Consider the following 109,096-nt stretch of genomic DNA (forward strand, 5'->3'; position numbering starts at 1 on the left):
GTGTAAGTGAACCATATACTTATATGAATATGTGAAATGACATAAGTGATAAAACCCATGTTATGTGAAATGAGGGCTAGGGGTATAGTTGGCATGCCAAGAGTCGAGGGTTCTACGTGGTCCTTCGGGACATATATTCATCCTTTGGAACATATATGCGGTACTTCGGTACACATATTTGGTCCATTAAAATATGTATGTGGTCCTTCGGGGCATCTATGTGGTCTTTCGGGACAAATCCATATGTCACTAAGTGGGAATTATACGAGCTGTGGTGACAGTATATATGCACAACCTCAATGTACTCATATACCTCAGGTTCTCAGTAATGTACATGGGAAAATAAAGAAACATAAAAATCAATAAATCATATGTTATGTATATGTTTTTGTGATATGAAATGTGTTACAATAATTAGATGATGTTGTATGTATTGCTTGATTAAGAATACTAGGTACAAGAGCATATGACTAAGAGATATGAATGATAATATTATATGATAATGCTAAGAATGTAAATGATGGTATATGTATATGTATATGTATGTATTTGTTATGTGAAAAGGTATATGAGTTTGTATGATATGATAGTATAAAATATGCATGCATTATTAAGAGTTATGAATTACATTATATGTTTTATATGCCTCACTAAGTCAATGACTTACCGTGTGAGTGTTTCACACGTAGGTTCCGAGAAAATTAAGGAGCAGAGAGGAGCAAGACAGGTCAGATTCTCCTTTCCGAATATCATATCAGTAAAAACATTTTATTAATATGCATTATGTTATAATGAATGTAGTTGACATATAAATAAGAATTTGAACAAGATGTGCTCTAATTGGCTTTGAAAAAAAATCGTATTATTGTAATTGATGTAAATTATTCAGTTTTGTTTTCAATGTGAATTAGAATCGTAATCATTTTGTAAAAGTAAATGTTTTGAAAAGTCAATGTGACACCTCAAACTCATATAAGGGTCGAATACGGGTTGGGGTGTTACAGAATTGACTCGAGTTCGAGTTCTTAACGAGCCTGTTGAAAACATTTTTGATATTTCAATATAACAAAATTAAGTTAAATGAATTTTAAGATTTCACAAATGATTTTACAAATTTATATTCAATTAACCGAATATCAAATTATTACTCCAAGTTTTTCAAGATCAATTTTAATCCTTACTAAATGTGTAAAATTGTGATTTGTACTTAAACTATTTTTGAAATAATTTTCACAAAGTATTTTGAAACAAAAACAAGCCTTAAATCAATTATTCAAATGCATGCACCGATGCATCAGTACATGTATCGATGCATCGATGAATTAATTGAACATCGAATGCATTCCATGCACCGATGCACTATCCATGCATCGATGCTGTAACATCCGCAATACCGGGTTAGTGACCAAATTGTAAAGTTTCAGAATTTGGTGACTAAAGTAGAAGAATGAAAGAATTCAATGATTATTTGAATATATATTGAAGGTTATTTGGTAATTATTAAAGGAAATTAAGGGTATTATGGTCATTTGACCAGAAAGATTTTTTATAATTTTTTTTAAGGGTAATAAGCACGTATGAAGAAGAGTCCAGAGCATTCTTCAGTCTTCTTCTTCCTCCTCTCCACCGTGAAGCTTGGTATAAGGTAAGTGAGTCTTTAGTTGGTTAATTCTTTCGTTTTAAAGCTTGTTTTGATTCTTGGGATATTAAGAAAGATTAAGGAAAGCTTTAGGGGGCTTAAACCTCAAAGATTAACAAGTTATGAGAAATTAAGAAAAATGAGTTTTTAAGTGAATTTTTGATATGGAAGGAGTTAATAGATTGTGAAGTTGAATTTGACTTGTCAAGGATTAAATTAAGAGGTAGGAAGTGTTAGAATTGGAATTAGAACACATTGGAAATTTGGTATGATTTTTGAATCTTATATGGAAGATAAAATTTTGAGGTTTAAGATGAAATAAATGAATATAGATTGGTTTAAGTATGTGTACTAGAGTTAAGGATGAAAAGGGGATGATATATGAAGTGTTTGAGAGGAAATGAAGTAATTTTCGGGTTGAAAATATGATTTCTGGGCAAGGGGAATCGGTACCCATTCAAGGGGAACCGATACCCCTTCAAACGAACAAGAATTTCCAGTATGTCATAGGGGAACCGATACCCCCATGGGGGGGGAACCGATTCCCCCTAAAGGAAAATTGGGGATATGGATTTAATAAGTTCGTTTAAATTGATAGTATCCAATTACAAGGTGTAAGTATCTAATGATGGTCTCGAAATGTACATTTATGTAGATTCTACGCATAAAGCAATTCCGGAACGTTTAGCAAGTAAGATCGATCAAGGGAAAGATAAGAGATTGGAATTGGCTAGTGAGGCCAGGTGAGTGCATATTAGTTAGTTTATGGTGCTAAATGGAAACAAGACTTGCGACAAGTCTATTTCCTATGTTGGAATGCATGAATATATGATTATACGTATATGAATGACATGAATTGTATGTATGCATGAATATATGTGTTGACATGCTTTTGAATGTAATGTTATGAGAAGTATGTGCTATATAAGGTATATATATATACATATGTGAAACTGAACTATATGACTGCATGAGAAAGATATGAGCCATATGACATGATATAGGTGAACATGAGAAAGCAAAGTATGAGATATAAACTATGTGATCATAGTAAAATATAATTATATTTTTATATGATAAGTGAAATAAACTGGATAATATTGATCTATAGGATGAAGTGAAAATAGTACACCAACTAGGGGATTTGAACATAAATGATAAGATGAACGTATAAGATAAGCTAGATGGGAAAGATTCATAGGTTTAAATAAAACTATAACACATGGGTTGAATGATAGAAATTTGTGAAGTTATATGAGAAGATTATAAGAGCTATAAGAAATTGAATTAAGTAACAGATTAGATTATATATAGAAATAATAGAAGTGAGATATGTTTATAAGTCTGCCCTAGATGAATACGAAATATAAGAGTGCTATATGATTTATATTAGGATAATCTTGAGGATATATATATATATATATAGATAGATATGAAATGAAATGAAATGAGTTATATGAATACCCAATTATGTGATGAAATGGTGAATTACCTGAACATGTGAATATATATGTTTAAGAGAAGGCATACGATTAAGATATAAGCAATGTGACTATAAGTATATGTGCTTTAAGTGATATGACTTATAAGTATTTCTATTATAATGTTACATGATATGTTATGTATGTTAAAGGAATTATGTGATGGCATAAGAATTGATAGGAAATATATATGTGAAAACAAGTATATGATACGAGACAAAACTTATGACTATAAGCTACGTGAAAGTGTTCTAGGTGTTTTGATATATTATATGAAGTATATGATTTTAGGTGAACAAGATATGATAAGTATGTTTATATGAATAAAGGTGATTGGGTGAGAAATGATAGAAATTATAGGAAAACATGACATATGTGACATGTGAATTATATGGAAATGATCTACGGGTAAGTGAACTACGTGACTATGTGATCATATGAAAAGAAGCTATGTGATACGTGATATGTGAAAGTGAATTACAAGTTTATGTGTATATTTGAAATGAAATAAATGATAACGCCCATGTTATGTGTCATGAGAGCTAGGGGTATAGTTGGCATGCCAAGAGTCGAGGGTTTATTCGGTTCTTTAGGACATATGTATATCCTTTGGAACCTGTGTGAAGTCTTGAAAGACACATACTTGATCCATAGTATATGTATATGATTCTTAAGGAATTCTACGTGGTCCTTATGGACATCATTCTACGGGCACTACGGTGCAATTCTACGGGCACTTCGGTGCAATTCTACGGGGCACTTCGGTGCATTTATACGAGCTGTGGTGACAGCATAGTGCACAACCTCTATAGACTCACATATCGATAGTTCTCACATATGTACATGGGCTAATCCAGAGATATGAACAAATATAAGTTAGTGGTATGATAAATGCTATAGAAATGATATGATATTGTGTGTGTATAGTGTTTGATTGAAATAGTATGTGATTATATGATAAACTGTTAATGATGAATTATGTGTATGCATGTATTTACTGCAATTATTCTGATATGATTTTATACGATATGAAAAATGCATGAACTTGCTGTAACATGATAGAACAAACCATGCATGTATCAATATAGGTTTTAAAGTGCATTATAAGTGGTTATGCCTCACTAAGTCTTCGACTTAGCGTGTGATTGTTTCACACGTAGGTTTCGAGAAGAGTAAGGAGTGATGCGGAGCAAGACATGTCAGTTTTCCTTACCAAAAGATCAGATCAGAAATATTTGATAAAGTATGTTTTTGGTTATGTATAAAGTGTTGGCATGTAATAAGTCATTAAGTACGAGCACTCTGATAAAGTCTGTATTTTGTTTTAAATAAAGTTTTAAATTTCCCGGGATTTTTCTGAAGAGTCAAGGTTTGAAAAGTCAATGTGACACTTCGGACTCGTATTCGGGTCGGATACGGGTTGGGGGTGTTACATTTAATGGTATCAGAGCTATGGTTTAGCCGATTCTCGGCATAAACCGAAGTCCAAAAGGTCATAAAAGGTGTACATGCCAACATAGATTGAAAAATTTCTGATCTGATAGTGTAAGGAATACGTTGTCTTGCTAATAAAATAAGAATAGTTTAACACAGTAGAAATCCGATCGTGATAATTTCGAAGTAAGTGAAAGGTGATATTCCTGATTGTGATAGCTATTCACTTGCCCTGGCCAGGCAGGATGAAGAGCGGACACCTCAGGAAATGCCTAGTAAGATCAAAAGTTGATTTCAGAAAGCTGAAATCATATATGAATAATGATAGAAAATTTTCATCGTTTGGAATCGGAAAAACGATGTAGAGTAGTTTTGCTATTATGTGAATAAGATAGAATATGGTGAACGGGTGTCACCATAAGAATGTTAAAAAGATCTAATGACGTGATGATTACGTATAGAAGAACTCAAGGATAAGTGCATCAGTGACAAGTGTATAAGATGTATATGTCAGAGCTTATGAGTTCGAAATGAAGGAATAACATTGTGTATAAGCCAGAGCGTTTATATGATAAGGATTTGCAGTTAAGACGGAAAAGTTAGCGTTGGCTAACTAGAGTATGCGATAAAAATGTACTGGAATTATAAGATTATAAGATATTGTCTGGATATGATAACCAGATCTGCAATGGATCTGGATACAGTTGCATATTTGGATCATAATAATGAGGTATAGTAAAGGAAAAGGAAGTAAGAATTTGTATATTTAAGTAAAGCTGAGGATTGATAAGAAGAGTTTGAGAATGTGTATATCGATGATCAAATTATAAGACACAGGAAGTCAGAATGTTGAGTTTGAGCAAAAGAAATTTCAGGATGTAAGAGAATAGAGGTGAAATTGATAAGTTGAGTAAGTGAATTTTTAAGATAATTTCGATTTGATAGGATGTATGTGTTTGGTTGATTAGGGTTTGTACCCTAGATTGAACATATATTATTGACTAGCTGTCAGAGTAAAAGGGATAGAATAATAGGATTGAAGGAAAAGATAAAGTTGAGTTAATTGATTATGATGTGAATTTGAATATGGTTGTATATTCTGAGCAGATAGCTATGATGTAGAAACTGAGATAAGTGTTTGCATGGAATCTTCAGGAAGAAAAATACAAGTATAAGAATGATAAAGAATGAAGTTATGTATAAGAAATGGGTTATTAAAGTAATGAGGATGCAATGAAGATTGGTACATAAAGATGAGTATAAGTAATAAGACAAGAGTATGTGAACATGAAAGGAAATATATGATTAATGTATAAGGAATAAGGAATAAAGAAATGGAAGGGATTGATTTAAAGGATCAGATACGATTACTATGGAAGTACATAGGACAATTTTTGATATAGACACATTGAAAAAGATTTAAAGTTGTATTTTGGTCAAATGATGACGAAATACAAGTTTGGTATGGTTATAAGGTAATTAAAGATTGATAAAGAATTTGATTGATTAAGGATTTTGAGTGATAAGAACTGATGCTATTGGTTATAGGATAAGTAACATGATAAAGATGTATAAAGGAAAAAGGTAGTTGAAGAACTAAGAGAAAGAAGGATTAAGTAAAAGAAGTAACATAAGAACATTAGAAGATATGTTCTTACTAAGTTGTTTAGTGAAAAATTCGAGGACGAATTTTTTTAAAAGGAGGGGAGATTTGTAACATCCGCAATACCGGGTTAGTGACCAAATTGTAAAGTTTCAGAATTTGGTGACTAAAGTAGAAGAATGAAAGAATTCAATGATTATTTGAATATATATTGAAGGTTATTTGGTAATTATTAAAGGAAATTAAGGGTATTATGGTCATTTGACCAGAAAGATTTTTTATAATTTTTTTTAAGGGTAATAAGCACGTATGAAGAAGAGTCCAGAGCATTCTTCAGTCTTCTTCTTCCTCCTCTCCACCGTGAAGCTTGGTATAAGGTAAGTGAGTCTTTAGTTGGTTAATTCTTTCGTTTTAAAGCTTGTTTTGATTCTTGGGATATTAAGAAAGATTAAGGAAAGCTTTAGGGGGCTTAAACCTCAAAGATTAACAAGTTATGAGAAATTAAGAAAAATGAGTTTTTAAGTGAATTTTTGATATGGAAGGAGTTAATAGATTGTGAAGTTGAATTTGACTTGTCAAGGATTAAATTAAGAGGTAGGAAGTGTTAGAATTGGAATTAGAACACATTGGAAATTTGGTATGATTTTTGAATCTTATATGGAAGATAGAATTTTGAGGTTTAAGATGAAATAAATGAATATAGATTGGTTTAAGTATGTGTACTAGAGTTAAGGATGAAAAGGGGATGATATATGAAGTGTTTGAGAGGAAATGAAGTAATTTTCGGGTTGAAAATATGATTTTTGGGCAAGGGGAATCGGTACCCATTCAAGGGGAACCGATACCCCTTCAAACGAACAAGAATTTCCAGTATGTCATAGGGGAACCGATACCCCCATGGGGGGGAACCGATTCCCCCTAAAGGAAAATTGGGGATATGGATTTAATAAGTTCGTTTAAATTGATAGTATCCAATTACAAGGTGTAAGTATCTAATGATGGTCTCGAAATGTACATTTATGTAGATTCTACGCATAAAGCAATTCCGGAACGTTTAGCAAGTAAGATCGATCAAGGGAAAGATAAGAGATTGGAATTGGCTAGTGAGGCCAGGTGAGTGCATATTAGTTAGTTTATGGTGCTAAATGGAAACAAGACTTGCGACAAGTCTATTTCCTATGTTGGAATGCATGAATATATGATTATACGTATATGAATGACATGAATTGTATGTATGCATGAATATATGTGTTGACATGCTTTTGAATGTAATGTTATGAGAAGTATGTGCTATATAAGGTATATATATACATATGTGAAACTGAACTATATGACTGCATGAGAAAGATATGAGCCATATGACATGATATAGGTGAACATGAGAAAGCAAAGTATGAGATATAAACTATGTGATCATAGTAAAATATAATTATATTTTTATATGATAAGTGAAATAAACTGGATAATATTGATCTATAGGATGAAGTGAAAATAGTACACCAACTAGGGGATTTGAACATAAATGATAAGATGAACGTATAAGATAAGCTAGATGGGAAAGATTCATAGGTTTAAATAAAACTATAACACATGGGTTGAATGATAGAAATTTGTGAAGTTATATGAGAAGATTATAAGAGCTATAAGAAATTGAATTAAGTAACAGATTAGATTATATATAGAAATAATAGAAGTGAGATATGTTTATAAGTCTGCCCTAGATGAATACGAAATATAAGAGTGCTATATGATTTATATTAGGATAATCTTGAGGATATATATATATAGATAGATATGAAATGAAATGAAATGAGTTATATGAATACCCAATTATGTGATGAAATGGTGAATTACCTGAACATGTGAATATATATGTTTAAGAGAAGGCATACGATTAAGATATAAGCAATGTGACTATAAGTATATGTGCTTTAAGTGATATGACTTATAAGTATTTCTATTATAATGTTACATGATATGTTATGTATGTTAAAGGAATTATGTGATGGCATAAGAATTGATAGGAAATATATATGTGAAAACAAGTATATGATACGAGACAAAACTTATGACTATAAGCTACGTGAAAGTGTTCTAGGTGTTTTGATATATTATATGAAGTATATGATTTTAGGTGAACAAGATATGATAAGTATGTTTATATGAATAAAGGTGATTGGGTGAGAAATGATAGAAATTATAGGAAAACATGACATATGTGACATGTGAATTATATGGAAATGATCTACGGGTAAGTGAACTACGTGACTATGTGATCATATGAAAAGAAGCTATGTGATACGTGATATGTGAAAGTGAATTACAAGTTTATGTGTATATTTGAAATGAAATAAATGATAACGCCCATGTTATGTGTCATGAGAGCTAGGGGTATAGTTGGCATGCCAAGAGTCGAGGGTTTATTCGGTTCTTTAGGACATATGTATATCCTTTGGAACCTGTGTGAAGTCTTGAAAGACACATACTTGATCCATAGTATATGTATATGATTCTTAAGGAATTCTACGTGGTCCTTATGGACATCATTCTACGGGCACTACGGTGCAATTCTACGGGCACTTCGGTGCAATTCTACGGGGCACTTCGGTGCATTTATACGAGCTGTGGTGACAGCATAGTGCACAACCTCTATAGACTCACATATCGATAGTTCTCACATATGTACATGGGCTAATCCAGAGATATGAACAAATATAAGTTAGTGGTATGATAAATGCTATAGAAATGATATGATATTGTGTGTGTATAGTGTTTGATTGAAATAGTATGTGATTATATGATAAACTGTTAATGATGAATTATGTGTATGCATGTATTTACTGCAATTATTCTGATATGATTTTATACGATATGAAAAATGCATGAACTTGCTGTAACATGATAGAACAAACCATGCATGTATCAATATAGGTTTTAAAGTGCATTATAAGTGGTTATGCCTCACTAAGTCTTCGACTTAGCGTGTGATTGTTTCACACGTAGGTTTCGAGAAGAGTAAGGAGTGATGCGGAGCAAGACAGGTCAGTTTTCCTTACCAAAAGATCAGATCAGAAATATTTGATAAAGTATGTTTTTGGTTATGTATAAAGTGTTGGCATGTAATAAGTCATTAAGTACGAGCACTCTGATAAAGTCTGTATTTTGTTTTAAATAAAGTTTTAAATTTCCCGGGATTTTTCTGAAGAGTCAAGGTTTGAAAAGTCAATGTGACACTTCGGACTCGTATTCGGGTCGGATACGGGTTGGGGGTGTTACAGATGCACTCTGAATATTTTCAAAACATCGAATGCATTTGATGCATCGATGCACAAGCCATGCATCGATGCACCAGGCTATTTTTCAAACATCGAATGCATTTAATGCATCGATGCGCACTTGGTGCACCGATGCATCAAGTGTTCCAACGGTCAAAAATATTTGAATTTTACACAAATGCACCGATGCATCCTTGATCATGCATCGATGCATGAGACGCTCCACCTAGAAAAATTAATTGTTTTCACACTTAAACGACTCTATTATCCCCATTAATTATCACCAACGTTCAGAATTGATTCAAGGGGTATTTAAACAAGTTCTGGGGCCATTGATCAAGAACAAGAAACATCAAGTAACTAGAATCAAGAGAGAATCAAAGAGAAAGCATCAAACCTCAAGTTTGAGCATTTCAAGCCTATTTTTTATCCAATATTCATTTGCTTTCAAGAACACTTTTGTACTCAATTGTATTTATCTTTGAGTGTTCTTTTCTTTGTTCTAGAATTGTGCAAACATCTTACCTTGTGAGGTTTTCTTGTAAGTTTGCAAATTTGTAATCTTCTCTTTGGGAAAAAGAGTGTTCTCAAGAGTTGGGGTATACTCTTGAGGGATTTTGTAAGGTTATCTCTTTGGCCTCAAAAGAAAGAACAAATTAGTGAATTTGTTGGAAAATCCTTAGTGTGGATAGCTAAGGTAGTGGACGTAGACTTTGTTTGAGAAAGTCGAACCATTATAAATCGCTGTGCAATTACTTTCAATTTTCTGCAAAAGCTTCCATGAAATTTTTAATTTCCAATTCACCCCCCTCTTGGCCGATTCCGTCGATCGATTAACTCAACAATTGGTATCAGAGCTTGACTCATTTGAAGGTTTAACCACCTCTTGAGTAGATCCGGGAAGAGTTATATCGATAATCAAAGTCATCAATGGCCTCTGCTTCAAACTTCGACTCCGGTCTCGATTCGATGCCCGTCAACAAGCCTTCTTTCTTCAATGGGGCTAATTATGCCTATTGAAAGAATAGAATGATGTACTTCATTCAAGCAAGTGACATGGGAGCATGGAATGCTGTAGAAGAAGGATACATCAAGCCTCTCACTCATCCAAGGTTGTGGAGTGAAGGAGATACAAGAATATTCCAGCTCAATTCCAAAGCCATCCATATTATTTTTTGTGCTCTTGGACCAGATGAATACGAAAGAGTTTCATCATGTACAACCGCCAAAGAAATATGGAACAAGCTTCAAGTCACACATGAAGGTACCGATGAGGTAAAGAAATCAAAAATTAGTATTCTAACGCATAACTATGAAAATTTCAGGATGAAACCAAATGAAGACATCAAAGCTATGACGGATAGATTTTCAACGATTGTCAATGGTCTCAAATCATATGGAGAGATCATCTCAAATGAAAAGCTTGTGAGGAAGTTAGTCTATTCCCTCCCAAAATCATGGCAATCAAAGAAGACGGCAATCATTGAGTCTAAGGACCTATCATCCTTAACTCTTGAAGAACTTATCGGTTCACTCCTAACTCATGAGATGATGCTTGAAGATGAGGTGGACCTTGATAAAGTTGAAGAGACACCAAAGGAGAATGAGAAAAAGAAAAACATTGGAGTTGCTCTCAAATCCACAAAAGATGAGAGTGATTCTAATAATGATGATGATGATGAGGAAATGGCATTGTTTGCCAAACGGTTCAGAAAAATGATGAGACCTTACCGAGGAAGAAAATTCAAACGAAACGAAGGCCTCAAAAATGAACCAAAAGAGAAGGACCCAATCATTTGCTATGAATGCAAAAAGCCGGGGCATGTCAAATATGATTGCCCACAATTAAAGAAAAATGGTCAATCAAAGAATAAGCACAAGGCTCATGTGGCTATATGGAGCGATGAAGAAAGTTCCGATGAAGAGGAACAAGAAGTAGCAAACTTGTGCTTGATGGCATTCGGGGAAGATTCTAAGGTAACATCTAACTCATCCGATTTTGATGATTTATCTTATGATGAGTTATTATAAGAATATAATGGGTTGGCTTCGGATTATGAGAAATTATTTTTAAAATATAAAAATGATGTTTCAAAATTGAAAAATGAAAACAAACTCATATCCAAAACCAACAACGATCTTGAAAGTAAAATCAAAGACTTGCAAATCAAACTAGAAGAGTTTGAAAAGAAAAATTTAGATTTGCAAAATTTACTTTCAAAGATCAATGATGATCATCAAAAGAAAATTGATGATCTTAAAACTTCTTTTGATAAAGTTGGAACAAAACATTTTGAAAAATGTGGAGATTCAAAATCCAACTTTGTTAGAAAAAGTTTTAGAAACTACAATCATAGAGGTCCCCAAAGAACCTCTAATGGAAAAATCGTTAGAAGTATGTGGGTTCCTAAAGAACTCATTACTACTAAAGATAAAAATATCCTACACAAATGGATACCTGAGGGGACTAGGATTTTGGAAACTAATGAATATAGACCCAAAAGAATTTGGGTACCAAAAATCAAAAGTTAATCTATGTTTGTAGGGAAAGGAGCATTGCTACAAGGCACGAGAAACAAATTCAAATTCATGGTACCTTGATAGTGGATGCTCAAGACATATGACCGGAGACAAAAGCCGGTTCATTGAACTTAACGCCAAAAATGGAGGAGAAGTGACTTTTGGAGACAATTCAAAAGGTCACATTGAAGGTATTGGTACAATAGGTAATACCTCTTCCATACAAATTAAGAATGTTTTATATGTGAATGGATTAAAGCATAATCTATTGAGTATTAGTCAATTATGCGATAAAGGATTCAATGTCTTATTTGAAATTAATGGTTGTAAAGTCATTGACATTGCATCTAATCGGATTATGCTTGTTGGTCATAGAATAGGAAACATTTACATGGTGCATTTAGATTCTATTGATATGACTAATTTATGCCTAGTTGCTAAGGATGAGCATGATAGTTAGTTATGGCATAGGAGACTAGGTCATGCTAGTATGAGTGTTTTGCAACGGTTAATTCAAGGAGACTTAGTAAGAGGGTTGCCTAAGCTTAAATTTGATAATGATAAAATCTGTGATGCTTGTGCTAAAGGAAAACAAAAATGAGTTTCTTTTAAATCTATTAATGATGTATCAACTAGTAGAGTATTACAATTGATCCATTTAGATCTTTTTGGGCCAACTAGAACTACTAGCTTGGGAGGAAAACAATATGCATTTGTCTTGGTAGATGACTATTCTAGATACACTTGGGTTCTATTTTTAAGTACTAAAGATGAAGCATTAGAAAATTTCATCACATTTTCAAAAATAATCCAAAATGAAAAAGGTTACTCTATCACTAGTGTTAGAAGTGATCATGGAACTGAATTTGAAAATCTTGGATTTATTGAGTTTTGTAATTCTAATGGTATTAGCCATAATTTTTCAGCACCTAGAACTCCTCAACAAAATGGAGTTGTTGAGAGGAAAAATCGAACTTTAGAAGAAATGGCTAGAACCATGCTTTGTGAAAATAATTTGCCAAAATATTTTTGGGCGGAAGCCACAAATACCGCTTGTTATGTTGTAAATCGAGTAATGATTAGGCCAATTTTAAAGAAAACTCCATATGAAATTCTCAAAAATAAAAAGCCTAACATTAGCTATTTTCATCCTTTTGGATGTAAATGTTTTGTTTTAAACAACGATAAAGAAAATCTTGGCAAATTTGATGCTAAAAGTGATGAAGGAATTTTTCTGGGTTATTCCTTAAATTCTAAAGCTTATCGTGTATTTAATAAAAAAACTTTAGTTGTAGAAGAGTCTATACATGTTGTTTTCGATGATAATCCCCTTACGAGGAAGGATTCTTCTGTTAATGATGATGTAGGTATTGTACAAGCAAATGACGTTAGACATGACGTTGGAAAATCATCATCAAAGGAAGAAACGAAAAATGAGGAAACTCATGATCCTCTTGAGAATCCAACCATTGAAGAAAGGGAAGTATCTTATCCAAGAGAGTACAACTATGTCAAGGGTGGTGAGATTATAGGTGATCCATCCAAAGGGGTAACAACTCGATCTTCTCTTAGAAATATTTGTAATTATGTTGCATTTATTTTATGCATAGAGCCTAAGAATATTAAAGAAGCATTAAATGATGAACATTGGATTATGGCTATGCAAGAAGAATTAAATCAATTTGAGAGAAGTAAAGTATGGACATTAGTTTAAAGGCCTAGTAATAAAACTACTGTAGGTACTAGATGGGTTTTTAGAAATAAGCTTGATGAAAGTGGTAATATAGTGATAAACAAGGCTAGACTTGTTGCTCAAGGGTATACTCAAGAAGAGGGCATAGACTATGATGAAACATACGCTCCCGTAGCTAGGATGGAAGCAATTAGAATGTTTTTAGCATTTGCATGTTTTCATGAATTTAAATTATATCAAATGGATGTTAAAAGTGCATTTTTAAATGGTTTTATAAAAGAAGAAGTGTATGTGGAACAACCTCCAGGTTTTGAAGATTCAAAATTTCCAGATCACGTTCTTAAATTGACAAAAGCTCTTTATGGTTTAAAACAAGCTCCTAGAGCTTGGTATGAAAGATTGTCAAATTTTTTAATTGAAAAAGGTTTTTCAAAAGGAAAGGTTGACACTACATTGTTTTTAAAGCATAAAGGTAAAGATTTATTAGTAGTTCAAATTTATGTTGATGATATAATATTTGGCTCTACTAATGATGTTCTTTGCCAAGAATTTTCTAAGCTAATGCAAAGTGAGTTTGAGATGAGCATAATGGGGGAGCTCTCATTTTTCTTGGGACTCCAAATCAAGCAAAGAAAAGATGGCATCTTCATTAATCAAGCTAAGTACGTCAAAGATATGCTCAAGAAGTTTGGACTGGAAAATGGGAAACCTCATAACACTCCAATGAGCTCTTCAACAAAGCTTGACTTAGATGAAGGAGGTAAATGTGTAGATGTTAAATTATATAGGTCAATGATTGGCTCTTTGCTTTATCTAACTGCAAGTAGACCAGACATTATGTTTAGTGTTTGCTTATGTGCTAGATTTCAATCATGTCCTAAGGAATCACATTTACTAGCTGTTAAGAGAATCTTTAGATACCTTAAGGACACTCCTAGTTTAGGACTTTGGTATCCTAGAGACTCTAGCTTTAGCTTGCATGCCTTTTCTGATGCGGATTATGGAGGATGCAAATTAGATAGGAAAAGCACCTCTGGTACTTGCCAATTCCTTGGAAATATGTTGATTTCTTGGTTTTCAAAGAAACAAAATTGTGTTGCATTATCTACCACTGAAGCGGAATACATTTCAGCTGGTAGTTGTTGTGCACAAGTTTTATGGATGAAACAACAACTTTTTGATTATGGAATTGAAGTAGGTACCATTCCTATCAAGTGTGACAATACTAGTGCTATTTGTCTCACTAAAAATCCCATCCAACACTCTAGAACTAAGCATATTGAAATAAGACATCACTTCATTAGGGACCATGTCACTAAGGAAGATGTAGTTCTAGAATTTGTTGATACTTTGCACCAATTAGCGGATATTTTTACAAAACCCTTAGATAAAGAAAGATTTTGGACACTTAGAAGAGAATTAGGTTTAACTGACCTATCTTCACTTAGTGTTTAAAATAATTTAGCACTTTTAATAAATACTGAAAAATGTTTATAATAATAATTTTTGATTGTATTCTTGCTATTAGTTAGGGGGAGTTTATGATTCTTAATAAAAATTAATTTTATGTTCAAATAAAGTTTGAAGATTAATTTGATTGATTGAACATAATTAATTTTTGATATATGAGTTGCCATTACCATTAGAGCCAAATTATTTAGCATTTTAAGTGTTTAAAACAGATTTTTGATATTTTTGTGCTTCATGCACCGATGCATTTAACAATGCATCGATGCATCCTTGAATATGCATCGATGCATAAGACCATGCATCGATGCATCCGTCGGGTTTTAGGTTTTAAAGGCTTCATCTTCTTTATTTTTCAAAACCTAAACTCTAAACTTTTCACGGCCGTTCGTCCCCTTCTCACCCTAAATCTCCATTTTGCTCAAAACCTTCGGGAAATCATCGGATTCTTCAAGATTTTTATCCTACAAACCTGCTACAATCATTAAATCGCTCAAAACATCTCTACATTCCCCTCAATCCAAATTTTTCAAGGTAATTTTTCAAAAACTCTATTTTATTAATTTTTGAACTTAGGACTCGTTTAGATTAGTTCTAGTTTGAAATAATTATCGGGCATTGGTTATATGATGATTCTAAACTAGTTTCTACAATGAATTTCATCAAAAACGCATAATTTTTCAAAATTGTTTTTGAAATTTCGAATTAAAAAAAAATCGAAAATTACTGATAGTTTTGATTTAATTGTGTTGTTTTCATGAAAACTATACATATTATGATATTATTTTTAAATAATTTTCAAAACTTTGCCCATTAGGATTATGTTAGAGAACCTTGAATTATTGAGGACTCATTTGAGTTTTGGGATTGAATTTTGTGCATACATGTGTTTTTAAATTGCTGGTGATATTTCTTTTCCGATTTCCCTAACCATGTCTAATCCCAAACGCCCTAGGTCATCCTCGAGTCGGTCTCACCAAAACCGTCCTCCCGCTCCTAGACCTCAAAATCCATCCAATATTCCTTCATCCCTCATTAGTACTTGTTTTAACATGCCTGAAAACCGTAGGGATGAATTGTACTCTAGGTACATGAACTCCTTCCAATCCTATCGTATTAGGGAAGAGCGTATTCCTTCTCTACAAGCTATGATAAAACTTGAATTTGAATACCTCTCAATTCTTCGCCGATGGAAGCTTGATAAACTCTTTTCTCTTCAACCCATCGTCTTTCACCAACTTGTCCGCATCTTTTATTCCAATGCGGTTTGTATTCAGAACACAACTCAGTGCGGTACTATAGCGATTAGATCCTATCTTTTAGGACAATATATCACTATTACTTCTGAATCTATCGCATCTCATTTTGGTTTAGATGACGAGGGTTTATTTAATGAGAAGGAAGATGTGGAATATCCATATCTCCCTAATGCTAGTGTCAGTACCTTTAGGTCTCACCACGATCGATTTCTTCACTTAATGATCTCTTGGTGGTTTAGAACATCCGCAGGTTAGTACTCCACACTACGTGCTACAGACTTATGGTGGATGCACTGTATAAAGAACAAAAAGAAAATCAATTTTCCACATATTGTCTTTAGCGCGCTTGTCGATATCATAAACATCATTCCCTCAAAGCATGTAGAAACCCTACCTTATGGTTGTCTACTAAGTAATTTGTTTATCAAACTCGGCCTAGATGTCTCCCTTGACAATCCTATTCTGCTCCAAAACCCAATCAATATCACATCCTTAAAGAAATCGGATTGGAAATTGGATGAGAACACCGGACTATGGTCTTTTCGACCCAGTAAGCAAACCCCGGGAGCTAGTTCTTCACGAGCTACTCCTAGTTCTTCTCGTGCTCCTCCTCCTACTCCAGCTCCTGACGCTGATAATGATCCAGAGCTTCAAAGGCTTATGAGAGATATTGACGAGGAAGTACCAGCTCGGCAAGATGATCAAACGCCACCTTATTTCCGATCTTTTTCTAGAGTCGTTTGATCTGCGTTTTGCTTCCATGGAGTCTACGATTACTGATTTTCAGAGGGAGATGCGTGATCGTATGGATGCTCTAACTCTTGAAGTTCGAGCTCATTATCCTCCTCCTCATGATCCTCCGACGGAGTAGACTTGCTTGTCATGCTTTCTTGTTTTTAAAACATGGATTGTTAAACTTTTTGATTTGGATGTTTATGTTTGTTTGGATGTTTATGATATTTGGATGCTTGACTATTTGAAGTTAAATATATATATATTTGGTTTGACATTATATATTTTTGCATCATTAGAAATTTATGACCAATTATGCCATTTCACATTTTATTATGAATATTGTTTATGAAAGCTAATGGCTAATCTCTCTTTTGATTGTGATCTTAGCAGCTTATTATTAATAAATCAATTGGCTAATTTTTTTTAATATTCTTGTTTAAAACGTTTTTATAGAGTCTTTTTGATTTAACAAAAAGGGGGAGAAAATTTAAGATGTGCTATAGTAAGGGGGAGTAAGTTTTTCAAAATCGATTTTCAAAAATAATTTCTTAAACAAATCTTAAAATTATTCAAATGTTTTGTTATATCAAAAAGGGGGAGATTGTTGAAAACATTTTTGATATTTCGATATAACAAAATTAAGTTAAATGAATTTTAAGATTTCACAAATGATTTTACAAATTTATATTCAATTAACCGAATATCAAATTATTACTCCAAGTTTTTCAAGATCAATTTTAATCCTTACTAAATGTGTAAAATTGTGATTTGTACTTAAACTATTTTTGAAACAATTTTCACAAAGTATTTTGAAACAAAAACAAGACTTAAATCAATTATTCAAATGCATGCACCGATGCATCAGTCCATGCATCGATGCATCGATGAATTAATTGAACATCGAATGCATTCCATGCACCGATGCACTATCCATGCATCGATGCACTCTGAATATTTTCAAAACATCGAATGCATTTGATGCACAAGCCATGCATCGATGCACCAGGCTATTTTTCAAACATCGAATGCATTTAATGCATCGATGCACACTTGGTGCACCGATGCATCAAGTGTTCCAACGGTCAAAATATTTGAATTTTACACGAATGCACCGATGCATCCTTGATCATGCATCGATGCATGAGACGCTCCACCTAGAAAAATTAATTGTTTTCACACTTAAACGGCTCTATTATCCCCACTAATTATCACCAACATTCAGAATTGATTCAAGGGTATTTAAACAAGTTCTGGAGCCATTGATCAAGAACAAGAAACATCAAGCAACTAGAATCAAGAGAGAATCAAAGAGAAAGCATCAAACCTCAAGTTTGAGCATTTCAAGCCTATTTTTTATCCAATATTCATTTGCTTTCAAGAACACTTTTGTACTCAATTGTATTTATCTTTGAGTGTTCTTTTCTTTGTTCTAGAATTGTGCAAACATCTTACCTTGTGAGGTTTTCTTGTAAGTTTGCAAATTTGTAATATTCTCTTTGGGAAAAAGAGTGTTCTCAAGAGTTGGGGTATACTCTTGAGGGATTTTGTAAGGTTATCTCTTTGGCCTCAAAAGAAAGAACAAATTAGTGAATTTGTTGGAAAATCCTTAGTGTGGATAGCTAAGGTAGTGGACGTAGACTTTGTTTGAGAAAGTCGAACCACTGTAAATCGCTGTGCAATTACTTTCAATTTTCTGCAAAAGCTTCCACGAAATTTTTAATTGCCAATTCACCCCCCTCTCTTGGCCGATTCCGTCGATCGATTAACTCAACAGAGCCGAAACGAGCTACTTGATATTCGACTCAAAAAGCTCATGAGCAGCTCAAAAATATAATATATTAAGATTTTATTTTTTAAAAAATAAATTATTAATAATATTAATATTTATGTATTGATTTTTTTTAAATACAGTAAGATTTTCATGTATTTAAAGTTTAGGTTCGAGTTTGAGGCTTTAATCGAGTTAAGTTTAAGAATTTTTTTTCATTTCGAGCCTTTTCGAGATGCTCACGAGCTTCAGTTTAGGATTTCGAGTTCGAGTTGAGCTTGAAAATTTTAAGCTCGCGAGTTTTCGAGTCGAGCTCAGCAATACTCGAGCTCGACTCGGTTCGTTTACACCCCTACAAGTAAGTATTAAATTTGATATAATAAAAATAGATTCGCATTATAATTGAATGAATAAACTTTTGATCATTAATTTAAAGTGTTACATTAAAATCATTGATTTTGTGGTGAAATTATTATATAAGTTAAATACAAAATATGATAAAAATTTTATAAATGGTTAGCTTAATTCAATGGTTGAGTGGCTTGCATTTCATGTAAGAGGCCTAGGTTTAATTCATGTTAAAAGCAAGAATAATTTATCTTTTATTTTATTATCCTCATAATTGGTGACACGTGTCACTATTTAATTGGTTGAATAAAATCCATTAAAATATATTGGCAGAGAAATAAAAATATGATGTAAAAATTAAAAAAAAATTGATATGTCATGCCACGTTACATTATCGTTAATGTTTATGAAAAAAATAAACTTTAGATACTAAAACGAAATAAAAATGATAATATAAGTCCTTAACGTATTAATCCTTTTAATATTTACTTTAATAAAAATTCATAAATATATTAAAATAATAATTACTGTTTGGTTTTTGGACGTAGTAAAATAATAATTATTAATTAATAATTTATTATTTTTAATTATTTATTAGAAAATTAATAGTTAGTGATTTATTATTATTTTTATTATCTATTAGTAAATTAGTAATTTTTTGAAAGAAATAATTTTATAACTATTGAAAAGTTATAAAAAAAATTTAACGAGTTGTTTGTAAATTTATAGAGTTGAGTTGGACTTTACTCGACATAGCTCGTTAAAGTATCGAGTCAACTTGAATCGAGCTTTTGATCGATCGTTAAAGAGGAAGGTAATCTGGTTCATAAGCCGGCCCCAAGATCTTATTCGACCATGACACAAGTCCGTAGTTAAGAGCCGATGTTGCAACTCCCTGCCAAAGCCAAAAATCCACACATATCAGATAACATTTCAAGTATCGAGTCCAAAGATTTAAGGACATGCACGCGTATCAGATTTTTACGATTCGAGATCCTATGGAAATCATAAGAAACTTACAGCATACACGACGGCAAAAAGCTCCGACCGTTTCAGATGCCAATCTGTTGACTCATTGGTGACAAGAAATGATGCCAAATCATATTCAAGACCACACAGGCCGTTTCCTCTTTAGTTTTACTCAAAGAGATTTCTTTTCGATTCGCTTCGCAAATAAGACACGACATCTAACCTACCACAAGCAAAGAACAGAACCATCAAGCATATAGCATACCTGAATGGCCAGGAAAGCAGCCATGCAAATACAGTTCACTATCAAGCATAGAACTCTGATATGCCAATGATCAAGTCCAGACTCGAGAAAACTAGACATAAGCCATCATTCGGCTTATGTCACCTTGGGCAGCAAAGTCTCAATTCGGCTGTCCAAGCAAAGCCGGACCACGAAACAGAACCATTAACAATGCGCCAGAAACACAGATTATGGTACCTCCAACCTTTGTTTGACCTTCAGTTTTGAGCAAATTCACTCTTTCTGTACTGCAGGTACAATTTCATACAAATTACGGAAAAAAGTAACAGACAGATATAGGAATTGAAGGTTGTGCAATTACCCCATCATTACAGCAAAGAGAAAGGTAAAGACTGGAATTGAAGGTGGCGTAAGTTGGATTCGTGTAGCTCAGACCAACGAGGAATAAAAGCTGGTTCCCGAATATACTATTCCAGTTGACCAATCAGGCACAATCCGAGTATAACATATTCCCAGATCAACCAGGATTTGTTCAGATAAAGTGATACTCACCCAGTTAACCCAAGAAAGAAGAATGATAGGAGGACACGTTTAGTCATAGGAGGTCGAATCCTTCTGCAGGAAAGTCAACAGACAAGAATAGAGCACAAGCAACCAAAATATTATGAAGCAGAGATGTTAAAATTGACTAAAAATGGTATGAATCTTTAACAAGAACAGAATGCAATCAAAAAACAAAAGCAATAAATTTAGCTGCAGATACCATGTCGATCATCTTAATGAGAACAGATCGATCAATCACTAAATATAAAGTCAAACACATTAAAGTATCGAGCTTTGATTCAATCAATGCATAACCAATTGTTAGAACCAAGAGAAAATAAAGGACCCAATTTTTTTTTAACAAATTAATGATAAGGTCAGACCTTTCAGTAACATAGGCGATGGGCGCAAGAATTGAGAGAGCAAGGAGATCACGGGAAACGCAGAAAACAAGCTGGTTGATACCAGTATTGAGGGCTACTTTGGTAATTACATGATAGCCTCCATTGACGAATTGAACCAAAGCCATGGAAGGATTAGCTTTCCATGCTTCTCTCTCGAATCCGCCATTAGTTCGTGCCATGTCCCTTCCTTCCCACTCCAATCGGTGAGCAAGGAATTACAAGAAAGGGAGAATTAAAAATGAGATATTTTTGATGATTTGGACAAGGAGAGTTGGAAAACTGAATTATAACCTCAATGAATTACTGACAAAATAAAAGGTGTCTGTCTTAAAGGAGACAAATTGTGGCTGTTGGATAACTAGGCACGGAGCAAAACACACGTTTTATATTTTATTTTTTTCTTAAAATTTATATATAGTACGAATATTAATGACAAATATTGATTTTTTAATTCAAATCAACCATTTCTTAAAAGAGAAAAATGGAAGAAAAAAAGTCATCCTTCGAATGGCAATATCACGTCCAGAATTGGGGAAGGATAAAATCATTTTTCCCATAACTGGGGATGGCGGAAACTTTTTAACAACAGTAATATTTAAGGAGAATTCACATCCGCAATGGCCATGAAACCAAATTTGCATTGTGCCAAAGCTTGCTGTTCATTTGATTTGGGGATGAAGTGAGGGTAATTATTACGATGTATAACTGTACTGCATAAGCACTCCATGCTACTGGGGTTAATAGGAAACCATATATTTACCAAGGGATTACGCTTATTTCCCAATCCAGTAAGTCAATCTGTTGTTTAATGTCATCAAAAAGTAAAAAAAAAAAAAAAAAAAAAAAGAAGAGAAAGAACTGTGTTTCTTACAACAAATTCAGACAGCAGAAAAGGAGCAAACCATCCTCGGAGCGTTCTCTGTTACATTTTGAACATGCAGTGAATGAATCCCTCTTTTGCTGCCCATCAAAGTGACGCCATTTGATCTTAGTAATGTACTGAAAAGAGGTCATGGATCCGATTATACACTTAACCACTGGATTTCATGACAAAACAGAGGTTCCGAGAAAATGCGTGTTCACTGGCATGCATTCTTGTTACTTGATGCATATTTGGGAATGAGTGGTTGGGAGGACTGAAAAATTGAGGCATCACCGACGTGGCTGTGTGTCTTTCTCAGCAGGATGCCCAAGTGACCATATATAGACCGGCGATTATTAGAAATCCACCGATAACACTGTTACCACATATGAAACAAAACCAAATGAAGTGAATATATCACCATTTCTGTACAAGATGAGAGATTTAGATTCTAATTTGTAGTGGAATGGTCGGAAATAAAACCTTCCCAAATAAATCGGACTTCCCAGGAAAATTCTCGACATAAAGGCTGATACTGCAGGCAGAAGCGGACTATAGAGAGCCACTAAAGCCGGCCCCAAGATCTTGTTCGACCATGTCACGAGTCCGTTGGTAAGAGCTGATGCTGCAACTCCCTGCCAAAGCCAAACATCCACACATATCAGATAACTTTTCATATACTTCCACCGTTCCACGGCCTTGGATATTATGATAACACTAGCAGATCGAGTATCGAGGCCAAAGATTTAAAGAAACATGCCGCAAATATTTTAAGATTCGAGATTCTATAAAATCCAGAAGAAACTTACAGCATACACAACGGCAAAATGCTCTGGCCGTGTCAGATGCCTATCTGTTAACTCATTGGTGACAAAATATGATGTCACAACCATCGATATAGCATCGAAAAAAATAGGAAAGTGCAGTCACGGAAATGTTGGCGGGATACTCGGCTAAAACTGAAGCCTGGAATTGTTAGAAACAGTGAAAATTCAGATAAACAAGTATTTAATAACAACAAAATACACATTCAACGTTTTACAACAAGTTACAAGGCAGCATTGTTTGTCATGAAGTTTATATAGATTGTTAACGATGAAATTTACACGAACCACTCCCATACTACTTGTGAAAGGCACTAAAATTCGAACCAGTCACATATCAAACAGGTCAGGGAACAAGGGTGGTATATAGACATGGCAAACTTGATCCAAACCGATTTATCCAACCCAATATCTAATATTAACCTGCACATGATAATCAAATTTGATCCGATACTCAAACCATACCCGATCCAAAATTTAGCGAAACCAAAAGCAACCTGAACCGAAAGTAACTCGAGCCGAATGCAACCCAAACCTAAATTAACCCAAATCGATAGAAATTCGAACCGAATTTAACCCGACTTGAAAGCAATCTTAACGAAAATTAATCCGAACCAAAAGTAAGAATATTATTGTAAGATTGAAAACAATAACAAATAAAATTTACTTATCTTACTTGTAATAAAAATATTATATTTATAATAAAAATAATAGAAAGTTTACTTATGTTATAAAAGAGGGATATACAAATAAGAATCTTATTGTAAGATTGAAAATATTAACAAATAAAATTTACTTATCTTACTTGTAATAAAAATGTTAGATTTATAATAAAAATAGTAGAAAACAACTAAAATAAAAGAAATAATGTTAGATTTATAATCAAAATACTATAAAGTTTACCTATCTTACTACTATAACTTAACCAATAAAGTTATGTATTATTTTTTAAAATTTAACAAATATATTAAATTTATAATTAGAAATAATTTTTTAATAAAAAAATATTTCTTTATCATATAGATAAACTTTCCATACAAGATCAATATAAAATTTTGATAACAAGCTCTAACACACATTATACGATCCTATTTGTGTTAAATTATCCATTTATCATCTATAAATGATGGTTTAATTCAAAATATTGAAAGACTGAGAATTGAAATTATGCCTAAATGATAAGATTAACAAATAAGAAGACATATTTTTTTATAAGAATATATTAATAATTCTATTTATAATTGATTAGACTCATAATCATTTCAATCCGATTTGACCAAAAAAAAAAAAAAGAATGATAGGAGGAGGCGTTTAGTCATGGGAGGTCGAATCCTTTCGCAGGAAAGTGAACAAACAAGACCTAGAAGTTTGATTCTCGATCCAAGCAACCAAAAACTTATGAAACAGAATGGGAACAGACTGATCAACCACTAATTATAAGGTCAAACCCAAATTCAAAAAAGGAAAAAAAAAGGTTATACTTTTCACTAACGTAGGCGACGGGGGCAGGAATTAAGAGAGCAAGAAGGTCGCGGAAGACGCATAAGACAAGCTTGTTGATGCCATTGAGGGCTACCTTGGTAATTACTTTATAGCCGCCATTGATGAGTTAAACTAATAGTTTAAGTATTAAATATGTAGTTTATTTTTAAAAATAATTTTAAAATAATATATTAATGACGTGTCATCACATGTAGACCTGTCACATCAATAGAAATAGTTAACTGTTAGTCAACTAACAATTTTCATGAACCGGAGGAAATTTTGCTCCAAAAACAAAAATATTGTAGCTAAAATATTTTTACAAAAAAATAAGAGACAAAGTGATTATTTATGCGAAGGTTGGGAGATAATTTTTTTTTTATTACGTCTTTTAAATTTTAAAATTGTAGTTTTGATTCAAATAGTAATAATGGGAAGAAGGACTACAAAAGCTTAAGAAAAAGAAGAAGAAGAAGAAGAAACACAATAGATGCATTCGATTGTGTTCTCTCTCTTTTATTATTTGTATTTGGTCTCTTTGAGTATTGTTGAATTTGTTTGTAGTAATTACTTAAGTTTGATAAGGATTTTGATATTGCAAGTGATTTCACGTATAGTCATAGAGGCTTGAGTGGTGATGAACACAAGAAGTTGTTTCTGGAGAAGGATAGTTAAAAGGCCAATTGATAAGTATTTGTAGAATATTATCTTAAAATACAATATTTATTCATTTTAATTGAATACCTATTATTTGTATCTTTAATGATTTCAAACCTATAAATTCATAGAGCCTATCATTTTAATTGATATTGCAACATTTTATTTGTCCCCAACGGTTAGTTTAAATAGTTATTTTAACTTGTATTCTTTATTTTAATATTTTAGCCTTCAGCATCACGCGTTTAAAATATTCTCTTACTACGTTTATAATAGATTATTGTTATTTTCATCCGGCATGAATCACATGACTAAATCACATTAACTCTAACATTTTTAACCACTCATTCAATAAGAATCACATCCTCTCAAACAATGAGACCATCAAAGTGGGTATGATGTGGAGAAAATTGACATCCCTACTCAAATGCCTAAAGAAGAAGGAACAAAGGGCTATAATTATATAAATTTCTAAGATTGGTAGCCAGAGACAGCACAACCCACATTCAACTAGCGTGTGCACTCATGCTTCATCAACTGTCTTCATCTATTATTCTTTATTTTCCATCTTTTTCCTCCGTCTGGTATGGGTAATATTTATAAGGAAGGGCATGGTGGTGGATCGTTATTATTGTGGAAATGATAAATGAAGACAGACATATATTATATGGTACATATATATAAGTCGTACCATATACTGATATTTGATGTTGATGGGAGCTCTTAGGTTGTTGGAAGGTGAAAGTGGAAGAATCATGATGATGAAATCGTTGTGTGGCATGGAAATCTTTGCTATAATATCACATGTATTTGTAGTCCTTTTTCTTTTATTATTAAGCTTGCAAACCACGCGTGTAACCCATTTTAGGCTTCATGTCTATAACTTTCGTACATTTAAGATTTAATCATGGAATCCATCGGTCTCGGTAATTAAAAGAAGTGTTATTCTCCTTAGAGGTCTTGGATTTGAGCAGTTGCATCTTTAGAATAAGTGTCCTAGATTTTAATTAGTATGTGGGTGATTACAAGTTAGTATCTATTCATAATCTTTCTTAATCATTAACAACGTACACATACTTTACAAACACATATGTTCGAATTCGAGATCTCTAGAAAGAACAACACTCCTTTTTATCATTGAAGTCGCTTGTTTTATTTATTTTTTTTGAAAGAAAATTAGGTCTTGTAATACCCCTTCTTATCTAAATCTAAGACTATACTCAAACTCAAATTTTCGAAGGAGCAAAAGAGTGCTCATAAAATTTTATTACATGGTTAATATTCAATGCATCTTGAACGTATTATATCCCAATTAACACACAGAAAGACAACAAAACTAAAATCTCCCAACGCAAGCCATCCCTCGTACAGCCAAAAATGGAGCCCCCGTTACACCCGTTCCACCTTTTACGAGAGCAAATCTAATGCAGCAAAACATGGAAGTTCCATTACCAAGAAGCTTCATTATCATAGAACATCAGCTTGACACTTGTATCAAATTGGTTCACAGTGTAGGCCGTAAGGTTCTGTCCCTTGAGTCACACCTGCAATCAAATATATAATATAGAAAAAGCAACGCCATTGATCATATTTATATATGCCAGATATTAACTACTTTTTCACTTTTATCCCTAAGGTTTTGTCCCTTGATGGATTCTTAAATTATCATTTTAGAAAATTCAAGTATTGTTAAAAAATCTATAAAGCTGATAAACCCTGAACATATATATATATATAACCGATAAAAGATTGATGCCTAACTTTATATAATGGATGGTCTGAATCTGAACATATATATGTATAACTGATGGCTGGTGATGAAGATGAAGGGTATCTCTATGGCTATGGGGCCATTTTTTTATGTTGGAAAAGCCATCCAGTACTAAATATCATAGAATAATATATAAAATGGATGCCATTTTCGAATATGTTATACAAGCTAAAATAAACAACGAGCATCTAAGTTCCAGTATCGACCCCCCCCCCTTATAATATAAAAGAAACATGCAATGGTCATATCGAATTTCGGTGATACGAATGTTGAAAATTACAGTAATGTAGGGGCATCGATTGCCTTTACAAAGAAAGGAACCCTTCTTTGCTTTTCACTTTGATTTCCCCCCTCCCCCTTATCTTATAAACATTCATCTCCCCCCACCATAGCTTTTTGTTTGCAAAACCGACCATATCTTTTATTTATACTTTGTCATAACCATTTTTTAATAAATAAATTATTTTAAAAACAATTATGATATTATTTTGAAAAACGTGAGATTTTTTAAATTTGAAAATGATTTTGGAATCGTCATCGACCTCAAGGCTAGGTAGGTCGAATATCTAAAAATATATTTTAAAACAATTTTAAGAAAAATAATTTAAAAGGACAAAATTGGTATGTTTATTACCATAAATTCATTTTTAATGATTCGAGATTCGGTTACGTGTGGGAAAAAGTGAGCACCCCACAACGCCCAAAATTAGTACCCTTAATTATATGTTGTCTAAATAGTGGATTTTTAAAATTTTAAATTCAAAATTTAAATTACGATCCTTTTATTTCGATGAATTTTAAAAATGAGTAAATTTATTTTTAAAATACTCGACTCGATAAAAGATGACTTAATTCACTCAGCTTTAAAACGGATGTCCTCTTACTAAGTGGATTAACATAAATTGAAATTCAGTTATATTAGACGTAATTTCATTAACCCATGATGCAAGTCAACATTGTCTTTGATTTTTTTTAAAACGAAAAAATAAAAACACGATTTATGAATGCAACAGTAATAAATGACATATATAAAATGGACAAAATATTCGCATATAATGACGGATAAATAAATACAATAAAATAATGAAATACTAAAATAAATAAAAACACAATGAATATTTATTTATGAAAATAATTTCGTTATATAAATATTAAATATGCATAAATATATTTATTTAAAATAGAACACATTTTATATACATACTTTTTTTAAAAATTTAATTTAATATATATTAAAAATATAATTAAATATTGTATAACTATAAAATATCAACTTTATTCGAATGCTCATTAGAAGGGCACTCTAGATTTTTAAAGGTCTTCCCTAAGTTAATCGAACAATTAAAAATTTTATAGATATTAAAATATTAAACAGACATTATATTTGAAATAAAATGCATGGGTAACAAATAATAAAAAAAAAATCTCAGTGGCAAAAAATGCCTTATAATATATGATTTTAACCAAATTTTTTTAGATTTACCAAAATGACCAACTAAATCGCAATGCGATCGATAATTCGCAACGCGATCGATAATTCGCAACGCGATCTCCGGTATCGCAAATCAGTTTCCAGATTCGCAACGCGAACTTCGACTATCGCATTGCGATAGTCAAAGTTCGCATTGCGATAGTCAAAGTTCGCGTTGCGAATTTGGAAACTGATTTGCGATAGTCGAAGTTCGCGTTGCGATTTATTACAAATTCGTTGCTATAGTCAAAGTTCGCATTGCGATTTATTCCAAATTCGTTACGATAGTCGAAGTTCGCGTTGCGATTTATTCCAAGTTCGTTGCGATAGTCGAAGTTCGCATTGCGATTTATTCCAAATTCGTTGCGATAGTCCAAAATCGCAACGACTGGTGGTATTGCATTTGTTTCTTAAGAATTTTCTCTAAAAAGATAGTATTCGCACGGACGTGTCGAAGACACATATGACCACGACCCGGACCCGAGACGAGACGGACGGCGGCGGCGGCGCGCGAGAGTCCCCCTTGTTCTCTATTACTCAACAAGGAAGTGAGAAAACCAAGCCTTAAATACCATTCTCAATAGTGTTTCCAATACTATGTAGGATTGAGCATTACCAACACTTGTTTCCAATACTATGTGATTATTCAGGAAACAATTAACAATCATGCACCTTAAAACAACTGAATCAGCAACCAATTGCATTAGTATTATACGATTAAATATGCCATAATTAAAAGTCAATCTACAATCAATCGCGATTATTGCAATTTTAAGCAAAACATTCAAAAAAAATTGCATCACTCGCGAGAATAAAAAAAATTGTTATCGTGCAATTACAATCAATTGAAAATAAATTAGAATTGCATGAAAACTAAACGAACCACAAATACTTTTCATACAAATACTAAAGTCATTAACTATAATTCACAAATAATATCACTATTTAAGGCTCAATCTCACATAGTATTGGGAACAAGTGTTGATAATGCTCAATCCCACATAGTATTGGAAACACTATTAAGAATGGTATTTAAGGCTTGACTTTCCCACTTCCTTGTTGAGTGATAGAGAATAAGGGAAACTCTCGTACACCGCCGCCGTCCGTCTCGTCTCGTCCCGTCTCGGGTCGTGGTCGTGGTTGTGGTAATACGTGTCTTTGACACGTCCGCGCGAATACTATCTTTTTAGAGAAAATTCTTAAGAAACAAATGCAATACCACCAGTCGTTGCGATTTTGGACTATCGCAACGAACTTGGAATAAATCGCAACGCGAACTTCGACTATCGCAACGAACTTGGAATAAATCGCAATGCGAACTTCGACTATCGCAACGAACTTGGAATAAATCGCAACGCGAACTTCGACTATCGCAAAGAACTTGGACTATCGCAATGCGAATTTGGAATAAATCGCAACGCGAACTTAGACTATCGTAACGAATTTGAAAAATCGCATTGCGATAGTCGATGTTCGCGTTGCGAATCTGGAAACTGATTTGCGATACCGGAGATCGCGTTGCGAATTATCGATCGCATTGCGATTTAGTTGGTCATTTTGGCAAATCTAAAAAAAGTTGGTTAAAATCGTATATATACTACCTTAAATAATATATACATTTATACGCAAGCATATAACAAATATAATAAATAGGTACATTACTCTACTAAATACATGTATTTATCAAACATATCTCAATGACATAGCAAATACATACTAGATCAACATAATTATAACTTAATCAAAAATAAATATTTAAGATTAATATGAAAGGGGGCGAATCAAAATAGTGGAAAACAATATAAGGGCTAAAAATGTGATAAATCAATATTTATTTCATAATATAATTAAAATAGAAAGTGGTTAAAATAAATATAAACAAAAATCAAAGGGACTAAACACATAAATATCAAAGTTGTAAGCAACAATATAAACTAGAACTAAAACATAAACACAAAAAAGTTTTAAGGTTCGATCGTGGGAATAACCGCTTTCATTTCATAACCAAAATAGGGAATTACAAAACACAAAGGACTTCCCGTGCATTAAACCCACGCAGGTCTAAAGAGGCCAAAACGATGTCATTTTGTGACACATATATAATGAAAATTATAAGGATTTAGAAACCCTAAGCCTTTCATTTGTTTCTTCAGCTGAAAAAACTAAAGTGAGTGAGAGAGAGATAATTCTCTCAAATCTATTTCACCATTCTCTTAATTTTCCAAAAACTAGCAAGTTTCCGTCGTGACGGCTGCCACCCTTTGATGGCGACAGAGAGAGATAGTTACCCTAAACGACGCGTCTTGACTCCCTCGACACTAATATGAAGTCTGGTTACCTTAAAAGGGGCTAGATCATTGCAAATCTAGAGATGAAGTTTTGGTTATTTTCAACTCTGAAGACCGTCCTCTTTTCTCTGGTGTGTCTCTCCTTTTTTGCTTTCTCTTTTGTCCTGGTTTGAACTTCTCTTTTTTTCTTTTTGAAGGATTTCATCCTACTCTTCTCTGTCTCCTCTTTTTTCGAAAATGATTGTCTCTCATTTTTTATGAGCGTTGTTTTCATGTTTGGTGAGATTCTTGGATTTTTTTAATATAGTTCTCAAATTTTTTGGGATGTTTTGGTTAGATTGGTTTTTTTACTGATATTATTACTATTTTGGTGAGATGGAGTGGTTGGGGATGTCTTCAGCAACAGTGGCACTGACAATGGAGGCTTTGACGGTGACGATGGGAGTTGGTGAAAACTCTAAGGTTTCAAATCCTAAAATAATTTGGGTCACTTGGGTCGATTGGACTAGATGGGTTTGGGATTAAGCTATTTTTTCTTTGTAATGGGCCTGCAAAATAATAATAATAATAATAATAATAATAATAATAATAATAATAATAATCCGGACAAAAATGTGTGTCTAAAGTTGCCCCTCTTTGCCCTTTTTGTGTTGATAAGAGTAGGTCAAAGACAAAAAGAAGAGTTTTTTTTCGGTTCCTTATTTTGTTTTGAAATAAAAATTGTTGTCTTAAGTGAGACTGAAAACGATCTTTATTTCAAGAGAGATTTTTCAATGTTTTGTTTAAAGGGAAACAATTTCAAAAGGATTGAAATTTGTAATATCAGAAGTTGTACTCTCGAGAGAAAGAAATTTTAAGCAAGACATAATTTGTTTCAAGAGAAACGATGTCGATGCTTTGGGTTTCAAAAGGAAACTATCTCGAGCGAGACAAAATTAGTTTCAAAAGAAATTATCTTATATGAGATAACTACCTCTTTTGAGAGAAAACTACCTCAAGTAAGGAAAAATTTGTTGTGTTTCAAAGGAAACTTGTGATAAACAATATGAAATTTTGCTTCAAGAGAAGCAATCCCAAAGGATACAAGCGATTTGTTTCTTCGTATTGAGAAAGTATAATCGTTATTTGATGATTTGACAATTCGTTTTAAGAATGTCGAGTTTGTTGACAATGTTGTTCATTCGTGATGAGGACGACTAGTCGCATATGAATGATTATGTATATGAAGACAATATTTTTCCTTTACGTTGAGGAAGTCTGATTGTCTGAAGATAATTTGATTTTGGAAACGATAAGGCTCCTACGTGATGAGGAGATCTGGTCACTTTGGGTGATTTGTTCGATGTCAAATCTGATGATGACATTTCTCTTTCACGTTAAGGAGGCCTAGTCTGTGAACGACATTATTCCTTTGTGTTGATGACATCTAGTCGTACTTGGATAATTGTCCCTATAGAGACAACATTGTTCCTTCGTGATGAGGAAGTTTGATTGTCTAGGGATAATTTGATTTTGTAAACAACACTGCTCATCGCGATGAGCAGATATGGTTATTCTTTTGGTGATTTGCTCGATGTTAAATTTGATGATGACATTGTTTTTTCGCGTTGATGAGGTATAGTCTGTGTATATGAGGATAACATTGTTCCTTCGTCTTGTGGAAGTCTGATTGTCTAGAGATAATTTGATTCTAGAAACAACACTACTCATTCACATTGAAGAGATTTGGTCGCTTCTGATGAGATTGCTCCTTCGTGTTGAGGAGATCTAGTCGTGCTTGGGTAATTTGCTTCTTTGCATATGGAATTAAAATTTGAAGACAATGTTGCTCATTCACATTGAAGAGATCTTATTGCCTTTAGATAACGTGCTTATCGAAGACGATATTACTCCTTCATGTTGAGGAGGTCTAATTGCCACCAATCATTCCTTTCCTAAAAGTTTTGTAAAAGTGTGCATGTACAAGTGCAACTATCTTGAATATTTTTATAGTTGTTCGGATGAATTTTATATGATGTTTTGAGCTTTTTTTGAAAACGAGCTTTCAAAAATTTCCTCATGAGATGAGTTAATTGTCTTACATAAGAAAAAAATTCAAGATAAATTTTAAAGGCATCCACGTGAGAGGGAAATCAAAATTATGTTGTACGTGATGATGAATATTTAATTCAAAGATGCAACTTCATGTGACATGTATGTCTATGTGAATGAATGTTTTCTTGATTAGTAGTTAGGAATAGTTGCACGATCAGTCTTTATTCTCTTCCTGATTTGGTTGTCTTCATTCTTTTGTACACTAGAGTGTACCCTTAACTTGGGTCAAGTTGTTCTTCTTGCCACACTTATGATTCTAAGCTTTCGTGTCTGAGCAACACTTGCTCATCCCCAAGATCTATTCAAGAGAGTTTTCTTGCTTGAAAATGTTTTTTTTCTTCCTATTTCTGTTTCAAAGAAGTTTGATGAAGAAATTTTAAAAAATTATACCTCTTACTTTGGGTTCATAATTGAAACAAATTGTAAAACAAAAGTTCATTAGATATCAAATGAATCAACTTCTCTTTGAGTCATTCACAAATTATAGCTCTTTGATAAGTGTTAAGATTAATGTTAATTTTGAGGTAGGTTTAAGTCTAGAAAGATAAGATGTCTTGGGTTGGTTCTTTGGTCCAGGTCTGGCATTTTTTGCTTCTCTCACGTTCATTAATTTGACGTAGTATTCATTATGCATATCTTTTGGAAATGTTCACTGATTCTCAAGTCTCGTGCGCACATTCTAGTTGTGTGGTGCCTTATTAAGAGATTTATAAGATCGCCTCCTATGCAACAGTTGCACAATATGTATATTTGAGTTTCCTTTTCATGTTTTCAACTCGAATCTTTATTTGGTTTCAAGACGTCATTTGAAGCTTTACGTCATGAACCCTATTTTTCCTATCATTCATTAAAGATTTTAGAAAACATTTTTGCAAATAAAAAATTAATACTGAGAGGATGAATAAAATCTAGAGATAATCTCTTCTATATAGAAACTCATGTATGATTAGACGGGACTTTTTAAGAATGTAATATAGGTTAGGGCTCATGGTTATGAAACAAAGGGATAAATAGGCCCAAACAAGTGTTTAAGGGTGATGGAACCAATGATTAACTTGTTATGATGCCTTCATTTTCGCCTGGCTCGATTTGAATATGCTTGCAATATGTATTTTATTTTATTATTTTTCTTTTATAGATCCCTTTAAGCTACCCATTTTTGGGTTTTCACCATAGAGTTCATCTCCATTTTCCATACCTTTGGTATTTCATGATATTTTTGTGAATCTGGATCCTTGAAACAATTGTACTTGATCAACCTTGTGGTTTGAGGCTCAATGAGTTATTTGACTTAAGGGACTCTTTGCATGTGCTTTTTTGCTTCTTTATTTGATGAGTTTAGGACTTTAATGGATTTGAGCACATTATTGTCCTCTTTATTTGAAGAATTTTACACTTCTATTTGAGTACAAATTATTTCTTATATTCAAATATCTTTTGTTATTCTCGGCTTGATTTGATCTTCGAGCTCTTTATATTTGGTCCACCTTGTGGTACCTTATTATTTCTCACTTTATTCCATAAAGGCTTGATTTTGTAACAAAACTTGGACTGATGGTCTTCATTCTTACAAGTAGATGTCCTTCACTTTGCCCTCTATTGTAGAGGGTGATCCTTGGTTTGGGTTGAATCAGTCGAAAAAAATTCATGCTCAAATGGAGACAACAATATATATATATATTCTTTTTTATGACGGGATATTGAAAGAAAGTCGTTCATAATTTCATACACGAAAGTTCTTGTAGAAGATGTATCTCTAGAGGGATAAATATTCAAAATTAACATTTATTCGTATAAAAACAATATAATTAATACATGATAGAATTATTTTGAATAAATTTCCTTTACATATTCTTCTTCTTCTTCTTACTTCTATCATGCCCCAATTGTTCAAGCTTATATTTAGAAAGTTAATTCAAGATGCTCCAACTTGTTTTCCATGTCGAACAATTCTCGTGCAAGTGAGTATCTCGTACTCGATGCCTTTAGGTTTTATTGTTGTGTAAAAAATGAGGGTTTTGTGTCTGAGAAGATAAGAGTGCTACTTTATTGCCTTAAACAGAGGTAAATGTATGAATTTTGGTGCCTCAAAGAGAGGTAGTGTCAAAAATTAGTTTTTGGTAGTGATTATGAATTATTTAGGGTAAAGAATCGAGTGATTGTGTTTTGGGCTTAAGATGTGATAAGAAAGGTCTAATCTTGTCAATTGCCAAAGATATATAATTCTTGAAAAATTAGAAGAATCTTTAATATAAATGATATTCAAAGAACTACAAAATTTGAACTTGTTTCCTTACTCATAACCTTAGAAGGTGACATAAGTTCAATCATCAAACATTTTTACAAATATTGGGGTAGATATTAAATAAAGAAAAACAAGTTCAAACAAAACAATGCTCTTAATGTAAGTGTAATAAAGCTTTATGGCGGATGTAATGACCTCTTCTTGATTCGCATCAGAATGCCATATTATTCTTTAAATGTCTATGCCCCTGAATCGATATAATTCTGAGTAGTATATGAGCAAGGATTACGTGATTAGGATCAACACCACAAAGTTCTCCACGAATTACTTCACGTTTTCGTATGTAAAAATGCTTAACTAAATGCAATACAGATGTGAAATGCAAAGATGTAAATACGAAATGCAAAGATACAAATGCAAAATGTGTTGATCCATACGATGAATATCATATAATAAGTTTCATCAGAGATAAAAGTCCTCGTTATTCCAGATAGTCCATTTTCACATACATGTTTTTGCTTGTACGCATGGTCTAAAGTAAGTCAATGTTTTCCTCGAAGCTTCGTCCTCGAAAACTATGCCCCTCAAGTGTTCTATGACATCCTAGACTTATGAAGAAGCTTTATTCAAAATATAGCCCACCTCGGATGATGCCCTTGTGGCATTAGAGTTGTGCATTAGGTCTTGATGATTAAAGGTGTAACAGTTGTAGGCAATATTTTGTAGCTGCATCATTGTTCGGATCAAGTGATCACCTCTCAAATCTTAGATGTTATTTTATCGATCAACTTTGATGTTTGATCTTCAAGCGAACTTCCTCCTTATTTTCTCTAAGCTTCAATTAGCCATCATCATATGTCTGTGTAGCAACTACTTGATTGATAAACTTTTTCTCTATTTATGAAAATTTTTTCCAATCGGAGAGTCATCTACAGATCAACACCTTCATGTTATGCTATGATGATTATGCAATACAAAAAGGTTAAAAAATAAGAAAATTGAATTAGTATAGGTAAAATAATCGATAAAGATAAAATTTTTATTCAAAGATGAATATAACACCTACCCTATCATGATATCTACCCAAATATGCTCTTATTAAAATAATCATCCTGCCCAGGCATGCTTTCTACCTGATATGCTTTATTCCGCAAAATATTCCTAACCATATGGTATCTAGTTCACATGCTCTCGTTCGGAAAGAAACTTATTTTGTGTAGCAAAAAGTGAATGTGCAAAGTTCTTCCTCCTTTGTGTACACCTATTAGGGTGACTATTGTCGGACAACATTTCGTCACAGCCTATGATGGGCAAGAGTTCATATATGCATGGTTTCATTCATAGGAAAAAGGGTACTCAAATTATCCTTGATGTTGGTGCCCCATTGGGATGTCAAACCCTCAATTTTCATCTATTATAGACTTAAGCGGATCAAGTTTAATTCGAGAGAGTACATTCCTTATGTCTAACACTGAGGGCTGCTCACAAAGTTCATAAGGGTATGTACTCCGGGAGTGATTCACTAGCCTATACGGAGGGTTACGCACGAGGCACTAGTGACTCAATCCCACTTAGTGGAACATAGCTCGGGCATAGAGCTTATGACATGCAAATGCATGTGATGTGTGTGAGGAGGAACTCACAAACCTTTTGACAAAAAAAAACCAAGACTCATTTTGATAACTTTAACAAGTCTGAAATCAATGAAATCAAACTTCAATACAAGTATTTACAAGAGTAAATATGTTGCATGATTATGAAAATTGAAATTAAAATGATTGTATTAATTTTAAAAATAATTATGATTTTATTTTAATAAATTTAGCTTTTAATTTAATTTGAAATTTGAAAATGATTTGGAGTGGGGTTAGGTAGGTAGAATACCTAAAAATGTCTTTTAAAATAATTTTTAGAAAAATCATTTAAAAAGACAAAATTGGTCTACTTATTACCAAAAATTCATTTTAAGGCAATATTGCCTTTGATTTTTTTTTTTTGAAAACAAGAAAACAAATGCATGGTTCATGAATGTAACAGTAATAAATGGCATATATAAAATGGATGAAATATTCACATATCATGACAGATAAATAGGTACAATAAGATAACGAAATACTAAAATAAAATAAAAACACATTGAACATTTATTTATTAAAATATTTTTGTTATATAAATAATAAATACGCATAGATACCTTTATTTAAAATAGAAAATATTTTATGTACATCCTTTTTTAAAAAAATTAAATTAAAAAATATATTATAAAATATTATTAAATATTATATAACTATAAAATATCAACTTTATTCGAATAGCCATTGGAATAAAACTCTAGGTTTTTTAAGGTATTTCCTAAGTTAATCGAACAACTAAAGATTTTATAGATATTAAAATATTAAACAGACACTTATATTCAAAATAAAATGCATGAGTAACTTAATTCATACTAAATTCATACTAGATCAACATAATTATAACTTAATCAAAATAAAATGCATGAGTAACTTATATTCAAACATAACTAAATGGCATAGCAAATTCATACTAGATCAACATAATTATAACTTAATCAAAATAAATATTTAAGATTAATTTGAAAGGGGGCGAATCAAAACAGTGGAGAAAATATAAGGGCTAAACACGTGATAAATCCACATTTATTTCATAATATAATTAAAATAGACAGTAGTTAAAATAAATATAAACAAAAATCAAAGGGACTAAACATATAAATATCAAAGTTGTAAGCAACAATATAAACTAGGACTAAAACATAAAACACGAAAAAGTTTGAAGGTTTAAACATAGGAATAACCTCTTTCATTTCATGACCAAAATATGGAATTACAAGACACGAAAGACTTCAAATACAACAACAACAAAACCCAATTCCCATATGCAATGGGGTAAGGGGGAGGTAGGGTAGTAGGCTGCCCCCAACGCTAGGTTGAGAGTAGCTTCCGTGGAAGACCTCCGGCAGTCAGAAAATTAAAAATATAGATAAAATACAATGCATGTATAAATAAATACATAAATACATAGTTGAACAGTATTCATATGCAGTCATTAATATCATATGCGCGTTTGTAATAGGCAGTAATCCCTGCAAATAAATCCCTGGGAAAAAATCTCTGCATATAGACAGAAACGTAAGACCCGACTAAATTTAAAAGTGAAGAGAATGTTACACAGAAATCAACGATAGCAAGCCCAGTTCTAAGCCTTCATAAATACCAATAACAGAAACGTATAAAAAGTAGAAGTCATGGAAATTACTACAAATGCATTAAAAGAAGACAGAGATGATACACCCTAGAGATATGACCCACACTACTCGACTACCCTAGTCTTAAGTCTCCATACTTTCCTATCAGAGGTCATATCCTCGGTAAGGGCTAAATCCATCAAATCAGATCTCAAGCAGTCTTCCCACTTCCGCCTTGGTCGTCCTCTCCTTCTGGCACTGTCGACTGTAATCGACTCTACCCTCCTGACCGCATCCGACGATAGACGCCTAAGGACATGCCTAAACCACCGTAGTCTTCCCTCCCTCAATTTTTCGGAAACAGGCACCACCCCCAAGGAAATCCTAATAGCAGAGTTTGTTATCATATCCCACAGAGTCTAAAGAGGCCAAAACGCTCCGTTTTGTGACACATATATAAGAAAAGTTATAAGGCTTTAGACACCCTAAGCATTTTTTTTGTTTCTTCAGCCCAAAAAACCAAAGTGAGAGAGATAATTCTCTCAAATCTATTTCACCCTCCCTTCAACTTTCCAAAAATCGACGAGTCTTCGCCATGATCGTCATCACTAATCGACGATGACCACTGCCCGTCGGAGGCGATGCAGAGAGATAATTACCCCCAAACAACGCGTCCCGACTCTCTTGACACGAATATGAAGTCTAATTACCTTAAAAAGGGTTAGATTGGTGTAAATCTAGAGATGAAGTTTCAGTTATTTCTAACTCCGATGACCCTCCTCTTTTCTCCGGTAAGTCTATCCCTTTCTGTTTTATATTTTTTCCTTTTTTACTGGTTCGAACTTCTATCTTTTTTTTAGTTTTCTTTGTTTTGTTTTTCTTTTCGAAGAATTTCCTCATATTCTCCTCTGTCTCCTCTTTTTTCGAAAATGGTTGCCTCTCATTTTTATGAGTGTTGCTTTCATGTTTGGTGAGATTCCCATATTTTTTGGATATAGTTCCTGAATATTCCGGGATGTGTTTGGTTAGATTGATTTTTTTTACTGGTATTGCTATTGTTTTTTATGAGATGGAGCGATTGAGAATGACTTCAGCAACAGTGACAATGAAAGTGGAGACTCTGACGACAACGACAGGAGCTGGTGGACACCGTAGGGTTTCAAACCTTAAAATAGTTTGGGTCTTAGGTCGGTTGGATTGGATGAGTTTGGGATTGAACTATTTTTTTCTTTATAATGGATCTGTATATAATAATAATAATAATAATAATAATAATAATAATAATAATAATAATAATATCTCGGACAAAAACGAGTATCTATATACTTAATATCATAATTTGATATTCGATTAAATCCAACTTATCATAAACACGAAGTAAATCTAAGTTACAATTAATTTGATCAAAATTTAATCTAAATTAAGGGTATGATTGTTTCACGTAAGACATTTTTCGGAAAACGTTTTTCTCACTTTTCAGTATTTAGTTGGAGGAAAATAGATTGGTCAATGTAAAACATTTTCCTGGTAAACATAATTTCCTTTGCATTTTCTGGAAAATGACTTACGGTTTAATTTTCCGTAAGTTATTTTTTAAACTTTTCACTTCAAAGCATAAATAGTCAAAATAATATTATTTTATAAATTTAATATTAATATGATATTTTAGTATAATTTTAATAAAAATATTAATTATTAACATATTTAAAATATATTTATTAATTTTTAATATATAATATAATAATATTATTATTACACTAATATACTCAATTATATTATAATAATATATGATACTATTATCTTCTATTTTAATAATATATAATATTAATAAAAATATTATTTATTTCTTAAAAATAATATTATTGAATTATTAATAGTGAATACTTTTATTTATGTATTTAACATTAATATAATAGTCTAATAATATAAAAAATTCCTTAAAATATTTTTATTAATAATTTTAAAATATAAAATAATATTTTTATTTTTATAGATATTCAATATAATTTATCATATTTTATTTTAATAGAATACTAGAGTTAATATTTTTATTTATAAAATTATAGAAATAATATTTAATAATAATATGACATAAATAGTATTAAATAATTATTCTAATATTTTTAAAATAATAATATTAAGTTTTTATAATAAGTAATATTATTTATTATATTTTATATTTGTAATAAATAATTTCTAAAAAAATTATCAACTAGTGGAAAATGGTTTATACAACATCTTCCAAACACTATAAAATATTTTTCAGAAAATATTTTCAGAAAAATGTAATTTATTTTAAAAATATTTTTTGAAAAAAGTTTTCAGTGAAATAAATTGACCCTAAATACAGTTTAGATATAAAATTATCCTACTTAAATTGTATCCGAACAGCAGAATTTCACCTCATGTGTGGATATCCCGTGCCCCGTGAATGTAACGCAGCATACGTGTTAACAGCTTTATGTTTTGACCGAGCAGTACGTGCTTGCCGACAGATAAAAGAAGGAAACACGATCGATCGGAATTAAAACGATATGGGGAATTCTATACTTCTTTTAGGGCTTCAGAACCTGAGAGATGCCGTTAATTGCTTTTGTTGTGGCCTAATTCTTCAGCAGCTGGTACGCTTATAATTAGAAGAGATCATCGTATGATATACAGAAAACCAGAAAGGGATTGTTGTAAGACTGTTACTGCTGTACTTTTAATAATCTTTCGACACCACTCTCGTGACATTTGCATTTTGCAAGAATCAAGGTGACACTCATGGCTTTGAAACCAAAATCCAATGAAGATTCGAGTCTAGTATAATGCATATTTAAAGTGCCAATTAACAAAGACAAAGTGAAACGCATAATTTAATATTATTACATGGATATTTACGACAAGACTTGATGATAAAACTTGAAACAGCTCAACGTTTGACAGTGAGAAATGCTTGCCCACATCATGTCTCCTATGCAGTTTTCTTGCACACTTCTCTCTTAATAACAACACGATGGGAACACGACTCATGCTCTAACCCTTAGACCTACTTAAAAAATAGATATGATAATGCTGATATATAGGAACATGAACTTACGTAGCATTTTATATCAGAGAGTAAAATTATAAGAATTTATATTAAAAATTTAAAGAATAAAATTAATAAAATTTCAATGAGTTAAAAATAGGTGATTAATATAAAATAAAAATAAAAAACTTATAACACGAGATGCTCTATCGTATCTTTCTCTTTCCAACCATATATAATGTGAGTGTATTTATATGCTCTTCAGTTCAGTTTGGGAAGCGAAGTTAAAATCAAACTTGTTAACTTCTCTCCCTTGTCATCATTCCCCCAGGTCCCAGTCCAGCTACGTTAGCACCTCCACCTTCAATCAATATATCACTTGATTTGCTTTAGCCATGCCTCTCAACTTCACAGCACCGAAACCAGAACATGGCAGCAGTAGTGGCCCTTTGTCAACACTGTATCCCATAACTCTGAAGGTAAATCAAGGACCAACAACAACATCACGTATTTTCCACTATTCTTACTGCATAAACATTAGTTTATCTCTTTTGTGTGTCTCTTTTCTCAGTTCGAAGAGATCGTATACAAGGTCAAGTTGGAGCAGAAAGGATCGTGCTGGGGTGGGTGGATTAACCGAGAAAAGACCATACTCAATTGTATCTCGGGCGTTGTTTGTCCAGGAGAAATACTAGCAATGTTAGGCCCATCGGGAAGTGGTAAAACCACCCTCCTTACGGCTCTTGGAGGCCGCCTCACCGGCGAGCTATCCGGAAAGATAACATACAATGGCCAGCCTTTTTGTGGTGCCATAAAGCGAAGAGTAGGATTCGTGGCTCAGGATGATGTTTTATACCCTCATCTGACAGTGACCGAGACCCTTCTATTCACTGCACTGCTGAGGCTACCTGACAGCGTGAACCGAGACGAGAAAGTCCGATATGTTGACGGAGTTATCGCCGAGCTGGGACTCACGAGGTGCCAGAATAGCATGATCGGGGGGCCACTTTTTAGAGGAATATCTGGAGGGGAAAAGAAGAGAGTTAGCATAGGCCAGGAAATGTTAATCAACCCGAGCTTACTTTTGCTAGATGAGCCCACCTCTGGTTTGGACTCGACCACGGCACAACGGATCATGATCACAATCAAACGCCTGGCTAGTGGGGGCAGAACTGTTGTCACTACCATTCATCAGCCCTCTAGTCAACTGTATCACATGTTCGACAAGGTTGTTTTGCTCTCCGAGGGCTGCCCCATCTACTACGGTTTGGCATCGGCTGCCCTGGAATATTTTTGCTCCATTGGTTTTTCAACATCCATGACTGTAAATCCAGCTGATCTCTTACTTGACCTTGCTAATGGTAATTCTTCAGCTCTGCTTCATTGTATATTGGAGATTAGGCAATGAATTCTTACTTCCTGAACATGTTCAATGCAGGAATTGGACCAGATTTCGCACATTCAGTGGAGCAAGTTGACAGTACAGAACAAGAACAGAAATCTGTGAAGGATGCTCTTGTTTATGCCTACGAGAAAAATATTTCTGCAAGACTGAAAGTCGAGTTTTGCAATTCAGATGTCAATAGCTGCATGAGTACAAAAGAAGCTTCTGCAAGTAATTTTCTCTGAAATCCATCAAATTTCCTTGATTACTCTTTAGTTTAGAGCTGAAATGAAGTAGTAATTTTTCATGCATTAAATAATGCAGGGAATGACAAATCAGAACAGTGGTGCACAAGTTGGTGGCATCAGTTCAAGGTGCTGCTCCAAAGAGGGGTTAGAGAAAGACGGTACGAAGCCTTCAACAGGCTTCGAATTTTCCAAGTCATCAGTGTTGCCGTACTCGGTGGACTCCTATGGTGGCACACCCGGCTTCTCACATCGCAGACCGCGTAAGACCTCGTCTTTGATAACCAATGCAGTAATTAAGTAGCAATGTGACAATGATGCTAAATAAATGTTTTTTTACATCTTCTAAAACAGATTGCACTTCTGTTTTTCTTCTCCGTATTCTGGGGATTCTATCCACTCTACAATGCTGTATTCACATTTCCTCAAGAAAGAAGAATGCTAATCAAGGAACACTCTTCTGGGATGTACCGCCTTTCGTCTTACTTCCTCGCTAGAACATTCGGCGATCTACCGCTGGAGCTCGCACTCCCAATAGCCTTCGTGTTCATAGTCTATTGGATGGGAGGTCTTAAACCTGACCCTGTTACCTTCATCCTATCTTTGCTGGTGGTGCTTTACAATGTGCTTGTCTCTCAAAGCCTGGGACTAGCCATCGGGGCTATTCTCATGGATGTTAAACAAGCCACTACATTAGCTTCAGTAACAACGCTTGTGTTCCTTATAGCCGGAGGATACTATGTTCAACAAATCCCGGCCTTCATAGTGTGGCTAAAGTACCTGAGCTATAGCTACTATTGCTACAAGCTTCTGCTTGGAGTTCAGTACAAGGAGGATGAGTATTACGAGTGCTCAAAGGGCGTATCGTGTAGGGTTGGGGATCTTCCGGCCATCAAATCTGTGGGTCTGAATAATTTGTGGATAGATGTGTGCATTATGGCACTCATGCTGGTCGGATATCGACTCATCGCTTATATGGCTCTTCATCGAGTGCGGTTGAGGTAGATTGAGATTTCGGACATGACTGTTGCAAGGAGTTTCCCAAAAGTTGGTATACTAATGACTCAGAAGTTGTAATTTGAGGTTGATATCGAACGTATTTTAAACAGATGGAATGTTGTGAAAACACATGCAGACCACAATTGCAGTAAAGAAAACAGACCCTATTACTTTAATTTTACTAGGTTGCTATTAATGAATCATATTTGATACATAATATATTTGTATCTGAAAGACATTATTGGTTCGGTAATATATATATATAGCCCCCTAAAGTTTGTTGAGTTCACTTTCCTTGACAAAAAGTCCATGGAAGCCATAGGGAACGCGCTGTGGCAGCTTCACGGTAGCCACAATGTCAAGATCCGGCTACTTTGCATCCATCACCAAAAACCTCAATTCTCCGGTGTTCTCATTATGAACATACGTCAACAGATACCGGTCATCCTCTAAATTCTCGGCTTCCTTAGCAACAAAGAAGGGCACCCCACCGTAACATCCAGGCCCGTACATCCTGCTTGCCTCCGTACATTCATGGGACTCTCCTTTTGAACAAATCTAGCCTCACTACTCCCGACATTTTTGGCAGTGGCTCACTAACACCAGAGTATACATACATGTTCTTTTTTGCCAAGTAAGAATGGTTTATCACTGCCAATTCCAGTTTCCTCGAAGATATCGGTTGCCTTGTTACCAGCCCTGTGTGTAGGTCGATTCTAACTTTCTCCACCCTGCTGCACACAAGGTCGAATCTCTCGAATGCCTGCTGTATTGATGTTACACTCGGTGCTAACATAACTATTGCATTCCCATCGTCCTCCTCCCAAGTATTCACGAAATGCACAAGCATTCACGAAATGCACAGGGTTGAACCCTGGCACGTCGAACCATCTCATTTCCGACTCGTTTTTGGCTTATCTAGGGATGACTCCGACTCTTGCCACTTTGGTCGGATTTGAAAAAATAGGATTCCCTCCTTGGAAAATCATTTCTTTAGGCTTTTTCATTCTCATTTCTATGTCAGAAAACAAGGCGTAATTCTTCGTTATTGCAAAATCATGGAAGAAAGACGGATGGGGCATAGACATAATGTGCACATCCGGATGTTTATTTCCTTTTGCATCGAAGTAAAAGTACGTTAGAAATGGATGAATTGGACTGAACAGGAAAGCGAAAGCCTCGCTGCTATCGGGGTCTACCTTGGGGGTGAGCGGTCATGTTAGTTAACAGTGTTCCACCAAAATCATGGCGTCCCAATGTCTCTATATCACCATCGGAGGTCAAGCGTAATGCGTATGGTAAATCACACTCGTGGTGCGCGTATAGACGGTCTCCAAACAAGGCCAAGCTAGTGTTAGCAACACCAATGCCATTTGCAGGATCGTAGTGACCGAATATAATTCTAGCTGCCAAAAGAAAAGCACGAGCAATGCAAGAGGGCAGGCTGGTGAAGCTGGAAAAACAAATTGGTAACAACAGGAGACCCCAAATTTTGCTCAGTGGTATATTTGTGTGTCTTGACATAACGGCTGCAAAGAGTGGCTCTGCCTTGGGAAATTCTAAGGGAGTGAAGCATGCCATCACCATCAACCAGGTGGTAGGAGCCCCGAGGGAAGTACTGCGGGTTGGGGCCATTGCGTATGTACGCACCGTCTAGGCATGAAGGGAGGGCTCCTTGTATCACCTAACACTCTGTTGGAGGGAGCTCATTAACAGGTGCAAAGTTTCCCAACAGCATTAGCCTCGGATCAACCGCAGGGCGGGGAGGGAGGTCTATAAAGTTGTGGATAATATCGTCGAGTGTATCGAATATACTTGCGCGTAGACTTTGGGTATTAAAAGCTTGAGACTTTGTTTCATTAGGCTTGGTGCTAAGGGAAGGTCGTAATGATTGCATTGAAATCGGCCTAGAGACAAATTTTGGTTGAAAGCAGGAGAGAGCGTTCATCACACCCAAAGCCCAAAGTTTTTGTTGATTTTGACAAGGAGAGCGGGAAATCTCTCTCTCTATCTCTCCCTCTCCCCCTCCCCCTCCCCCTCCCTTATAATGGTTAACCAATAAATTAACAGAAGTTTATCATTTTAATTCAAACTTCATGAGTTTAAAATTATCAAGCTCAGTTTAAACTCGAAATAAATAATTAAAATTATACTTAAATAGCCTTAAGTTTAAAATTTTTAAATTTTACTTGAAATAAAAAATTAAGACTTAACTTGAACTCGAATCCAAACCTAAATCTAAAGTACATAAGTTTTTATACTATATTTTTAAAAAAATAACATATAAATATTAATATTATTCTTAATTTAATTTTAAAAATTTAAATTTTAATATATTATTTTTTTAAATTACTCATGAGTTTTTGAATCAAATATCAAATTACTTATTTTAACTCGTTAAAAATTTAAATAAAATTTAAATTCGAGTTCAATTAACTTAAATATTCATTGAGTCATCTCGAACAACTCGTATTTTATCTCGCCTCGAACTATACTGTATTTTCTCCATGCCCTCAAGCTAACGTCTCCACTAAACCCCCACAGAAAAGATATTTTTACGCTTATGTGTCGGATTCGGAAAGGAACGTAAGAATAGAATCGGATATATTCGACCCGGAACCGGTCCATCGTGTACATGCTTGGTCGCACGTGCAAGCTGTCAGCCTACCTTCGTATCTAACCAATCCATCCATCTGCCAGACATTGTTCGACCTTTTCAAACAATATATTAAAAAAATCGATTCCATTGTCGGCGGCGAATTAATCGTCCGATCACCTTCCGATCTGATCGATGACCTCTTCAGACGAAGAAGATGAGTTATTGGCGATCTTTCTCGAATCTGAACTCTCCGATGAGGTTCTCTTCCCTACCCTCTTTCTTTTCTTTACCGATAATAATTTTATGCTTCTCTCATGAAATTGAATTGGTTCCAATTTTAGGAGGAGCCAGAACCCAAGCGGTTGCGCGTTGTTAAGGGAGATGAGGAAGAGGAAAAAGAGCGTGAAGGAGACGGGGATTCTTCTTCGAATATGAATCCGAACCCTGGCCAAGTGAAGAACACCAATAATAGGGAGTGTTCCTAGGGGGATTGAGAGTGGTACTTTCAGCAAAATTCCACCCGAGTTGTTTACTCATATCCTCAAATTTCTCTCATCCGAGGTCCTTTTTCTGTCCTGTTTGACTCTCTTTTCCCCCTATAAAAAAGTATCACTTTTTCATATTGTGTTTGTTATGTATGAATTTACAGGATCTTGTATCTTGCTCGCTGGTGTGCAGTTTTCTGAATTTTGCGGCATCTGATGAATCCTTATGGCGTCGCCTGTGAGTGTTTTATTGCATTTGATTTCTGATATTCAAACTTCCAAGTCTCTTCCTTTCTGCCTTTTAGATTTTAAATTTTGTTGATTGTTGCTACTCCTTGGCCAACTTATCTATTAATGCATAATTAAAGTCTTCCTCTGTAAGATAAATGGAATTTTAGTGATTGAAGGTTCGTTTCCTCTTCCTTTTAGTGTTCAAGTGATGTCTAGGTTACGAATTCATTGGATTGTTTTAGTTAATTTTGCAGATATATATTAATTATTGTTTTTGTGAAGGTTTAAAGGTGTGCTTTTATCACACTTCAACTTATCTATATGTATTTGTATTCAATCCCGACCCTTTCAGTTGGTAAATCCTTGCTTTGCTACTTGAAACAAAAAAATTTTAACTTGTCCAGGTATTGTATGCGATGGGGTTTGTTGCCTCCAACAAAAATGCGGGAATGTCCTTGGAAGAAGCTTTATATATTCAGGTACTTTTGGTTTATGCTTCTCAATTGAGGATTCTTTTATATTTTAAATTTTCATTTTTTTTTAACACCTTGCATATCTATCTTGTGTAAAGGATCTTTATGATCAGTTAGCTGGCATTCAGCCTCCCTTGCATACTTATTTTACCTTTGCTCATGACTAGTAAATAGTATGCCACTGTTTGAATTTATTTCGTGAGAGGGCATAATATGCATCTGTGGCAGCTATATGTATCGTATTAGAATATGAATAGAAAAACTGGTGTCTTCTTTCTAGTGTCAGCTTTTAGCATAATGTTCTTTATTGAGATTTTCTGTGTACTTCTTGTGGTTAAGTCAGCTGGTCTGCATGCTTCTGCTTTTCCCTATAACATTATCAACTTTATGGTAAAACATATTTTTCTTTCACAGCGCGATGAAGAGGACATGAGTGAACTTGTTAGGAACTGTCCATCTGAATTTAAAGAGTACTACATTCAAATGCAAGCAGCTAAAAGAAGTCAAGCACCTCTTCCTTCTCAGGTAACGAGGTTTTACTGATTTTTGATCCTTTAAAAGAGGAAAAGATGTTTTAGTTGCTATGCAGTGATGATACGGTAGAGATAGCATGTCATGGTGTCCTAATTTTCACAAAAATGTGTTTTGAGTGATGGATATTCCATTTAGTTCCATTTCTGTCAAAAGCTATACTGACATGCATGGTAGCAGGAAATTTTCATTTTGAATGCAACGGCTTGCTTGAATAGAAACATGTTTTTTGTATCCTGTTTCCTTGACATACTGAAAGATTAAGTATTGATTCAGTCTCTAGAGGCATGCATGAAGATGTTCAATTCGCTTTTCCACTCATGAACCGGAGCTGAAATGTGTCCTTTTGGCTGTTTTCTTCTCTCTCTTTCTCCTGTTTGTGTTTGACTGTTTGCATGTGCATGTGAAGGTGAAGGATGACTCAATAATTCTCGACAAGACTGTTGCTGATCAAGTATCTATGTGGAAAAGTAGTCGGGGCCTGGCTGATAAGGTGGTCACTGACCATGCTTGTTCAGGAGAAACATGTACCTACTACCAAATTGGGGATGTATTTGTTTGTGAGAAGACTGGGCAGGTTCATGGTAAGAAACGTTTTCATCTGCTTCCAAATTATCATAGGTTATGAATTTATGTTTTTTTGTTTATGTTCTTTCTTGTCTCAGTATGTGATGATACTTGTAGAGAAGTCATTTTGGATCCCAACAATGAGCTTTTGGTCTGCACAATTTCAGGCCACTGTTTTGATAGGTTACTGTCTCCATCCGAAATGGAATTGGATAGTGTGAGTAGAAATTCTCTTAACTATTTGTTTTTCTTGCAACATTAAAATTCTTAAGCTATTTATTCATACATTTTCCAACACCCTTGCGTGCCATGTCAAAAAAACCTGCAGGAACAGCAGCAAGCTAGTGGCACCGATGAAGTGGAACCATTTATGGGATCTGGCCGCTTTGGTAATAACTCATTCATGTAATCCCTGATTTTGTTTGCATCTGCATGTATCTCATTTTCATTTAATGATGCCATGACAGCAAGGGCTTACTTATTGGGATACAACTGCGAGGATGAAAAAGAGCTGGAAGCTGCTTTGAGGTTTTGTTGATCCAAATCTTTGATACTTTTCTTTTAGGTGGGTTTTAGTAAATGTCTTGGTTTGACATTGATATTATGGATGTTTTAAGTTGCACAAGATAGATAATTAGGTGGTAATGTATTTACCTAATATTATGTTGAAATCTAGAGTCCCGGACTCTATCATTTATTGCATCACGGCACATGAAAACATGGGTGATGATGGAGATAGAAACGCAATTACTGGTTTATGGCAGAGCTTTAAAATAATAATTAACGATTCGTAGTCCCTGGAAAAGTTGCAATCCACCGAAGGATGCTACTGTTGAAAAGAAACAACAGGGCTTCAAAGGTTCCGTTGAACTTGAAAATTAACCCATCCCAAATAGTATGAACCTTTGGGCATTGATTATGATTCTCGAGGAAGGGCGTACTATTCAGATGACATTTAGGCGAGTTGATATTCTGAGTATCAAAACAATGATCTTACCGTAATATCCATAATGTTCTTATTCTATTACTAAAACATCGCTTTCTCTATGACTATGAGTGAGTGAACATTTTTTTAAGCATACGAATTACAAGGTACTGCTTGTAGGAAATGATCTTCCAAACCACCAAGAGCTCTTTGCAGGAACTTCTCTATGATTCTAACAAACTAGCCGACCTTTTCCTCCTGGGGCAAGTGGCTGCAATTCTTAATTAGTTCAAGCTTCGAATGAGGGATGGTTCGTGACAGTCTCAGCATTCCGAGAAGGAACAATTCGATCGGTGTAACCCTTGACAATCAAAACTATGTTTCATTGAGACAATAAAGAGTGTAACCATTACATTCTGCCTATTCATATCAACAATAAAGCTACATAGCAGACTAAAGAAGTACAATCAGCAGTGTATAATCATTTGCCAATAAGTTGAGGATCTAAGTGATACAAAAGAACTAGGCCAAATAGGGCTAAAGTGACAAAAGAGATAAATATTAGGACTAAATTTATCATTATTTCAAAAGTAATATCATGTTATTGAATTTAGTCAAATCAATGATGATTTGAAGATATTCAAACATGTTAAGCTCTTATTTGAGTAAATTTGAGAACGTTAGATCCCTTATTCGATCAAATCACATATAATTTCCACCATTTTAATAAAATAAAAGAAAAACACTAATGTTGCTAGTGAGAATAGGTCAGAATTGAAAATGACCTAGTAATATTTTCCACCAATGATATTTTTCGCTTGTGGAAGTTACTCCAAACTGATTATGAAATAGGATTTCAAAAAGAGATTATTAGTTTAATAACGAACTTGTCTACCAGCAAACAGCTCTAGAGGGTATGTATGTGTTGTTATTTTAGTGTACCAAATAATTCCTTTAGTAACTCGAGTCCTCAAAAAGAGTTAAATACAAATTCTACTTTATCAAAGCTATAGAGCTACATAACTTGGTTGATTGCCAAAGGCCAAATGCAAATAAAAAAGGGACTTTCCATATTCATGGTAAAACTGAAGCTGAAATTGAAGAATAAGCAGCTTCAATATTAATAAGTAGACTGTAAGCAGGCAGCTTCTTCAAATTTTTGCGTTGAACTGTTCGCCTCAGCTCCACGGCATCTTGCCATCCTCCTGCACTAACATACAGGTTGGCCAGGGCAATATAGTAGCCAACAACATTTTCAGGCTCCATTCCGAAAATATGATGTGCAACTTTTCTTCCAATCTCCATATTTCCATGATAATTACAAGCACTTAATAAGGCTCCCCAAATGCCGGCTTCAACCTCTCCCGGTATCTGCTTTATGAACTCGTAGGCTTCTTGGAGTTTTCCGGCTCTGCCGAGCATATCAACAACGCACACATGGTGCTCTGTTACTGCTTCTACTCCGTATTCACCCAGCATAACTCTGTAATATGAAAGCCCTTCGTTCACAAGCCCTGAATGGCTGCAAGCTGATAAAAGGCTAATGAAACTGCTTTTCGATGGTCTTATTCCGAATTCGCACATTTTATGGAACAGTTGAATTGCCATTTTGCCATTACCATGGTATCCATAAGCTGAAATCATAGAATTCCAAACTGCAATGGATTTGTCCTTTGACTTTGTAAATATCTGCCAGCTTATGTCCAGCCTTCCACAATTGCTATACATATCCACAAGGGCTGCAGTTATGAATGAGTTCTCAGAAACCCCAAACCGTAATACTTGGCCGTGGATTTGTCTTCCCTGCTTTGAAAGTCCAAGCTGATTGCAAGCCGAGAGAAGGGCGACTATGGTGATTTCGTTAGGCTCAAATTCAAGAGACTGAAATAGTTCTAGTGCACTTCTCCCTTCCTTATTCTGAGAAAAAGCAGAGATCATGCAGTTCCATGAGCACAAGTTGCGACTTGAACAGAAATCAAACACTGATTTTGCACTCTTAGTGTGACCGCATCTTCCATACATAGTGATTAATGCATTCTGCACACGAGTTTCCGATCCCACGAAAGTTTTAACAGCAAGGCCATGCAGGGATTTTCCTACATGAATCAACGCAAGATTTCCATGAGCTGATATAACATTCACAAGGGTGATCGAGTCTCGTATAACATTTATTTCCTGCCTCATCCAATTGAACGCTTCTAAAGCTTCTCGAAAATGACCATTCCTTGTACAACCAGCAATTATAGTGTTCCAACAAGTAATGTCCTTTTCAGCATGAATTCCCAATAGCAACATAAAAGCAGCAGGTAAGTCCCCAGAATTAACATACATGTGCATGAGGGAATTAACTATAAGAATATTGGTAGAAAGCCCTGCCTTTAGCCCCCAGCAATGAATTGATTTACCAAACTGAAGAGAATCTGGGGAAATGCAAGACGAAATCACAGCCAGTACAGTTGAAACACTCAACTGTGAACATTGATGGGTCAGTTTCTTAAATAAACTTCGAGCTTCTTGTGAATACCCATTTCGGCTGTAGCAAGAGATCATTGCATTCCATGAGACCAAGTCTCTTCTGGGGATAGTATTAAATAAAAACTCAGCCTTGACTACACAATCGCATTTTGAGTACATGTCCAAAAGGCTATTAATCACCCATACATCTGATATCATATGTTTACGAATCGCAAATCCGTGAACGGTCTTCCCTTCTCTTAATAGCATCCCCTCTGCACAAAGTGAAATTATGGTAAATAAAGTCGCTACATCATGCCGAGCATAATCAGTTAGTTGCATTTTGTAAAGCATATCAAACGTTTCGACAACCCTTCCGTTTAAGGCAAGCTCTCGGATCATTGTATTCCATGATATGACATCCCTAAACACTATTTCTTCAAACACTGACTTTGAAGCTTCTATATCCTTATACTCTGAATATAATGAAATCAGAGAGTTGGACCACGAGATATTGAAGTTGTACCCCTGTTTTATTCCCCACGCGTGAATAGCTTGTCCAGAACTTAACTCACCGAAACCAGCAGATGCTGAGATAGCACATGATAAACCCACACTATCAACTCTAATTCCAAAATAAATCATCTCTCTGAAACACCAGAAGGACTTCTCTGGATGACCATTATAAAGAAAACTATTTACCATTGAATTCCAAGAAATAACATCTCGACATTCCATCCATGTAAACATAGACTCAGAAGAGGTTAAGTCGCCACATTTAGCAAACATGTCTAGTAGAGCATTACATAAATTACAATCCCAAAGCATACCCACTTTAATGCTCAAACAGTGAACACTCTTCCCATGTTTCAAGTACTTCATATGAGATAAAGCCGACACAATAAGCAACAAAGTTGTGGAATCAAAAGCACCATCCACTTCAATAATTCCAACGAAAAACTGCATGGCAACAGCGTAACACTTATTTTCAACTGCGGCATTGATTACAGCATTCCAGAGGATCACATCTTTGTCAGAAAATTCATCAAACAAAGCCAAAGATGAGTTCAAACCTTTGGCTCTGGAATATGCAGTGAGGAGAGAGGTGCAAACCGGCAAGTGAGCAAGAGCACCAACCTTGATTGCTAAGCAATGGGCGATTGTGGCTGTTAGTAGGTTGGGCCTTGCCATTGAGGACTTAAGGAGATTAATGACATCGTAGAATCGGGTATACAGCTGGTGTGGGTCTCTTTGGGACATTTTGTCAAATGGGTGAAGGGCAGTCGAAAACGGAACGTTTGACAATAGACCATACGATTCGATAAACAAGATAGGATGTTTGCGCTTGCAGCCTACAATAATTCTATTTGAGAAATATTGATTCAGAGGCAACGGTGCTGAAGAAAAGGATCCGGTTAGCCTAATCAAGTCTCTTGCGAAGTTGGCTTTCGATGACTTAACTGCCCAACAACTACCCATCCAAGAGATTAATAATCCATACGCTCCTCTGCTGTCTTAACTGGGTGTAAATATTCATCTGCTATCTTCTGTAATATTAATTGATGGACACCGGTGGAACTTTTCTTTCTTTTGTTGTTACTAACAAAGACAATGGCTTCCGAGCTGTAGTTCCAGCCATTACCATGAATCCAAAGTCCTGTTAAAGGAAAGTAGTAAGCTGACTTTTTTTTTTTTTTTGCTTTGTTTTTCTTTTTATTTGAACGAAATACAACTCCAAAGGCTGCTTTTAGAAAATTTATCAATGGGGTGAAAAATACATCAGCCCTTCACTACTTCAAATGTCCGACTCGGGACGTCCGAGCCCGAACACCAACACTAATACAGCCTCGTCCCGCCATCAATCTCTATGACTACAACATTCTTGGTTCTTGACGACGTGTTGGGAACGGTAGCAGAATCGAACATATCTGTCTCAGCCTATCTCTTTTTCAATTTACCGAGACCAAAGCTCGGCAGCATTTTGATAAGGGTTCGAAGAGACTGCTTCAGAAAGGCGGATGATCGTCCTCCGGGATTTTAGGTCTCGTCCCAATACATGTCATAGTATATGTGTCCAGGAATGTGGTTGTCAACACGGCACCATATACCTACATACTGCTTTACACGTTCCCGGAATTTCTCCTCAGTCGTCTGAGTGAAAATGTAACCACATCATTTAACCATATTTGTACAACATAACTAAGACTTATGAAGCAGAAAAATTGCAGCTTGATGAAGAGAATTGGATGACTTTAACATCCTTGAACGAAGAAAAACCGTCTTCAACTGTAATTTAGAACTAGAATTCGACGAGGTCAATACCGAACCAACAATGCTAACATCTGATTTTTATTAAGACTGCATAATAGTGTAATAATCATTTGGTCACGTAAGATAACATACAATCCAGCAAATTTTCCAGAAGGAGCTCAATTACAACTTTTGCTACTCATTCACCAAACCAAACTCAGAGTAGTGCTTAACTGAATGAAAAGTTTAATCAACGAAACGCTTACTTCTGTTACTTGGACTCAATAATTTGTGTGTCAGGTACGAGTATTTGTCCAACATGGGTGTGTCCATTCTTTTTCAAGTTTTGACATATATTCGAAGAGTCTTTAGAAGGTCATATCCCATACCCATGTTAGACACAGTTGTCGTGGGTATTTCAAGAAGACTGGAGAGCTGGAGCAACATAGGCTCTTACCATAAAACAATTTACTAGAGACACCGGGAACATACAAAGTGATTGGTCCCCTATGAACAAGATATTTCATATCAGCAAAATAAGGAATCTGACATACCGTTTCTTCACTGCTGCGTTTAGGAAATCTTAAAAGATCCGGTTGACTTGTGTTGCTTGATGCATGGCAATCTTTACTTCCTTCTTGACAAAGCTGAACATCAAGCCACGACTCTTTTACCTGAAACAACTTCTCAAACTAAATTTTCAAGGAGGTGATCATAGAAAATAAACAAGTTAGTCTTATATCATTGGCATTAATTTACTTGTTGGGGTAATAATGGATTGTTAAAAAGAGAGTACTATCTGATGTTAATTGCAGGACCAAATTCCTCCACTGGAAGATCTTTCAACATTACGTTCACCTACACCAGTGCATACTGTATTCCTTAGAATTATAGGTTCTCATGCTAAAAATAAAAGCATCGTCTCATAACAGAACCCTGAAGAAGTGTAGCTCGATCAGAAGAAAACTGAATGATCGTCAACTTTAAAATTCTAAAAAAAATGACAAAGGAGTTGGCAAGAAGTTGGTAATATGCATTATGGTCATAGTTAGGTGTTGGGAAATAAACCTAGTAAAGAGTAATTTCCCTATAACCAGATTAGTGAAAATGCGAAATAAAAGCGAAAAAATAATACCCGAAAAATTGATAACGGAGTTCAGCCAATTGTGTCTACGTCTCCGGACTGCTGCAGATCTTTTACTAAGAGAGAAAATTTACAGGTGTTTACAAAACACTCACTACTCACTACTCACAAGAAAACTCTCTAATTTTAGGAGAAAGAAATGATTTGGGATTTTGGGATGTTTGGGATGATTTTAAAGCTAAATAAGCTAGGGTATTTATAGTTGAAGCTTAGTGACTAATCTTTGAAAATACCCTAAAGTGCAATGACTAAAATTGCATTTTCCTCATTTTTATTTCAAACAAAGTGGCTGCCTAATTTTGAACAAATTAACAGCCCATGTTTTCTTCATTTAGCCGCCGGCTGCCACTAAACTTCAACAATTATGGCTGCCAATATTGAATATTCAACAATCTCCCACTTGAAGACAGATTTTAATCTGTCTTCACACTTCGATTGATGCAGCAGTATTTCTGGTCTTGTTATTCTAGATCTGCGTCAGACCTTCTTACTCCCTAAAGTCTGACACTCCTCGCATTGAACCCTTGTCATTGGAGTTCTTTGCGCCATCATGCATCAGCACTTTCTCATGGTAAAGTCCGATGCCTCTTCTTGCCTCCTCCATTCTAACACGAAGGTTGGAGTTTACTTCCCACCTTGCAAATGGGTAGTTTCTCCACGATTGCCTTGTCCCTCAACGTCTTGGCCCCCTTCGACTCTTGTCTATTAGTCTTTGAAGGATTGTTCCTCACTTGAAATCCTCGGTAAGCCCCCTCGATCCTGGGTTCGTCCTCTTCTCTTGACAACTCGATCTTGGGCTCATCCATCACCTTGGATGACTCGGCTCCCCTCGGGTAATTTTGCAACATTTTTGGCATCTTAAGTCTGCGCCCCCTCGTTTGCTCGACTCTTACCCTCGGCTTAGCATCTTTGACACTCTAACTTGTGCCAAGATTGCACACATCTTCCCCAGACGCACCATCTGGTTCATCATTGAGTGGATTTTCTCTGCCACTCGAGGAACAACATTCCTCTGACTTGCCTTCATCATGGAATCTCTTGCCGCTACACTTGGCTTTGGGCTTTGCTTTTGAAGTCTTATTCTTCTTGACTCCAAATTCTTTGATGGACTCGGCGGTTGTCAAGGCTTTAGACAACTCCTTGACTTCCCTTTGCTCCAACACTTTCTTCGCCCATGGCTTCAATCCGAACATGAAGGTGAAGAACCCATATTCTTCAGTTAAACTTGGGACTTTGAGCATGAGTCTTCTGAATCGGATCACATACTCCTTAAGAGTCCCTTTATGTCTGAGACGCCTCAACTTGGACCACGCCTCCATCCTGACATACTTGAGCAGACTTGCTCACTTTGCACCCTCAACTTGACAGCTTTATCTCTTGCTATCGCACCGGGTCCCTTCTTGTGCTCGACTGCTTTGACACCTGCAGTCTCGTCACGTTTTCTTCCGGGTTCGACTGTTTCAACATCAATAGCCTTGTCTCGTCTCGATCCTTGCTTGGTCGCATTGATCCCCTCAAATTGACCAAGTCTTTTTCCTAGCTTGGTAGCTTTAACACTTGCGACCGCGCCAATTCTCGCTACTTCTCCTTCTTCTATCATTTTCATGATGGTTGTAAGGCGACGCTTCTCTGGACATCCTCTAATCGAATGAGGACCATCACAGAAGTAGCATTTCAAATTTTCCTTACTCTCCTTCTTCTTTACACCGGACTTAGCCTTGCTATTCTTTCCCGATGACTTTCCTTGGCTACGAACAGTCGTTGGCTCACTATGGCCGTTCGAAGAGCTTTCTCTATCATTTCCCTGCTGCACCTTTTCCCAGTCTCCCCCATCGTTGCCACTATCTCTGGACATGGGTCTGGACGACACATATCTACTTGGCTTGTCACCTGCAAGCTCAGTCAGCTTTCCGGCTACAACTATGGTCACCGAAAGTCTCTGGGCATTTCTTTGCTCTTCCCCGAGCATCGCCCCTGGTCTAAGTCCTTCCAAGAAGGTCTTGAGCGCATTTCATTCACTCATTGCTCCCTTGCATATGAGCAACTCCCTCCAAAACTCATCAACTTCGTTTCTCAAAGCCATCGCTCCCACTCGAATCTGGCTTCCTTTGGATCGTTTCCGAAAATTCTTGCAAACCACCATGTATTAGAACACCTCCGTCGACAAATTCGTATCGCCGACAAAATTTAACTATTAACGTGAATAGTAACCTCGCAAAAAATTGACAAAATTCATAACCAAAAGCTCTGATATCAGTTGTTGGGAAATAAACCTAGTAACGAGTAATTTCCCTATAACCAGATTAGTGAGAATGCGAAATAAAAGCGAAAAAATAATACCCGAAAAATTGATAACGGAGTTCAGCCAATTGTGCCTACGTCTCCGAACTGCTGCAGATCTTTTACTAAGAGAGAAAATTTACAGGTGTTTACAAAACACTCACTACTCACAAGAAAACTCTCTAGTATTGGGAGAAAGAAATGATTTGGGATTTTGGGATGTTTGAGATAATTTTAAAGCTAAATGAGCTAGGGTATTTATAGTTGAAGCTTAGGGACTAATCATTGAAAATACCCTAAAGTACAATGACTAAAATTGTATTTTCCTCATTTCTATTTTAAACAAAGTGGCTGCCTAATTTTGAACAAATTAACAGCCCATGTTTTCTTCATTTAGCCGTCTGCTGCCACTAAACTTCAACAATTATGACTGCCAATATTGAATATTCAACATTAGGCCCATCTCACACCTCCCAAATCACTCAAAAACAGAATTCCAGGATGAGTTCTAAGGAATGTTCTGAAAATAGATTCAACTGTTGATTTGCACCGCAACAAAAAGCCCTTACCCACTAGCAGACAAGAAACTTTAAACGACCTGTAACCGCCACATTCATACGTCAATCCTTTATCATCTTAATATATCCTTAAATGGCGATAAAAAAAGCTAGCTTTTCAAAAGAATGTGAAACAAGACATTAAGCTTTTTAAGCATTAATTTGAAAGTCCATGAGAATGGATAGTGCAGCAGCTTCCACCAGCTCCTTGCATTTTATGTTGTAATTTAAAGTGATATTGGTTAAATACGTGTTCATTCAGTATAAAACTCAAACATTTCCCTGATAAATTTGGTGATAATAGATTTCAATCAATTAGACGCAAATCATCTGTTACATGAATTTTAACCATGACATATCCACGGAGAAAGAAAGAAAAAGTATTAAAGAGAACAATGTTGCAAATGTTACATACGCCAAACTTTATGTTACATCGACCATTTCCTTCATCCTAAAATTACCATGTTGCTAATGTTTGATGCCTATAATCCATATGAGATATGATCCCTTCACCTTACATGATTGAAAACTTCAGCGTTTCCATATCAAATTGATAAATATAATAGAAGTCTGACAGGCCTATGCAAAGATTGTCTTAAACTCTAATTATCTCATGATATAGAGCAATATTAACATCGAATCAACAGAATAGCTGGCACGGAAATACTTATTGTTTTATATTTTCTAGAAAACATATAATATTAATATAGCTACTGATATCATAACCGGTACACAATTACCAGGGGATTCATAGTTTCTGGTGGATCATAGAAAACCATGGCTTCCCGGAGTCGATGATGCTTCCCTTCAGTACCAGCGTACTGGAATGTAGTATGCACAGCATAAGGCTCCAGCCTAAATTGCTGATACATAGCCTGTCAATCGCATTAGGGCTTAAGACAGGCTTGTTGCATAACATATGCAGCTTCTCATTAACACATACAAGCAAGATAACTAAAGTTCAACAGGGCACACGTGTAAAATATACAAGTCAAAGAAACTAAGTTTAGAAAAATCAGTAAAACGAAAACAGAATGAGACTATCTAAATTGCTGAAAACGAGCATACGGATCCTCCCTGAACAAAATAAGCATGTCCACTACAAAATATACTTTCCGGAAGAATTCCCAGCTTGAGATTTCCATCATAAGTATAAAAAGTCCACTCTCATCATCAACTGCTGGCCCTGTCTGCCTACGTACAAGGTCATTAAATCCATTATGATCCCATATTTTATCATCAGCTAAAAGCATATCTTTCCACTCTTTTGCCAGTTTTATTGCAGGCTTTGTTGGGCGCCAGTGGAAATTTCCTATATTGTAGGCAGCTCCAACTGTTTAAGGAAAATAAAGATTTAGTTTTAACCGAAGGAGTTATAATAACAGCCATTAATGGTTCAAATAAGAAAGCCATAAATGTAAAAAATACTAGTCTAACTAGAGCACTAATAGAATGCTTGTATATCGTAGTACCTAGTGTCCAGTCAGCCAATCTACCATCAACAACTGTTGGCACAACTTGGTCACTTGAAGTTAAGACGTCTGCGTCTTGGTATCGAGCAAGATATGGAAGTGGATCCTTTTAAAGGAGCATTAAATATGAAGCATGATTTTCATGTATATTTTGAGCGACTATAAAGTATCATGTGGTAAAATACAATGAGCTAATTGCATTGAGTTTCCATTCTATAAAAAAAAGAGTATATATAATAAGGCAGCAGAGTAAGTAAACATAACACAAGCCACAGATAATGCAAAATAAAAAAGTTCAAGGAGCGCAACATCTAGGAATAGCTAAAGCTAATATCATCACTAAAATTTTAGTTCTTACAGAATCAAAGAAATCTATATTCCTCCACATGATAAGTATCATATAAACAATAAAGAAACACTTGTGCTAGAGAGGAACAATCAAGTATCAGACAGAGAACAGTAATAATGCTAAATATAAAACATAGAAAGGCATGAACTCGAGAGGGACATCAAGTAACAGGAGTAGAATCATACCTTCCACCACACCATGTCTGTATCGCACATCAATAGCTCAACACCAAAAGGAAGTATAGCATTTATAAGTATGGCTTTCTCTCTCCCCATTTTATGAAATGTAGGAGTACCCCAGCCAACATCATCAGTGCTCATACGGCTGCCCATATCAAACCCCGGGATACCCTTCCAATACAAAGCCTTCAGTAGTTTGGTGTCCATAGCCCCTAAATTAAACCGGTTCCTGTTTGTTGTCCACTTTTAAGCATGATTTCTTGTCATCTAACAGCTAGGAGATTTAACAACTTACCAACAAGAAGATTAGAAACCCCAAGATCCCCAAGATCCGTTAAGTGTTTAACCCAAGTAAGGATGAATCCATAAAAGCAAAGTTACCAAAGGTTGACTATAGCATTTATAATATGCTTTCTCTCTCCCCATTTTATGAAATGTAGGAGACCCAAGCCAACATCATCAGCCATACGGCTGCCCATATCAAACCCCGGGATACCCTTCCAATAAAGCCTTCAGTAGTTTGGTGTCCATAGCCCCTAAATTAAACCGGTTCCTGTTTGTTGTCCACTTTTAAGCATGATTTCTTGTCATCTAACAGCTAGGAGATTTAACAACTTACCAACAAGAAGATTAGAAACCCCAAGATCCCCCAAGATCCGTTAAGTGTTTAACCCAAGTAAGGATGAAATCCATAAAAGCAAAGTTACCAAAGGTGACTACGATGACATTATCTTTTGCCCTTTGTCTGACCAGTTCTTTAGTTAATTTTAAGGACTTTAAACGAGGCATTTTCGTAGTGCGAGGTGGAGCCTCGCAAACAGGTCTCAACTTGTTCCTCCTAGGTTGTGATGGTTTATAAATGTTGCTGGAAAGAGAAACCCAATCTGCCTTATAGAGTTAAGGATATCAGCCAAGTTAAGAGAATCATGAAAAGCTAAACGAGTAAGGTGATGCAGCCATCATCATAAACAATATGCAACAAATAAAGTCCTGTAATATTCAAACCAATTGAGCTCTTTTTTTTCCTAATCCATCACAAAGTTTCAGTTTTTACAAGGACCCAGTAATGAATATGACGTTACTCAACTCTCGGTGATGGAGACATTGGTCTGAAAATTTCCAATTCACGTGCATTTTAGATATTTTTGTCTACCTAATATTTTATAAATTTATTACTTCAAATATTATAGGTTCGTTCTGATAGCATAAAATCTTACAACTGTCACTGTCAATTCTAATAAAATTATGCTCAACATTTGCATAGAAAACAAAAGAAACTGTTGCAGCTTAAATAAAAGAAAGGGAAAAAGTAGCCTACTTTGGGAGAAAGGAGGGTTGGGAAGCCAAGAAGAAGAGATAGAGCCAGTGATGGAAGCTGCCGGAGAGTAAATAGCGGACAAAACGTAGAAGGACTACCCACTATCCCCACTATAACGGTGGCTTATATGATTAGAAAGAGGGTTTGGTCTTGAACAGCATTTCTCCATCCTCCCATCTTGATGGGTTTGATCCTAATTGCTTAACCAATCTCAAACAATCATCGTTTTTCTTGATCTCTTCGGCGTTGAACAGTTTATGATGCAAATGGGATTTGATTTGTCTGTAATAGTACAGTCTTTGGCTGTGTTTTTAAGAGAATTTTAGATCAAAATTCATTCAATTTCCTGTTCTAGGTTGAGAGTAGAAGACGAGCTCCGCTATCCTGCACTGCCCGTAAGCCCAGGTCGGCCGCCGGGTTAACTATTTCCCCCCGTTTTTTAAGCCGATATTCTTTTTTGGCTTATTATTCAAAATGGTACCTAAACTTTTCAAATATTCTTACATCGTCACCTGAACTCTATTTTTATCTCAAATTGATATCTAATATTGTGAAAGAATCACAAGGTGGTACCTATGTATAATTGGGTGAAAGACGTATATTATTTTGCTAAAATATACAAATGAATTGAACTCCAACCGCATTCTGCATGCACTTAAAATTACTTGCAATTAACTATATTTAACATGAAATAAAATAGCATGAACCAAGCGACTTCCGTAGTAAAAAAAATTATCATTATTCCTTAAGAACTCGCAGATGATGTTTTATACATACTCTATATTAATAAAAAAAATTGGAATAAAATAAGTATATATAATGTAAAATCAAATACATATTTTAATATATATTGACAATAATAAGTAAATTAAACCGGTTTGCAGCTCACAGTTAGCCTTAGCTTATTGGAATACTGTCACACTGTTTGCTTCTAATTTTGCGTGAACGTGTAATTTATGGGAAGCATGCATTAAGATTCTCAACCATCAATGCATAAGGCCGAATGCAGCTACTGCCCACTGGTTTTGACATTAATTTATGTCAAATATCATCACATTTTTTAGCTGCATTCTCGTGGGATTTATAATTCGTGTAAACTACAACATAAGTCACTCGGTTATTAATAAGATTATAAATAAGTCTTTTAATTTAAAAAAATTATAAATGTGTCAATCAATTAATTGATTGTCACAAACATGTCACTAGATTGTAACTCTCAGAAGAAAAAAAATCCATATTCATAATTTTATAAAATTGAGATGTTTTTGTAAATGGTATAAATTTTAGATGTTGTGGGGTACTCTAAATTTTCCCACACGTAACTGATTTTTAAACTCAATTATACTCTGATTTTAAACAAGGATCAACAAAATTTTCATTTCAAAAAGAAAATTTTATAAGTGCTTGGTCATGATTGACCTACAATTATTAATTTCAACTCTATTTTATCAAAATATACACGATTTTTTAAAACGTAAAAATGATTTTGATAGTTTGATAACTCCATCGAAGACTATTATATATATATATATATATATATATATATATATATATATATATATATATATTATCTCATTATTTAAATTTATGAACTCGAATTCGATATAAAATTTGTTCATTAGCATTCTCATTCTACACCTTTTAGAATTTGGAAAAAAAACCAAATAAGGGTTTTGTTTTTATTTTTAAAAAGGTGTTAATTTCTGATTGATAAAAAGCATTCATATTAAAGTTATGAAGGTTGTTTTATATTGGGATTGAGGAAGTTAAAATGGCCCTTAGAAAGATGGGGAGGGACAAAGCTGTCGGTCTAGATCAAATTCCTATCACTGTGTGGTTGACCCTAGGAGAAGAGGGAGTTAAGTGGTTGACCAACATCTTTAATATTATTTTAGAGACTGCCAAGATGCCAGAGGAGTGGAGAGAGTCTACACTGATACCAATCTATAAGAATAAAGGAGATCCCTAACGTTGTGGTAACTACAGAGGTATTAAACTACTTAATTATACCATGAAGCTATGGGAAAGAGTGATAGAGGCTAGGTTGAGACAGGTTACTAGGGTTTCGGAAAACCAATTTGGCTTTATGCCAGGCAGATCTAATACGGAGGCGATTCATCTACTTCGACAGCTTATGGAGAAGTATAGGGGAAAAATAGAGATCTTCACATGACGTTCATTGACCTTGAGAAGACGTATAATAGCGTTCCCCGCGATACGATCTGGAAGACCTTGGAAACGAGATGGATCCTAACTACTTATATCCGAGCGATTCGTAATATGTACTGTAGATCTACTACATACGTCAGGACTATAGTTGGCGACACCGAGGCTTTCCCGGTTGAAATTGGACTCCACCAGGGGTCGGCTCTTAGCCCTTACATCTTCGCCTTGATTATGGACGACATCTATCGTGCGACACCCGACGGTGTTCCATGGTGCATGCTTTTCGTTGACGACATTGTCCTAGTTGCTGAAATAAAAAAAATGAGTTGAATAGTAGACTGGCTACCTAGAAGACTGCTTTAGAAGAAAAAGGTCTAAGGATCAATATTGAAAAGACAGAATATTTATATTCAAACTTCAGTGGGAACCAAAATGATGAAGATGTAGAAGTATGTATCGAAGGACACGTTCTCCCCTCAAAGGATTGTTTCAAGTACCTAGGGTCTATGATACATAAATATAGGGGTGTAGATAATGACGTTACACACCATATAAAGGCGGGATGGCTAAAGTGGAGGGCTGCTACTGGAGTTTTGTGTGACAAGAAGGTGCCTCTAAAACTTAAGGGAAAATTTTATAGAATGGAAATAAGACCAGCGCTACTGTATGTATCAGAATATTAGGCAATCAAGAAGTATCACGTAAGGATGATGGAGGCCGTAGAAATGAGAATGCTTCGATGGGCATGTGGTAGGACTCTGTGGGATATGAAACCAAACTCTGCAATTAGGATGTCCTTGGGGGTGGTGCCTGTATCCGAAAAATTGAGGGAGGGAATACTACGGTGGTTTGGGCATGTCCTTAGGCGAAAATCGTCGGATGCGGTCAAGAGGGTATAGTAGATTACAGTCAATGGTGTCACAAGGAGAGGACGACCAAGGAGGAAGTGGGTAGACTGCTTGAGATCTGATTTGAAGGATTTAGCCCTTACGGAGGACATGACATCTGATAGGAAAGTATGGAGACATAAGACCAGGGTAACCGAGTAGTGTGGGTCACAGTCATAGGGTGTAGCATCTTTGTCTTCTTTTTAATTTCCTTTGTAGTAATTCCATGACCTATACTTTTTATACGTTTTTGTTATTGGAATTTATGAAGGCTTAGAACTAGGGAAGCGGAGTAGTGTTGCATTAGTTTAGGTTCTAACCCGTTAGACTTTATTCTTTCTCGTAGTTTGCTATTACTGACTTCTGTGTATCTTTATCTTCATGTTTCCTCTTTTTAAATTTAGCCAGGAGTTACGTTTCTATAAATATGTAGAGATTTTTACACAAAGATTTATGTGCAGGGATTACTTCCCATTACAAACGCGCATATGAAGACTGCATATGAAGACTATTCAACTATGTATTTATTGATTTATTTATACATGCATTGTATTTTATCTTTAATTTTAATTTTTTGACTGTCGGAGGTCTTACACGGAAGTTGTTCTCAACTTGGCGTTGGGGGCAGCCTACTACCCTACCTTCCCCTTACCCCATTGTATATGGGAATAGGGTTTTGTTGTTGTTGTCCATTCATCACTAATGAATCATAAAACGTCATGTGTTAAAAAATACAAAAAGATGAAATTATATATGAACACTAAGATAGGGTCAGCAAGGACGAATACATGATTTTATGTTAAAAGAGTAAACTTGAACTTATAAAATTCTAAGAGACGAGAATAGATAATAAAAAATACATAAAAATTTAAAATATATAATAATTTTAATTTTTAGAGGCGGCGATCGCTGCACCCGCACCACTGCATATATCCATCCTTGGCAGCAAGTACGAAAAAGAAGTCATGAAGGATAGAGTAGTAGTGATTTGTGTTACAGTGTAATATAAGAGGGCATTTTCGCTTTTGCCGATTTTTAATTGAAATGATGAGTAATAAGATATTGATTTGGTGGTCAAAATCTTAAACCCTCCCTCCCTCTGTAAACAACAATAAGCTGGCCTGGAACAAGATGTCTCCCGGTACTCTTGGTTGGCCCTACATCGGTGAAACCTTCCAGCTCTACTCCCAAAACCCAGATGTCTTCTTTGCTTCCAAGCAGCAAAGGTGCCTAATATGTTGTGTGTTATTACAAATATAAAATACAATGACTGTTTTGTTTCTACTTTGTTGTGTATAGGTATGGCTCCATATTCAAGACACATATACTAGGTTGTCCATGTATAATGATGTCTAGCCCCGAAGCTGCCAAGTTCGTGTTGCTCACCAAATCTCATCTCTTCAAGCCAACATTCCCCGCAAGCAAAAAGAGGATTTTAGGCAAACAAGCCATCTTCTTCAGCCGAGGACAGTACCATGCCAAGTTAAGGAAGCTTGTTCTTTGTGCCTTCATGCCCGACGCTATCAAATTATCGGTACCTAACATCGAATCCATCGCCAAAAATTCCCTTCGATCTTTGGAAGGATGCCTCGTAAACAGTTTCCAGGAGATGAAAATAGTAAGCATTCCCCTGTTTTCTCTTGCCCCTTATTCTAAGTATGAGAGAATTTATATGAGAATTTGAAATTTTCGGAGAGGACCAAGTGATTTACCGTGAAGATCTAAAAAATGCTACTACGTTCTCGTGAAAGGATACAATTTGATACCGATCAACCTCCCCGACACACTTTTCATCAAATCAATGAAATCGAGGAACGAGATTGCCCGGATTCTAGCCGAAATCATATCGACCAGGAGAAAAATGAAGCGGGATTGCAATGACTTGCTCGAGTCTTTCATGAGTGACAAAGAAGGCCTGACTGACGAACAAATCTTCGACAACATCATCGGTGTAATTTTCGCTGCTCGTGACACCACCGACAGTGCATTGACGTGGATAATTAAGTATCTCGGAGAAAACTCCAGCGTTCTGTAATCACCTTTTTTACCTCAACAACAACCCCTCCACGTTTAAGCTCCAGCAGCTGCCAGCAGCTTCAACAATAGCTGGTTCCCCGCTCCAATTAGCACCTGCAAGAAGACTCTAAAACACCAGATGGCAGCCCACAACCATCCCTTCGGTGAGTCACCACTGTATCCTTGGTGACTCACAGAAGGACCCTCCTATACTCGGTTCGAAGGCAGGTTCGTGGTGGCCTATAAATAAGGCCCCCGAACCTGCAAAAAGGGGACATCAACAACCACATCGACAGTAACCACTAACGAGCAAGAACGAGGAGAGCAACCATCAACAAAAACGACAATAACTACACAAAAATCAGCCATCATTCGAAAAGAAGCAAAGAGAAAAGATATAAACTTACCGAGGAAGCCAAATCGTCGTCGAACCGCCGTTTGTTCAAAGGTAAAAATGTAGATCTAGGCTAATTTAAGGAGTTTGGTTAAAAGAAGGTTAGATCGGGGTTTAGAAAATTACAGGCTTCGATTTAAAGGTAATTTGTAAATTCCGACCACCGTACCGACACCAAAACAAGGCGGCTGGCCGATGACCATCTCCCTCCGACCGGAAGCTTTAGAGTGAGGGGGAGAGAAATTTTCTTTCTCTCTTCTAGAGAGAGAGAAGAAAATGGAAAATGAAAATATTTGGCCTTTAGGGCCATTTAAAGGGTATTTATACCCTCACCAAAACGACATAGTTTTGGTGAGAGGTTTGTGTGTAAATTGATGGGGGTAAAATCATTTTCTCAGTCATTCATGTTTTATAAATTTTATATTAAGGTCATTGAAATTAAATTTCAATATATTTTAATTTTGTATTCGAATTTTATATATGTTTATTTTAGTCACTAAATTAATTTATATATACATAAGGTAAAATATTATGTTTAGCCCCTATAATTTTAATTAAATTTATTTTAATCCCGATTAATTAATTATGGTTAAATTACACTTTTAATACCCATATTTTATGTATTTTGAATTAGGGCTTTAGGTTTTATATTTTCTATTGTAGTCACTTATATTTTAATTCATTTCATTTTGACCATATTTTTATTACTTTTTAATTTAATTATATAGTTTTAATTTATTTTATCTTGGTCATTATTTAATTACAATTTCATTTTATTATTATTATTGTCCTTTATCTTTCAATACTTTAAATATTGTACTTTAATTATTTTTATTCACTAATATTTTATATGAAATATAATATAATTATAATAATTTTATAATTTGATTAAATAATAATATTTATTTATTTTTAAATACTCAGAAAGGGTACTCTTAAAGTAACTAGATGTCATATTATGATATTTTAAAAATAAGCAAATATCCTACTTATATATATATTATTTTAATTATTTTATCTTATTTTTATTAATATTTATTTATTTTTTATATTAAGAAATGGGTTGTCTTAAAGCAACTAGATGTCCTTTTCTGAAATTTTTAAATAAATAAATATTTTATTTATAATTTACAAAATTTATTTTCTTCTTCCTTAGAATTCTCCGATTAAAATATGAAATAATAGAATCATAAATTAAATTTATATTCGAATTCTTAAATTTATATTATCAGAGATAATTTATAATCGACAGGGACCAATTTTGGACGTTGTGGAGGTGCTAACCCTTCCCCAAACGTAACTGACCACGAATCCATTTTTATTATTAAAAAGAACGAATTTTTTGGTTAAACGTAGACCGGTTTATCTTTTAACTGATGTTTTCTTAAAAACTCTTTTAAAAGATGATTTTAAGGTATCCGACCTACCTAACTCAAAAGGCTGATGGCGACTCCCAAAACATTTCAATAAAAACCATTTATTTATTCACATTACTTTTTCTGCCAAGGAAAATTCGTGCCCGGGAAAAAATCGGTTACGACAGCTTGGCGACTCCACTGGGGATCCTGGTCAACCTAAGTCGATTATATATTGTCTCTATAGTTATAAATAGAGAATCTAATTTTATTTAATTTATAATTCTTTTTATTTCTTTCAATTTATTTTATACCCTTGTATATTTATGTTTGTATTACTTCTTAGATATTAATTTTTGTGTGAACATTTCTCCTTACACACAACACTTGCATTGCATAACATAAGCTTTATAATTAAGCTTTTCCCTTTTAAGTTGGAGTGAAAGCGACATCTTCGTGAGAATTTATTCTCCATGTCAGACCTAGCAAGTAACTTTTGAGGTTCATATGCTCCATGTCTTCATGAGAATTTATTCTCCGTGTCAGGCATAGAGAAATGTATCTCCTCGAATTGAACTCGATCCGCTTAAGTCTGTAATGGACTAGGATTGAGGGTTTGGCAGCCCAAGGGGGCACCAACAAGGGCAATTCGAGTACCTTTACTCCTAGAACTAAAACCCTACATATAATAAACCCTAGAAATTCTCCCAATCTGAAACCATGCCGAAATTTTGTCCAAAATAGGTGTACACAAAGGAGAAATAAGTTCTAACTTTTGTTTTTTAATTTATTTGATTTTATTTTTTCTTCTAAATAAATGTCTGTGAACTAGTAATCATGCGGTTAGGTTAATTTTTCCAAATAAAGCATGGAACTAGAAAGCATGAGGCTAAGATATATTATAAACCATGATAGATAAAATCTTTTTTTCTTTCTATTAATTGGTACTAACCATTTTATTTTATTTTTCCTTTCTCATTTTTCATACATTTTATTTTGCTCTAACTTTTTTATATTGATTTCTTGTACTTGCATTGCATGATCATGGCATAACCAGAAAGTGTTGATTCGAAAGAGTGTTCATCAAATTAAAAAGTTTTCATAAATGGACAAAAAGTTTTATGATCAAGCAAAATATGACGCAGCTAAGAAATGGCATCCTGAGGGAACTCTAAGGATAGAAGAGAGCTATGCACACAAAGATCCTGCTTTATTAATACCAAAAGTATTCCACAAAGATCCTGTTAGATTGATACCAAAAACATTCTACGGTAAGAGTAACAGTCAGGGCATTCAGAATAAAGGAGGTTTTTATGAAGCTCAAGCATGTTATTTGAAGGATCAAAACAAGAAATTGAGCAAAGAAATGGAAACCATGCATGAAGATTTCCAAAAGATCAGTCAAGCCTTTCAAAATGCTGGCATAGGAAACACCCCAGAAGAGTGGATAACAGGGGTCACCAAATTGAAAAATAACTGCAACATATATGAAGATCTTGTTCAAGAACTTCTTGGACACAAAGGTTCTCTTACAAGGGAGAATGAGCAACATTGGTCACAACTCCGAGAATTGATACAGAAGATGAAGGAAAAAGAGAATGTCATGGAAAAAGCTGCAGTCCAGACAAGCAATATGGTCCATAAGCTGATAGACTTAGCTGATTTTACAAGGAATTAAAGCAGACTGGTAACTCAACTTTTGAGCATGAATGGAAACTAACTTGGCTTTAGAGAAGTTGGGAGGGAAAGTTATTCCCTATATGTAAAGTTTTGTTGAAGTTAGGACTAATAGTTGTCCCCTATATGTAAAGTTTTATTCAATGTACCGAAACTTTTGTGTTCAATGAAATCTTTTTTAAGATGATCACTCTTGAGTAACACCTTTTTCATACAGGCATTTTCATTTTGCATTTGTACTTTTATGTTTGCTTTTACATTGTACAAATTGCATTCTTATTTTTTCATTTCTACATTTTTTGCATTTTCATGTTACATTCGCATCTTTGCATTTTTACGTGTTTATTTACATTTTCATTTTTTCATTTGCATCTTTGCATAATTACATTTTGTTTCAAACTATTTTACATGCATTTAATCATGAAAATATGGGAATAATTTATGGAGGATTCCATGACAGAATTTCCGAAATCAAATTGGAGCTAACTTGGTCTTCCTAAAGAAGGAAAAGAGCCATGAATGAGATTTTAGAAAAGGTTGGTATAATCGAGAAACTGCAAGAGCAACTTATCAATACTCAACAAGAAATGACCGATCATGCAAAAAAGTTCCAAGTTGATTCAAAAGAACAAATGACCACGTTAATAGACCTGGTGAATGTTGTGATCCATAGAGAGAAACCATTAGAGGATCCTGCTGTGAAGGCTGTGAATGAGGTTCTGAACAATAATGATGAGTTCGAAGTGATATTTTCTGATGATCAAGAACCAATTAGAGAGCATGGTAATTCATGAAAGCTTCAAGATTTAGTCCCAGGGGGCATTGGTGAATTAATGGTGAATGAAGAATCAATAAAAGAAAAAAATTTCCCTTGTGAGAGATAAGCTTTACCCAAAGAAAAGGGGCATAGAAAAGAGTCAAAGGCTGATCAAGAACAAAAAGAATATGCAGGGTTTTCAATTCCCTCCTTTCCACTTTTCGAGTGAAAATTTACATTAAAAAATGCTCTTATCAAAATTAATTACTCCACGGTATGTCCAGCCACAGTGGCCTCCAAATAGAAAGTGGACGTATAAGGAGGTTCCTTGGATAAATGAGACTGGAACTCCAAATGGTTTAGCTAAGGTTCCTAGTAACATTGAGGTAAATTTCCAAGATCCTTTAGAGCAAGCAATTCAAAAGTGTATGGTAGAAGAAGGGGTTAAGGTACAATGCTCAACAGAGACTAATGTGATCAAATTCTTTGAAGAATATTAGATGCAAGAAAATGGGAAAAGAAATCGAAATAAAAAGATTCCCATGGATATAATCCAAGATTGGCCCATAGGTCTAAAAATAAACTGGAAGATACAACCATGAAAACATCTTAAACACCCATATCAGACTTCCTGAGGACAGGTGGAGCTTTGGCCAGTTTAGAGAACATGACGAATACTACGTCCATCACAGCTACCGTATGTGTTCAAAATCAGGACAAAACTATTGTCACCAATGAGAATTGTTTTGAGCCCAATTTCCAACTGATAAACGAGGAGAAGAGATCTGACCAAAAAGCTACTAAGAAAAAAGTAAAGATTGGTGCGTCTGAGGAATCATCCAAATGAGCCCATATAAGAGAAATAATCAAAAGATGGGGGACAAGTGAGGACAAAAACTATGGTCCAACTATAAACCCAACATTCGAGGAATGATAGAGCAAGCTAAATAAACAAGTGGAAGTTGTTATTTACCACTGTAGTACTTTCTACTTTCAGTATCTTGTTTGAACACGTTTTTGTTCCTTTTTTTGTCTTGTTGTGATAAATAAATTTTTGTTGCTTTTATGGTTATGAGCAAGGAATTAAATTTTAATCTTGAATTTTTTTAGTATCAAGTAGATTAAATATTCTTTTCCAAGAGTCATAGATCTTTGGAAAGTGGTAAAATTATATTTTTCATATCCCTTACAATGCCAAAAATACAATTCCATGATTTATTTTTGACCCTTACAAAACCAAATCCCGACCCCACAAATATCCGAGATTCTAAAGTATTGTCTCCACCTGTTTTTGAGACACTAAATCCAGATGTTTACCTTCTTGGTTAGAGTTGATTGGTTTATAACATTCCACCATATACACGACTTCAAAAGTCATACATTTGTCATTCCAAATATAAAACCATCATAAACCAAAAGACCTCAAAAGAACTAAACTTTCAATTATCCGTGAATCTTCCTGCAAGAAGAGACGAGATGAGGCATCATGGATCAACTTATCGAAGAAAATTTCGAGTGATTGGGGCATACTAAAAAAACGATTTATTTATATAAATATATTATGCATTAATTACATTGTTTTCATGTAAATAAATATTAATCATGAATATTCATCCCCCTGGGGGACCTCTTTTTACAAAGATCTGTGTATGAAATGATGAACGTCTTTCTTTCATTTATCCCTTCGCAAAAGGAGAAAAATATGTCCCTTGTTGTCCCATTTTGAGCCTATAATATTTTTCTTCTGATTCAACCCTAACCAAGGATTACCCTCCACACTGGGGGAACAAAGTGAAGGACATCTGCTCGTTTAAGTGAAGATCATCAATCCATATTTCGCTCATGATGAAATAAAGTGAGAAATATCATGACACCACAAGGTAGATCAAATACAAAGTACTTGAAGATCAAAACCATTCAATAATAACGAAAGAATTCTTGAAATACAAGAGGAAAAGGAGATGCTCAAAGAAATTGAAGTCTTATACTCATTCATCCGAAAAGAAGAAAAAAAAGAGAAAAAAAAGAAAAGGAAAGAAGAATTTTTTTTTGAATCAAGATAGGTGACTCATTGAGCCTCATGTTACAAGGTTGATCAAGTGCAATTAGTTCAAAGATTCATATTCAACAAGAAGCGCAAGAAATGCTGGAAATATAAGAAAATGGAAATGAACTCAAAAATTGACAGTCTAAAGGGATCCATAAAAAGAAATTATGAAAGACGAGTAGCAAAGCAGATCCAAGTTAAGCAAGGCAAGATTGAAGGCATCAGAATGAATTGATCTTTGGTTCAATTACCCTTAAACACTTGTTTGGGTCTTTTTATCACTTTCTTTTGTAACCATGAGCCCTGTCCTATGTTACGTACCTGAAAAGTCCATTATAATCATACATGAATTTCTATGTGAAAGAGACTATCTTCAGATTTCATTCCGGCTCTCAGGATTGATTTTTATTTGCAAAAATTGGTTTTTTTTAAATCTTTAATGCATGTTATGAAAAATCATAAAAGGGGGGTTCAAGACGTAAAATTTCTAAATAACGTCTTGAAACCAAATGAGGATTCGAGTTGAAAACCTGAAAAGGCGGCTCGAATATCGAATGGTGCAACAACAACATAAGAGACGATCTTAAGCTCTTGATGAAGCACCACACATCCCAAAGACGTTCTTGAGAGTCTGGAATCAAGAAGTATCTCTATGAGATAAGCATAACAACCATTTCTTCAAGTTAGTGAAAGTTCAAAGAGACATATATGTTGGACCAACCTGAAGAGACCTTACTTTACCAGAATCAACCTACACCTTAAATCAGTCAATAATTTTGACACTTTTCATAGGACTATGATTTTTTGATTTAAAAGTGTAGTTGATTTATTTGATATTCATTAAACTCATGTTTATGATTTGATTCAATTGTGAACCTGTAAGGAGCAATACTTTATAAAATTCTTTCATTCTTTGATAAAGAAAGGAGAAAAACATTTTCAAACAGGACAATCTCAAATGAGGAAGGTCCTTGAAGCAAATTATTGCCTATTCTACCTCTATTGTAGAAAAAAGAATAAGTGATGCCAAAATGATGAAGCATTTCACATTCTTATAAGCAAGTGGTCCCAGAAGCCAGAAAGTCTGAAGAATTGAACTTGTGACACTCTGTTGTGACATTATCAGTAACTCATCAAGAAGAATTACCCTATTCAAAAGGGGCACGTTTCTCAGAACATATAAAAAAGACAAGAATGCGATCAGTCAAGAAGGAGATGACCACCTCATTCAGAAGAGACACAGATCTCAAACATTTCTGGCAGAATGATTGATTACTTCTTAAGTTTAGGACCACATAAAGAGAATCCCTCAAGTTACTTAACAACATTGATGTTTAGTGACACCAAAATGAGAAGATTAAGATATTTGGGCACAAATAGAGCCATGAGTACCCACAAGGGGGCATTACCTAAATTGAACCTCATAGGGATCATGATATTCAAATCAATGAACAGTGAGAGTAAGCCTTATGGTTTAGAATTCTAAGACATCTTGAAAGCTCATATTAGTATGAAAAGTTAGGGCATTTTGAAGGGCTCGTATCAACAAGAAAACAATTTTGAATGCATTTTGAATGTTCATATCAACAAATTTTGAGGATATGATGAAAGCTAATTTTAACCATAAATAGAATGTTGAGATATTTTGAAGGCCTATTTTAGACAGAAATGATCCATGTGGGGCATTTTGAAGGCTCACATTAGTATGAAGGTTTGAGATATTTTGAAGTCCCATTTCAGACAGAAATGATCCATGTGGGGCATTTTGAAGGCTCAGATTAACAAGAAGGAAATGATGGGGCATGTTGAAAGCCCATTTCAATCAGAAATAGGAATGTTGACGCATTTTGAACGTTCGTATCAACAAATTTTGGGGCATGCTGAAGGCCCATATCATCTTAGGGAAAGATCATTACTTTGAGCAAAGATTTCCAATGAGATGGAAAGATATGAAGAATGAAAATGGTGCAACAGTGACAGTGAAGCTGACTATACATAATTGATTCGTTCATCAGACAGTTACATTATTTTGATAATTTGATGATTGACAAATCAAAGACATTCTTTTTTTCCACCAAATTAACCCACACAATTTTCTCAAACTCCCCCTCAAAATAAAAATACTCAATCTTCTTAACCATTTGTCACATGACAGCGTGTTCTTTGTTAAGCTACATTACGGTTGCATGGATAAAAATGGTCCCCATTCAGACCATTCAATCCAGGATTCAGTTCCTCAAGATCTCGGCTTTGAATTTGGTCTTTTATGCGTCAGTGATGATTAGGAATGTTTTTTGAGGTTCATGGTGGTTAGTTTCAATCATGTTGTCAAGGCTACAAAGCCATTTTTTCATATCAGTTTTCACTTACTTGATGACATTGAAGAAAGAGGCTCAGCTTACCAGCAAGAACTCAATGGACATCCTTCTGTACATGGCTCCTATATTTGATGTGTTTCTACTTCCTACAAAGAAAATGTGATCATTGTCACCCTTGCCCTTACCCATTGTTACTGGGGTTATCAAGATCAGTTGGTATTTTTTATTCAATTCTGCACTAGCATATTTTGTGAATTTGACCAACTTTTTGGTCATGAAACACACAAGTGTCTCACTTGTATTCCCACTGATTTTTTCTCTTGGTGTCCTTGTGACGTCCTACAAAAACTCTGAACACTATACAAAGAGTTCACTGATTGAAAAAATCTGGGCATAAACCACAAGAAATGATGAATGTGTTGTTAAATATTTTGCGAACATCTGGGTAGAAACCACAAGAAAAGATGAATGTGTTGTCAAATATTTTGTGAACATCTGGGCAGAAGCCACAAGAAAGGATGAATGTGTTGTCAAATATTTTGCGAACATTTGGGCAGAAGCCACAAGAAATGATGAATGTATTATCAAATATTTTACGAACCAGTTATGGTGCTGAACCAATGTTGCAATCATATGGTATTTCCATGTATGAACCCAAGATGAAGTTTGACTTCTTCGACCCCAAGGTTAGAAGTTAGATAGGATGAAGATTCTTTCCACAAAAGGGAAGTTGAAATTTGAACAAACAAGAAAATAGTAGAGCCAACTAAGGATGAAAGATAGGTTTTTGTTAAACATCTCGACATGATATGGTCTGAATGGCTTTGTTTGAGACACGATTAGATATGGAGACATGAAAGAAATTAGGATAAATCCTCCTTGTGATATGTTTCAAGAGCCAAATCAGAACAAACACTGATCTCCTAATTAATCTCTGCTGAGTTTAACATATCTACATCTACATTCTTCAAAGATGGTAGATTCTCTTTTCAAAGATGAAATCTTCATTGGATTTCTACACAAGTTCAGATGAAGAAAACCAATTTTATCCACGATAAAATAGGGCATCAAGGTCATAATTCTGATTACGGCAAAAGTTCCATAAATGAAACATTTCTTTTGAGACTTTAATGAAACAAAGAAGACACAAAGATGCAAGTGGATCAGATGGTTCATCAGAAATACCGCTTGAAATGACATTTTGACTAAGTGAATGAAGACCAAGTTTTCCACTTTGAAGTCGAATGAAGATTGTATCAACATTTTTGCATTCATAAGAACATCATTTGCATAATAGAAAATGCATTACATTGATACATTTGATTGCATTCAAATATGAAGTTATACATATATTCGTATGAACAAAAAAGATTCATGATGGAAAATACCTTACAAAAGGAATAAAGAATTCAAATCACTTCAGGAGAAGTAAACATCTGAAGATCAGATGGTCGCAATCCACAAAAGAAGTATTATTTTGAAGTGGGGCATGTTACCCAACTAACAAGTTATTTCAAAAAATGAGAAAACAATTTCCAAAGTTTCTCATTTAATCTTTTTTGAAAATGAACTTGTTAAATAGTAAGAAAACGATTTCCAAATTTTCTTACTTAGTAAACTATTTCCCAAATTTATAAGTCCTACGAGCCATCCATAAGACCTTCAGTGCAGAATATTTTCAAATAGTAATTTATATCACTTGAGATTGTTTTTCTTAAAACAAATTGTGTCTCGCTTGAGACAGTTTCACTCGAAACAACAATTTATCTCACTTGAGATTGTTTTTCTTAAAACAAAATTTGTCTTGCTTGAGACAGTTTCACTCAAAACAACAATTTATGTCACTTGAGATTGTTTTTCTTAAAACCAGATTCGTCTCGCTTGAGATAGTTTCACTCGAAACAGAAATTTATCTCACTCAAGATAGTTTTTCCCAAAGCAAAGAATTGTCTCGCATGAGACAATTGTTTCAATTGAAACAAGAAATTTTATCTCACTCAAGATAATTTTTCTTAAAACAAGATTTGTCTCGCTTGAGACAGTTTCACTAGAAACAGAAATTTCCATCACTCGATGGATCAACATTTCCAGAAGGAGTTCATAATGAGAAGAACTCATCTGAAGAGTGTAGACACTCATTTTCTTAAAAGATGGAACTAGCAAGAGTTTCTCTCCTATGAGGACTCTTCCACACCATATCTTTTAAAGCAACAACCACACCAACAAACGTGCAACAACCGAGCAATGAGTATAGTTGCATTAGGATTCTATTGTTAATAGGATTCTAAAAATAGTTAGTTTTTTTCACTATAAATACATGTAATCCTCCCCATTTGTAACACACGATTTACATACAAAATACAGAGGAAAGCACGAAAAATACAAAGGTGAAGCTATTGTAAACGATTCGAAAAGTAAATAAAAGGTAACATCTTTTTTACTTTTGATTCGGTCTCTTACATTTACGTTTTAATTATTATTATTTTATTTATTTAACTTTATTTATACGCACATTTCCCTTGTTACTTATTTTATTTAATTTTTTTATTATTTTTTTCCTTTTTTTTCACGTAATATTTTTTTACATTTTATGCATTTTCTTTTTTACTTTAGTATATATTTTTATTTTTTTAGATTATATATATATATATATATATATATATATTATTTTTTTATTATTAGTTTTATTAATTTATATATATATATTATTTACTATTTTTTATTTTTTTATTTATTTTATATATATATATTATTTTTACTTTTTATTATTTTTTTATTTATTTGTTTTATTTATATATTTTTTTCTTCTTTTTCTTTATTTTTTATTTTTTATATTTATTTTTCTTAGTATTTTATCTTTACTTTCTTTATCTTATCTTTTATTTAATTTGTTTTTTCTTCATTTTAATTTAATTTATTTATTTATTTCTTACATTTTTATCTAATATGGTTTTTTGACCTTCTTAAGACCACACCTTCAAAACTATCTAAGGTAAGTAATTGTGATCGTATTTTTAACTTTTAATTTTAAATTACAATTTTCTTAATTTAAGACAACCGGTAAATTAATTGGTACCGAAAGGGTGGTTCAAGAGTGCTAATCCTTCCTTGACCGTAACCGACTCCCGAACCCGACACATTTCTGGTAAAAACGCAGATCAGGTAAGATGGTATCCGACCCACCTAAATTTGTTTTAAAGTGGTCGGTGGCGACTCCCAACCCAATTATTTCAAGTCGAAGCCCAATTCGGGGCCCAACCGAAAGACAGTTACGACAGCTTGGCGACTCCACCGGGAATAGGTAAGTGAGTCAAGCCAAAATTAATTTTCGGTTGTCTTTTTTTAGCGAAAATTACAAGTTTAAATTTTAATTTATTTATTCGATTCCAGTTATTTATTTTACTGACATTTTTTCAATGATTACAGATTTTTGAAAAAGTTTCCATCTCTGGCTCTATACCCGAGCCCCGAACCTTTTTAAGTGGGGGTGAAAGCGATGCGTTCGTGTGAATTTATTCACCGTATGGGCCTAGCAAGTAACCTTCGGGATTCATAAACCTTATATCTTCGTGTGAATTTATTCTCCGTATGGACATAAGGGAATGTTTCCTCTTAAGTTTAACTTAGTCCACATAAGATTGTAATGGGCTTAGGACTAAGGGTCTGGTAAGCCCAAGGGGGCACCGGCAAGGAGAACTCGGGTACCATTTTTTAGAACCTAAACCAGGAAGCTATGGAGAGTTAGAGCCCACACCAAAACCTCATTCCAATAGGTCATCTTGAGTTATTTCCTACTTTACTTTTTGTTCCAAGCATGCGAACTAGATAAATATGCGGTTAGGATTTGTGTGGAATTAGCATGCGGGATAGAGATCATGTCCGGGTAGGAATTAAAGCATGTGGGGTAAATATCATGGGGGGTAGGATTTTTCGTTTTAATTATTGTTTTGATTGACCTCACTAACTCTATTTTACTTTTGTTCTCTTTTATTTTGTTTTCATCATTTGCATCATTTAAAAGAGGTGTTGATCCACCAAAAACGTATTTGTTAAAACATGAATGATCTGTATTAATGGACAAAGGGGTTGTAATACAAGAGGTGAAAAACGCAGGGGTCCAACTATGGTCAGAAAAGACTCAGAAAGAAAATGAGGATAATCTGGAAGACAACTATGTGTCACATTCGATCAAGAAAACATGGTGCCCATAATCAAATAGATGACAAAACGATAGCTGAATTGGAAGCCATTGTCGACAAATGGGTTGACAAAACGATGACAAAACTTTTCAAAAATGGGTTGACAAAGGTGACAGGGGCAAGACGAGAAAAAGGTTACTGACCTCGAGAGTCTCTTCAAAGACAACAAGAACAAGATGACAAAATGATAGCTGAATTGGAAGCCATTGTCGACAAATTCAATGAACTTCAGATAATCCCTTTGATGGAGGATTTCAATGATGTTTCCGTTATAGAACAGATTCAGAAAATGATGAAAGCCAGAGATGCAGCCATTCGATACTTCTGGGAACAAGTACAAAAAATAGCTCGTCACTTGCACGATTTAGCCAGAGAAGCCGGAGCGGTTCGGCAGGGTATTTGACCGGTGACAGACGAAGGCAGAAGACTAGTTAACTTGTTTTAGGGTCTAGAGGATTTAGTCTGGATGTACGTTTAAATATGTTTATTGTCTCTTAAAAGATAAAACACTTTTGTCCCAATAAAGATTATTTATAATAACAGACATGTTTTTGGATCAATGCCTCGAACATTTCATGCATTTTTTGCATTTTGCATCTACATTTCATTTTTAAGCATTTTCATAAACATGAAATTTCTTCATGGAGAATTCGATGAAGTGGTTTTAACCACATGACTCCACATGGAAGCAAGATTGTAACATCAAAAGAAAAAAACTGAAATCACAACGAATGATCCCAATCAGCTGGTTGTACGACTAAGCCTGCCAGAATGATCTGAGAAAAGAGTCCACATATCCTAAGGGCTACAATGTTGAAGCTGTTTGCAGTTACCACATAGGATGCTCCATACATTCCTCTGAGAACTATAAGGCGCTGAAGCGCGAGATCCAAAAAACTGATGGATTCAGGGGCATGGACAGCCGAAGAATGGGACATTGCATATATCATTTGCACTTAGAGGATTGTTTTGTTTGAACACGCCTTTGATCTTTCATGTTTTCTTAATCTTTTAAACAATTGAATTTATGCTACTTTCTAAGGTGGAGCATTTGAACAAATTTTACTCTTTAGTTCTTCGAATATTAAATGAATTAAGGATTCTTTTAATTCTTCAAGAATTATAGATTTTTGACATATGGAAAGATTAGACCTTTCTTATCATGGCTCAAATCCCAAAGTAAAATACCTTAGTTCTTTACCCAAAATAACTCATGGTCATTACCAAAAAGACCAAATTTTGACATTACCTCCCTTTGAAACTTTTGAACATTGCCTTTAACTTTTGATACACCCATACCTTTCTTTGAGTCAAATAAAGTCACACCATTGTCTTTTTAGACTCAAAATTGACATTTTTATGCCATTAAAACCCAAGGCATTGAGTTGTTCATTTGAACATGAGCCTTATTCTAAGACACAACTTGGGGCATCTCGCAGGGAGCATGAACATTGAGACATGTTGGGGGCAATAAGCAGAAAGAAGAATTCACTCGGAATAATTCTACCATGCATTAATTGCACAGGTTTCATGTGAATAAAAATAATCCTGAAAATCTATTCCCCTGGGGATACCTCTTCTGTGAGGACTTCCATGTATGAAATGATGAACGAATTTCTTTCTTCATCCCTTCACAACAGGAGAAAATATATATCCCTTGTGTCCCTTTTTGAGCCTATAGTATTTTTCTTCTGATTCAACCCTAACCAAGGATCACCCTCCACACTGGGGGGCAAGGTGGAGAAAATTTGCTCGCATGAGTGAAGACATTGATTCAGATGAGATACTGAAAAGTGAACCAAATGCCAAGTGCAAAGATTTAATCAGAGCAAAAAGAGAAAAAATCAAAGAGAAAAAAAAGAGAAAAAAAAACAAAGGAAAATTGAAGAAAAAAGAAGACAAGATGCATATGCAAAGATTCTCTCGATTCAAATGACGCATCGAGATTCAAACTATGAGATTGATCAAGCACAATCATTTTCGAATCACTGAACCACTTCACTCGAAGATCATAGAGCATCAAATGAGATTGATCAAGCACAATCATTTCTGAATTACTGAATCACTCCACTCGAAGATCATGGAGCATCAAGAGAGAGACACATATGAGCAGATTCAAATTGAGCAAGATATGATCGAAGACATCAGAATGAATTGATCCTTGGTTCAATCACCCTTAAACACTTGTTTGGGCCTTTTATCCCTTTCTTTCATAACCATGAACCATGACCTACGTTATGTGCCTTAAAAGTCAATTCTAATCATACATGGATTTCTAAACAGAAGAGACTATATTCAGATTTCATCCCACCCATCAGGATTAATCTTTATTTGCAAAAAATAGTATAATTAATGCATGATAGAGAAAAATAATAATAAAAGGGGGTTCAAGATGTAAATTACGAATGACGTCTTGAAACCAAAAGAGGATTCGAGTTGAAAACCTAAAAAGGCGGCTCGAATACAAAAATTGGGCAGCTGAGGCGATCGCACGAATTCCTTGATAAGGCATCGCACAATCCGAGCTTGACCATGAAAGCTGGGAATCAGAGAACACTTCCAATAGAGGAGCATGCAAGATACCCCATCAAACATTTGAGCATCAAATAAACAAAAAATGTCAAACCTTTGACCAAACACAATAACCTGAGACATTTTTATCCTTTCCTTACTTAACCATTTCCCAAAAATAGATTTGATCTTGGCACGTGTCAAACGGCTATAATTTATTGAAGGATTAACAATGTAATTAATTCTTTGATATCCAATGAACTCTAGTTTTATGATTTGTCTCAATTGTAAAACCGTGAAAGGGGCAATATTTTCAAAAACTTTTGGTTAAACATTTTTCGAAACTCTTTTTTGATATTTTTAGAACTTTGAAAATAAAAAAGAAAGAAAAAACATTTTTTTTCAAAACAAGACAATCTCTCTAGAGTGGATCTTAGTAAATGACATGTGGCTCTCAAACACAAAACTCATGCTTAGAATCAATGCTGAAGCAAGAAATCAGGAACAATGAGGGCATCTTTGAAGATTCAACATCAAATGTTGGAGCATTTTTTTAGATTTAACATCAAATGTTGGGGCATTTTTTGAGATTCAACATCGAATATTGGGGAATCTTTGGGAATTCAACATCCTGATGCAAATTATCAGACGTTTTGAAGGCATTTCCTCCATATGCAAGAACAAGCACACAAAGCACGAGACTCCATCCAGGGGATAAAACAGAACAATTCATGTTACATGCATCTTAGACATACTTAAGAGCATCACATTTATCATTTTTTGTATACATAAGTTTTTACAGCTTTTAGAGTCAAGTTTCAACTTCAAGATGAAGGATGCTCGATTCAAAGGCACATGGTGGTTGCTCTACCTCACAGCGAAGGGGCGACTGTCTGACAACAAAACAACTTACCAGTTTCAATCAGAGTCAATTTCAAATTCACAGCGAAGGATATTGAACTCAAAGCGACACAATTCGCTCGAGAGTAGATTTTAACTTCACGACAAAAGATATTAGCTCGAAGCCAAACTTCACAATAAAGGGGTCATCCACGGTTTCGACTTCACGGCGAAGGGAATCGTGTCCACCCGCAACATACAATACTTGGATTTCAACTTCACAACGAAGGATATCCAAGTCAAAGCTCAACTTCACGACGAAAGGGCCACATGCGATTTCAACTCCACGACGGAGGATATCGTGCCACTCGAGACAACACAAGTTCAACTCCACAACGAAGGGACGGCTGGTTGTCAACAAACAATTTCCCAATTTCAGAGCCAATTTCAACTTCACAGCGAAGGATATTGGACTCGAGACAACACAAGTTCAACTTCACAACGAAGGGACGGCTGGTTGTCAACAAACAATTTCCCAATTTCGGAGCCAATTTCAACTTCACAATGAAGGATATTGGACTCGAGACAACACAAGCTCAACTTCACAGCGAAGGGGCGCCTGGCTATCAACAAATAATTTCTTAGTTCCAGAGCCAATTTTAACTTCACGGCGGAGGATATTGGACTCGGAACAATACAACTTACTTGGATTTCAACTTCACGATGAAGGATATCCAATTCCAAGGCTCAACTTCACAACGAAGGGGTCATCCACAGTTTCAACTTCATGACGAAGGGAATCGTGCTCACCATTGTCTCTCTTGAGACAGTTTCCAAGTTTCCCTTGAAACAAAATATTTGAATCTGTTTTCATTGAAACTGTTAGGATTTTCGGAAGCTCGAATCGACAACCGGAACGATTTGCAAAGAGGGGTCGCAACGATTTTGTGTTTAGGGAGTAAGGAGATTGAAAGATAGAGAATTGCACAGCGATTTATAGTGGTTCGACTTTCTCAACCAAAGTCTATGTCCACTACCTTAGCTCCTCACCAAGGATTTTCCAACAAATTCACTAATTTGTTCTTTCTTTTAAGGATAAAGTGTAACCTTACAAACTCCCTAGTTTTTCCAGGCTAAACTAGAACCTTTCCCTAGCTTTTACACAGGCTAAGCTAGAACCTTTCCCCTTTACAACATGATAAAAAGATGTAAACAATAAAACCACTCTAAGGTAGGTGTTTACAAGAATTAAACTCACAAGAACAAAATATTTACAAGAGAAAGATGAAAAAAGAATGAAAAACTCTTCTCTTGTGTTTGATTGCTTGGATAGTTGCTCTCTTGCTTCTTCAAGTGTCCTTAGCTTGTATTTATAGCTTGAAATGTGTTTGAAGTCGTATATAGTCGTTGGGGATGTTTTGGAGCCGTTTGGGGATGAGAAACAATTAATAAAATAGCTTGGAGCGTGGGGGGAATCGGTTCCCTAAGTGCAATCTATTTTTGACCGTTAGACAGGGGGAATCGGTACCCCCGAGGGGAATCTATTCCCCCTGAGGGGGGAATCGGTACCCCCTAGGGGGAATCGGTACCCCCTGAGCAATCTGATTTTTCTTGAAACCCTTTAAAAAGAAAATAATTTTGGCTCGATTAAGGCTCGAAATACTTTGTAAAATTGTTTTAAAATAGTTTAAGTATAAAACACAATTTTACACTTTAGTAAGGATTAAAATGAACTTTGAAAGACTTGGAGTAATATTTTGATATTCGAATAATTACATCGAATATATTTAGAAAATCTTTTGTAAAATATTAAAATTCATTTAACTTAATTTGTTATATCGAAACATCAAAATGTTTTCAACAATCTCCCCCTTTTTGATATAACAAAACATTTGAGTAATTTTAAGATTTTGAAATAAAGTTTGAAATTACTCCCCCTTACTTTAACACTTCTCCCCCCTTTAACACCTTAACACTTCTCCCCCTTTTTGTTAAATCAAAAAAGACTCTAATCTTTAAAGTTCAAAATAACTTTGGGGAGTAAGTAGTAAATTTGACATTTTAAAAATCATTTGAAAAAATCAAAGCTCCCCCTCAATAAATGCATTCAAAATAAAATTTAGCTTTAAGAACAAGACACTTAAACAAAATTGAATTTCAACAAAGAATAACAAACATGTTAGTAGCATATGAAATTCAATATATCCAAGACTAAAATACTTTATGCAATACCAATTGTTGAATTTAAGATCATATGCATAAAGTTTTCTAAAAATGTTATGCATTTGAAAAATTTTGATATCAATTATTAGAGGGATATCATTTTTATTTAAACCACATGCATAAACATTCAAATTTAGGTCAATTTTTTTTAAAGATTTATAAAATCAAAGTATTTGAAAAGTTGATATCAATTGTTAGAGAGATATCATTTGCATTAAAACAAATTTTGACCAAAATTTTATTATGATGAACTAAAAATTCTGAAAAATCATTACAATTTTAAAATGTTCATCATAATCATCTTTTCAACATACATGAGATTAAAACAATGATGCATAATCATTTAAAACCAAAACTCATGTATGCTTAAAATCAAATGAGCAACCAAAAAACCCAAAATTAAAAGTATTAAGCTTAGAGGTTACCCATTCCTTTTTCATGTGTGGCTAGAGCATCTTAAATATCATCATTTTCATCACAATTGCTTCCACACACCTACAAGAGACATTTAAGTAGATTTTGGTATCCAAATTGCTTTAGATCCTTGAACGTTAGTTACAATGCCCCTTGTTCCTTTTGGAACCCATACTTGCCTAATTTTAAAATGTTTTTCTTTCTTCAAATGACAAGTATGTTCCATATGACCATGATAATGGCAATATGAGCATTTTGCCATTTTTAAACATAATAGATTGTTTTTAGAAATTAATTCTTTTTCTTTTGTTAAGCTTTCAAGCTTAACTTCTAACTCAAAATTTTTCTTTTCTAAATCATTTATTTTGATTTTTGAAAGTTCTAAATCATTTTTCAAAATTTCATTTTGATTTTCAAAATCAACTCTAGTTTTCAAAATCGATTTATTTTCAATTTTGAGTTTTGAAATTAATTTCGTATATTTGGAATTCATGGTCTTAAAACCCAAATACAACCTATTATAAGCCTCTTGTAACTCATCAAAAGTAAATGAATTAAATTCATTTGAGTTAGAAGATACCTCGAATTCTTCTTGAGTGTTCATGAGGCATAGGTTGACTACTTCATCTTCATCATTAGAATCATCTTCATCACTCCAAGATACAACAAATGCCTTCTTCCCCTTTTTCTTTAGAAGAGGACATTCATACATGACATGCCCCTTTCTTTGACAATCGAAACATACCGAGGGACTCTTTTTCTTGGTCGATTCGTGTTTCGCTTCCTTGGAAATCATGAATCTCTTGAGTTCCTTCAAGAGCTTGACCATCTTTTCTTTTTGTTCATCATCATCTTCATCCACCTCATCACTTGAATCTTGATAGCTTTCATTGATGCCTACGTCCTCATTATTCTTCTTCTTCTTCTTGTTTTTCTTCTCTTCCCTTTCTTCATCTTCCTTCACCATCATCTCATGAGTGAGAAGGGAACCAATTAGCTCATCGAGAGTGAGAGACTTTAGGTTTCTTGCTTCGATAATGGACGTCTTCTTTGATTGCCACTCCTTTGGAAGAGAGTAAATCATCTTCCTCGCAAGCTTCTCATTTGGTATTACTTCTCCATATCCATTGAGATCGTTGCCAATCATAGAAAATCTATCCGTCATAGCTTTGATGTCTTCATCGGGTTTCATCTTGAAGTTCTCGTAGCTATGGTTGAGAAGACTTTTCTTTGATTCCCTCACTTCGCCGGTTCCTTCATGAGTGACTTGGATCTTATCCCAAATCTCTTTGGCACTGGAACAAGATGAGACTCTTCCATATTCATTTGGGCCTAAAGCACAAAATAGAATATGTATAGCCTTAGAATTAAGCTGAAAATTTTTCTGCTCTTCTCTACTCCAATCATTGTACTTGCCAGATGGAGAGGACTAACCGTCCATGATTGAGTACCAAGCTCCTAGATTGAATGAAGTACACCATCTTATTCTTCCAATGTGCATAATTTGCTCCATTGAAGAAGGGTGGCTTGTTGACCGGTTGTGAATCCATAATAGGATATTCTTCAAGAAGCACCGGAGGAAAAAGTCATTTCTTTGTCGGTTGCGTCGCAAATTGGTATAGCTTCTTCTAGGATCGTCTCAAGGTGGTTAAACCTTCTTAACGAGTTAGGCTCTGATGCCAATTGTTAGGATTTTCGAAAGCTCAAATCGACAACCGGAACGGTTTGCAAAGAGGGGTCGCAACGGTTTTATGTTTAGGGAGTAAGGAGATTGAAAGATAGAGAATTGCACAACGATTTATAGTGGTTCGACTTTCTCAATCAAAGTCTACGTCCACTACCTTAGCTCCTCACCAAGGATTTTCCAACAAATTCATTAATTTGTTCTTTCTTTTAAGGATAAAGAATAACCTTACAAACTCCCTAGTTTTTTTGGGCTAAACTAGAACCTTTCCCTAGCTTTTACACGGGCTAAGCTAGAACATTTCCCCTTTACAACATGATAAAAGATGTAAACAATAAAACCACTCTAAGGTAGGTGTTTACAAGAATTAAGCTCACAAGAACAAAATATTTACAAGAGAAAGATGAAATAAGAATGAAAAAACTCTTCTCTTGTGTTTGATTGCTTGGATAGTTGTTCTCTTGTTTCTTCAAGTGTCCTTAGCTTGTATTTATAGCTTGGAATGTGTTTGAAGTCGTATATAGTTGTTGGGGATGTTTGGAGTCGTTTGGGGATGAGAAACAATTAATAAAATAGCTTGGAGAGTGGGGGAATCGGTACCCCCTCATAGGGAATCGGTTCCCTAAGTGCAATCTATTTTTGACCGTTAGACAGGGAGGAATCTGTTCCCCCTGGGGGGAATCTGTACCCCCTGGGGGGAATCTGTACCCCCTGGGCAATCTGATTTTTCTTGAAACCCTTTAAAAATAAAATACTTTTGGCTCGATTAAGGCTCGAAATACTTTGTAAAATTGTTTTAAAATAGTTTAAGTATAAAACACAATTTTACACTTTAGTAAGGATTAAAATGAACTTTGAAAGACCTGGAGTAATATTTTGATATTCGAATAATTACATCGAATATATTTAGAAAATCTTTTGTAAAATCTTAAAATTCATTTAACTTAATTTGTTATATCGAAACATCAAAAATGTTTTCAACAGAAACTGATTTCGTCTCCCTTGAGACATTTTCTTTTGGAACTAAATTTTGTCTCCCTTAAGACAATTTCTCTTGAAACATAAACATTGAAAATATTTTCCTTGAAATGAATTTTATCTCGATTGAGATAGTTTTCTTTGAAATGAAATTTTGTCTCCTTTAAAACATAAACATTGAAAACATTTCCCTTGAAATGAATTTTATCTCGATTGAGATAGTTTCCCTTGAAACGAAATTTTATTTCCCTTGAAACAGAAACATTGAAAACATTTCCCATGAAATAAATTTTATCTCGCTTGGGGTAGTTTCCCTTGAAACAAAATTTTGTCTCCCTTGAGAAAGTTTCTCTTGAAACATAAACATTGAAAACATTTCCTTTGAAATTAATTTTGTCTCTCTTGAGATAGTTTCCCTTGAAACAAAAATTTGTCCCCCTTGAGATAGTTTCTCTTGAAACATAAACCTTGAAAACGTTTCCCTTGAAACACAAAATATTTAAATCAGTTCCCCTTAAAACGAATTTTGAGATAGTTTCCCTTGAAACAAAATCTTGTCTCTCTTGAGACAGTTTCCCTTTAAACAAATTTTGTCTCTCTTGAGACAGTTTCCCTTGAAACAAAATCATTAAATATCTTTTCCTTGAAACAAATTTTGTCTCCCTTGAGACAGTTTCTTTTAGAACTAAGTTTTGTCTCTCTTGAGACATTTTCTTTTGAAACAAATTTTGTCCCTCTTGAGACAGTTTCTCTTGAAACACAAAAAAAACCCTTGAAATTGTTTCTCTTGAAACACACACACAAAAAACCTTTGAAAATGTTTCTCTTGAAACACCAAACCCTCGAGTTCGATTACACTCAGCTTCGAGGGCACATCATTTACAACATAACTCAAGCCTAGAAGGGTTATCTGTCACCAAAAGACCTTCGAGTTCGACTATGCTCAGCTCTAAGGCACATCATTTATAGCATAACTCAAGGCAAGAAGGGCTATCTGTCAATAAAATTGTCGAGTTCGATTCCATTCATCTCGATGACACCTCAATCACACTATTGTCCGGCTACAATCGAGGTTTTTCAAGCCGAGAAGAAGATCTGGGTTAGCCGTGCCTTAGTAACAAGAAGCCTTTTTTCCTTCAGCATAGCTTAAGTCGAGAAAAGCTATATATCACCGAAGACTTTTCGAGTTCGGTTTCAATCAGCTCGAGGGCATGTCAACCACATTGTGGAGTCAATAGATTACTTTCCAGTCGAATTTTTAGCCAAGGTCTTTAAACCGAGAAGAAGACCAAAGTGGACTACAACGAGAAGCTACATTCTGATTCAAATCATTTCAATATGGACTCGACTTCGCGACGGAGGTGCCATCCGCAATTCAAATCGACAATGAGTTATTCTTCAACTCTACTGAACGAAAATTTTTGTCTTTTTATCTTTTTCCTATTTTTCGTTCCACGAAAAAGGACAAAGAGGGGCAGCTGTACACACCCATTTTCTTAAAAGATATAACTAGAAAGAGTTTCTCTCCTAGGAGGACTCTTCCACCACCATATCTTTTAAAGCAACAACCACACTAACAAACGTGCAACAACCGAGCAAGGATTCTAGTTGCATTAGGATTCTATTGTTAATAGGATTCTAAAAATAGTTAGTTTTTTTCACTATAAATACATGCAATCCTCCCCATTTGTAACACACGATTTACTTACAAAATACAGAGGAAAGCACGGAAAATACAAAGGCAAAGCTATTGTAAAAGATTCGAGAAGGAAATAAAAGGTAACATCTTTTTTACTTTTGATTCGGTCTTTTACATTTACGTTTTAATTATTATTATTTTATTTATTTAACTTTATTTTATTTATTTAACTTTATTTATACGTACATTTCCCTTGTTACTCATTTTATTTAATTGTTTTGTTATTTTTCTTTTTTTTTCATGTAATATTTTTTTACATATTATGCATTTTCTTTTTTACTTTAGTATATATTTTTATTTTTTTAGATTATATATATATATATATATATATATTAATTTTTATTATCAGTTTTATTAATTTATATATATATACTATTTTTATTAATTTATTTTTTTTTATATATATATATATTATTTTTACTTTATTATTATTATTTTATTTATTTGTTTTATTTATATATATTTTCTTCTTTTTCTTTATATTTTTATTTTTTTATATTTATTTTACTTACTATTTTATCTTTACTTTCTTTATCTTATCTTTTATTTAATTTGTTTTTTCTTCATTTTAATTTAATTTATTTATTTATTTCTTACCTTTTTATCTAACATGGTTTTTTGACCTTCTTAAGACCATACCTTTAAAACTATCTAAGGTAAGTAATTGTGATCGTATTTTTAACATTTATATTTAAATTATAATTTTCTTAATTTAAGACAACCGGCAAATTAATTGGTACCGAAAGGGTGGTTCAAGAGTACTAATCCTTCCTTGACCGTAACCGACACCCGAACCTGACACATTTATGGTAAAAACGTAGATCAGGTAAGATGGTGTCCGACCCACCTAAATTCGTTTTAAAGTGGTCAGTGGCAACTCCCAACCCAATTATTTTAAGTCGAAGCCCAATTCAGGCCCAACCGAAAGACGGTTACGACAAAGAGGAAGAAGAAGTTCATAATGAGAATAACTTGTTCAACCTTTTGCTCTACTCTATCGCAGAATGAGATAGATCAACATCAATATTTCCAGAAGGAGTTCATAATGAAAAGAACTCATCTGAAGAGGAAGAAAAAGTTCATAATGAGAAGAACTTGTTCAACCTTTTGCTCGACTCTATCGCAGAAGGAGATAGATCAGCATCAACATTTCCAGAAGGAGTTCATAATGAGAAGAACTCATCTGAAGAAGAAGAAGAAGTTCACAATGAGAAGAACTTGTTCAACCTTAGTTCAATTCATCACATATGGAGTTGAATCAACAACACCTCACTCGAGGGATCAACATTTCTAGTGGAGAGTTCATAATGAGAAGAACTCTTCCGATGAGGGAGGAGAAGTTCATAATGAGAAGAACTTGTTCGACCTTTTGCTTGATTCTATCATAGAGGAAGAGATACCAAAATTGACATTATCATTCTTAATTAAATTCATTGCAGAAGGAGGAGGATCGTCATTCCTAGTGGAAGAGTTCATAATAAGAAGAACTCGTCCGAAGTGAGCAAAACTTTCATAATGAGAATAACTTATAGCTCAAAAGTTTGAACAATTCAAGCTAAAAATGGTGCTTTATGTCTTTGCTCCATTCCTATTCCACAACAACGAGCAAAGAGGGGCAGTTGTAATCACCATTTTTACCTCAACAACAGCCCCTCCACGTTTAAGCTCTAGCAGCTGCCAGCAGCTTCAACAACATCTGGTTCCCCGCTCCAATTAGCACCCGCCAGAAGACTCCAAAACACCAGATGGCAGCCCACAACCATCCCTTCGGTGAATCACTATTGTAGCCTCGGTAACTCATCGAAGGATCCTCATATACTCGGTCCGAAGGCAGGTTCGTGGTGGCCTATAAATAAGGCCACCGAATATGTAAAATGGGGACATCAACAACCACATCAATAGCAACCACTAACGAGCAAGAACGAGGAGAGCAACCATCAACAAAAACGACAATAACTACACAACAATCAACCATAATTCAAGAAGAAACAAAGAGAAAAGATATAAACTTACCGATGAAGCCAAATCGTCGTCGAACTGCCGTTTGTTTGAAGGTAAAAATGTAGATCTAGGCTAATTTAAGGAGTTTTTGGTTAAAAGAAGGTTAGATCGGGGTTTAGAAAATTACAGGCTTCGATTTAAAGGTAATTTGTAAATTCCTGCAATCGTTAGAGGCCGACGCCAAAACAAGGCAGGCGACCGATGACCATCTCCCTCCGATCGGAAGCTTTAGAGAGAGGGGGAGAGAAAATTTCTTTCTCTCTTCTAGAGAGAGAGAAGAAAATGGAAAATGAAAACATTTGGCCTTTAGGGCCATTTAAAGGGTATTTATACCCTCACCAAAACGATGTAGTTTTGGTGAAGGGTTTGTGTGTAAATTGATGGGGGTAAAATCATTTCCTCAGTCATTCATGTTTTATAAATTTATATTATGGTCATTGAAATTAAGTTTCAGTATATTTTAATTTTGTATTCGAATTTTATATATGTTTATTTTAGTCACTGAATTAATTTATAGAGAAAATAACCTCAGTGACCGAAAATGCCTTATAATATACGATTTTGACCAACTTTTTTTCGATTTGCCAAAATGACTAACAAAATCGCAATGCGATCTCTAAATCGCAACACGATCTCCAGTATCGCAAATCAGTTTCCAGATTCGCAATGCGATTTTGACTATCGCAATGCGAATATGTAAATCGCAACGCGATTCTGACTATCGTAACGCGATAATACAGAATCGCGTTGTTGCGATTTTAGAAAATCGCAATGCGAATATGTAAATCGCAACGCGATAATACAAAATCGCAACGCGATTCTGACTATCGCAACGCGATAATACATAATCGCAACGCGATTCTGACTATCGCAACGCGATAATACATAATCGCAACGCGATTCTGACTATCGCAACGCGATAATACATAATCGCAACGCGATTCTGACTATCGCAACGCGATAATACATAATCGCAACGCGATTCTGACTATCGCAACGCGATAATACATAATCGCAACGCGATTCTGACTATCGCAACGCGATAATACATAATCGCAACGCGATTCTGACTATCGCAACGCGATAATACATAATCGCAACGTGATTCTAACTATTGCAATGCGATAATACAAAAGCGCAATGCGATTTTCTAAATTTACGTTAGTCCAAATTCGTTGCGATAGTCCAAGTTCACGTTGCGATTTCTTAAGAATTTTCTCTAAAAAGATAGTATCCGCGAGGACGTGTCGAAGACACGTATTACCACGACCACGGCCCGAGACGGGACAGCGGCAGTGGCGGTGCGTGAGAGTCCCCCTTGTTCTCTTCCACTAAACAAGGAAGTGGGAAATCCAAGCCTTAAATACCCATTCCCAATAGTGTTTCCAATACTATGTGGGATTGAGCATTGCAAACACTTGAGAATCTTTTACACTATCGCAACACATTCTTTATTGTTTCAAACTAAGATCTTACAAATGGCTTGGGAATCTTTTACACTGTCGCAACACATTCTTTATTGTTTCAAACTCCACGTGAATTTGGAATAGTTAAAATGTAAACTTATTTTGTATTTTTCACTATCGCAACACTTTTTCACTATCACAACAACACGTTTTTCAAACTATCGCAACACATTTTAACTATCGCAACACATTTTTCAAAATCGCGTTGCGAATCTTACAATCGCGTTGCGAATTTGGAAACTGAGTTGAAAAATTAGAGTTTGCGTTGCGATTTTGTTGGTCATTTTGACAAATCCAAAAAAAAGTTGGTTAAAATCGTATATTATAAGGCATTCTCGGTCACTGAGGTTATTTTCTCTAATTTATATATACATAAGGTAAAATAGTATGTTTAGCCCCTATAATTTTAATTAAATTTATTTTAATCCCGATTAATTAATTATGGTTAAATTACACTTTTAATACTCATATTTTATGTATTTCGAATTAGGGCTTTAGGTTTTATATTTTATATTGTAGTCACTTATATTTTAATTCTTTTCATTTTGACCATATTTTTATTACTTTTTAATTTAATTATATAGTTTTAATTTATTTTATCTTGGTCATTATTTAATTACAATTTCATTTTATTATTAGTATTGTCATTTATCTTTCAATACTTTAAATATTGTACTTTAATTGTTTGTATTCACTAATATTTTATATGAAATATAATATAATTATAATAATTTTATAATTTGATTAAATAATAATATTTATTTATTTTTAAATACTAAGAAAGGGCAGTCTTAAAATAAATAGATGTCATATTCTGGTATTTTAAAAATAAACAAATATCCTTCTTATATATATATATATATTATTTTAATTATTTTATCTTATTTTTATTAATATTTATTTATTTAGTTTTTATATTAAGAAATGGGCTGTCTTAAAGCAACTAGATGTCATTTTTTGATATTTTTAAATAAATAAATAAATATTTTATTTATAATTTACAAAAAATATTTTTTTCTTCCTTAGAATTCTTCGATTAAAATATGAAATAATAGGATCATAAATTAAATTTATATTCGAATTCTTAAATTTATATTATCATAGACAATTTATAATCGATAGGGACCAATTTTGGGCGTTGTGGGGTACTAATCCTTCCTCAAATGTAACCGACCACAGATCCCTTTTTATTATTAAAAAAATGAATTTTTTTGTTAAACGCAAACCGGTTTATCTTTTTAACTGAAGTTTTCTTAAAAACTCTTATAAAAGATCATTTTAAGGTATCCGACCTACCTAACCTAAAAGGCCGATAGCGACTCCGAAAACATTTCAATAAAAATCATTTATTTATTCACATTACTTTTTCCGCCAAGAAAAATTCGTGCCCGGACAAAAACCGTTTACGACACGTTCTTCAAGCCATCACTGTAAGATCAATCATCTCTTTAAATCGCCATATGGCCATATCTCACTATGATGAATTGTAACGTGCCATAGTGGGTTTGAATTACAGGAGGAACAAGAGGCAATAATGACGGGCAAGGAGGAGCAAAAACTGAGTTGGGAAGATACAAAGAAGATGCCAATAACATCTATGGTGATTCAGGAGAAGACTTAGGGTTGCTTCCATTCTATCTTTTACCTTCAGAGAAGCAGTTGAAGATGAAGGTGAGTTACCACAAACCATACATACATACATACCTATTTGACTTTTCTTTTGTGCTAATAATAGTTACATGATGGTTCAGGGTATCTAATACCAAAGGGATGGAAACTATTACCACCTTTTAGAAATATTCACCACAGCCCAGAAATCTTTCCAGATCCCGAAAAGTTCGATCCCTCAAGATTCCAGGTAAAATTTGCACAACTAGATATATATATGTTGCAGAAGTACACATTCATGCATGCATGCTATGATATTATATCAGCTAATCTGCTAATGCATGGTTTTGGTGAATGGAAGAACAGGTGGCTCCTAAACCCAATACATTTATGCCATTTGGTAATGGGACCCATTCATGTCCAGGGAATGAGTTAGCCAAACTAGAGATTATGGTCCTTCTCCATCATCTGACCACAGAGTTCCATCATCTGACCACAGAGTACCGGTGGCATATGGTGGGTAGTAACAGTGGGATACAGTATGGTCCTTTTGCCCTTCCCCAGGATGGTTTGCCCATCAGATTATTCAGAAAGTGATAGAGACTATTTATTTATTTTATTAATCATTAATATTAGATTTATTCATCAATAATTTGAATAGAGTATTATAGATATTCAATATGGACTAATCTTCTAAATTTAATTTATTCTATTTATAATATCAAGATTCAAACTTTATATTAAGAGTTTATGTTGTTATATTTTGAAATAAAATTATGTTGTTTGGAACCTATCAAATGACCTCAATGATTAAGGGGAGTGTTGTTCTTCCCAGAGGTTATAGATTTGATAATCTAAGATAATTACAATGTAATATATGCTCAGAATTTTCTTAACTTATTAACATCGCACATACCCTACACACTGCTCGAACCTAAAATCATTAGGAAATAACCTTTCTTTTTGCCACCAAACCACTCGACGGATTCATTGTATTTATAATTATAGTTTACGTTGCAACCAATGACCACAGACCAACATCTGCATGCATCTATGAATAATACATAAATTGCATATAGCTTGTATGATTGTCGTTTCAACTGCCTAGCTGCATGCAAAACTGCACTTGCACTGCGAATTTGATAGCTGTTAAAATCCCTTAAATCATTCATATATAGAATTCACCCAAGTAAATCTTTGAACAAGTTTGGGTTGACTCGATGGATTCACACCCATCTGTCTCACCAATGCATCCTTTTCCAATGAATCTTTAGGGTTTGACCCCTTACTACTGCCTTGGGCAGGTTGCGACCTAGCAGTAGCACCAGGCATGTTTGTCACGTAAGGATTTGACATGCCAGATAAAAGATCAGCATCGTCTTTATTGTGTATACCGACGTGTGTGTCAGCATACAATGCCATTACATCAGGTGACCCGGAAGCGGCGGTTGCACCATTTGCTGCTGAAGCATCTTGAGTTATGTCAAGAAGGTCCTCCAATTGTTTAAATGGATCTAGTGAAGGAGCTGTGCTTGTGCCGGTTGGTTCTCCCAAATCAAGCAAGTCAGGAGGTGGTTGAGCAGGAGCAGTCTTTTCTGATGCAAGTTCCATGCTAGAATTTGGCACATGAGACTTCTCCACCATGTGGCTGCTTGCCTTTGAAACCTTATGACCGGTAGCAGGCCTCTTTTCCAGTTTTGATGAACCTCCAAACAGTGAAGCAGCAAGTTTTTGCTTTTCATGAGAAATTTCAACTTGTGGTTTCCTTGAAGCATAGGTTTCGCACGTGTAATTTACAGTACTTGGCCCATCAACTTGTGCAGCCCCATTAACCGTTTTCTGTGATGTCGAATTTGATGTAGATGTTTCAGGCGTGTATGTTGATCTACCCCATTTCTTTTGTACTCCATCCTGCATTTGATGGATTAGATGGAATAGGAGTGACAGGAGTTGGGTACGTAGGTCTCCCTCGGATACACTGGCTCAGGCACGGGAACAATTTCAGTTGAAGGAAGTAAAGTTTGAGGAATCCTAGATTGCACTGCAGGCTTTGGGAGCTCATATGCCTCAAGCCTGAGACCATGTGATGATTCATGGTGATCCTGGCTCCTAAAATTGTCCATATTTAACACTCCAGAGCGTTCACTATCAGGAATATAGGGCTGAGCACCTTTTTCTATTGCTTCTTGGATATAACCATCAAGGAAAGAAAGGCCTTTATCAACCTGCAAAGAGAACGAAAAATGACACGTGTGCATGAAATATATATATATATATATATATATATATATATATATATATATATATATATATATATATATATAGAAAGCTCCACCATGATGCAGTTGACAGAACACACAAGGACCTAAAACGAAAAATAGACAACACAAGCATGCAATTATATTTAATTTTCTAAATGGTCTTAAGCTGTAAAACATAAATTAAAATATCAATCAGTAAACAGAGCTAAGATATACATATTGGTCTTCTGAAGCTTCCAGAAGCTTTCAACATAAGATATAAAGGTCTTGTCACAGAAGAGTCCATTTTCAAGGCAACCTTCTTGTAGAAACATTATCTCAATCTAAGAAGAGCCAACACCTTTGTAGTGTGATTTCAGAAATGAACAATTCGCAATTTCTACACCAAGCACATCAATGCAGGAGCAGGTGAAGATGCCGAAGGGGATTATATTACTATTTCTTTATAGAAGAATTTATATCATAAATTGGAGAAGCAACGAAGGTAATGCTTAATTCAACAAACTCTACATGACAACTTTAGGTGGAATGGATCCTAAATACTTATCAGTCTGGACTTTGAAGTTAAAGAAACTTCACCAAAAAAAAAAAAGCACAATCAACTTGCAAGCAATAAAATGAAACAAGATCTTAACAACTTGCAATAGAAATGGGAATCTATACTTCAAACCAAATGAAACAAACAGAATGCAATAGAAAAAACACCTCAATATCTTCACAACTTGCGTCTGATGGCATAATACACTCAACAGCATGAGCATCGAGGCCAATCACTGCTTGCAGTTCATAGGCACATTGCTGCAATCTGTTGAGTAAGAAGCCAATAACTCTTCCAATAAAAAATTGGCACTGCATCAAGAAAGGAAAGAGCAATCAATCCAACAAGAGTTAAATATGATTATACATATAAGTATTTTATATACAGGCATTAACAAGATCTTTCATCAAAATGAATCTAGCTTTCAGTGGAGTTAGCAAGCATTATAAGGGGATTTCCATATTAATAGTAACATGTCTCGGGAAGTTCCATGACTATCCGGTTACAAGAAACTTGCATTGATCTACATCCTACTAGCACACTGCACAATTGGCATCACGAACCACTGTTCTCCACCTGGTAGGCTCTATTCTTGAATATAACAAATCAAACGCACGTTGCAGCAACGTTGTGGTTGTGTTCCCCTTACCTACCATCCTTAAGTTAGACCACTTCAAGAATCCAAAAGCCAGATCTTACTCGCACATTAATATAATATAACCCTTCGTGACATCTATCATTATCTCAACATCAGAACAACCTAACAAGCAGAGCTTAATTATAATTTCTATGCATGCCCTTTATACTCGGAGATAACCCCCAGAGAGAGAGAGAGAGTACAGAAGATTATTACTTTTACTCGGACATAAACAGTAGAACTTTTCTTACTGCTAAAGACGCCGCCAAGTGAAAGATAGCATTGTTATGTAACAAAATTTCACACTCAATATAACAAGATAATGCTAACACATACTTCCAGTCTGACACCCAGCCCAGGCCTGATTTATTTTCTTCACTGCCAAATCATATGAAAAGACTGAGAGGAATCTCATTGTTATGCTGTAAGAACCATGGTCAAACTTTCCCTCATCAATCTGAGTATTAATTCCTTTAGAAGTTCTTGCTAGCAAATGTTGAAAGAACTTAAGAACTAAATTTTCATTTCATAGGCAATCAAACAACCATAAAATCAAACATGAAAAACATACACAGGTAGTTTATATTATTTCAGATTGTTGCACTAAAAACCTGCAATCTAACATAAAATTACCAAAGGATGCAACACATCAACAAAATACACGAGCATGCATTTGCATATAACAAATTTGTCCTCAAGTGTCTGGAACCAACCTCAGGCAGCATATCTACTTTCCTCCCAGCTGCTATTTCAAACGCATATATTTTCATGAGAGCTGTAACTGCATATGCCTTCAAAAAAATAAATGAAAGATCATAACATAAATGAGAACTATACTATCATAAAATAATTATGAATGAGATTTTCAGATAACTATGACTGCAAGAATTGTCAACATAAAAGCATCTATGTTAAATGCATCAAGAATTGGAAAAATTAATAACAAATCCCACAGCAATTAATTCATATTAAGCGATACCTTAACAGTATCATTACTATAATAATTCCCGTTATTTTATATAATTTTTTAAATATAGTTCAATAAATCAAAGGGAGAAGAAAAAATAAAAAAATATGGAGTATTAAAAAGAGTAATAAAATTTTTGGAGCGTCCGTGATTGTGCAAATACACCCTGTGCTTTTAAACCAAAGTTAATAGAGAGGGTAAACAATGAGCAGAGCAGCACTTGTGTTACGTCTCTGAATGGGCTTTGCAAATTGTAAAGGACAGTGATGGATGATTGATAGGCACCAAAACCAGCACCACCGTCCATTTACCAACGGCCCATACAATCGTGGGATTTCATGTAACTTTTGTGGTTATCTTATCATCATCAAATCAGTAAACTCTACTCGTAATGGACTCTGACTCTGATGCAGCTAATGGAAGTCCGTATGCACCACCATAAACGTCACACATATCTGCCCATCCCAAGACCATGGAATAACACCCTTTTTTTGTCTTCTAAAGAAAAGATCTTTAACATACATGATTTCATCACTCCACAAATATAACAGTACCTCCCATTTGACTCTTTGAATTTTCTCGTGAGCAATGATTAATGGTATGTGTTCGTTTACATCATCATCCATTCAATCAATGCGTCCTAGCATTCTATATAAGGGCTTCGTAATGTATTGGATTTGAGTTGTTGAGAGATGGAGGGAAATCCAAAAGAACGAAAATTGGAAGTAAAATTGAGGAGAAAGTGTGTAGTGAAAGCCGAGAGTAATTCTCCCTCGCCGGAGCATCCCCGTAAACTTACACTTTCAAACCTTGATCTTCTCTCCGGCCGTTTTCCCGTTACATACTTGTACCTGTATCGTCACAGCAGGTCAAACGGAGATTTGATCGATAACAGCGACACTTTGTTCGAGTCACTCAAGACTTCCCTCGCTAAAACTCTATGCTATTACTACCCGTTTGCTGGTCGAATCGTTGAAGGTCTAATCATATGCGACAACGGCGGCGCACTTCTGCTGGAGGCGCTGGCCAATATCCCTTTGAGTCATCTTGATTTCTACAATTTAAACCAGACCCTTGAAGGGATAGTGGTACCCTGCCTCGACGTCAATGAGTTTCCTTTTCCCTTGCAGGTCCAAGTAACGTGTTACACTTGCGGAGGGACGTCCATTACTTTCACATTCGATCATGCTCTAGGTGATGCCACTGCTTTCGGGAATTTTCTCTCTTCATGGTCCCGTCTAGCTCGAAACATGCCTCCCTCGTTCATACCGGATCTCGATCTCGGGCGAAACCTTCCACCGCGGGTCCCTCCAACGTATCACCCTTCTTTTGATCACTTCTTTATCAAGTGCACGCTAGAAGATATTAGAAACATGCCTAAAACCAACATCTCGCTTAAGCGCCTTTACTTTGTCGACGCCTCTAGCATCAATCGCCTGCAAACTCTTGCATCCGTCGATGGTAACAAGAGAACAAAGATCGAGGCTTTCTCTGCTTATGTCTGGAAGATTATGGCAACCAGCATCGACGAAAGCCACGCCAAGTGCAAGATGGGTTGGTTAGTTGATGGACGTGGTAGACTGAGTCATAGCTCCATGTCGAACTACATCGGTAATGTCTTGTCCGTGACCACCGAAGAGGCGAGCATTGTCGAAATAAAGCAGGGCTCGATATCAGACATCGCTGACATCGTTCACAAGGCCATAACGAAGGTGACTAATGAAGCTTATTTCCAGGATTTAATTGATTGGATAGAGTGCCACAAGCCTGGATTGATGCTCCCAAGATTTGTTCTAGGTCGAGAAGGGCCTGCTGTCGTTATTTCATCGGGACGTCGATTTCCGGTTGCCGAACTAGACTTCGGGTTTGGTAGCCCGGTGCTAGGAACAGTCTCGACAACCATCGAAAACAGCGGAGTTGGCTACATGAACCAGAGGACAAGTGGTCGGGGTGATGGTTCGTGGGTCGTCTCGGCTATCTTATGGCCACAACTAGCGGCGGCATTGGAGTCAGAATCGGTTTTACAACCCCTATGTTCATCACATCTTCAAAAATTATAATAACATCTTCCAAACAGATTAAAGGAGTTGAGATTCATTGGAGAAAAAATATATATTTAATATGTAAACCTTTAATCTTTTGCTTATGTAGAGATTTGATTATCTCCACGTTCTATCCCATACTATTGCCAAGTGGCAACAACCACAAGTAATAAAAGAAATTAAACAATGAGGTGGAGGGAAGACAAAATAAAAATGGTGAAGTATGGATTATGAATTTCAAATAACATCACAAACTCAAAACTTAAACTTTCTCAAAGTTTTCTCAACTTGATCAAAACGTAAGTGGGAAATTCCATAAAATCGAATATATTTTTCACTTTTCTGACTCGATAGCCTACCACCAACTGCTTTACTACTTCTCCGCTCATTGTTAACAGCTTCAGGATGTCTCTAATACAAGGAAAGAATGCTTGAGGACGAACACAAAATGGTTGGAACACAAGGAACAATGCTTGCATATCAGTTGCAATCCGATTGCTTCGCTTCCTCGAAAACCGACCTTCACTTGCCAAAATGCTACCACACATAAAATAGTCCAGCCCCACGGCCACACTTCGCCACAAGTCCAAGAAGTCCTTTCGATTCAGATTCTTCATAAGAACATGAAGATGATTCTTCAAAGAATGCAACGCTTCAACAAGAGAATCGGACATAGCTGAATCTCCATTCGGTGTCGTATTACGGTCTTCATCGATATAGTCGTCACAGTGGTTGTATTCCGAAATTAGATTCTCAAACTGACGAAGAACTGCAACGATTTCCATAAGCCAGTTGGTCTCTAGTTCAGCCAAGCATTTTATTTCCTCCCCAAAGAAGCAATCAGCAGTAACACATTTGTCTTTTTCATGGATGTTTGAATCATTTTCAGCAATTTTCATCTCCAAGAAACTTGCGTCATCGCTCCATTCTTGCAGCTTAGACTCAACATATCTAGCAGCATTGATGGATTCACATGCTCTAACCAACGCGCCAGCGTCGAGATTTTCGGGAGACAATTCAGCATTTTTGCAATGCAGAAGCAGTACATTAGAAAAATACCATAAGAAACTGGCTACAGTTGATCTTACAAATTTGGAACGTACTGAAATAACTGGCAAAGTGTGGCATCTGTCGATCATTTCTTGCGCAATTTTAAGCGCAGATTCCGCAACATGTGGAGCTTTATGGGCTTCTCCAGAAGAGAGCAGTGTACTAACATCAAAAACAACTCCATGCTTATCATCAATTTGCCAAGCTTTAGCATCCTTCAGTTCTGATTTTAGTTTCTTCCAGCCATCCTTGAGCTCCATCTTTGCCCAAATCTTAAGCCAATCTGGTCTATCACAAAATATGATTAACACCGACATCCCTCTTGAAATCTTACTATAACTTTGAGTATCTGGAAATAAGAGACAAGTTTCGTATCTCAATAGTGATTGCATCTGTTTGTCGAAACCAACAATTAGGTCAACTAGATTAAGCCACAATGAGATAACTTCTAATTTCATGTCTTTATCTTTGTATCTTTCAGCCAAGGTAGGAAAAACATTTTTTGTTAAGAATCCAGAAAGGATATGCACCATTGCAGAAACCGAAGCTTCATTAGCACTATAGCTCGTTAATCTGGCTGCATCAATCAAAGGCTGCAAAATATCACTTATGCCTTCCATAAAGTTCCTAGTTACTCTATACACAAGAGCGAATATAAACTCAGGCTGCTCCGTCCATTTCAGGAAGTGATATTCCATTCTTTCGGCTAAAGGAGACACCAGTTCATTAACAGCCCAAAGTTGCATCTCACACTCCTGTTGGCCTAAAGTTTTGAACTTTCGAGCTTCTCTACTTGTATGCAGTTTCTGCAAAGCACAAAGAAGGTGAAAACTTTGAGTATAAGACATCTTTTCATCTCCATGCATTATAAGTAGTGGGTTCGCGAACTTGGAGACCCCTCCGTTTTCAACATTTGATGTTATAAGTTTCGGAGGCCACCCTAAAGAAGCAAGAAGACCACGGTGTTGTGCAAGAACTTCTGGTCGAAGTACAGCCAAAGTTTTATCCACTCTCTGATCAACCGAAACTAAAAGGTGGCGCCATTGGGATTTCTCAACATTGACAATTATCTCCTCAATATCATTCATGGCTTTTATGGCTTGATGTAATCTTTCTTCCTTTACTACAAGCTCCTGCATAGCAAGAATGCCTGGATATAATGTTGAAGATGCATTTCAAAATAATAGGGGAAAACAGGATCAGAGTAATTACTTGTGATGTCAGTGAAGTTGAAAACTTTGCAAACATATTCCCTGTATGGTGATTCCCGGAAGAGAAAACAGCATCCTCGAGATCTCCTACCAAGGCTTCTAACTGAAGAGCAGTTTCTGTCATAGTTAAGTAGGAGGTAAGCTCATAGCCTGGTGGCATAGTATGTATAATATTGAGGAAAGGTCGCAGAATGAACATAAAACAAAGAAAGACAAACATATTTTAAAAGCAGAGAAAAATTGTACACTAAGGTTCTACTTGGTATGAAGGACAAAAAGGACTGAGAATGGAGATTTACTTAAATCAAATGGTTAAGCTACAAATTAGGAAAGTGGTTATGAGTCTAAACCATTTGATTAGCAAAATTTTCATCCTTCATATCAAGCAGAGCCTAAGATCTAATAACAAAGAATATGCATGATCAACAATCACCCAATATTCTGAAATTTTAGGCAATAAGCGGTGAGTAATAGCATTAGTCGAGCATTCTCATTCTGAAGCTGCATGAAATCACTTTCATTACTTTACAGCAAGCCCTTGCTTTTCGACTTGAAGGTGGACATAGGCAGGGATGGACCGAGAGGCGCTAGAGGGGGCTGTCAGATTGAAAATTTCAAACTCCCATATATTTATGTATTTTCTTTTTATTTCATATTGATGATCTAATTTCACCCCTTAAAATTTTATAATTCCGCACCCTTACCTTTTAAAAATTTGTTCCCTAACATAAAACGCTAGGCGGTTCCTAGACATAAGCCAATAAGCAATTGAAGAAACTTGCATAAAGAAACAAACACAGTGTCATAGAGTGCAACACTAAACAAACACAGTATTATGCAGAGAAATTTAGGAGAAGAATGAATAGTCTGGAAGTTATCTGCTTGGAATTACTGCGATAAGGTCAAAAAATAGGCTGACCAATATATTGGCGGATGGCGTGAATTCGGTGCAATTGAAGGGCGAGCAGCGGCAGCTCTTCAGCCAGAAGCCTCTGCAAAGCAGTCCCATCTGCACAACCCAAATAAACTCAAATCAAAAAGAGAGCGCGAGAAAGAGATGAAGCAAAATCAACCAACAAAATTTAAGCAGGGCGCTAACAGAGAGATGAAGCGTAGAGGGTGAGCTTGAGATTTGCGAGGGAAGTTTTGGCTCGAAAAGAAGGAGAGATCCACGAAAGGGTGAGCTCCATGAGGGTGGTTCGGAGGTGAAGCAGACGATTGTCGCAATCAGAACAGTGTTTGGTCCATTCCAACAATAGACAAGAAGTAGAAGATGAAGAAACATCTTTCTGGGTGTTGAAATGTTGGTCCAGATACTCTGACTGTGATCTTCGTAGCTTACCACCTTCCGGTAGAACTAGATTTTGGGGATCCCATCCTTCCATTACTCTCAGTTTTCACTGGATTCTCAGTTCAAAACAGTCATAACTGATACATGGTATAACTCCACCAGCTCGTCGTCTCTCCCAAATTCTCTCCCTTGAAGAAATTTCGGATTTTTTTTAATTTAAATGAAAAAAAACTGCGTTCCACTACTTTGGGCTCATCCTTTTGGGTCCATTTCTTTCCAGTCCAGTAACGAATACTATTACAGCCTTTCCTTTAATGAAATATGATATATGATAGTTTTTTTTAACTAATGTGGGTTAATAAAATCTAATATCTATTCATATATATTATGAAGTATATATAGTATTCGAACATAAAAAAATTAAAGAATAACAACAATTTATTAAGTATTGAGATTATTTGGTTCATATAAATTATTAGTTGAGCGTACTAAAAGTGTTTAAAATAATTCATTTGAAGAACAATGTAACTAAATTATAATGGTTTAAAATATTTAATTTGAAGAACATAATGATATTGAATAAACCTGCATCACTTCGCTTAAGTTCTCGGTGTCCTTGAATAGAGGACTTGTTGGGTACTTTAAGGATGTTAGGGCTATTAGACAGGAATATAGCTTTTTTGTCCCTTTTAATGTTCTTTTCGGTGCCCCACCAATAGTGTATTGACAGTTGTACCAGTCTAATAATTCACTAAATATATTTATGTTGTTAATAAGCCCATCGTTAAAGCACTAAAAAGGTATTAAAAGAAAATTTAATAAACTAAACCCAAAAGGACAATTAATAAAGTATATTATAACAATAATATGAAATTTTAACGACGGCTCTTTGATGAACATGTTGCATATAAACAATCGTTCTCCTACAAATAAGATTGGATTCAATAGGGTTTTAAAAATCGTTTTTCCAAGACATGTTTTACGGATCGTTTGTTCAAGTTATTTGTCTTTATCTTTGGGTACGTATCAGTTTTCATTATTTTATTTTATGAATATATATGATTTAATCTAGTAAATGTATATAACACTATTTTACATTGTGATTATTTTATATAATTTTTAATTTATTTATTCTTTAAAATAATAAAATTTATTCTTTTAGGTTTATGGATGGAGATACAAGCGCAACAATTAAAAGTACGTTCAAATGATTACAATTTACAAAAGTTGTTCCCTCAATTGAAATGATGGATAGGCAAATCTTATAACAGGATAAAGGATATTGCATATTGCAGAAAGATTCAAGAAATGATGTAGGAAATGTATGTTTTACTTCATTACTTCAACTTACTTTAGCACAGTCTATATTATTGTGTTTATATAGCTCAATTACAATGACTCAGCTATTAAAGAAACTGCCTAACTACCTAACTGTTAAGGAGTTGTTGAGAATTCAAAACTAACTACTAGACTAACAGACTAGCTTCTAGAACACTTCTAGAACTTCCTCATGCATGGAGCTTCATGTTCACATGAGGCATCTTTCAACATTCTCCCCGCCTTTTCTCTTCTTCAACAAACAAACAAACATTGATTTTTTTCGTGAAAGCTAGCAAAGGCAGTTTTTGACAATGGCTTGGTCAAGCCATCTGCAACTTGATGAGCTGCTGGAACATAACTCACACGCAGTTGATTTGCAGCAACTTTTTCCCGGACGAAATGCATATCTAAGTCCACATGCTTGGATTGAGAATGATACACCGGATTGACACTCAACGCGATCGCACTTGTGTTGTCACACCAGATTGTTGGTTGTTTACACTGTGGTACCTTCAAATCAGTAAGTAGGTATCAACCCATGCCACCTCTGTTACTGCATCCGCGAGGCTTCGATACTCAACTTCTATGGTCTATCGTGAAACCACCTATTACTTTTTTGCACTCCACAACACTAGACTTGCTCCCACAAACACGTAGTGACCAGACATCAACCGCCTATCATCAGCATAACCACCCTAATCAGCATCAGAGAAAGCTGATATATGTAATTTGTCTGGCATAAAACCAAGACCATAGTTCAATGTCTCATCTAGATAACGTATAATACGCTTAGCATCAAGCAAATGTTATTTTCTTGGAGCATGCATATATTGGGCCACCTTGTTCACACTAAAAGCAATATCAGGCCTTGTGTGACACACATAGAGTAGCCCACCCACTAAACTACAAAATTTTCGAGCATTAACAAGCAGTTGCCCTTCTTCCTTGTTCAAATTTTAGGAAGCCATCATTGGAGTATAAGTAAATGAAGCTTTGGTCATTTTTGACTTCTCAAGTAGTTTCAAAATATACCGCTTCTGACTAAGAAATAAAAACTGATCACATCGCTTGACTTCAATATCTAAGAAATAATGCAACTCACTCAGATACTTTAAAGAAAAATGATTTTTCAATAATATGACTACCTTCTCAATCCCATTTATTGATTGCCCGGTAACTATTATATCATCAACATATACCAGAACATATGTTGACACTCCATTTTCTGTCAAGACAAAGAGAGAAGCATCAATTTTATATTCTTTAAAACCAAGTTGAACAAGACTACCTTTCAACTTAGCATGCCAATTTCGTGATGCCTGACGCAGTCCATAAAGTGACTTCTGTAGTTTACAAACAACTTGGTGCCTTCAGAAGTATATTGTTCAAAACCAGGTGGTTGTTGCATGAACACATCTTCACTCAAATCCCCATGAAGAAAAGCGTTGTTCACGTCGACCTATCACAACAACCATCCTCCAGAAACAACAAGAGCAAGTATAACGTTCAACGTGGAAAACCTCACGACTGGACTGAAAGTTTCCTTGAAATCTTGCCCAGGGAACTAAGAGTATCCCTTAGCCACCAAACGAGCCTTGTACCGTTGAACCGTCCCATCATAATTACGTTTTATTTTAAATAACTATTTGCAGCCAACAATGGTCTGTCTCTCGGGTAGCTTTACAAGAGACCATGTACCATTATTCTGAATAGCATTAAGCTCGGCATAAACAGTTGTTTCCCATTCTTTCGATTTCATAGCTTCATCGATAGAAGCGGGAAAAGATTCATCCAAGGAACTAAAAAATACCTTAGGTTTAAATATCCCGCATTTGCTTCTCGTAAGCATAGGATGTTGATTTGCAGAAGATATATTATGCTCGATGAAAGGTTGTATGCCAGCAGTACTCGTATTTCCAGGTACTTCAGTAGATAGCTGTGGAGAATGATGCTCAGGATCATTAGACTCGGTTGTACTATCTTCCATAGTAGAACCAGCACCACATTGCCTAGTAGACTTAGCACGTTCTTCATGAGCATGTGATGACATGCTAGGGTGAGTTGATAAATCAGACACAACCCTTGTTCTTACACGCTCAGGGACAACCTGCAAAGGGACTAACCACCATACACGACTATTATGTGTACTCTTAGGTTGTTGCATATATGTAAAAGGAAACACATCCTTATCAAACTTAAAATGCCTCAAGATAAAAATATGACCATCCTGACCAAGACACTGAAAACCCTGATATTGTGAGTTATAACCCAAGAAAACACAAGGTGCAGATCGAAACGTCAACTTATGTTGTTGAAAGGGTCGCAAATGAAGAAAGCAACGACACCCAAAAACCTATAGTCTCTTATAATCTGGTTTTGTACCAAATAATTTTTCAAACGGTGAAAGATTACCTAACACTCTGGTAGGAAACCGATTTATTAAATGTGCAGCTGTAGCAACAGCATATGACCAGAACTGAAATGGAATAGCAACCTAAGCTAACAACACAAGGGCTAACTCAACCAAATGACGATGTTTACGTTCTACAACTCCATTTTTCTCGGAGGTGTGAGGACATGTGACCTGATGAGAAATGCCTGCACGAGTTAGCTCACAAGATAATCTCATGTATTCGCCTCCCCAATCACTCTGAACAAACTTAATAGGCAAAGAGAATTAAGTGGCAACCATGCTTTGAAATAGATGAAATGCATCAAGAGCCTGGGACTTATCCTTTAGCATATATACCCAGGTATGGCGTGTACATGCATCCACAAACGATACATAGTAACGATAACCACA

At 35.0% G+C, this 109,096-nt stretch overlaps 4 protein-coding genes, 2 long non-coding RNA genes and 6 pseudogenes across 6 annotated transcripts; 4 read left to right on the plus strand and 8 right to left on the minus strand.

The window, feature by feature from the left end:
- Nucleotides 1-20,041: 20,041 nt before the first annotated feature.
- Nucleotides 20,042-21,628, minus strand: LOC120215730. The gene is made up of 5 exons (XR_005524993.1): nucleotides 21,362-21,628; nucleotides 20,797-21,050; nucleotides 20,419-20,722; nucleotides 20,243-20,387; nucleotides 20,042-20,117 (listed from the first exon to the last, which is right to left on the minus strand). It is a non-coding gene; the product is annotated as an uncharacterized LOC120215730 (long non-coding RNA).
- Nucleotides 21,629-22,559: 931 nt separating this feature from the next.
- On the minus strand, nucleotides 22,560-24,671 carry LOC120215736 (annotated as a pseudogene).
- Nucleotides 24,672-41,637: 16,966 nt separating this feature from the next.
- On the plus strand, nucleotides 41,638-43,943 carry LOC120215898 (annotated as a pseudogene).
- Nucleotides 43,944-44,192: 249 nt separating this feature from the next.
- LOC120215737 lies at nucleotides 44,193-45,819 on the minus strand (annotated as a pseudogene).
- Nucleotides 45,820-46,614: 795 nt separating this feature from the next.
- On the plus strand, nucleotides 46,615-49,468 carry LOC120215899 (F-box protein SKIP31-like). Its single transcript, XM_039213426.1, is given in 10 exon segments — nucleotides 46,615-46,779; nucleotides 46,863-46,994; nucleotides 46,996-47,082; nucleotides 47,171-47,244; nucleotides 47,642-47,710; nucleotides 48,121-48,235; nucleotides 48,651-48,825; nucleotides 48,907-49,025; nucleotides 49,137-49,197; nucleotides 49,276-49,468. Coding segments are annotated over 10 exon segments (969 nt in total). The 5' UTR covers nucleotides 46,615-46,713; the 3' UTR covers nucleotides 49,347-49,468.
- A 1,311-nt stretch (nucleotides 49,469-50,779) lies between these two features.
- LOC120215900 (pentatricopeptide repeat-containing protein At4g19220, mitochondrial-like) lies at nucleotides 50,780-53,908 on the minus strand. Its single transcript, XM_039213427.1, has one exon. The coding sequence runs from the start codon at nucleotides 53,664-53,666 to the stop codon at nucleotides 50,808-50,810; it is 2,859 nt and encodes a 952-aa protein (XP_039069358.1). The 5' UTR covers nucleotides 53,667-53,908; the 3' UTR covers nucleotides 50,780-50,807.
- A 554-nt stretch (nucleotides 53,909-54,462) lies between these two features.
- Nucleotides 54,463-55,360, minus strand: LOC120215732. Its single transcript, XR_005524994.1, has 3 exons — nucleotides 55,197-55,360; nucleotides 54,992-55,111; nucleotides 54,463-54,473 (listed from the first exon to the last, which is right to left on the minus strand). It is a non-coding gene; the product is annotated as an uncharacterized LOC120215732 (long non-coding RNA).
- A 3,777-nt stretch (nucleotides 55,361-59,137) lies between these two features.
- On the minus strand, nucleotides 59,138-62,084 carry LOC120215739 (annotated as a pseudogene).
- Nucleotides 62,085-65,920: 3,836 nt separating this feature from the next.
- LOC120215740 lies at nucleotides 65,921-95,573 on the plus strand (annotated as a pseudogene).
- Nucleotides 77,042-99,686, minus strand: LOC120215741 (annotated as a pseudogene).
- A 385-nt stretch (nucleotides 99,687-100,071) lies between these two features.
- On the plus strand, nucleotides 100,072-101,478 carry LOC120215742 (coniferyl alcohol acyltransferase-like). Its single transcript, XM_039213327.1, has one exon. The coding sequence runs from the start codon at nucleotides 100,072-100,074 to the stop codon at nucleotides 101,437-101,439; it is 1,368 nt and encodes a 455-aa protein (XP_039069258.1). The 3' UTR covers nucleotides 101,440-101,478.
- Nucleotides 101,479-101,665: 187 nt separating this feature from the next.
- On the minus strand, nucleotides 101,666-105,148 carry LOC120215901 (RINT1-like protein MAG2L). The gene is made up of 4 exons (XM_039213428.1): nucleotides 104,782-105,148; nucleotides 104,602-104,691; nucleotides 103,684-103,799; nucleotides 101,666-103,604 (listed from the first exon to the last, which is right to left on the minus strand). The coding sequence occupies exons 1-4, from the start codon at nucleotides 105,065-105,067 to the stop codon at nucleotides 101,694-101,696; spliced, it is 2,403 nt and encodes an 800-aa protein (XP_039069359.1). The 5' UTR covers nucleotides 105,068-105,148; the 3' UTR covers nucleotides 101,666-101,693.
- Nucleotides 105,149-109,096: the final 3,948 nt, after the last annotated feature.

Source organism: Hibiscus syriacus, unplaced genomic scaffold (assembly GCF_006381635.1).
Source record: "Hibiscus syriacus cultivar Baekdansim isolate YM2019G1 unplaced genomic scaffold, ASM638163v2 tig00110156_pilon, whole genome shotgun sequence".
Classification (NCBI taxonomy): Eukaryota; Viridiplantae; Streptophyta; class Magnoliopsida; order Malvales; family Malvaceae; genus Hibiscus; species Hibiscus syriacus.

Excerpts from the sequence above, each read along its gene's own strand:
- LOC120215900 (XM_039213427.1), bottom strand. The coding sequence starts at position 53,666 with ATGGGTAGTTGTTGGGCAGTTAAGTCATCGAAAGCCAACTTCGCAAGA.
- LOC120215742 (XM_039213327.1), top strand. The coding sequence starts at position 100,072 with ATGGAGGGAAATCCAAAAGAACGAAAATTGGAAGTAAAATTGAGGAGA.
- LOC120215901 (XM_039213428.1), bottom strand. The coding sequence starts at position 105,067 with ATGGAAGGATGGGATCCCCAAAATCTAGTTCTACCGGAAGGTGGTAAG. Across the intron at positions 104,692-104,781 it reads CCTCTACGCTTCATCTCTCT|ATGGGACTGCTTTGCAGAGG; the intron begins GTTAGCGCCCTG and ends TGGGTTGTGCAG. Across the intron at positions 103,605-103,683 it reads CAACTTCACTGACATCACAA|GAGCTTGTAGTAAAGGAAGA; the intron begins GTAATTACTCTG and ends CTTGCTATGCAG.